This window comes from Giraffa tippelskirchi, chromosome 3, assembly GCF_054371585.1.
Source record: "Giraffa tippelskirchi isolate mGirTip1 chromosome 3, T2T-mGirTip1v1.2.pri, whole genome shotgun sequence".
Classification (NCBI taxonomy): Eukaryota; Metazoa; Chordata; class Mammalia; order Artiodactyla; family Giraffidae; genus Giraffa; species Giraffa tippelskirchi.
The window spans coordinates 85,094,805-85,238,983 of record NC_137277.1 but is presented as its reverse complement, the minus strand read 5'-3'; the positions used below and the strand labels follow the sequence as shown (position 1 = coordinate 85,238,983).

The 144,179-nt window shown below is 41.9% G+C and overlaps 2 long non-coding RNA genes across 2 annotated transcripts; both read right to left on the bottom strand.

Moving 5' to 3' along the window:
* Positions 1–72,037: 72,037 nt before the first annotated feature.
* LOC145540862 (uncharacterized) lies at positions 72,038–135,669 on the bottom strand. Its single transcript, XR_014078602.1, has 4 exons — positions 135,588–135,669; positions 126,778–126,876; positions 107,202–107,342; positions 72,038–75,367 (listed from the first exon to the last, which is right to left on the bottom strand). It is a non-coding gene; the product is annotated as an uncharacterized LOC145540862 (long non-coding RNA).
* On the bottom strand, positions 81,822–91,367 carry LOC145540864 (uncharacterized). Its single transcript, XR_014078603.1, has 2 exons — positions 91,112–91,367; positions 81,822–82,985 (listed from the first exon to the last, which is right to left on the bottom strand). It is a non-coding gene; the product is annotated as an uncharacterized LOC145540864 (long non-coding RNA).
* Positions 135,670–144,179: the final 8,510 nt, after the last annotated feature.

Here is a 144,179-nt window from a genome sequence, read left to right as displayed (position 1 = left end):
TTCCCAATCTCCTCCCCTCTGGCCCTACTTTTCACACAACTGCTACAAAAACCCTAGTCACATTAGCTAATATTTATTCTGTGTCAAATACTGTCAGAACTCTTCTAAAGGCCTCACACATTTTTAATCAGTTAATCACCAGCACAGTTTGAACCAGACATGGAACAACTGACTGGTTCAAAATTGGAAAAGGAGCATGAGAAGGCTGTATAATGTCACCCTGCTTGTTTAACTTCTATGCAGAGAACATCATGCAAAATGCCACGCTGGATGAATCACAAGCTGGAATCAAGACTGCTGGGAGAAATAAATAGCAACAATCTCAAATATGCATATGATACCACTCTAATGGTAAAAAATGAAGAGGAACTAAAGAGCCTCTTGATGAGGGTGAAAGAAGAGAATGAAAAAACTGACTTGAAAGGAGAAGGGAGTGGCAGAGGATGAGATGGTTAGATAGCATCACTGACACAATGGACATGTTTGGTTTGAGCAAACTCAGGGAGATAGTGAAGGACAGAGGAGCCTGGTGTGCTATAGTCCATGGGGCCACAAAGAGTCATACATGACTTAGCAACTAAATGACGACAGCATCGGCACAACCCTGTGAGAAAAGTACTATTATAATCTCCATTCGACAGATGAGGACATTAAGGCGTGGAAAGATTTAGCAATTTGTCTGCAGTCATGCATTCAGGAAGTGCTAGCACCAGATTTTAAGCCCAAACACACCTTGTGTATATCAACTCTTGGCATGTTCACCCTCACTAGTCAATAGCAATAATGGAAAAAGAAGCAAAGCCAACATCGATCTAGTGCTCACTAAGGATTAGGCTCTAGGCACTTTATGTCTATTATCTTATTTGAATCTCTCGGTAACTAATAACTGTTACGATGTTTTCTACAGAGATGAAGAATCTGACCTGTAGAGAAAAGTTGAGTAATTGCCAACGTCACAGTCCTTTCGTGGTAAAGTCAGATTTCAGTCTCAGGTACTATGACTCTGGAACCCATGACTGAAACCTCTGTGTCTTGCAGCTTTTGCCTCTGGAAGACCACAGCAATGGCAGAGGATGTACAGGAGGTTGATGGTGGGGCTTTAGGAATGGCTGAACATTTCTGATTCCCATTCATGGATATGGCTTAGGCTCCAGTTAGGAGCTATATTCTGCCAGGATATGTACAATATTAATACAACAAAATATTATTTTTTTCTATATTGCCATGAAAACTACAACATTTAAGTGCTCTTAAGTCTTTAAGATCACCAAGCCACATTTCTTTTCTGCCTTTAAAAAAGTAAGAATGGGTACCAGAGCTAAGAATGTAGTTCAACTATCAAATTTGCAAAAAAATTAAAAAGAGATAGAAGGCTAGTTACCCTTTGCTTCCCTGTCAGTATTATGCCTTGACTCGACAGACCATAGCTTCTGTCATGATTGGTCCAAGGCAAAAGGAATACTTTTCCAGACTGAATACATGCACCTTATTTACAATTCCCAAGGGAGAGAATGATTTCCTGTTCATTTCCCTACACTCAGGAGGAGGCCATGACATGCTTTCCCAAAACTTCTTAGAACATGATATGGAGGGCAGGGAATAGCCCTCTGAACTTGAGCCATCGTGTTCAATGTAAATAGCATTCCTTGCAACTAGACATGTTTGATGTTTGCTACAATCCTACTGATTAAATAGTGGGAGAGCTCTTTAATAAGCTTGATAAGAGGCAAGGTTTCACGAGAGGTCACACCTGTCATCTGCTAAGAAGGCAATTGTCAACAATATGCATGGAGACAAATAAACTTCCTGGCAAACATCTTGGAATGTAAAGAGCCTTTGCCACAGGAAAATTTCCCATGAAATCTTGACTCTTGGGATCACAAAAACTGTCACATCACTTCCATATAGCAAAAGACAGCGACCACTTATAAGAGGAAATGCTAAACCCTAGATGTTCCATAGGTAGCAGCTAGAAGTCTAAATAACAAGATAAGACTATTTTGTTATTATATAACTTTGACACTACACTTAATGGCTGAAGAAATGTTCTAAGTTAAACTCTCTTTCAAAGTAAAGTATTTGAAATAGTGGATTTCTATGTGGCCCATTGCTTAGAGAGTATTTGTTAAACTGTGAACCACTTGGGGACCAGAAAATTTTCCAAAAATCTTCATTTCCACACCCGCACTCTTCCACCTTAACTTCTGTGTCCCTTCCTGTCTATACAGGTGTTGTGTACACTATGAACAGCATAAACTGATTTTTTAAATCTTGTGATTTAAAAGTAAAGAGAAAAAAATAAAATAATTATGAGTTTAAGGGTAAAAAAAAAGAATTTTACCTCCAAAACTTTTCAAAATGAATAGCACATTCAGGCACCTACAAACAGCCCTCTTGTCTATTATTATAAAGAGATGTAATCTTCATGCAAAGTCCATTCTTGACATAATGAATTTTATATCATTTTTTATAGAATTTTAACCCAGGCATTGGGTATGTCACCATTCTCTTAATGATATCACAAGAACTACTGATTAAGTAATTTCGATGACCAATGCTTAAAAACAATGGACTATTACTCTGTACAGTTTGAATTAAAGGACAATCTTAAGCTTTTATCCTGTCTTCATTGTATGAACTGTATTTCAGAGTAACCAATTAGTGCTAGTTGATGAGGGAAATCTTTTTAAAGAAGAATTCCAGTTAATGCATAGTTAAAGAAAGATGCAATGATAAAATCATCATTTTGTAACTCTTAATGTAATAATTGATTTAGGCAAAAACAGCAATCAGTGCTAATATTGAAGAACCAATGAAGAACTAGGTATTTATGGCAGATTACTTCTACTTATAAGACGAAAACCACACATTAAAATGGATGAGTCTGCTGTCACCAGCTGAATCCATTGATCAATCTTGGCATTTTGAAATAGGCAGATATTTGTTCTCCTGAAGCAATGCAACATGAAGCTGTTGTTCAGTCACTCAATTGTATCCAACTCTTTGTGACCCCATGGAGTCCTGCTTAGCATGTCAGTCTTCCCTGTCCTTCACTATCTCTCCGCATCTGCTCAAACTCATGTCCATTGAATCGGTGATACCATCCAACCATCTCATCCTCTGTCATCCCCTTCTCCTCCTGCCTTCAATATTTCCCAGCATCAGAGTCTTTTCCAGTGAGTTGACTCTTTCTATTAGGTGGCCAAAGTATTGGAGCTTCATTCAGCTTCAGCTTCAGTCCTTCCATTGAGTATTCAGGGTTGCTTTATTTTAGAATTGACTGGTTTGATCTCCTTGCATTCCAAGGGACTCTCAAGAGTCTTCTCCAGCACCACAGTTCAAAAGCATCAATTCTTCAGTGCTCAACTTTCTTTATTGTCCAACTCTCACATCCATACATGACTACTGGAAAAACCGTAGCTTTGACTATACGAACAATATAGTAAAACCCAAAATATTGGATTGGCCAAAAAAAGTTCATTTGGGTTTTACCATAAAGTGTTACAAGAAAACCCAAATGGACTTTTTGGCCAACCCAATATTTCACCCAATAATATTAAAGCTTTTAGAAATAAAAGAAAGCAAAAGACAGGAACAAACCCAATGTTGTAATGAGGAAGACATCAGACAAATTCAGAATGTGCATCATTTTACAGGACAACCAATCTCTTTAAGTCAATGGCATGAATGAAATGGTAGTGATTTGCTCTCAGTTCTTGATTTAAAGAGACATAAAAGATGTGCAATCTAATACAATATGTGGACTTTTTTGGATCTCTATTTGAATAAAATAACTAAACAAATTGAGAAGACAATTGGGGAAAACTGAATATGGATAGTATATGAAATGATATGAAGGAATTATTGCTGGAGAGCCATAAGGCCTAATGTCTTATGAAGGAAAGTGTCTTATTTGTATAGAGAGGCATACTGAAGTATTTGAGAGTGAAGTCACAATGTTTGGAATTTCCTGTAGTCTATTTCAGCAGAAAAGTAGACTGTTAGTCAAACTGGCAAAATATAAGCAACTATTTCTGCTTCTTTTTTAAATATTTATTTATTTATTTGGCTGCACTGGGTCTTAGTTTTGGCAGTGAATTCTTAGTTGTGGCATGTGGGATCTTAGTTCCCTGACTAGGAATCAAACCTGGGCCCCTTGCACTGGGAGTGTGAAGTCTTAGCCATTAGACCACTAGGGAAGTCCCTGAACAACTGTTAAGTGATAGATATGTAAGGATTCATTATCTTGTCATTCTCCTAATATATCTTTGAACTTTTTAATAATGAAAAGTTTTAAAATTAAAGTAAATTCAACCTTCTTTTCCTGAGGTTGATGTAATAAATACTGCTAGAATAAAATCTTTGATATAAAATGAGAAAGCTAATTCTTAGACCTGGCTTTACTGGTGACCCCAAAATTCTACTTGCAAACAATCTTTTCTGCCTTAGAAGTTTGTTAATGACATGAACACTACTAAAATAGACCAATAAAATTTATAGATATTCCTGAAATATGTTTTTTTGACTCAGAGTTTTTAAAAAGAATAATTGTTCTTTCTAGTTGATCAGCTGATCGTAAGTAAAATGAAAAATGTACTCAATGCACCATTACAAAAATTTTTAAATTATAGTCAGTTCTCACTAAAAAATGATTGAGCTTTAAGGTTCTCTGAAAATTTTTATGCTTCCCACATAGCAGGAATTCAGGATTAACAGTTTTAAGTATGCCCGCTGTAGATCTCAATGTTATAATTCCTCCTAAAAGTTTTAAGCTAGGGACAAGAAGGGTTTGTCAAGTAGCTGATCAGGGTTTTTTTTTTGGCTTTTGAATGATATGACTGAAGGAAGTTACAAAACTGTATTTTATGAAACATGCTTTTATAATTAAAGGTATGAAAACATCAACTTATTTCATCATCTGCTCAAGTATTAATTACGTATTTTAAGCTAAATTTAATTGCAATAATCTTACAGATCTCCTTGAACCTAGGCAATGTTGAGCTAAATATTGGTCTTGATTTTAGGAAGCAATGTGATTCACAGTTACCTCCCTTTGCCTTAGCTTGTCTCTGAAATACTGGTAAAAATGTCTACCCTGACATACAGTCCAGAGATACAGGGTGGAGAGGGGTTGATAGATCACGTCCTTTGTACTGGTGGGAAGAAGTTCCCTATACAAATCGAAAGGAAAAATAGGACTGAAAATCAATATGAGGAATTAGGCATTCCACAAAACATTTTTTAATCAAACCACACAATCCATGGTACATGATAAAATAAATATAACACATGTAAACCCATGGCTGATTCATGTCAATGTATGGCAAAAACTATTACAATATTGTAAAGTAATTAGCCCCCAACTAAAATAAATAAATTTATAAAAAAAATATATAATTAGCCTGCTTTGCTAACTGACACAAGTTGCTACTAGTTCTGGCTGTGCAAATTTATCGTGATCCATGAATAGATAGTTATTGATATAAAGCAGAATGGAGCTTGAACCCTGGGACCATCTGAGCAGATTTCTTTCCAATTTCAGGCTATAGGTGAGTGAAAATCTTTTTGAAAGCTGACAAGTGTGTATTTGATCAAGATTCTTCTGGCACAAGTAATGCTCACTCAAACAAGCTAAGGCATACTGGTGAGGGAAGAGGGGATTATCATAAGAAACAAGTGAGATGGACCCCAGGGCAGAAAATGAAGAGGGGTGCCCAACAGACACGGACCAGGAATCAGAATGTTGTCCAGAGCCCAGGTCTACCTTCCTTCTAGAATTCGAGCTTCCAGGGAGGTAGATTGTTGTCAGGACAGCACAGTATCCCCAGTGTCTAGACAGAGTAGGAAACAAATGAATCTCAGGGTGCGGGGAGGGGGGAAGGTAAACAAATGAATTTTTTCTACCTCTCCCCTCTTCCTTTCGCCTCTTCCCTCTCCCTCTTCTGCCCTCCTCCCTTCACTCTCCCTCTCCCTCTCTCAGGCTAAATGGCCTTTCATTCCTGCCTCTCCCTGCACTCCTGGCATAATTAATTCTCTTTTTCTCCATAGATTGCCTTTTGATACTTCTCTATACACAGAGCCAAGCATGGCCACACTCACAGTTCCTGAATTTACATATCTTTAATTAAAGCAATTGCAGAAACAGAGTCGCTCTCTCAGGATCAATTCCAAATTTTCAGGAAAAAAAATTCTGAGTGATTCAGCCTAGGCCAGGTGTCCAATCCTGGTGAACTGACTATGCCAGGGGAATGGTCAAGGTCAATATAATATAAACATGTCACCTCATGGGTAGATGACAGCAGTCCTTAGAAAGAGAAGTCATGGCCAGGACAATGAATCTTATATCAAGTTAGTAGATATTAGAGATCACGAGATGGTTAGTTTTGTCCAATCGGTGCTACAACTTCATCAGTGCATATGCTATAGCTGTCACTAGGTCCCCCATTCCTACAGGGCACATGTCCAGCTCTGCCCTCATAAGGCGGGGACTTCAGCTAATCTGTTCATCGCTTATCTCCAGTGCTTAGAGGAGTGTTTGGTACATAGTAGGCAATTGATAGACATTTGTTCAGTGAATGTCAGATAGTGTCTTAGTCAGCTGGGGCTGCTGTAACTCATTACTTGAGGCTCAGAGGCTCAAACAACAATTTATTTCTCCCAGTTCTGGAGGCTGGGAAGTTCAAGGTCAAGTGTGTCTGGTGAGCACTCACTCCAAGGTTTGCAGGTGGTTGTCTTTTCCTTGTATCTTCACATGTTGAAGAGCAGAGAGCAAGAAGCAAGCTCTCTTTGTCTTTTCTTATGAGGGCATTTATCCCGCTCATGAGGGCTCTACTCTCAAAGTCCCACCTTCTGATACCATCGCATGGGGTTTGGTTAGGATTTCAACATGAGTTTGCAGGGAACACAAACATTTAGTACATAAGAGAGTGTATAACAAGTAGATGCAACCTGCCTTAATGTACCATCCTGTGTGTGCTCATATGGGCTTCCCAGATGGCCCTAGTGGTAAAGAATCTGCCTGCTAAGGCAAGAGATGTAAGAGATGTGGGTTCTATCCCTGGGTGGGGTCAAGAAGATCCCCTGGAGAAGGAAATGGATCTCACTCCAGTATTCTAGCCTGGAGAAACCCATGGACAGAGGAGCCTGTCAGGCTACAGTCCATGGGGTTGCAAAGAGCGAGTCATGATTGAGCAACTGAGTATATACACACATGTGCTCATATGCATACCCATACACTAACATGCATGCACTGTTCAATGACAGCCACAGTCACCCTTCCTAGCAATCTGGCACAGTCTATCCTGCACCTGCTCAAGGCCAATCCATAACTTGTCCTCACAACCCTAATCCCTTGCTCTCCTAGGTCCTGACCGTTTGTTTATTCCCTCTCTGGCTTCTCTTTCTCTTTCTTGCTCTTGATCTCTTGCTCTTCGTGACTTCCTCTCAGCCTATAAAATACATTCACATCTCTCCCACCCTAAATCCACCCTGGTTGGGAGAAGTCCCAGAGCCACTTGCCCTGTAACACTCCCCTCATTTCACATTTTATTTTATGCATTTATGCACTGGTCAACGGACATCGATAATTTTCATAATTTTAGAAAACTCCCCCCCAAAAAGTGTACAGGCAGAAATATTTACCACATAGGTCTTGTTCTTCTAGGAGACTTACCTGACTCATACTGGCCAGCTAAGAGTTATACAGGCCCTGGTGTACATCTAGAGCTGCATTTGCCACATGATAGAAAATCATCTGCATACACATCTATCTCCCTCCAAGTTGTCAACTCTTAGTGGACAGGAACCATAACTTTTCAAATCTTTGATTCTTTAAGTCCTAGTACACATGTGATGGTAGTAGAATTCCACTAAGAGTTTTTTGAAATCAGTTTCAACAATTTCTGTCAAAGGAAGGAGAGGTACCTTACATTATTGGCCAGTCTTAATACCACATTGCATTGCAAAATGGAAACTGCACAAATAAATGATTACTGGCAGTAAATAAGCTATCTCCATGTGTGGGCCCTGATTTATAAAGTAACTGACCGGTCACTTATCCCTGCAAGGAATTTGCTGATATTTATTAGAGTTGCCATTTTAAGGCAGTAATTCAAGCAAAAGAATCATCAAGGACTCTTCCTTTTCAAGCCCTTTCCACAGAATATAGGATGAATAACACTGAAATTCTGTACTCCTATAGAACAGAGTTTGACCACAGGCAATTCTCTTTCCTCAAAGATTGTATTTTGAAGATAGACTTCTGACATGAATCATTTTTCTTTTATCTCCTTCATTTTTCTGACTTGTTTTGTAGAGTGCCCTGAATGATGGTGTTAACAGCCCTCCATAGGAAACACCTCCAAAGAAGAAGAGTGGAATTCATCCACACAACACCAGAGTCTGAGCGGACATTCCCCATTCATGGACATGGAATGAAGGACAGAAAGAATGAGTGGGAACACCTGCTGATACCCAGGGTTCATAATAGTGAAACTGAATTCTCTCCCCAAATGAAAACACCACAGAACTGTGATGATTTTTATATCAAATCTTTGACCTAAAAGAAAATCAAAACATTCCTTGGAAGAAATCTACAAGTCTCTCCCTGGAGTTAAGGCAGAGCAGATTCTACTACATGCACTTAAAAACCTTGAGCAGAAGAATGAAAGGAAAGCAGGCAGAATCCTCAATGGGAACTCTCCTTTCTAGCCTGTATGTAATTTTAAGGATGGGGTAAAATAGAGTTTTGTATTTGAGAATCTGAGAATATCTGCTCCAGATAGGTGCCCATCTCCTACAAGTTTTGCTGGTCAGTCGCTAAGTCATGTCTGACTCTTTGCAGCCCCATGGACTGCAGCATGCCAGTCCCTGTCCTTCACTATCTCCCGGAGTTTGCTCAAACTCATGTCCATTGAACCGATGATGCCATCCAAACCATCTCATCTTCTGTTGCCCCCTTCTCCTTTTGCCCTCAATCTTTCCCACCATCAGGGTCTTTTCCAATGAGTTGGCTCTTTGCATCAGGTGGCCAAAGTATTGGAGCTTCAGTTTCAGCATCAATCTTTCCAAAGAATATTTAGGGTTGATTTCCTTTAGGATTGACTGTTTTGATCTCTTTGCAGTCCAAGGGACTCTCAAGAGTCTTCTCTGGTACCACAGTTCAAAAGCATCAATTCTTCAGCGCTCAGCCTTCTTAACCATAGTTTGACTATATGGACCTTTGTTGGCAAAGTGATGTCTCTGCTTTTAAATACATTATCTAGGTTTGTCAAAGCTTTTCTTCCAAGGAGCAAGCATCTTTTAATTTCATGGCTGCAGTTACCATCCACAGTGATTTTGGAGATCAAGAAAATAAATTCTGTCTCTGTTTCCATTTTTGGAGTTAAAGAAAGAACAAACTTGTATCATTTAGAGCAGGTTGAAGCCAATGAAACATTTTGTAGGTCTATTGATTCTCGACTACTCAGAGGGCATAAGTCATATCAGGACTGTTCTTATCCATGTCACACATCCCTTCATCAACTTATTATCCATTTAGACTGCACACCAACTCCTTCCAAAGGACTTAGAGTAGCTCTGGGCAATGGGAATGCTGTTTTCCTGTTCTCATCACTACTCAGTTCCACAGCTTCCTTACTTCATGGAAGCCACAGCCTTGGGCTTCAGAGGAGAGCCAGCTGAATTGGCAGGAGCCCATCAAAGGATGGGCACATACCACAGCCATTTGCATTTTTCCAATTTTGGATCCCTGCTTCAGTAGACACATAGGACATTCTTGAAGGTATCTTGGCAACCCACCCCCATATTCATGCCTGAAGGTACCTAGTCCCAGGTTGACTAATCCAGTCGTCTAAATTACACATGTTGGGTGACCATGGGATTTGCTGACTGTGTTCAACTCAGTGAAGCTCTTGGAGTTTTTCAGCATCTCAAGTTACATGAAGCATATGTTAGAATAAATTGACTGCCTTCTGCTACTGGGTTTTGGCTCTGCTTCCAGAGAACTTCTGAGTGAGAAAATGGAATATGCACTCAGTATGCAAGATCCTCTTCTCTTAACTGGACTTGAAGCAGAAAAAACAAGGAATTTGAACCTGACCCCGGTCCTTTGTGATCTGGGATGCTGGAATTTGAAAGAGAACAAAAGCAAAGGGGAAAGAGTAGCACTGATAGAAAATTCTCCGTGGGATTGGGATGTGATTTCAAGGGCCTTTACTTTAAAAAGTAGTCTCCTGTGTGTTCTTTGATTCCTTTACTAAGGAGGGAAGCAAGCCATTGCAATAGAAACTTGAACTAAAACACAAGTATCTATATAACAGTTGTCTATTTCACTACCGGTGAGTCAGGCAGTGTCCTGGGCTCCATCTGCTATAAAACTGTGCACTCACTGATTCACATACAAGCTGAGAGGCTGGGGAGTTCAGGCAAATACAGTAACATCATATGGCTGCAGTGCTGGGAACCTGACTCAGGAGTAGAGGGTGGAGGAGCCACCATGCAAGAAGAACAAGGTGTCCCCTGAAAAATAATCCAGCATAAGCGAAGAAGGTTTCTCCACTGTGAAACTTGGCCAGTGGCCTGAGGCTGGAGAGATCTAGCAGCCCTGAGCGCTCCACAGAGGCTCTCGTCTCCCGAGGTCTTATTCATACTCTGGGCAGCTTGTGTCAATAATTTCTCTTGGAGAGAAAGCATCTCTAAATCAATTCAGTTTTCAGTTCCAGGCTCTATGAATTCTTGAGCTGTAGAGTTGTAACATTTTGGGGTCAGTTAACCTGAATTAGAACTTCTAATAAGGTGCAACACAGATGGAGCATTCTCCTTCTCCTCATAGTCTTGAAGTAGGAGTGACAGCAACCGGCCCAGCTCAAAGCACTGAGACCTGGGGCCGTGACACTGAGTAACGACCAGTACTGACGTTCATGAACACTTAGAGCACCCCCTAGGAATGCCCAGAGGAATTCTCATATATAAGCAGATTTGCAAAGCACTGGAATCTCTGAATCTAGGCAGACAGGTTACATTAATGGGACTGAACTGAACTGTCTTCACCAGCTGTGCGACCCCATGTACTTCAGCAGGCCAGGTTCCTCTCTGTCTGTGGAATTTTCCAGACAAGAATACTGGAGTGGGTTTTGCATTGCCTACTCCAGGGATCTTCCTGACCCAGGGACAAAATCCGCATCTCCTGTGTCTCCTGCATTGGCAGGCGGGTTCTTTACCACTCCACCACCTAGGAAGCCGCAATTAAAATGGAAACTGTTCTCCAGAATTCAGGGTGCCTTGTGTCTGGCCCTGATACCTGACTAGATGCCTGGCTTCCAGCCACAGTTCTCTCTCTGGCCTGTGGCTTTGGCCCATCCTTGATACACTCTTAGCCTCTCCTTGAGAATTGCTGTAAGGAGCCTAGCTCCCACCCTGATCACTGCTTCCTTGTTAATGTGCTAACTTTGTCTTCTCTCCCTGGAAGGCAGAGAGTTATGGAAGTCTGGGGCAGGGTTCTTGACCTTCCCCAGGAGGAGAAGAATACATCGCAGAGGACCAAAATCTTGTGGCCAAGTGGCTATCGAGCAACTCAAAAGAAAAAAAAAAAGAGCCAAGAGTATTCCTGGGAGTATCCAGGAAAACATCACATCCAAAGGACAAAGGGTGTCAGGAAGCAAAGCCAGGAGAGGCGTAGAGCTGGATGGAATCAGGTTTGAGGGACTAGGAAGGGGAGAGTTCCTGGGACACTGCAGAGAGGCAGCGGTCCAGTGGGTCAGTGAGCCACCCAAGGCCAGAAACCTCCACATAGCCTAGGCTGCCCAAATGACATGTTCCTCTCTGCTTTGAATGCCCCCTCTCACAAGGCCATCCGAGGACTCACATCAAACAATGCCTACTACCTCACACTACCACTAGACCTAACACACACCTCTAATGTGCGATTATCACTGTGAACATCTCACTTATATTCAAGTGATTTAAATTAAGAAAACAAAACACAAAAACAGTTCACCCATTTATTTCACCTCCCCCATTCCCACCTCCGGCAACCACCAATCCATTCCATGAGCTTGATTACATATTATTAACCTAGTTGATCCCCTCGGTTCCCATTAAACAGTGAGATACTTGGCATCAAAGACTTTGTCTTTCCATTTTTTAAATCTTGGCACTCAATCAGACCCTGACATGTGAAGACTCTCAAGAACGAACAAATGATTAGAAATGTGATAGATGGCAAAAGCGTATCTAATATAACTCCCCCCTTAAATCCCACAACTACAGCAAAGAGATTTAACATAAACAAATTAATAAACAAGCAAACAAACAGATAAACCTATTTTGAACTTTCAAGGGAAACAGCAATTTCTATTGTTCATCATGCAAACTACTAGTAAGTTCTTTGGACCTAACTACATAATAAGCAAAACTATTAGGCATTTCTTTGTCCCTAGGGATGACATGAATAAATGATTGAGATTCTAGGGGAGCCATGGATGAGAAAGTTTGGGAACCCCTACTTTAGAGGCAGTTCCCAGTTGGCAAGCCCATCTCACTGTTCAGAGTTTCCAATAAGTTTTCTCCTCTTCTTGTTAAATATGAGCAGATAACTGAGCATATCAGACAACTGAGGAGAGCTTGTAACATGAAATACAGAGATAAGAAAACACACACACAAATAGAAAGAAAAAAACACCACCACCACCACCACCAACCAGGGATCGAACTCACAGCTCTTGCATCTCCTGCAATGGCAGAAGGATTCTCTACCACTGAGCCACCTAGGAAAAAGTTCCTGTATGTCCATGAAAAAGGTTCTAACTATCTAAGGAAGAATTCCTATAGCATAAATTCCTATAGCATATTGGGATATTCCTATCCCAATACAAATCTTGGTCTTTGGATCTTATTTAAGTCTTCAACACAGTTCCACAGGTCAAAAGACAACAGCAAACAATAACTGCAATTTATGGCTGTAGGAACACAAATAATAACAATCTGAAAATCAAATACGCTGCCTTCATGTCAAATGACAACCATCATTTTATTTTAAAATTCTATTTTTGTAGATTAAAAACTGTGTCATCAGGCAATTATGGGTATATTTTTTCTATGTTCTAAGAAAAAATATCTATAAGAGGGTCATTTTGCTCTTTAGTTTTTTCATAGAATTGGACTAAATCATGGCAATTAGTGTAACGGAAATGTTTATAGCAATCTCTGATGGCAGTTCTACTAATGTAATGATTTAGCTCAAGCCCAGTAAAACATGAACATGTTTCATTAGGATGAATTGGAATCAAAAGCAAAGCAAGTTTTTGCTTACAGTAATTCAACATACATCATCTCATCAGCAATGCCAACGATAAAATTAAGGATATACAATTAGTCAATCAGACGGTTCCTGAATTAATTAATTAAGCAAAGAAAATCAGCAAGCAAGGACAGGACTACATCCAACAACATACTCACCCCTCTTGGAGCAATCCTTTCTGTTAATTTTTATCTAGTTATCCCAATAAATCACAGGACTAAATCTTCTCCACATGGCTTTAGCAATCAAGACACCTCCAGATCAGCTTTTGCAAAATTCTTACATAAGTAGCTACCACTTTGGTATCTCATAAACTCATCCTCCAAGAGGATAGCATAGCTTTGTTTCTACGTCCGTGAATTATTTGTTTTGTTGTCTGCCTGACAAAGCCATGCCCGTAATGATCCCCAAGGGTTCATTCAACAGCTGCCAATAGAACTATGCTTAAACTCAGGGTTTAAAGTATTTCTCATTGGTAGGAATAAGAAGAAATTCAGTTACCTTTGAGGCTTTGATTTCAAGACAAAGAGTATTACTGGAAATAGAGAAAAACATTTTATAATAAATAAAAAGAATTGTATAATGTGAATGGTGGAGTCTAGGTGCTAGGTATATGGGCATTCACTGTGAACTTCTTTTAACTTTTCTGTACATTTGAAAATTTTTTAAATATAATAATGGAAAATATATGGAATTAAAATGTATGACAACAACAGCACAAGACAAAAAAGTGGTAAATTAAGTGAAAGTGTTCTTGAGTCTGTCCACATATTAGAAAACAATAAGAGTAAAATTCACAGTGGAATCAAATGGCAGAAATTCATATTGTAATTGCTAGGGTAAGTATGCTCAGTCACGTCCAACTCTGCCACCCTATGGACTGTAGCCTGCCAGGTTCCTCTCTCCATAATATTCTCCAGGCAAGAATCCTGGTATGGGTTACCATTTCCTCCTCCAAGGGATCTTCTCGAACCAGGGACTGAATCAGCGTCTCTTGTGTCTCCCGCATTGGCAGGCAAATTCTTTTACTACTGAGCCACCTGGGAGGCCAAGACAGATTAAGCACTAACAGAGTAATAGAAGCTACATAACAAACTAGTTGGTTGGCAGACAAGGGCTGGAATAATAACTTTTCAATCAATCTCAGTGAAAGTAAAATGGCTTCCCAGGTGGCGCTAGTGGTAAAGAACCTGCCTACCAATTCCGGAGACGTAAGAGACTTGGGTTCACTTCCTGGATTGGAAAGATCCCCTGGAGAAGGGAATGGCAACCCACTGCAGTATTCTTGCCTGGAAAATCCCATGAACAGAGGAACCTGGCGGGCTACAGTCCATGAAGTCACCAAGAGTCAGACACGACTGAAGTGACTTAGCACTTAGCACACAATGAAAGTAACAAGGAGAAAGAATCTAAAACAATGAGTTAAATAGTAAACAAATAGTAATATGGTAGATATAGCCCAAGTATATCAATATTTATTTTAAAATAACTAAATACTCCCAAGAAAGGAAAATGTTGATTAGACTCCGTTTTTTTAAAGTTCTTATGCTGGGTATAAAAGACATACCTTAAATATAAGGATACATATGGTTATAAGAAAAAATGGAAAAGAGTGTACTAAATTAAAAATAATCAAAAGAATTGGTGTAGGGAATTGCCTGGAAGTCCAGCGGTTGGGACTCCAAGCTTTCACTGATAAGGGCATGGGTTTGAACCCTGATTAGGGAATTAAAATCCCTCAAGCAGCCAAAAAAATAAAATAACAATGTTCAGAAATGAAAGATAAGATTAAGAAGTTTTTTTTTGAACTCATTATAATCCAAATTTTAAAAAAATATGTTTATACTATGTTGTTGTTGTTGTTCAGTCGCCTAGTTGTGTTCGACTCTCTGTGATCCCATGGACTACAGCACGCCAAGCTTCCCTGTCCCTTACAATCTCCAGGAGTTTGCCCAAGTTCATGTCCATTGCATTGGTGATACTATCCAGCCATTTTATCCTCTGTCATCCCCTTCTCCTCCTATATTCAATCTTTCCCCGCATCAGGGTCTTTCCCAATAAGTTGGCTCTTCCTACTAGGTGGCCAAAGTATTGGAGTTTCAGCTTCAGCAACAATCCTTCCAATGAATATTCAGGGTTGATTTCCTTTAAGATTGACTGGTTTCATCTTCCTGCTGTCCAAGGGACTCTCAAGAGTCTTCTCCAGTACCATAGCTTAAAAGCATCAATTCTTTGGTGGTCGGCCTTCTTTAGGGTCCAGCTCTCATAACCATATGTGACTACAGAAAAGACTACATAGTCTTGCTTATACTATGTTATATATGTTATATATATAACATACTATGTTATATATATAACATATATACTATGTTATATATTTGCAAATAAAAAAAGATAATTACCAAAATGTGAATAGTGAGTGAGTGATGGGTATGGGTAATTTTTATTTTCTTCTTTGTATTTTTTCTGTATTTCCAATTTTCATTACCTTGACATACAATCACTCAAAATAATATTTAATTCTTGCTATGCTCTGAATGTTGCATTTCCCCACCCCCACCCCACAAATTCCTATGTTGAAATCCTATTGCCCAATGCGACATATTAGTAGGTGGCAGTTTTAGGAGATACTTAAGTCATGAGAGTGAAGCCCTCATGAAGGGGATTAGTTAGCTTATAAAAGAGGCTCCAGAAAGATTCCTACTCCCTTCTAACATGTGTTCATGCTTGTCCACAGAAAGAAGGCACCCTCTGTGAACGAGGAAGGGGGCCTTCACTAAGCGATCATCTTGGCACCTTCATCTTGGACTTCCCAACCTCCAAAACTGTGAGAAGTGAATTTCTGTTGCTGTAAGCTAATCATCTGTGGTATTTTGTCATAGCAGCCTGAACAGTCTAAGATAATCCCCTCTTTAAAAAAGTAACAGTTTTACTCACTTAAAAGTATAAGGCACTAAGCTGATAAAAGAAAAATCAGAGACGAGGATTTACTGCTAAAGGACACAGAACCAAGAAACAACAGTTTGGTATTTAGATTAGGAAAGCAATCTATATAGTTTGTTTTGTTTTTTTAATTAAAAACATTTTCAATTTTAATTTAAGAAACAAGAATCATTCTTTAACATAGTTTCCAAAGGAAATCTACATTTCATTATAAAGACAAAGCAAAACATCCATGTTTTCATCATCCAGAAGGGAGTAGAATTTCTAGTGTTTTTCTAGTGCAAAGCACCAGAATCTGGCCATGTAACACAGTGTAACATTCCAGAGCAAGAAGTGTTCATGACAAGTGGGGAGATCCAGTTCCATTCCAGGTTCTGACTCCAACTATAAAGCCCTTAACCTGAGACATGGTGACAGCATTTTCTGACAGGACTGTGGTACTAGAACTGGTGACAGAGACAGAAGAAGAGTTTGAGGACTGAGTGAACAGAAGTGTCTCTGGGGATGATCTGGGGAAAGATGGGCAAAGGAAATCCCTCTGGCTGAAACTGGAAAAAATCAGTGAGAGTGAAGAAGGTCGGGGAATGCCAGGAAATGAATGGCATCCTCGTTCCTCACAAGGGAATACGTGGGGGGAGTGGGAGCGGTTTAATGCAAAGACACAGACAGCTAAAAGCAGATTTAGAGAAGACACAGAATTTACCCAAGGTCACACAGTTGGTAAATAACTGAGCTGAGATCTGAACAAAGCCTGTGATCTCCCCACAAAGCCTGCGATCTCCCCACGGCCAAACACTTCCCAGGACACAGAGAAGGTCCCTCTTCCTCCACTCTACACTGTCATGACCCCAAACACGATTCTGAAGGCCCCTCACCTACAGCATTCCTCCTCCAGCACTCTGAATACCAACATCTCAGAAGAAAACATGATTGAACAATTTCCCAACCAGGTGTTTGTAAAAAGAGGAGAAGAAAAAGGGAGGAAAACCAAGGCAGTGTTAGGGTGTGTAATCAATGTCATCAGAGTTGTGGTCTTAAACTGCTTAAGACTGTTCTCAAGGAACAGAAGACCTCCAATTTGCACAACATAGGGTGGGGGTGGGGCCTCATTCAGTGTGTTTATGTCCTCGGAAGTTGTGCAACATGCAGCCTTCTGAATGAATAAATAAGTTGAAATAATGCAAGAGTACATCACGGAATATTTCTCAAACATTTGCTTATTCTCAAAACATGCAACATGCAGATAAGGGAAGGAAAAAGAAAGAAGGGATGACAATTTATCTTGTCAGGGTACCTGCTAGAGACAGGTACTGTCAGTTTGCTGCCTAAGTAGGAAAGTGACTGTGTCCCAAGTCCTTGCAGCTCACTCTCTCAGAAGCATTAAAGGAAGTCCAGAGCTAACCAGAACTCTCTGCCTTGAGGACAAATGGCCAGGATGTCTATTCTTAGATCCTTGCTGGATTCTCCTCACTTGAGGACCGCAGGATGAGCGGACTGCTGGATATCTATGTCTCAATCCAAAATCACTGCCCTCCTCCACGTGGCACAATTAGTTCCTGGATCTTGTGTCTCCACCTGGTTTTTAACACTTTTTCTTTCAACTAGATTTCATTTCATTTTTCAGACTTGTAGCTTTCTGAATTAATCAAGTAATAAAAAGTAGTTGATACTTTTCCTCATTCATTTAATTAATTAATTGGGAGGGTGCATGGTTGGGCTGGGTCTTTGTTTAGGTCCAGGCTTTTTTCTAGTTTCAGCAAGCAGGGGCTACTCTGTGGTTGTAGTGCTTGGACTTCTCATTGCTGCAGCTTCTCTTGTTGCGTAGCACAGTCTCTAGGCTCGTGAGCTCAGTAGTTGAGGCTCTCTGGCTCTAGAACACAGGCTCAGTAGTTGTGGAGCAAATGCTTAGCTGCTGCACAGCATGTGGGATCTTCCAGGATCAGGGATCTAATCTGTGTCTCCTGCATTGGCAGGAGGATTCTTTACCACTGAGCCACCAGGAAAGCCCTTTCCCTTGTTTTTTAAAAATAAATTATGCTTAAGTGCATGAACAATAAGCATACTCTTGTTGCATTTATTATGCCAAATAATATACATAATAATACCCAAAATATAATGTCTTCCTTGACTACCAGCCCCATCCCTCCATCACTATCATCACTGAAGCAACATTATTCTTGGCTCCCGAGCTCATAGCTAAATCAGTAAAGAATCTACCTGCAATGCAGGAGACCTGAGTTCAATTCCTGGGTCAGGAAGATCCCCTGGAGAAGGAAATGGCAACCCACTCTACTATTCTTGCCTAGAGAATCCCATGGACAGAGGAGCCTGGCAGGCTACAGTCCATGAGGTCACAAGAGTCGGACATGACTTAGCAACTAAACCACCAGAGGTAAAACACCATAATTAATCTTGGGTACCTTTTCAGACCTTTTAAAATACATCTAAAAGTTATACGTGTCCATAAACATGTAATTATATGGTGATATCTTTTACACAAATGGTGTCATGCCATGCATATTGTTCTTCAACGTGTTTCATTCACTTAAAAATCTGTCTTGGAACTCTTTCCCTGGCAGTCTACCCAGATCTACTTCATTCCTGTTAACTGCTGTGTGGTGTGGGTAACTGCTGTGTAAATAGCCTGTGGTATCCTAGTTTATGTAACCACTCCCCTACTGCTTATAATTTTTCAGTATCACAAACAATGCAATAATGAACATTCTTATATGTAAAAGTCTGGGCACATGCCCAAGTCTTTCTTTGAGGCCAATGTCTCTAAGTGGAACTTCTCTAAATTACAACAGCTTCAATAAAATTGTTCCCCCCCCCCCAAGGCCACACCAATTCACACCATCACTACTCATAAATCAGAGTGTATGTTTTCCCCAATCTTCACTACTACTAGACATTATTGGTTTTCCTGGAAACCCAATGGGCAATTTCATTTCCCTGAGTGAAGAAGTGTAAGGGTGAGCAGTGATTTTCAACTCTCTTGTTTTCTTTGCCGTTTTCTACTTTTTTTAGTCTCCTTCTTTGATAGCTTTGTTTTTCCAATTAAATCCATGGTCCATCTGGAGTTTATTTTCACTGCATTCTTTGGTATGAGGAAAAACTCTAATTTTATTTATTTTTTTCCAAATGGAAAGTCAGTAATCTGCCCATAATTTATTGAAGATTCTGTTTTTTCCACAGTGATTTAAACTACAATCCAAAATCTTGTATGAATCTCCATTAATCATGGGCCAGCTTCAGAACTCCCTATTCTCTCCCACTAATCTATTACTAAGCCAGGAACTGTTTTAATTACTAAAGCTTAACTATACATTTAATGCCCAATAGGATGACATTGGATGTTTCGTACATTTTCTTTTCCAGATGAATTTCAGAGCTAGCTTGACAAATTTCTCAAGAAAATTCCATTAGGGTTTATTTAGGTTTCCTAGAGTGAACAAATTGGCTTAAAGCTCAACATTCAGAAAACTAAGATCATGGCATCCGATCCCATCACTTCATGGCAGATAGATGGGGAAACAGTGGAAATAGTGGCTGACTTTATTTTTCTGGTCTCCAAGATCACTGCAGATGGTGATTGCAGCCATGAAATTAAAAGATGCTTACTCCTTGGAAGGAAAGTTATGACCAACCTAGACAGTATATTAAAAAGCAGAGACATTACTTTGCCAACAAAGGTCCATCTAGTCAAGGCTATGGTTTTTCCAGTGGTCATGTATGGATGTGAGAGTTGGACGGTGAAGAAAGCTGAGCGCTGAAGAATTGATGCTTTTGAACTGTGGTGTTGGAGAAGACTCTTGAGAGTCCCTTGGACTGCAAGGAGATCCAACCAGTCCACCCTAAAGCAGATCAGTCGTGGGTGTTCATTGGAAGGACTGATGTTGAAGTTGAAACTCCAATACTTTGGCCACCTGATGGGAAGAGCTGACTCATTGGAAAAGACCCTGATGCTGGGAAAGATTGAGGGCAAGAGGAGAAGGGGATGACAGAGGATGAGATGGCTGGATGGCATCATCCACTCGATGGCCATGGGTTTAGGTGGACTCCGGGAGTTGGTGATGGACAGGGAGGCCTGGCGTTCTGCAGTCCATGGGGTTGAAAAGAGTTGGACACAACTGAGTGAGTGAACTGACTGACTTCCTCTCATTTAGTAGAGTTTTGTGGTTTACTTCATATAAATCTTACTTAATTCTTGGTGGATTTCTAAGTTTTTTGTTTGTTTGTTTTCTGATTGAGCACATATATTTGAAGTCACATCTGATGTGACTTTATTCCACTGCCCATTAACTACTAGTGTTAGTCACTCAGTCGTGTCCAACTCTGTGTGACCCCATGAACTGTAGCCCACCAGGCTCCTCGGCCCATGGGATCTTCCAGGCAAGAATATTGGAGTGGGCTGCCATTTCCTTCTCCAGGGGATCTTCCCAAACCAGGGATCAAATCTGGGTATCCTGCATTGTGGGCAGACTCTTTACAATCTGAGCCACCAGGGAAGCCCAACTACTACCCTTACCACAATGCAAATGAAACTATTATTTTTGCTAGTCTCCAAAATTCACCGATCTTCATTAAATTATTATAGGTCATGCCATTCAGTTTCCTGAGTCTACATTGTGCAATTAATTTGGTCTAAGAACAGGTAATGGAATAATCCATCAGAAAATTACTAAAGCTTCTTGACTGTGGTTAGTGACTGGCAGAGCTGCTTTAAGAAATTTCTTGTCCCAAACCCCTTGTGTACCAGGCCCTCCACCTTCTTTCAACCAAAGCATCAATGCTTTTGCTACTTCATACACGAGGGTTCTACGTACCATTTCATTTGAAAGCAAACTCCTGGATGAAAAAAATTTTTTGTTTTGAAAATCACCACATTGTGGTATGAAACTCAGGAGACAATAGACTATTTGTTCAAAGTTGGAACAAATTCAGGCTGTTTCCTAAAGGAACTGCTGGCTGGGCCTGCAGAAATCCCTGGGACCCATTTTCTTATAGGTTTGTGGTCTACAACCTACCATGTCTTCTCAGGCTGCCAAACCGGGCTTCACTCACCATCTCTGTTCTCTTAGTTGCCAAAGTCAGAAGATCTGCTTTCATTCAGCAATGTATTCTGAATCTTCATCAGAGAGTCCAGTCTTTTCTTCAGCACCCACCAAAGGCTGACTGAGACCAGTGATATTTAGAAAAGACTGTTTAAGGACTGTATAATCTATTAATACATAATCATCAAGGACTCTGAAGTTCTAGCCTTAGGTGGATTGGACAGATGAAAGGATAAATGTGTGGAGCTTTTGAATTCAGCTCTTAGAGAAATCACTTTTACTCACCTAAATATTTTGCTCTGGTTTTGATTTAAGGTCATTCCAAGAGTTATGAATGAATCAATCAATAAGTGAATGAACAATCAAATTTAAAGAGAATCAATTTGCAAAGCAGAAAACCATAGTTTTGTCACTGTAGGCAGCTCTATTTAAAAGTCTATTAGAAAAGGAACTAATTAAATTACCCTCATTTCAATTCAGTTAAATTCTGCAGTCAAAATAAAGAATAATTTTCAGAAATACCTCAGTATTAGCTGGAAATTTTGTCAAGTACTGCAAAATATGCATTCAACATAGAAGTTGTTCTCAAATTAAGCATTATTTCTATCTTTAACAATCCAAGATGCTAAAACTTCAAAATGAAGTATTCATGATCAAGAACTTGCTTTGTGAGTTATTTCACCAATTTTATGATTTATTAAAAATTCTGGATTTTGTAATGTAGATGTAATGACAATTTCAGGATAGATTTACTTTACCACTTAGATCTTTACATTGAACTGCATTTTTAAACTAAGTCATAAAACAATAGTGTGTAGTCTGATGGCTACAAGAACTGTTCATTTCTTTCACCATAGAAATGAGCCAGAATAGATTTTACTATTCACTTAATATATTTTCTAAAAGTATTTCATGACACTGCTTACTCAACTCTGATTGAAACAATTATTTCCCTACACACACAGAAGGGAAAGAAAGCAGGGAGGGGTGATGAGAGAAAGGAAGCAAGTCTTTTCAACAATATAAAGATTGTACCATCCTGTGATATTCAAAGGACTATATGTTTAAAATGGATTCCTTTATCACTATCATAAATATTCTATCATTATTATAACATTCTAATAATGTTGTCTAGCAGGTTATTTCCCAGGACTTTCTGCGGCTCAGGGAGACTCTGCTCTCTGAGTCATTCCCTAACCTGCATCGTGCGTCATTCTACCCGTTCTTACAACAGCTCTGTTCCCGCCCATCAGGGGGAGCTTGGGGGAGGGGCGGGAATGACTGCGTTTGTGCGGCTCTCCAGGCACTGGATCAAGACTGATTCACCTTTTTGGTTTGCTTTTAACGCAGAGTCCTCCAGATTATTTTCTAAGGATGATGTATACATTTTTAATATTGCATTATTTTAGCATGAAGTTTTATCAGAGTATGAGGAAGGAATTTTTCTCTAAAGAGCAAAACTCTGCTATACAAGTTTTAGGGGGACCATTCATATTTTACACTTAGTTTGGAGAGCTAATACCTAACTATTTCTGATATATACTTGGTCTTGACATCTTTTGGTGCACACATAACCCATCACACGCCCAAGGTCCTTGGTATCCAGCCTCTCCCGTCCCAGAAGTGAACGTGAGTAAAGCCCCTACTTCTGTTTGGGTGGAGGCAGAGCACGAGGGACACATAAATCAACAGGCGTGAAGGAATTCTGCTGTTTTGTAATTTTTACTTCAGTATGTAACGGCGGGGGTGGTGGAAAGAAAGAAAATGAAGTCGCTCAGTCGTGTCCGACTCTTTGTGACCCCATGGACTGTAGCCCACCAGGCTCCTCCGTCCGTGGGTTTCTCCAGGCAAGAATACTGGAGTGGGTTGCCATTTCCTCCTCCAGGGGATCTTCCTGACTCTGGGATCGAACTCGAGTCTCCGGCATTGCAGGCAGACGCTTTACCATCTGAGCCACCAGGGAGGGGGAAGAATTCTGAAACATCTTAAAAACAAAACTCTTCCTAACACAAGGCCAAAGGAAGGGATACTCACCCAGTCATGAAAATTCCCGGACTCTGAAGGATGACACGGAGAAGGCAATGGCACCCCACTCCAGTACTCTTGCCTGGAAAATCCTATGGACGGAGGAGCCTGGTAGGTTGCAGCCCATGGGGTCGCAAAGAGTTGGACACAACTGAGCGACTTCCCTTTCACTTTTCACTTTCATGCATTGGAGAAGGAAATGGCAACCCACTCCAGTGTTCTTGCCTGGAGAATCCCAGGGACAGAGGAGCCTGGTGGGCTGCCGTCTATGGGGTCGCACAGAGTCGGACACGACTGAAGCGACTTAGCAGCAGCAGCAGCAGAAGGATGACAGAAACACGCAATACATTCAGTTAATCATCCTGTCTGCTTCCCTAATACTTTTAGGATCATACAAGAATGTCTGCAGTTTCCAGTAAAAGAAGCTGCAGATATTAATGCGAGCCCTTTGGGAAGCCTTGCTCTAACTCCTCTATGGCCAAAATATCACTGAGCAAGACCTAGCAGATGGGTGGGGCATCTTAAGGGCAAGTCTGCCCACATGTGGCATGAGGCATTGTGCTTTCAAAGTGTATTACAATAGAAATTAACTAACTTCGAGGCCTTGAGGAAATGAAATCAGTCATCATAGGACTTTTTTTCAAGGAATAATGATGAATCATTAACAGTCAGACTAAAGCATCTCAAAGATCTGCTGAACTGACTGGGTTATGGAGCTGAAGCGGCAAATGTATATGTTTTGTTGCCAGTATGGCGTTTTTTTTCCCACATAATCAAACAAGCCTGTCCATCAGAATAGCACTGACCCTCTGATTTTGTGTAATACAAACTGCCTATATAGGCAGGTGCCCTGCAAAACCTGAGTGGGATTCCTTTACACCCTAGGGCAGGTCTGGTCATTGAGTCGCTTAAATGATATAAAAGCAGATGAAGTACTCCTGAAAAGGAGTTATAATTTCAGTTTATATCTTAATTTGGGCTTAAATCTATAAGCTAAAGAAGTTCTTACAGACAAGCTTAGGAACCTACCTTATACAAAATTTTTGGTATAAGGGAAATGCTTTCTGGTCATCAAACAATTTTCAAATGGAGTTTTGGAACCGAATCCATTTTGAATTGGAGACTATCTGTATCATTCTAGGTATATACTGTAGAACTCATAAACACAGTCAGTTACTCCATGAATTTCTCACTGTAAATCCTTTTGGAAAACAATGCAAAGGAAACACCATATGTACATTTCTGTGTCTTATTCATTGATTCATCATGATGCCTCAGAACACCTGATGCAATACGTCGCCCATAATAGACACTCAACAAATATTTGCTGGTGAGCATTTTTACGTAGACAGTCTTCATTTTGTATTTTTCTTCAAATAACAGATGTTTATTGGAGTTTCATAGCTATTTGAGTTGAGTCCTTTTACTAAGAAAACAAAATGAGAAAGTTCTTTCAAAACACATGAGAATATTTTCCTCAAGAAATTCTTCTGGCTTCATGATCTTGTCAGAACTGCCAATGTTTTCCTTGTAGCTCAACAACAATAACAAAAATGACACAGCCATCCATAGCACTAAAAAATGGTTTTAAAAAATAAAAACATACAATGGGAAAATGACAACAAATCTGAAAATGATTTAAAGACTCTCTCGCTTCTTCATCTTTGTTTTTGTCTGTCTGTCTCTCTCACATACACTCACAACATGAACACACACATACACACACACACACACACACACCCAGTTCCATCTGTCAGGAATCAAGACAGCGTGGGGTGTATGATTTAGGTCAGTGTGAGCACAGTGAAAACTGTCAGCCACTTCCAAAACAGGCATGTGCTGCCATTTCCTCAGCCAAACAAACTGAATTGCTGGTTCACTTAACTGTGTATTTCAGTCATAAACTTAACCAGTGAGTAATTTTCATACTCAGTGTGAATACCAACATTTAAAGACTACTGTTTACCATTTATGCAAGTATCTATTAAGACTGTCTAGCAGATATGTTGTATCTCCTATGTGTTAAGTGTCAATGATTATAAAACATCATTCTTGTTGTTTGGTCAATAAGTCATGTCTGACTCTTTTGCGACCTCATGGGCTGTGGCCCACCAGGCTCCTCAGTCCATGGGAATTCCCAGGCAAGAATACTGAAGTTACTGTTTCCTTCACCAGGGTGTCTTCCCAACCCAGGGATTGAACCCGTGTCTGCTGCATTGGCTGGCAGATTTCTTACCAATGAGCCACATGGGAAGTCCATAAAACATCATTAGAGTTAGCAATATTATGTGGTCTCCATAAAGTAAATGAACTCTACTTTTCTTGACAAATCCATGATTCCATCATTTAAGTAGACTCTTGCCAAACCAACATTTGTGATCTGTTTTTAAAATATATTACACATGCTGGTAACAAAAAAAATCATCCCAAATAAACTAAAATGCATCTTCTGAAATCAACGCCTCTCCTTGGGGGTTTCTGCACATCAGTGTTCTCATGATTCAGCTGAAAAAATACCTGTTGGCTCTTCCTCTCCACGCCACCAAATGGAGAGGTTGCCACTGTCTGGTGTCTTCACACAAGTACACCTTGCTGTCCACAGAGACGCGACCTAAAAGTCTGTGTGTTACCCTCATCTTTGTAGGGTATATCATATTTAAATGCACCAAGAGAACTTTTTTCTAATTTTTATTGGTGTATAGTTGATTTACAATGCTGTTAGTTTCAAGTGTACAGTAAAGTGAATCAGTATACATATACATGTATTCACCCTTTTTAGACGTTTTTTCCCATACAAGTCATTACAGAGCATTCGGTAGAGTTCCCTGAGCTATACATTAGGTCCTTAGTAGTTATCTATTTTATATCTAGTAATGCATATATGTCGGAGAAGGCAATGGCAACCCACTCCAGTACTCTTGCCTGGAAAAGCCCATGGACGGAGGAGTCTGGTGAGCCGCAGTCCATGGGGTCACTAAGAGTTAGACACGACTGAGCGACTTCACTTTCACTTTTCACTTTCATGCATTGGAGAAGGAAATGGCAACCCACTCCAGTATTCTTGCCTGGAGAATCCCAGGGACGGGGGAGCCTGGTGGGCTGCCGTCTATGGGGTCGCACAGAGTCAGACATGACTGAAGCGACTTAGCAGCAGCAGCAGCATATATGTCAGTCTCAATCTGCCTAAACAGTATCAAGAGAACTTGATACTGTATTTAAACATACTCTCTGCTGAATAGCCTTTGTTTGCTTCATATACCTTCCATATATAGAATTTAATTATCAGGTTATCCTAAAGCATATATTCTGAGAGTCCTTTCACTGTAAATCTTGGCTATCTCTAATTTTCATATGAAAGGGCAAACTGTAGGTCAGTGTCCAAGTTTTCTGGCTTTAATGATTATCAAGATTAGGCTTGTGTCTTACCTCCACTGGTGTCATTCCCAGTCTTCAATAATAGAGAGTCCTTCTCACAGATGAAAGACATTGAGACAAAAGCCACTGAGTTGTCACTCCAGAAACAACTCCCAAATAACAGCCAGGACTAACTTGCTGCCCCAGCTGGCAGAGAACACCTACTCAGCATCACCACCTTTCACCAGTGGTGGAAAAGGAAACAGCCTAGGAGGGAATGAGGGGACCCTTGCCCAGGTGTTTACACTCTAAGAGTAAGATGGCAGGCCTTGTGAAGACAGCCACGTTCCTGGACGGTTCCTCCTCTTCAGCTACTCTCAGGTTATCCCCACCTGAAATCTTACTCCAGCATTCCACCCAGTCCCTCAGGAGGACAATCCTCCCTTCAGGGTCCTCTCTTCCCTGGTCTCTCTGTGCTGTAGCTTCAAAGATTCCCCTGACCCCACCTCCAAGATTCTCATTGCATCTTCATTTTTCACTCCTGCTCTGGCATAATTTCCAAGACTCTGCTTCCAGATCTATCAGTTCTAAGCAAGCAGGAACTTTCAAGAACTGACAATAATGCTCCAAAGCAGGGAGCTGCAAGCATGTTTCATCTTCACTAATCTACAACCAACTCCAGAAATGTAGTGAATTCTCTAAAACAAATACTTTAATTTTATGGTAACATGAAAAAAAAATAGAATGAATGATGTTATGGACTGAATTGTGTCCCCCCTCAAATTTACATGTTCGATCACTAACTGCCTCCACTCCCACCATCGGAGGACCCAACAAGAAGGTGCTGTGTCCCATCCAGGAAGAGAACTCGCCAGAATTCAACCATGCTGGCACCCTGATCTCAGACTTCCAGCCTCCAGAACTGTGAGAAAATAAATTTGTGTTATTTAAGCCACCCAGCTGATGGGATTTTGTTACAGCAGCCTAAGGTGACTAATACTACATAGTCAGTAGTATTACACCAATCATAGTTTCGATTAAATTGTCCCTAAATATCCTTTCAGCTCCAAATTCTTTGAACCTATATGTCTTTCATAAAAGTGTTTCTGTGGTGTGGGTAGTGATGAGGGAGCAGTACTTACAATTGGAAATGAAACTGTTATGCTCAAAGATTTGAAAAAGGGTGTACAAAAAAGATTTTCACAACCCAGATAATCACGATGGTGTGATCACTCACACTCACCTAAAGCCAGACATCCTGGAATGTGAAGTCAAGTGGGCCTTAGGAAGCATCACTACAAACAAAGCTAGTGGAGGTGATGGAATTCCAGTTGAGCTATTTCAAATCCTAAAAGATGATGCTGTGAAAGTGCTACACTCAATATGTCAGCAAATTTGGAAAATTCAGCAGTGGCCACAGGACTGGAAAAGGTCAGTTTTCATTCCAATCCCAAAGAAAGGCAATGCCAAAGAAAGCTCAAACTACCACATAATTGCACTCATCTCACACACTAGTAAAGTAATGCTCAAAATTCTCCAAGCCAGGCTTCAGCAATACGTGAACCGTGAACTCCTCAAGCTGGATTTAGAAAAGGCAGAGGAACCAGAGATCAAATTGCCAACATCCGATGGATCATCGAAAAAGCAAGAGAGTTCCAGAAAAACATCTATTTCTGCTTTATTGACTATGCCAAAGCCTTTGACTGTGTGGATCACAATAAACTGTGGAAAATTCTGAAGGAGATAGGAATACCAGACCACCTGATCTGCCTCTTGAGAAACTTGTATGCAGGTCAGGAAGCAACAGTTAGAATTGGACATGAAACAACAGACTGGTTCCAAATCGGGAAAGGAGTATGTCAAGGCTGTATATTGTCACCCTGCTTATTTAACTTCTATGCAGAGTACAGCATGAGAAACGCTGGGCTGGAGGAAGCACAAGCTGGAATCAAGATTGACAGGAGAAATATCCATAACCTCAGATATGCAGATGACACCACCCTTATGGCAGAAAGTGAAGAAGAACTAAAGAGCTGCTTGATGAAAGTGAAAGAGAGTGAAAAAGTTGGCTTAAAGCTCAACATTCAGAAAACTAAGATTATGGCATCTGGTCCCATCACTTCATGGCAAATAGATGGGGAAACAGTGGCTGACTTTATTTTTTGGGGCTCCAAAATCATTGCAGATGGTGATTGCAGCCATGAAATTAAGAGACGCTTACTCCTTGGAAGGAAAATTATGACCAACCTAGACAGCATGTTAAAAAGCAGAGACATTACTTTGTCAATAAACATCCGTCTAGTCAAGGCTATGTTTTTTCCAGTAGTCATGTATGGATGTGAGAGTTGGACTATAAAGAAAGCTGAGCATCAAAGAATTGATGCTTTTGAAGTGTGGTGTTGGAGAAGACTCTTGAGAGTCCCTTGGACTGCAAGGAGATCCAGCCAGTCCATCCTAAAGGAGATCAGTCCTGGGTGTTCATTGGAAGGACTGATGTTGAAGCTGAAACTTCAATACTTTGCCCACCTGATGCAAAGAGCTGACTCACTGGAAAAGACCCTGATGCTGGGAAAGATTGAGGGCAGGAGGAGAAGGGGATGACAGAGGATGAGATGGTTGGATGGCATCACCGACTCAATGGACATGGGTTTGGGTAGATTCCAGCAGTTGGTGATGGACAGGGAGGCCTGGCGTGCTGCAGTTCATGGGGTCGCAAAGAGTCGGACACGACTGAGCAACTGAACTGAACTGAAGTAAATGACAAACTATCAAAACTTCAAAAGATACTAAAGCCATGTCCTGAGACTTATCAGATGCAAATTATATCATGATCTTCTCAAATATGGGTTAACACTCTTACCACTTTAGGATTGACTGGCCAACCTTTGATTCTTCAGTTCTAAAATGTGAGTGAAACATATGCAATATTGATAAACCAAACAAAATTATGGAACCTGCTTCAGGCATGGTGTAAAATATATAATTTACTTTTCTCAACATGTTCTCATTATGTAAACTATTAAAATTGACAAAGACTTAGTGATGGGTACTATATCAGCTTGGGATAAGAGCAGAAATGGATTGCTTTGATTTCAAGAGAAGATAATTAAGCTGAATGCCTTTACATGCCAGGGCTAGCTTCTCATCTGTTCTGGAAGTTTTCCCTGTCCTCTCCTCTTGGCCTCACCCTACGCACAGACCCACACATACACTCCCCATAACACCTCCGAACTACTCACACATAAGATTATCTGGGTCTTCAGAGACAGAAAGTAGATTAGAGATTGCGTCAAGCTGAGAGAGGGGTGAGAAACATAGGAAATAATAGCTAAAGGGTAGAGGTGATGAACTGTTCTACAGTGGAGTCTGTAACAGTTGCACATGTCTGTGAATATACTAAAAACAACCGAATTGTATTCTTTAAATGAGTGAATTGTATGATATAAAAATACAATTCGCTTATAACTGAATTAAACTCAATAAAGCTGTTGTTGGAATATATCTGGGTTAAAGTTGAAGGTCTACTTTTGGGGACGGTGGACAGGACAGAAAGGAGGATACAGAAGGAAGAACAGAGCTGAAGTCATGCCTTGTGGCCTGGACTCGACAGTAAGGAAACACGGGGTCATGGCCGTGGTCCTCGGGTTGGTTTCCTCATTCAACCACCCTCTTTGGAGGGCCAGGTCCCACCAGCAGGGTCATGCAAATTTCTTCCACCTCATGCAGAATGAAAATTCCTTCCCCTTCCTCCGTCCCTCCCCCAGACAACTGCATCTTTGTCAGAGCCTGACTTCAGAAGGGTTTGACTAGCATAAAGGATCATACGGTGGAGGAAGAGGAGTGAATCATGTCTTAGAAACTGGGGACATTAAGCCGGCTGCAGGGCCCTGGGCTGGCCTCTCCAGCAGGAACACATTAACATGCAGATCTGACGGAACGGTTTCCCCTCGGCCTTGCAACACACCTCCTGCCTGATTCCTATCCAAAATTCTAATTAATAGAATTCATATTTTCACACAGCTCTGGCAGTTTGAATATGCAAGTGCCTATTCAATGCTCCAAAGACCCTAAGCACCCTTTCTGTGCACATGGCTCTATACAAGGGCTCCTGAAATGCAGACGCTGTCTCCCTCGCTGACACCATCCCAAGAGCATGGCAGCTGCGCTCCCCAAAGCCAGAGAAATGGGTTCTGCGCACAGAAGACATGCCTCAGCTCCCATCCACCATCTGCCTGGTTGGTGGGTGTGCAGCCTCGGCCCAGACAGACAGCTGCCCCTGACAATGGGGAAAACAGCAGCACTTCCTCCGTGCCTTTGGCAACAAGAAAAAAAAAATCTGCAGAAAGAATATGTAAAATTGCTGCAAATTTTGGATGCAACTGCTATTATGCCTCCTCACAGCTAAATGATCCCACTCAGAAGGATGGGTTCTGTTTAGCAACTGTAACAATTAGGCACATTTATACAGAATAAGACACTAACAAGGCTAAAAGACTATTGTCCTGGACAAAGGGTTCCTCTCATATGCTCTTCCATAATAAATGATACCTTTAAAAAAAAAATAGACTCTTTCAAAACCCTCCTTTTAAGTAAAAAGACTGTCACTAATTACTTTGTTGTGAGCACAAATAAAAATTACTTTCTTCAAAAATTCTGACTCTAAATAAATTACTCTAGTCAAAAAGATGTACTCAATTAATTCTTTATTAAGGGTGTTGTAGAATCTAAATGATTGTTCTCACTGCTACGTAATAAAGTTAGACAGAGCCAGGAAAACATTTATCACTTAGCTAAGTAATTAGAGTATTTACTTAGAAAAAGTTCTAAAAGTTAAAAAAAAAAAAAGACTCAAGGATTATTTATACAAGTCAAGTCTCTGAAGAAATGGGAAAATACACACAAGTATGGCTGTAAAGAACATTTCTCTTTTAAGGAAAAAACCACTCCAATTTTCAAAAGTATCATTTGAATCCCTACACAGTGACCCATCACAGCCCAAGCTCAGGTGTCCCCTTCTCAGTTACCTACAGTTTCATCAATGCATAGATGCTTCAGTGATGTTCTCACAGTTGTGAACTTCAGCTCTTCAGCTGAAATAACTCAGATGGGAGTTGGGGGAGGGGGGCGGCTCAAAGCACCTCCTGGAAGAAGTGGCACATAGTCCAAAATGGAAACCATTTGGGGGATTGCTAGATTACAGATCTATCCAAATCAGTTAGAATCATGTTCATCTGTGAGTAAAAAGAAACTCTTTCAGATTCACAGCTAACAATGGCTTAAACAAGATAGAAGCTTATTTCTCTTCCTTGTAAAAGGATATAGAAGCAGGAATCCAAAACTGGTTTGATGGCTTCATGTCGCTAGCAGGGAGCTGGCATCCTCCTATTCAGCTGCTGCTATAATGTCTTCAATATATCTCACTGTATAGTGCATGATAGCTGCTCAGACTCCAGCCATCTTATCCACATTCCAGCCAGCTGAAGAAGGAAAGAAGAACATGACCACTCCCTTTAAGGCTGCCCCCAGGAAGCTGCACACAACATTCCACTGGTCAGACTTAAATGGTCCTAATAACTGCAAGAAGGGCTGGAAAATGGAGTCTTTATTCTAGGCATCCATGCACCTAGCTATTACTAAGGAAGAAGGGAAGAACAGATATTGGAAAAGCAAATAGCTGTCCCTCTCACAGCATCTGAGAAACAACTGCTGCTAACTATGAGGCCCCATCCTGCAATAATTTTGAGTTTCAGTATTCTTTTGATATTCTTTCCAGTCAAACTTTACTAAAAATGCCAACTAGTCTCCTTACAGCTATTGGTCATGTACTTCTACCAAAAGATGCTTGAGCATCTCCCCATTCATTTATGTTTATTTACGAAACACTTGTGTAATACTGTACTAGCATATGTATGTTCTAAAACACAAAAATAGAATCAAAAGAAGAGGTTTAAAATATATAAGTAGAATTTCCTTATAATTTTCTTCCCATGTCCCAAAGGACTGACTCTCTTATGTACCGCACTCGGGGTGACTGCACTGGTCTGTTTGCCATTTGCAGACCCTGTTCACTAGCCCATAGTTCAAGAGCTCCACCATTCTTCCTGGACCTTAGAATACAACGACTAATTAGCCACACCCCTGCCCTCAGGGAGATGGAGTCCTAGGAAAAGGGGAGAGATATTTAGGTGAATTCTAGGATGCTCTGTCTGGATTCCCCTGACAGGAAGGGCTGTTGCAGCAAGGTTTAGGAGTGCTGTGGGCAGATACCCATCAGCTGTCTAGGGCCTGGTCAGCAGTAGAGAGCCCCACCCAAGGGTGTGCCCATGTCCAGTGACTGACTGCTGTGTGGGCATAAAAGCCACCTCCAGAGCTCCCTGGGGCTCAGCCAGGCTGTCCCTGGCCTGGCTAGGCCTGAACTCTCCCTCTGCCCCTCAAGCTTCCTCCTCCCTTCTTGCCACAGACACTGATTTCAACGGGATGCAGACATGTTAACATGTCCATGACAACATATTACCAACAGTGTAGTGAAATCTTTCAAGTGCATTCTGTTAGAATGCAGGGAGGGCGCAATAACGGGGTGCTCCCATTGGCTTGGGGCACCTCAGTCTGCTTGCATGGGTGGGTGGAGGGGGGCAGGGAAAATGGATGTGACAGAAGGAAGGTCATGTTTTAAAACTTCTTAGGGGAGGTTTAACCTCAGACCAAGTCTTAACAATTCCTGGCAATGCCAGAATGGGAAGAGAAAGAGCAGAGCATTCCTGGCGAAAGAAGAAGCATGAATACCAACCAGCAAAACCACATGGCATGTTTGGAGAACCCGCAAATTTATGTTATGTCTAGATCACAAATAACTAAAGAAGTAACAGAGACCAGTTGATGGTATTTCTAATGACATTCTAATGAGTTTGGACTGTATGTTCCAGATTCCTGCTACTGGGAGTGTGTTCCCTGGACCAGGAACAGCCCCATCCCCTGAGAGCTAACAGTACAATTGCAGAAGCTCAAGCCCCACCCCCAGACTCACTGACTCAAACTCTGCATTTTAACAAGCTCCTGGGGAGGAGCCTGGCTGGCTACAGCCCATGGCATCTCTAAGAGTTGGACACTGACTGAGCAACTAAGCACAAGCAGAATATAGTACGATTTCAGGCTCCCCAGGTGGCGCTAGGGGTAAAGAATCCTCCTGCTAACGCAGGAAATGTAGGAGACAAGGGTTCTATCCCTGGATTGGGAAGATCCTCTGCAGGAGGAAATAGTAACCCACTCCAGTAGTTGCAGAGAGTCTGATGCATCTGAGCATGAGCAATATAATTTGACTAGCATGATTCTAGGCCACTGACACCCAAAGTGTTGTGCACAAAATAGTCTACTAGGGGTGTGGGAAGAAAATAGTGAAATACCTATTATTATTATTCATCTTATATTTTTAAAGGCTACTTCAGTATATTTATACCCATTATAGCATATCAGTACAATGCTACCTGCATATAATTTACAAATAAATGTATACATAAATTGGGTGCATGCTCAGAAACATCTGGAGACCTCCCCTCACTCTGGGCAATAGGAAGGCACTGAAGGATTTTATGCTGAAAGGGTCATGATCAGATTTATTGCTCGATAGTTGATCTGGAAGCCAGTAGCATGGTAAGCTGATTGGACGAAGGCAAGAGAGAGGGTGGGGAGATCTGTTAGGTTTTTTGGTCAGGGAAGATTTTTTTTAGACTATTTTTAAAAGCAGGTTTTAGGTTCACAGCAAAATTGAGAGAAAGGTACAGATGTCTTTCCATATGTTCCTTGCCCCACATGCATAACCTTCTCCTTTATCAATATCACTCACCAGAGTAGTACACCTGTTACAACTGATGAATACATCATCATCACTTATCCATAGTTTGTTAGGATTCACTACTAGTGTTATACTAGTTTCAGACACAAGTGTAATGACAGGACGTAACACACAGAGTACTTCCACTGTCCTAAAAGTCCTCTCATCCCACCTGCCAACACCCTGACAACCTCTGTCCCTTTTTCTGTCTCCATAATTTCACCTTTTCCAGAATGTCATAGAGTTGGAATCATACAATATGAAGCCTTTACAGATGGGTAATATGCATTTAAGTTTCCCTCATGGCTGGATAACTCATTTCTTTTTCAGTTCAGTTCAGTTCAGTTCAGTCACTCAGTCGTGTCCGACTCTATATGATCCCATGGACTGTTGGACGCCAGGCCTCCCTGTCCATCACCAACTCCCAGAGCTTACTCAAACTCATGTCCATAGATTCGGTGATGCCATCCAACCATCTCATCCTCTGTCATCCCCTTCTCCTCCCGCCTTCAATCTTTCCCAGGATCAGGGTCTTTTCCAATGAGTCAGTTCTTTGCATCAGGTGGCCAAAGTATTGGAGTTTCAGCTTCAGCATCAGTATTTCCAATGAATATTCAGGACTGATTCCTTTAGGATGGACTGGTTGGATCTCCTTGCAGTTCAAGGAACTCTGAAGAGTCCTCTCCAACACAACAGTTCAAAAGCATCAGTTCTTCGGTGCACAGCTTTCTTTACAGTCCAACGCTCACATCCATACATGACTACTGGAAAAAACATAGCCTTGACTAGATGGCCCTTTGTGGGCAAAGTAATGTCTTTGTTTTTTAATATGCTGTCTAGGTTGGTCATAACCTTTCTTCCAAGGAGCAAGCATCCTTTAATTTCATGGCTGCAATCACCATCAGCAGTGATTTTGGAGCCCAAGAAAATAAAGTCTGTCACTGTTTCCATTGTTTCCCCATCTATTTGCCATGAAGTGATGGGACCAGATGTCATGATCTTAGTTTTCTGAATATTGAGCTTTAAGCCAACTTTTTCACTCTCCTCTTACACTTTCATCAAGAGGCTCTTTCGTTCTTCGCTTTCTGCCATAAGGGTGGTGTCCTCTGCATATCTGAGGTTATTGATATTTCTCCCAACAATCTTGATTCCAGCTTGTGCTTCATCCAGCCCGGCATTTCTCATGATGTACTCTGCATCTAAGTTGAATAAGCAGGGTGACAATATACAACCTTGATGTACTCCTTTCCCAATTTGGAACCAGTCTGTTGTTCCATGTCCAGTTCTAACTGTTGCTTCCTGACCTGCATACAGGTTTCTCAGGAGGCAGGTCAGGTGGTCTGGTATTCTCATCTCTTTAAGAACTTTCCACAGTTTGTTGTGACCCACATAGTCAAAGGTTTTGGTGTAGTCAGTAAAGCAGGAGTAGATGTTTTTCTGGAACTCTCTTGCTTTTTCAATGATCCAATGAATGTTGGCAATTTGATCTCTGGTTCCTCTGCCTTTTCTAAATCCAGCTTGAACATCTGGAATTTCATGGTTCATATACTGTTGAAGCCTGGCTTGCAGAATTTTGAGCATTACTTTGCTAGCATGTGAGATGAGTGCAATTGTGTGGTTGTTTGAGCATTCTTTGGCATTGCCTTTCTTTGGGATTGGAATGAAAACTGACCTTTTCCAGTCCTGTGGCCACTGCTGAGTTTTCCAACTTTGCTGGCATATTGAGTGTAGCACTTTCACAGCATCATCTTTTAGGATTTGAAATAGCTCAACTGGAATTCCATCACCTCCACTAGCTTTGTTCGTAGTGAGGCTTCCTAAAGCCCACTTGACTTTGCATTCCAGGATGTCTGGCTCTAGGTGAGTGATCACACCATCGTGGTTATCTGGGTCATGAAGATCTTTTTTGTATAGTTCTTCTGTGTATTGTTGCCACCTCTTCTTAATATCTTCTGCTTCTGTTAGGTCTCTACCATTTCTGTCCTTTATTGAGCCCATCTTTGCATGAAATGTTCCCTTGGTATCTCTAATTTTCTTGAAGAGATCTCTGGTCTTTCTCATTCTATTGGTTTCCTCTATTTCTTTGCATTGATCGCTGAGGAAGGCTTTCTTATCTCTCCTTGCTATTCTTTGGAACTCTGCATTCAAATGGGTATATCTTTCTTTTTCTCCTTTGCCTTTAGCTTCTCTTCTTTTCTCAACTATTTATAAGGCCTCCTCTGACAACCATTTTGCTTTTATGCATTTCTTTTTCTTGGAGATGGTCTTGATCACTGCCTCCTGTACAATGTCACAAGCCTCCATCCATAGTTCTTCAGGCACTCTATCAGATCTAATCCTTGAATCTATTTGTCACTTCCACTGTATAATCATAAGGGATTTGATTTAGGTCATACCTGAATGGTCTAGTGGTTTTCTCTACTTTCTTCAATTTAAGTCTGCATTTGGCAATAAGGAGTTCATGATCTGAGCCATAGTCAGTTCCTGGTCTTGTTTTGCTGCCTGTATAGAGCTTCTCCATCTTTGGCTGTAAAGAATATAATCAATCTAATTTCGGTATTGATCATCTGGTGATATGCCCATGTGTAGTCTTGTGTTGTTGGAAGAGGGTGTTTGCTATGACCAGTGCATTCTCTTGGCAAAACTCTGTCAGCCTTTGCCCTGCTTCATTTTGTACTATAAGGCCAAATTTGCCTGTTACTTCAGTTATCTCTTGACTTCCTACTTTTGCATCCCAGTCCCCTATAATGAAGAGGACATCTTTTTTGCATGTTAGTTCTAGAAGGTCTTGTAGGTCTTCGTAGAACCACTTGACTTCAGCTTCTTCAGCATTACTGGTTGGGGCATAGACTTGGATTACTTTGATATTGAATGATTTGCCTTGGAAATGAACAGAGATCATTCGTTTTTGAAATTGCATCCAAGTACTGCATTTTGGACTCTTTTGTTGACTATGATGGCTACTCCATTTCTTCTAAAGGATTCTTGCCCACAGTAGTCGATATAATGGTCATCTGAGTTAAATTCACCCATTCCAGTCCATTTTAGTTTGCTGATTCCTAAAATGTCGATGTTCACTCTTGCCATCTCCTGTTTGACCACTTTCAATTTGCCTTGATTCATAGACCTAACATTCCAGGTTCTATGCAATATTGCCCTTTACAGTATCAGACTTTACTTCCATCACCAGACACATCCACAACTGGGTGTTGTTTTTGCTCTGGCTCCATCTCTTCATTCTTTCTGAAGGTATTTCTCCACTGATCTCCCATAGCATACTGGACACCTACCGACCTGGAGAGTTCCTCTTTCAGTGTCCTATCTTTTTGCCTTTTCATACTGTTCATGGGGTTCTCAAGGTAAGAATACTGAAGTGGTTTGCCATTGCCTTCTCCAGTGGACCACATTTTGTTGGAACTCTCCACCATGACCCGTCTGTCTTGGGTGGCCCTACAGGGCATGGCTCATAGTTTCATTGAGTTAGACAAGGCTGTGGTCCCTGTGATTAGATTGGTTAGTTTTCTGTGATTGTGGTTTTCATTCTGTCAGCCCTCTGACAGATAAGGATAAGAGGCTTATGGAAGCTTCTTGATGGGAGAGATAGACTGAAGGGGAAACTGGGTCTTGTTCTGATGGGCAGAGCCAAGCTCAGTAAATCTTTAATCCAATTTTCTGTTGATGGGCGGGGCTGTGTTCCCTCCCTGTTGTTTGACCTAAGGCCAAACTATGGTGGAGGTAATGAAGATAATGGTGACCTCCTTCAAAAGGTCCCATGCACACAGTGCCCCCAACCCTGCAGCAGGCCATCGCCAACCCATGCCTCTGCTGGAGACTCCTGGACACTCACCAGCAGGTCTGGATCAGTCTCTTGGCACTAAATAATATTCCATTGTCTGGATGTATCACAGTTGATCGATCCATTCACCCACTGAAGGACATCTTGGTTGCTTCTACCTCTTGGAAGTTATGGAAAAAGCTGCTATAAACATCTACATTCAGGTTTCTGTATGGATATAAGTTTCCAAATACTTTGAGGCAAGAATACTGGAGTGGGTTGTCATTCCCTTTTCCAGGGGATTTTCCCAACCCAGGGATGGACCCAGGTCTTTAGCACTGCAGGCAGATTCTTTACCATCTGAGCCACTAGGTACTTAACCAATAAAGTTGAGAAGAACTGTACCTTGATAATATTCAGATTTTCTATTCATGAACGGGAAATATCTCTCTACTTATTTATTTATTTATTCTTTGATTTCTTTCATCAGAGTTTTATAGTGTTCCACATACAGATCCTATATGTATTTTGTTAAATTTATGTCTGAGTATTTTATTTTGGGGGGTACTAATGTAAATGGTGTTTCATTTTAAATTTCAAATTCCATTGTTCATTGCTGGTATATAGGAAAGTGATTGGCTTTTATATAGTAACTTTGTATTCTGTAACTTTTTTATAAACACTTATTAGTTACAGGAGATATTTTGGTCAATACTTTAAGCGTAACAATCCAGTAGGTAATCATATCACCTGAAACCAAAGACTATTTTATTTCTTCCTTCCCAATAAGTACATTTTTTTTGTTTCCTTTTCTCACCTATTGCATTAGCAAGGACTTCCAGAATAATACTGAAAGTTGTACCTGGTCTTAGTGGGGAAACTTCAAGTTTCTAACCATTAAGTATGATGTCAGCTGTAGGTTTTTTTAGTCTTTATTAAGTTGAGAAATTTCACCTCTATTCCTATTTTACTGAGACCTGTTGGATTTTTACATACAATGACTAGTATTGAAAACATGTCCCATGAAGGGAAAGGAGGCTTTGGACTCTCAGTGTCCATTTGGAGAAAGACAAGAGCACCTCAGTGTCAAGAGTTTCTATTACATGTCAAGAGTACCTCAGTGCTCTCTAATGGACAGCCAGCCTCCCACAGGCACTGCGGGACTTCTTTCATGTGAGCTAGATCACAGCAAGTTATCAGGTCTCCCTCAGAAATCTGCCTCAAAATTTCAATTTGCCTGATTAAGAGTCAAGGACAGAGCACTGACCTAATTGCTTCACCCCATCATTGCTGTGTGTTTTTGCATAACCTCACCAGCTCCCTTCTTCCTTCACCTGGAGGTTATTCCTGACCTGAGAGAGCTCTCTAATATTCCTGCCATTGAGGCATTCAATTCAATTCTAACATTCCTTGCTTGAGGCAGCGAGAAACACCGCAGGCTGCTGTCCTGGAGCACCAATCTCTGCCCCGGGTCCTCCTTCTCTTGGTAGAAGCTCAAACATGTTAAGCGTGAATGTACTCTACCTAGACTGCTACGGTCCATGGGATCGAAAAGAGGCGGACTTGACTTTGCAGCTAAACCACGCTACCTAGATTAAGGGGACCAGGGAATGGCATTTCTTACCAGTTTCTTGCCCCATACCACATGCCAGCCTCCACACATTGCTTTGAAATATTCTAAACATTCCCAGGCTAAAGCCAAAGATTAATCTAAACAGGGGCGATAACCAGTATGGCCCAGACTCCCACCAATTGGAATGGATGCCAGCCTGGCTGGGGCAGGCATTAGTCCTTTGGTTGCTGGATGGCAGAGCGAGCTGGAAGGTCTCAAGGAGGGATCTGAGGGGGCTGCACAGGGAGGTGCTCCAGGAAGGACTTTTTACCTGCAGGTGAGCAAATGTTGCAATGTGTAACAACCAGTGCAGCCATTCTAGTGTATACCAGTTGAAAGACCAGCCTAAATAGATGAGTAACATTTGGCTATTTTATTAACGTTTTTCCCCATCTTCTCTCCTTTCTTATGCATGAGACAGAAAGTGCCCCAGATCACAGCCCACTGTGTGCTTTGCTCTCTAGAAAGATTACAAAAGAAACTAAATACACACATAACTACAGAACCTTTCTTAAAAGTGTCACTAAGCAAAATAGTGCTATTTTGAAAATCATCATGACACCCTCACCATACTCTACAGATCTTGACTCTCCAGCTAACACTGAATAAATGTACATTTCTTTTTCCATGCTAATTGTTTTCAGACCACCAACTAGAATTACAGCATGAAAAGGCCGCTGTCATGTTCAGTATACATTTTTAATAGACATCTTTAAACATTTAGACAAAATATTATTTTTAAATGGCAATTCTTTAACTGGTAAATGTAATTATCTAACTTTAAAGAAAAAAAAGAAAAAGCTGACAATCAAAATATTCTGTCAGTGCTTTACCGAAGCACCTAAAATACCTTTTCAGCAAATGAAACGATACTTTATTTTATGCTTTTAAAAATGCATTAGGGTAATTGCTTTGCAACAAATCACCTTCTCTGCTCCAAGCTCGACTGCCATATCCCTCATGTGTCCATCAACTGTGCACATGGTCATGATCTCCTGATGATCGCCCAGGGTGAATCCCCCAACAGCATGTTTATAAGGGTATTCAGTTGAGCAATCTGCAAAATAATTATATTTCAATGGAGATATTACGCTGTGAAAAAAATCTATTATGTGTCAAGTGCTAAATGAAGCAGTTTATAGCACCAAGACACATTTATTGGTGCTTTTAATCAAAGCAAATAACTTTTGCAAGCTGATCATTCCATCGTTTTCTTGCAATTTTAATTTCCTTCCTTAATAACAAAAATATGCTTTTCAACCAGCAGTCATCACTTTAATTCTGAATGAACAAAATGTTAGATTTTTTTTTTTTTAAATATTCTTGGTTTACCATCTCCATATGGTTGGGATCTATTCTCCCGAAGTCCTGTGGTTAAAAAAAAAAAAAAAAAGATGTACAAAAAGTTAGCCTTCTTACAAAGGTGGTCCCAAAGTCCACATTTTCCTTAAGTCCAAAAAGGGACTAAGGGACCCTTAACCCTATCTGTTGGTGGCAGAAGAGCTGAAGAACTTTTGCTGCAATGCACTTCATTTGTTCCTTTGTAAAGTTTAAAGTTAAAAGCCGAGAAGTTTCTTTGTAGGCTTCATGTTGAACACAACCTGCTTTCTTTCAACATGCCAGTCATCACTGCTGCAACAGCAAGAGCCCTGAGCTTACCTCTTAGGACTAAATTTCAATCGTACTGTATTGTATTTCCAGAAATACTAACTGTATTGCATTTCCAGAAAATGTTGAGTACATAAAGAAATCACTCTTTTAGACTTCAAAATGTAATAAAAAGCCGTAGACTTTCACCATATCTCAGCAAGCCTGACCACAACATCGAGTATTGATGAATTTCTCATGAGAATAATAGTTCAGATTTCTCCAGAAGGCTCACTGAGTACCAGATCCCCCTTGAAGTGCTCTAAAGCCTTCTCTCCTGTAATACTCACAACAATCCTATGAGATAAAGCCTTTGTGTAGCCCAATTCACAGATGAAGAAACTAAGGCTAGAGAGATTAAGTACTTTGCCCAATGATTTAGCCCATTTTCCTAGATGTCCCCTGGCAGTGCTCAACAGATGCTGACCAACGGACTCAAACCCACTTAAGAAACCTTCTTCACCCACATCCCAATGGTCCACTAAATCTGAGTGCTGGTCAGAATCACTTGAACAGCCAAGTCCGACACGTGACGAAGACACAGGAAACTGGAACTCCCAGGATCTGTGAGCATCCTTACTGCTAAGGCTCAACAAGCTCCAGCCTCAGAGAAAGTTCTTCCTCTTCTTCCTACCTTCAATCTTATTTTCAGAAAAGACCCATTTGAAATCCTATCCAAACCTCACAGTAGGATTCCCCTCTCTGTATCTGCCTGTTTTCAGCAGGAAGTGTGACTAATCGCAAAACTATGATGGGAAGAGCCTGTAGAGGGCTCCCGGCCTGGCTCTGATGACACCACACTCCTTCAGCACCAGCCAGCCCTGCCCCCAGGAGGGTGTTCCGTCTCCACTCCACCCCTAACCCTGGCACCGCAGGCCCCAGAAGGGGGAGAGGGCACCTTCCAGTTTCTGGCTGCCCCACAATAAAGCTGCTGACTGTGCCGTGCTGTTTGCTCTACCTCTCTCCCCCCTGCTCCTGCCTCCAGCCTCCCCCACCCACTCACTTGTTACCATTAAGCCTGTATCGGCTAAAAGGCACCAATCATTACTGCGGACAAGCCACTGTTCAGTGTGGATCTTAGAGAGGAGCATACTGACAAGACACGTTTCCAGAACAAAGAATGTCAAACAGATGTTTAGGTCCCAAAGGAGAAAGCCATGTGGTATGTGTGTGTTTGCGTGTGGGAGAGAGTGCATGTGCCCACTCTTGTGTATGGTATATGAGCACGCACAGGCATGAAGACTGGAGAGAGGGGGCTCCCGAGAATGTTACCGATAATCAGGTCTCATGATCCTAAGGAAGAGGGCGGAACAACACTGAAATAGAAGACACCATATTTTCCTGGAGAAATCACTGAAGTTTAGATCAAGAATTTTCTTTTCAGGATCACAACAGCTGGGGTTCTTCTTAACTGTGATATTGAGCAATGATTATGACCAAACTCTGTGCTAAACATTTCACATGAATCCCAATATTCCCCTTATGAAATATACACCGCTATCTCTATTTTACAGAGAAGGGAAACTGGGGTTCAGAGAGGCTGGATTATTTCCTCAGTGTCATACAGCTAATAAGCGGTGAACTAGGAGTCAGTTGGGGCCATGTGAAGACAGCATCTCTTGAGAGTCCCTTGGACTGCAAGGAGATCCAACCAGTCCATCCTAAAGGAGATCAGTCCTGGGTGTTCATTGGAAGGACTGATGTTGAAGCTGAAACTCCAATACTTTGGCCACCTCATGCGAAGAGTTGACTCATTGGAAAAGACCCTAATGCTGGGAAGGATTGGGGGCAGGAGGAGAAGGGGACGACAGAGGATGAGATGGTTGGATGGCTTCACTGACTCGATGGACATGGGTTTGTGTGGACTCCGGGAGTTGGTGATGGACAGGGAGGCCTGGCGTGCTGCGACTCATGGGTTGCAAGGAGTCGGACACGACTGAGCGACTGAACTGAACTGAACTGAACTGAACTGAAGACAGCGTTGGTGCTCCAAACTTGTTGCTAATGGTTCACCTTCTTCCAAAAATTAAAGACATTGTTGTGAGCTAATTACCACCACTTTCAGCCCTGAATGCAAAGGCTGTTTTCACAACAGCACAGTCAGGGCCTGTGCCCTGCTTTCAAATAATCACTGTGCAAAAAACCCCTTGGGCAACTTATTAACATACTGGTTCTTGGCCACACCCTAGTGATTCTGATTCCACTTTGTCTGAGTCAGGTCCTAGGAATCTGCATTTCCAACCAGTCATTTCAGCTGATTTTGATGCAGTGTGTAAAGACACGGGTCTCATCCAGGGCCCAGGGTCAGTGTTAAGGTAAGTGGATGTCTCCATTGTTGGTCAATACACTTCGACCTACCTCATCATCACTCCTAACACCCTCTCTCTAGGGTTAGGGATGGGAATGTATAGACCCAAATACAGCAAAACTTGAAGAGAGGGCTTATTGCTTTAAGAAACTTGTTTTTGCAACCCCCAAATTGAGAGAAGATTAAGCTATTTCATAGATTCTCTAAACATGCCCCAAATTAAAAGCAAGCCCATTTACTTCAGGAGACTCTAAGTTCTGTGAGGGCCAGCACAGTGCCTGTCACTTACCAGACATACTGTTAAACGTGTGTGGAATTGATGCATGAAGGAGAATGAAACCAGTCTGCTTATGGTTGCTAGCATCTCTAAGAAAGAAACTTGAAATCTTTACAACAGAGTTCCTCAACCATAGCACTGATCTTTTTATTTACTTTTTTTTAATCGAAGGATAATTACTTTACAATATTGTGTTGGGTTTTGCCATACATCAACATGAATCAGCCATTGGTATGCATGGGGTCTGAGTTTCAGCTTCAGTGGTGGAGCAGAGGGAGCTGGCACCCCCAGGCCAACTGGGAGACACCTACACGCCTTCAGCCACGGGTGAGAGAGGGGACAGAGCATCAGCCTGGCCAAAGCCCTTCGTACTGACTTTTTGGACCTGATAATTCTTCACTGGTTGGGGGGTGGGGAGGGTTGTCCTGTGCATTATAGGGGGGTTAGCATCATCCCTAGCCTCTAGCCACTGCATGCCAGCAGCAACCCTTCCCCATCCAAAGCCATGACCACCAAAAACATCTCCAGACATTGCCAAAAGTCCTCTGGGCAGCAAAATCACACCTGGTTGAGAATCGCTGTTTTAAAGGAGGCCAAAAATGTATCGAATATTTTCATTGCTTTCTAAAATGCCTTATTCCTTTCTGATCACCATCTCCATTAGCATCATACCCTTCTCCCAAAAGGGTTTTTGGTTGTTATTGTTGTTTGTTTAATGGCCTCAGAAACTTTGCATCTCTTTTCAGGACACATTTCTAGCGTGTTTTTGAAGGACGATTAAGGTGTACAACAATCTCAAATCTCAGGAGACCAGGAATAGAATGAATATAAGAGTTTTTAGAGAACAAAGAAACAGATTCGTATGAAAAGAGAGATATCAGAATGTTATACGACTTTTTCTAGATGCTAGAAGACATAGACAAATACCTTCAAAATTCCAAGGAAAAGTTATTTTCCATCTAGAATGATATATCCAGCTGAATTTTCAGTCAAATATGAGGTTTGAATAAATTTATTTTTAGACATGCAAGTAATAAAAAAAAAATTCTTCCCATGAACCCTTTTTTAGGAAGTTCCTAGAAGATACCCTTCCGCAAATTTAGAAAATTAACCAAAAAGAAAGGAAGAATGGGATCCAGGAAAGAGGAAATCTAGCATAGGAAAGTGGATGAGAGGTAATTTTCACACCCAAAGAGCACCTGCTCCAAATAGGGGAGGACTGTGGGGCAGGAGGAAGAACATAAATGACTGAGTGTTTGTAAACGTACAAATTATTGACAGACATCGGGTGACATATCTGTTAGCAAATCTGGAAAAAATAGTAGTGATCTGTACTTAGAACTGAGAAAGTTTAAAAAAGAAAGAGGGGGAAAATTATTTACTCCAGGCGGAAGAAAAGGTTAAGATAGTTTAAGGAAAAACGATTATATTATGTTTGTTGACTTGACAATGAACAATATTCACCCAGTCAACACCATGTAAACACTGAATATTAACTGAACAAAAATTGTGGTAAATGTATCCAAGGGTTGGAGGTAGGAAGGGAGGGAGGTGAATCAGAGAGCTGAAGCATTCATCTATCACAAGAGAAAGTCAGGAAAGGACTAAAGCGTGAGGTAACAGTGTGAGCACAGGATCTGGAAATAAGGGCATAAACACCAGAAGCGAAGTGAAAGTCGCTCAGTCCTGTCCAACTCTTTGCAGAAGAAACAGTTTAAAAAGTTGAAAGTGGTTGCCTCTGAAGAAAAAGATTAGAGGCGGGAGGAGAAAGCAGAGGCTTCCCACCGTTTGTACAAGCCTTTCTCCTTGATTAACCATATGCGTGCATTACCTTAATGAAAGCACAAGTCAACTTAAAGACATACTAAGACGAGATACTATTTCTAAATGACTCGGCGCCTGGAACCCAGGGAGCACACACCCTCACCTGGTACGCAGCCGCTCTGCTGCTCTCCCCACCTCGCTGCCAGCCTGGGTGCAGAATCTCATATCCATGCTACGAATGACAGCGCATTTGTGGGGCTGTCTCAGGCTTTTCCTCTGCTCCCGTCACACCTGCCTGCCTGCTGCTCCCTCAGCCTAGAAGGCCTGTCTCCAAAATGTTCTCACCCACTCACCCTTCAGTCCCTCTCGAAGTCACCCCCAACAGAGGCCTTCCGTGCCTTCCTAGCTAAAATACCACCTCCGATCCTCTTTAGTCTCTCCCCTCGTCTACTGTAAGTCATTTATAGGATTTGTCACTATCTGAAGTATCCATTCACCTACCCATTTCCTCTCTCTCAACTGAATATCAGCTTTCAAAGGGCAAGGACTATCTTTGCTGATGAGTTGCCAGCTTAGGAACCAGGCCTAATAAATATTTAACTGGATGGAAGGGTGTGAGGATGGATGAATAAATAAATGAAAGTTGTTTGAATTCAGGGATTGCGATTACACTATTGATACTAAGTGTAAAATAGGTAACTAATGAGAACACATTGTATAGCACAGGGAACTCTACTTAAGGCACTGGGATGGCCTGATTGTGAAGCAAGTTCAAGAGAGAGGGGATATATGTATACAGATGGCTGATTCATTTTGCCGTACCAACATTGTAAAGCACCCATATTCCAATACAAATTAATTTTAAAAAAAGAAAGCTTGTGTGGAGATTCTAGCAGGAGCTCCCCCATTGAGGAACGGTCCTCCTCTATCAGAAGTCATCCTCGTAGACTGAGCATGCGCGGGAGGGACACACACACACACACACACACACACACACCACCAAGGGAGGAAGGGGGCACCTCCACTATTTAGACAGATCAGCCTGACAGTCAACGAGGGAGGGAACGAATGCTCTCATGCTATGAAACCATCCCAGCCTATTGCTTGTGCGGTCTCTGGGTTAAGACGAATTCCAGGTGGCGCCATATTATTTCCAGAGATTGTTCCTCTGTTTTATCTGCTCAACCCATCAAAGTCTGTCACGCCCATCCCTCCCCCTTCTACCTCATCATAGTTCTTCCACCTGCAGGCCTCCTTCTCTCAGAAAGAAACCTTCTTGGAGCTTCTTCCATTGATAGGCTTCAAGACATATTCTGCACAGTCAAGTAGCTTTTTAAAGTTCTGGACATCAGGTTTCCAAGAGCACAGGATCAGGACAGCTACTAGAGTGACATAATAAAGAATGCAGATGCACTTGACAGATTTAGATGGGAGGAATGTCTTATTAAAAGCAGTATTTAGGAAGAGATGGTGTGAGGCATGTGCCATTGCACAGGAGGCTCTGAGAAGAATCCAGGCATAAGGCATAGGCCACAGAGGAAAGGACAACCCCTGGAGACATTTTTAAGAGACAGCTGGCCCAGGATTCTAAGTGAATGGGGAGGCAGTACCGTGTGGTGTTTAAAAGCATGGGCCACACCCAAAAGGGGAAAAGGGAGATAATTCACTGTGAGGGCCCAGGTTCAATCCATGGTTGGGAAAATCTTACAAGCTGTGCACTATGGGGAATAAAAAGAGCATGGGCAGGGATTTCCAGAAATTCCACCACTTGTGACTGAATGACCTTGGGCATGCTGATTAGTTCCTTCACCTGAGACATGGAACAGTGATACCTGTCTGCCAAGGAGTGTTGTGAGGATTAAAAGTCTGGAAACATGTTGGCATAGTGTCTGGGGCATAGTATTTGTCCAATAAATGGGCAGTGTGTGTGAGCTAAGCCGCTTCAGTTGTGTCTGACTCTTTGCAACCTTATGGCCAGGCTCCTCTGTCCTTGGGATTTTCCTGGCAAGAATACTGGAGTGAGTTGCCATTTCCTCCTCCAGGGTATCTTCCTGACCCAGGAAACAAACTCGCGTCTCCTACATTGCAGACAGAGTCTTTACCTCTGAGCCACTAGGAAAGCTCCATAAGAGAGAAGTGAAGTGAAAGTGAAGTCGCTCAGTCGTGTCCGACTCTTTGCGACCCCATGGACTGTAGCCTACCAGGCTCCTCCGTCCATGGGATTCTCCAGACAAGAATACTGGAGTGGGTTGCCATTTCCTTCTCCAGGGAATCTTCCCAACCCAGGGATCGAACCCGGGTCTCCCACGTCAGAGGCAGACGCTTAACCTCTGAGCCACCAGGGAAGCCATAAGAGAGAAGACTCACTGATAATTTCCACACTTATAAAAAGGTTTTTTCTGATATGGACCATTTTCAGTCTTTATTGAATTTGTTACAATATTGCTTTTATTTTATGTTTTGGTTTTTTGCCTGCAAGACATGTGGAATCTTAGCTCCCTGACCAGGAATAGAACCACAATCCTACACTGGAAGGCAAAGTCTTAACCACTGGCACCAGGGAAGTCCCAATTTCTACATTTCTAATGCAGTAGTACCACAGACAGAACTGAGAGAGAGGGGCTCCTTCGGGAGGTGGACAATGAGTCCCAACAACTTGAGACTGAAGCTGAGTTCAGGTGGACAGCAAGCATTCAGGTGGCGATTCCTATGCAATTAAAAACATTGCAGTTCCTATCTAAGCACACAACTAAAATTCAGAAATGAAAGGTACTCTTCAGGAAATAAAATACTAGGGAAATTGCTAAATTTTACTTCCAAAGCCTGTTTCTTGTAAGACTTTGAGAAAAAGAAAACTAACAATTCTTTGGAAAGCATTTATTTTGTTCAGTGACTAAAAGGAAGAAACAGAAAACAATAATTAAAAAAAAAGAAACTTGAAGGAAACTCTAGTTAAAAAAAAAAAAACAGAGAAAGAAGTTTCTGAAATTTGGAGAAGGCAATGGCATCCCACTCCAGTACCCTTGCCTAGAAAATCCCATGGATGGAGGAGCCTGGTAGGCTACAGTCCGTGGGGTCGCTACGAGTCGGACACGACTGAGCAACTTCCCTTTCACTTTTCCCTTTCATACACTGGAGAAGGAAATGGCAACCCACTCCAGTATTCTTGCCTGGAGAATCCTAGGGACGGCGGAGCCTGGTGAGCTGCCGTCCATGGGGTCGCACAGAGTCAGACTCGACTGAAGCGACTTAGCAGCAGCAGCAGTCCTGAAATTGACCGTAGTTAGAATAGACAATTGAAAAGTTTCCATTTTTTCTGCATTTCTGGCCTTCTAAAACAAAAGTTTGCAATAGTCAATTCTCAATTAGCTTTGTTAATGGAGAGGAGCAGTGACACAGATAAAAACAAGCTACAGATAACACAAAAATGATTTACTACCACTTACAGGTTCCCCTCCACCCCCAGCCTCCCACTTTCTCAAAACCCTCCAATCAGCTCCTTCATACCCCCAATGTGTGGTGTCAGAAGGAGACTGTGGGTCACAGAGATAATCTATTCAAGGGTAATGGATTTGACTACAATTTAGCATTGATTAATTATGGTGTCCAATTTTAATTCAGTGCCATTCACTAACTAATTAGATAAGGTTTTTCTATGTTCTATTTTTGGCACAGAAAATTCTAAGCATAGGTACCTTAAAATTAGCAGTGCTGTTAAGATTTAATAATTATTTATCCCCAACCTCACAATGAGCACTGAACAAAGGTCAGAAGACCTACGTTCTCCCCGGTCCTACCCATGATATGGATTTTGCAACCAGGTAATCTATTCACCTCTCTGAACTGTTTCCTCCTTTATAAAGTGGGAATCAATGAGGTGGATGTCTAAGGTTTGTTCCAGAGCTACCATTCTAGGTCATCCTCATGATGCATACCTTGTTTTTAACATGTTTATCCTTTGACCTGTACTCACAAGTTTATAGCAGTGGTTCTTACCCAAGGCAGTTTTGTCTCCCAGGAAACTTGGCTATGTCTGGACACATTTTAATTGTCAGGACTGGGAGGTAGAAAATGATTCTGTCATCTAGTGGGTAGCAAGTCAGAGATGCTGCTGAACATTCTACAAGGTTCAGGACAGTCCTCTACAACAAAGAATTATCTGGTCCAAAATGTTAATAGTGTTGAGGTTGAAAAATCCTAAAACATAGAAAGATATTTTGACATAGGTCAGTAGTCTAGGAATTGCTCTATTTTGGAAGAGGAATAGAAGTTTAGATTATAGGATAACAGTATATTAAATTGGAACTTACTACTGAGGCACCAAAGATTCTATAAATACGAAATTTCAAAGTGAGGTTCCGAATCACCTCATGGAAATTTCAAAGAACATTATTAAAAACTGGATAAACGGCCCTAAAACCTGCAAAGAAGCCATAAAAGGGCTGCACATGTGGATACGGGGGGAGCATTTGCAAATGGAATTTTTTTGTAGACAGCCACTGACCTGTGTGACTCTTAATCCCATCCACAGGGAAAGAGCTGAATTGGAACCATTTTAAATTCTGCTCCCAGAGAGCCTCCAGGGGAAATGAGGCTCCAAAGTCTCGGTGGAGTGGAAAGTCCAGAAAATAAGGAATAAGAAGAGAGCACAACTAGGGTATAGTATCCATGGCCCATCTCCTAGAACTATTGTTGGAGGGACCCAGCAGGGGAAGCTCTGAAGAGCACACTCTAATGAGAAAAAGCTTCACCTCGCCAGCTCACAAATATACCATTCAAGTAAGAACTTTTCTGTACCTATTTGCTCCCAACCTTCTCATGCTCTGATTTCAGAGGAGCCTGAAGGTTAAAAAATAGAGAAAGAGGAAAAACGGGTTAGAAAAAGAAGAACAGGTTATGGCTGAGAAAACAGGAGTCTTATCTTTTAATGTATATTGATGTGCTGGGCTTCCTTTGTGGCTCAGATGGTAAAGAATTCACCTGCAATGCGGGAGACCTGGGTTTGATACCTGGGTTGGGAAGATCCCCTGGAGAAGGGAAAGGCTACCCACTCCAGTATTCTGGCCTGGAGAATTTCATGGACTATATGGAGTCGCAAAGAGTAAGACACGACTGAGCGACTTTCACTTCACTTCACTTGACATGCTAATTGATGCATCCAACTGGAACTCTATTTCAAAATCCAGATGGTGTCTTTTGGCTAAGATTGAGAGCAGGTAGGACTTTTTATTCCTTATGTGACTAGAACATTCCTGGAGGATGTCAGAACTTTCACCCAACAAAAGAGAAAAAAACCTCCATTAAATAAATTTTAAAAAGCAGTGGAAGTCAAAATTATATTTCATTCCATTACATCTTACTGGTCACAATTGTTCATATACTAGTTATAGACTCAAACCTCCATTTTCCTCCTTTTAAAAATATAACCAAGATTCTTTATGAACTGTGCCTACAGGAGTAGGGGGGTGGGGGGTGGGAAACCTTGCTAGATATTCTCTGTTTAACTATACTAGAAATATAAAATTTCCCAAGTTCAAAAAATATAATATTTTTGGTTCCTATGAATTTCAAATCAAGTTTATTGAACTTTTTACTCTGAGGGGGAAAAAAATCTTAAATCTTACCTGTGTGTCATTAGATACAAGGTTCTCCAAAGATTATACACTGAACTGTGAGTTCTCCCAATACCCATAGTCTAACTTTGATGTTCTCAAATTTTCCAGATTTGAGTTTAATAACATTGTCAGATATTTTGAAAGAATGACTTTTCAGCTATTGCCATACATTAAATATGTCAACTATTTTATTAACTATGTGTCATCTTATATTTACATGGGCTGAAGTAATTTCTCCTGGTATCCTCAAAGGCACAATAGAGAGGTTTAAAATCGCTAGAAATGTCATGCACAGATGGAAAAATTTAATAATTTAATTATATTCCACAAGTAAGTCTTCACCTAGAGATTTTTTTCAAATTAAATATTATCACTTCTTTTCTTTATATTTCTCTTTATACGATCATGACTGAAGAGAAAGAAGAATAATCAAAGCCTTTAGAATATTTCCTGGGCCCCATGATCCTCTCAAAGTGAGGTCAATAGGCCAGCAACTTCAGCAGGACCTGAAAGCTCATTAGGTACAGAATTTCAGGCCCTGCCCTGGATCAACTGAATCTGAACCTGCATTTCATAATATTTTTAGGTTATTCTCACAGACATTAAAAATTTGAGAAGGACTGAGCTAGGCCATCATTGAGGAGGCCTGTGATGATACTTAGATAACAATTTAGCTCAAGACAAACAAGTGCAAATAACCCAGTTAGGATGAATTTCTTCACACTCAAAAAAATAAATTGACAGTAGAAGCAAAGTAAATCCTTGGCAGTGAAAGTTCATTTTAATCCAAAGAGAGTGCTGCCAGAGACTTTGCACAAACCGCCATCTGTAACCATAAGCAATTGGTTCTGTGGAATCAATTCAGTTTGGACTCAGTGTGTAACTCCCAAAATTGTATTGGCCAACTATTGTGTAAGACTCACAATATTCTTAATAATCCTGGCTGACTAAAAATTGTGAACATTTTTTGTGTCCTTTTACCTTTTTTTTTTTTTTTTGCCTTGCTTATGAGTTCCTAAACCCATAGACAAGATTGAGAAGATAGGAAGAAAATATTGTCACAATGCATATTTTTTTTAATGCTGTTTTGGTGAAACCTGCACCACTGCTTCTCTTTGCTACACATTCTAGAATCGGCTGGATAACTTTCAAAGATTCCCCATGCCCAAGCTGCACCCCACACCAACTAAGTCAGAATCTCTGGAGCTGGGACTCAGGCATCAGTAGTTTCTCAAAGTCTCCAGGTGACTACAGCGTGCAGCCAATAGGAGCCAAAGACCTATACAAGTCAGACTGAAGGAGTTGACAATTACATGGTGAATTCATCTAAGGAAATAGCTAATATTCATAATGTAGGCGCCCACCTAGATTTGGCCGAGGTTAGGGTAGTCATCTAGACCGACACATTACCCTCTCCCCCAACCACTAGCCTGACTCAGACTCTCATCATCTCCAAGCTAGACCCTGACAGCAGCCTACTCCCTAGTCTCCTGCTCCTAGCCTTGGCCAATCATAAACTACATTGCCCATCTTCTCCTCTATCTACACTGTTCCCCCCCACCCAGTGATTTGCCTAGAAAAAAAATTAAACCATGCCCCCATCACCTTACAACTCATCAAAGGCTCACCATTGCCTACTTAATAAGTTCCAAGCTGCTTAACCTGTCAACCTAGGCCCTCCATATTTTATCCCATGACAGCACCTCCAACTTCACCTCCTGATCTCCCTACCTCTAAGCTCCAGCAACTCCAGTAACACATTTCCACATTCCCCAAGCCACTCCATGCTCTTAGACCTTTGTCCATGCCTCCTCCTCATTTCTTGGACTAACTAACTCCCGCTCACCATTCAAGACCTCAACTCAGGTGTCACTCTCCAGGAAGCCTTCATTTTCCCCACCCAACCCCTTTAAAAGTTGCTTTCAATGGGGCTCCTTTGTACACCAAAGTGAAAGGAATAGCACAGAGGTAAAAGAGCATCTCTTTCAGTATGTTCTGAAAAAAGCAAATAAGCTCATTAAATAGATGCAGGAGAGAGATGAAGTGCAAAAGAGATGGGAGTCCTAAATAATCAACCACCTTCTTTGCATTACAAGGCAGATACAGCCAGGTGATGACAGGCTCTCTAAATCATGAGAGCTTGGGCAAAAAAGGAACACAAACCAGTCAAAAGGGGAGAATTTTCTCTGTTATAAATGACAAAACTGCATTCATTACAAATTTGCTTTCAAACTTACTGAAGAAAGATGAATTCCTAAGCTTTGAATGATAAATAGACTTTATATGATTCTATCTATAACTACAATCTAACCATTTTTACAAATCTCAGACTCTGATGAAGTTTCAGAACCATTTTGGCTTATTTTTGGTGTGAACAGTCCAGGAACCTTCTAGCTTGTGTTATTCTCATCAGAACCTATGAATTTTTTTGAAACAGAGTTATCATAACCATCTGCCCCCCTAAAATAATAACAATAAAGCCCCAGCTAGATTACAAACGGTCCTAAGGCCACATGAACTGTTTCCAGTGCGATTTCTTTTGCATTATTAGTCAAGTATTTTTTAATCTCTCTTCCAGGTGGTTCAGTTGAAGGAAGGAAAATGACTAACATTTATTCTGTACACATTTATATGCCAAACACTGTGTTTAAAGTATTTCTGTATGTATCTCCACATGTAATATTTGCAACTGTGAAATAAGCATTATTATCTATCTCTGGCAAACAAAGAAACTGAAGCTCAAGAAACTTAAATTACCCAAGACCACACAATTAGTTAAGATAGTAATACGTTCCATAGCTGCATCTTTATTCACAAAATAATGATGACAGTAATATAACTTAACATGAATAACCAACAAGAACCTACTGTATAAAGCACAGGGAACTCTGCTCAGTGTTATGTGGCAGCCTGAATGGTAGAGAAGTTTTGGGGAGAGTACATATAGATATAGATATAGATATAGATATTTATGGCTGAGTCCCTTTGCTGTCCACTTGAAACTATTACAACATTGTTCATCGCTATACTCCAATACAAAATACAAGGCTTAAAAAAAACAAGTTATACATGGCTGCATAACACATAGACCCAGACACTGTATCTCAGGGAAAAAAAGGAAAAAGAAAACAAAGACCCAGTTAAACTCCTCCAAAGCTTATGCCAAGTCCAAAGCAAACAGAGCAAAGTATAAAAAAGTAGACTACAGTGTTGCTTCTCTGCAGAAGTACTAGAGTTCAACAAACAGCTCTTAAGGATACCAGTGAAACTTTGACTGCCAGTATTAAACAGAAGGCTCTCCTGTCTGTATTTCTTCATCATGGAACATAAGTTCCAACATAGAGCAAAGGAAGAAATAAAGTAGAAAGCCAAGAATATTCTAAGAAAATGCAAAAACATCGCTGTTTATCAATGTTGTGTATGATCTCAGATATCAGACTTTTTATTCTCATCTAAAATCATATCATTATCAGAGTCCTTCTTTCCTAGAAATTGCTTTTTACTGATAAAATCCAAACTTACAAATCAGCGTAGGAAGGATATGTTAAAGATTTAGGCCACCACAGCATTCCCAGAAAATCCCTCCTCTATCACCCAAACACCGGTTTTAATACGGGTGGAATATCTATGCAAAAGTAGATATCTCTTGCCTTGTAGCTACACTTTGAGAAATGGAAGGAAACCTCATTTGGATCCTCAATGAAGGAATCATTTGTAACAAATATATAAACAAATGTACTTCTCAACTTACAGTTTGAGTGCAGGTTGACATCTCAGTGCTGATGTGGCCTGTTAGTGGCAATGACTCTATTATGTGCATGAATCCGTTAATATCTTCTGGGTATAATATCATATCCCATTCATCATATTAAGGTTTAGCAGCTGAAAACTCCAGAGACACTGAAGTGGTCTGGCTAAAAAACACTGATCTTACAGTATTAAAGTGAGAATCATACTCCAGAGCCAACCAACAATAAATTCATGTTAAAAAATAACAAACTCACAGCAAGAGAAATCAGGCCCACAATTTAACAGAAGATCAGTTAAGGAGCTACTAACCTCTAATCTGAGGTCCCTATCTGTTCATCAAGGTTCACTGTCATTTGTTCCAGTCTTGACCTTAAGGAAAATAAACTAATATAAAATAAAATAAAACGTTCCTGAATACTTCATGATACCCAAGAAGACCACAGCACTTCCATGTTGCATTAAAGAGGCTTTTTCCAAGGTCAATCTGAGCTTTACTACATAGATTGTGTTTATATATAAGGTACGAGCACTTTTTAAACTGTCTGAAAATACTGGTAATCTGAAAACTATGACTTGCTTAAAATCATACACTCTGTGATGTCTTTTCAATAGTCCCTGTGATCTTCTAATATGGGGAAGTGGTTTTTACCAAGCTAACCACCAGCCTTGAAATACCTAATGATGCCCTGAGACTGGAGGGAATCATTCCAAATTGCTCTAAATTGAACTTCCCATGGTAAGAACAAAGGGTGACACTTAACTCAAGGCCAACAGCCATGAACCTTGGGGGGTCCAATTTTCGACTCAGGATTCCAGTCTTGGGAACTTCAGGATTTTAAAGTACAGTATCTTAATCTGGCATGCAGAGTGAACTTGTCCGTTTACTCAGAGAAAAAGCCTGTGTGGTGGTTTTGTAATTTTCCTAAGATTTCCTTTCTTTGCTAGAAGCTGGAGAGCTTCAGGCTAGAGATGGAGCTAGCTGGGAAAACAACGAGGCCCTGCCCTCTGTGTTAGCGTTTACCCAGACTCACCCTAAATTTCTAAATGTTCAAGATAAGCTACCTCATTCTCAAAATGCATGTCAGCCCTCTATGCCATACCTATTACAGCAAATCGTGAATGACAGAGCTAATCAATTTCTCTTTGGGAAGAATCACACTTTATTAGGATATTTTCTGGTTGCAAGAAATAAAAATCCTTTTGAACTAGCTTAAGCAAAGGCAATGTGTATTATAAGAATTCTGGGTTATCTTAAGGAATTCAAGGGTCGTTAAATAACCAAGCTTCAGAAAGGGCAAGAAGAAGGAATTAGATCATTGTAGGGAACCCTAAAGTCTTCTTTCCTTCTCTCAGTATCGGCTCCTTCTTTTGTTTCCCAGTCTTGGGGCTTCCCTGGTGGCTCAGAGGCTAAAGCATCTGCCTACAATGCAGGAGACCTGGGTTCGATGCCTGGGTCGGGAAGATTCCCCTGGAGAAGGAAATGGCAACCCACTCCAGTATTCTTGCCTGAAAAATCCCATGGACAGAGAAGCCTGGTAGGCTACAGTCCATGGGGTCACAAAGAGTCAGACACGACTGAGTGACTTCACTTCACTTGGTGGTAGAAAATGTTCATCAGGAACACTTTCCTCATTGATGTGCTCTCCTCCATTCAAGGCAGCATCCAGACTGATCTATGTACTCTGCCTCTAATTCCAATTTTCCAAGGCAGGAATCGATTGAATTACTTTGGATAAGTTGCCCAACTCAAACAATCCATGAAGGCCCAGAGGAGGGGCCATTTGTTCAAACATGGCTGCTCCCACTGACGCAATGGATTGGAGGAACATGAAGACAGAATAGAGTTGACAAATATTGAAAATTATAGTACAGGATGCCCAGTCAAATTTGAGATCAGATAAATAACAGAAAAATTTTAATACAAGTATATCCTATATAGGACATTATTAATACTAGATGCCAATATTAATGTTATTATTCATAGAAATTAATATTAGGTATTATTTTCAATATCAACATTAGATATTCCATAGAAATATCTAATTTGTGATATTAGTATTAGATATTCCACAAAAATGGTTTCCATAAATAATAAAGTTTGGAAAATATTGGGTAACATCTATCAATTTATTAAATATTAGAATTAGTGTCTGCTTGAGCCAGGCACAAAGTTCAGCAGAAGATTTCTTAAAACTTTAAGTATACCAGTGGGCACTGTAACTCTCTGAGAGGGGAAATGGGGTATTCCATGTTTCCCAAACTTAATCTGACTTTGGAAAAGCCACCAGATACCTAGTGTTGCTCAGAACCCAGTCTGAGAAATGCTGACTTAAGGCAAATACATCAAGAAAGATGAATTATGCCAATTAGCAACCGCTTATGTATGTCTTGATGTTAAGTCACACAAGAGCTCCCAACAGCTCTGAAGATAGCCCAGTAGAAACCTGCATTATCAGTTAAACACCAACGAAGACCCTGAGCCTGCAGCCAAGAGTCCCATCCTTGGTCTTTTCTCCTTTTATTCTCCATTATCATGGTAACTTAAACTTGTCGCTAATTTTACAGAAGTTGTTTACTGATTGAGGCCATTTCAGCCCTTTTCATAAGGCTTCTAGACCATTCCTAATACCTGCATCTTCTACCAAAATCACTACTCTATTTGCATATTACATTATGATCCAGAAAATTCACGTTGCATTATGATCCAGAAAGTTCTGATTGTAGCCAGTGAAACTGCCCACAAGAAATGGCAACAAATCATACCAACAACAGTTTAGTAACCAAAGGCTGTTTTTCCCAATTATAAAACTCACCTTCTTGAAACTGCCCTGTCTCTTCAGCCTCTTTTGACCTTACCCTGAAACACATACTGTCTCTTCTTTTGGCATCTTTTGGCATCTTCTGCACTTCCCACTCTCATTCAGAATTTTTGTCAATCCTCTCAATCCACAACATATCTTTCCATGACAGTTCTTTCTGGGGGTTCTGACATGACTCCAAAGACAGAAAACACAAACATCATCCTGATTGAAATAACTCTACTATGTGTACCCTCTTGAACTTGGATGGACCAGTTTTTGAAATGTACATGTGTCACGAGGCAACTATGAAAAAAATTATAGCTTAAAATTTGCCCCATGTTGTAAGATCTACAAGGACTCAGTATGAGTGACTTAACCAGGGTTAATTGGAAATTTAAATGCTGACTGGATACCTGATGATATTAGATTTTTTTTAATATTTGATATTTTTAAATTAATGTTTTTAAGTGTGCTAGAGGGTTCTGTGATTTCAAGAATAAACAGGGAAAAGAAAGATGAAAAAAAAGGAGAGTACCTTAACTGCTATGCAAAAATGTCATCTGGAATTTGCTTCAAAATAATACCATATGAGGGATTTCCCTGGTGGTCCAGTGGCTAAGACTCTGCTCCCAATGCAGGGACCCAAGTTTGATCCCTGGTCAGGGAATTAGATCCAGCATGCTGCAACTAAGACCCAGGACAGCCAAATAAATAAACCTTTCCAAAATAATAATAATAATAATACAGGTGAGAGGGAATGGATAAGAGTGTAGGTGGGTCAGGACCGACTAGGGGTTCTCAATTGTTAGAGTTAAGGGCAATTGCATGGGGTGGAGGGGGCTATTATATTATTATTATACTATTCTTTTTATTTGTGTGTATGTTCAAAGCGATCCATAACAAAATATTTTAAATAAATAAATAGCGTTAGTTGGTGAGGAGAACCTGGGGGTAGAAAGTGGGGGTTATGGGACAAGTCCTGCCGCAGATCCTGGGGTGGAAACTAAGAGAAAGCTTGAGAGATTATCCACGCTTCATCCTGTAGAGCATTTACAGGGCTGAGGAACTGTGGTGGCCCTCGCCCAAAACTACAGAGGCGTTCCTGTTATGGTGAAATCCCCTTTGCTCTGGCTCCTTCCCAGCTGTGTGCACATGTTCACTCCCCACATCAGGGAACTGGCACCAGGTCTTGCTTTTCACTGTGCGGTCTCTCAAGGAGGAGACATCAAGTACCAAGTCTTTTTCACTTGCTGTCTGTGGAGACCTTTGTTTCCCTCCATGGGCTTGGCAAGATGCTGGCTGTTGCTCTGAGGCTGAGCGTTCTGCCATTTTCACGTGAGCCCTCTGGGTTGCTGATCTCTTTGCTGATCCGTTTTCTCTCGTGCTGAGATGATAAGAGATGCTCTTCAAACCCTGGCAGGAAGAGTGCCTTTCTGAGACAAGCACGAGCTCGAAGCAGAGCCACCGCTCAGAAATCAAAGACGTGACACTTCCTGTGGGACAGTTTTCAACAGCCGGCTGCAGTGGTAAGTGGGACTGCAGAGGCCCAGCCTCACATGCTCTATAAAAGCACAAGCTTTGAGGGGAGCAAATGGGATTATGGTGGCACCCGCCATTTTTATCCCTTTATCAAAATAAAGAAGGAATGAAAGATATTTGCTACCCTGAAAAACTGCTCAAGAGCCTAGACCACTGGAATGTGTCTTTCTGGATTTAGAGCGAGGATCCCAACACAGCCAGAGAGCAGAGTAGCAGCACCAGATCTGGGCAGCACACCGCATTCTCCCCTGCCATCCACTCCTGGTCCTGTAGACACCATGCTCACACACAGCCTGAACACAGTTATTGTAATAAGTCTGTGCTCACTTTAAGTCAAGACAAAATCAAATCTAAAATCTTCCTTCGAAATATCACAGTTCTACGATACGAACAGTTCAGTTCAGAGATGGAATAATCCGTGATTGTATCTTGGACTCTGTCAGAATTAAACCTACAGATTTCAGATAGTGAAGCAAACCTGAACTGCCTGCTTCCAAATACCATCTTCATTCATGTCAATGATCAATGCCTTCCAGGCCTGCATTTATAAATCTACATGACCCCCTGCCCGACACGTGTAATTTGCTGTGCAGTATATGGCCTTGGTGCTGCTCAAGGCTGTGATGGGGTGATCTCACTTTTCTTAATTGAGGGCACTTGTTTTCCCTTTGCCAGAGAAGAGAGCAATTGGAAATCCTGCTGAATCCACAGTTCTTACAGGCTGAGCTAGAAGTTCCAGCCACTTGCTTTTTCAAACAATGCTTTCTAAGAATAAGCCAGTTGTCTGATAATGTGAAACATGGTTCAGATGGGCCCAGGCCTGCACATTTGGTAAATAAAACATCTGATCATACCTATCGAAGACTAGTAGGGGCAGATCAAAAGGACTAAGGTGCTAGCTTGAATAGACTCCCCCGACCAAAGTGAACACAACTTGGGTATAAAAGAGAGTAATGACAGCAAGAGATTGGCTTTCCAGGTGGCTTAGTGGTAGAGAATCCACCTGCCAATGCAGGAACGGCAGGAGATGAAGATTCAATCCCTGGGTCGGAAAGATCCCCTGCTGGAGGAAATGGCAACCCACTCTAGTATTCTTGCCAGGATAATCCCATGGACAAAGGAGCCTGGCAGGCTACAGTCCATGATGTTGCAAAGAGTCGGACACAACTGAGTGACTGAGCGTTGAAATTATTTATAATCCATAAACTATAATGATAGTAAGAAATCACCATGACTTAGTGACACTTGGAGGAGACTAGGGAACGAACTGATTATTTTGAAAACTGATAAACAAAGGGAAAGAATTGAGCACTTTTGCCATTTTCCCCATATAAATGATAAACAGTAGACAAGGGAAATTTTCTCTTTTTAGAAGCATTTCAGCTGAAAAATAAAGGATAATTAGTAGAATAAGAAAAGTATTACTTTGTAACTTCTAATAGATAAATGAATCAAGGCAACAATCATTGGTGGTGCTCATGTCACAGAAAGACAGTCATACATCATGAGCCTCCTCAGGGAGGAACCCATCACTGTCTACAAAGTAGTCTTGCCAAAAAAAAAAAAGGTTAACCCTAGCATCCAAGTGGGACAACCTTCAGAAAATGGGAATACAGTTGGAAATAGACAGTTCTTTCAAAATGTGTTCTTGCTGAAAATGGTGGACTTCAGTCCAATCAGAGCTTTAGATCTAATTACCAGGTTACAGGAAAGGCTGTCTGCCCAATTTGCAAGTCCTGCACTGAGAGGTGATCTGCACAGCACATCTCTAAGTCCACCTCAGCCATTCCTGGTACTGCTGGGATCCACAATTGCACGTACATCCTGAAAGGAGCTCCTCTGGACCACTTTTCTGCAGGAAACCATAGCCTTCAGTTCTGTCGTTAGCCTCAGGCCCACAGATGACACTCATCTTCACCCTCCTCTTCTTACCATTTTAGATTCCACTCACCCTCAGCCTGTATCTCCACTGATCTCAGTGGTTCACCTGAGTGGTAAATGGCATGACCAGGACCCTCATGCCTGAAAAATCTGAGCTGCCATTCTTGCCCATTCACCATTGAAATTGGAAAAGGAGTACCCAGAGCTACCCAGTGGACCACCTGGTGGGCAAACACATCCATCACCTTCCATTAGCCATCTCATCATTCTCTGCAAGTCCTGACTCCCTTGCCTATCCACTCTGACCTTGTCATTGACTGAAATGACAATCACTGCATCCATAAAAATTCAAGATTTGGGAGGTTAGCCACTTCAGTGTCTTCATCCTGGCAGTCAGGGCCCCATTCTTTCCTAATGGGAGCCCTGACCTTGACAGTGCGGTCTTCTTTTGGTCAGAAGCTCTCATCTTCAGAGCTCAGTACTCCAATGATTATGTCTTGGGTGTGGGGCACATCCCTCTCTGCTCTCCAGTCCTAGGAGGCAGAGTTCTGCTGGTGTTGGTGCAGGATAGCCTCTTACTCTTGCATCAATCAGCCACTGGCTGTGGGCTGTCTTGTGAGGGGGCATGACCTTAGTGAGGGGGCTCTCTACTCTTGGGGCAACACTCAGGGGCTGACAGTTAAGGCTATCTGCCAGTACCACTCCCAGCAGCCAGACAACAAGTCCCTTGAAAGAGGACCTGGGGATGCAATCTCACTGCCCTCCACAGTCCTCTTCCCTTAAGCCTGTTTGATTTTCCCCTAGTTGTAACCACGTAGTCAAGAAATATATGTGGACTTTATGTTAAATATTTGTTTCTTCAGGTGCTCAAACTCAACTTACAAATACATGCCTAAGAAATCTCATCAGAAAAATATCACTCTTTCCAGCAATTTACTTTTCTTTTTTGTCTACTGTTTCTTTGTTTTGGCTGCATTGAGCATCTTGTGGGATCTTAATTCCCCAACCAGGGATTCAACCTAGGCCACTGCAGTGAAAGGGCTGAGTCCTAACCATTGGACCATCAGGGAATTCCCAGTGATTTACTTTTTGCTACTATTTTAAAATTTTTAAAAATTTAAAAGGAATTGTGACATAATATAAAATATAATTAATAACATATTATACGTAATATAATGAGTGTACATAAATGCTTATTATGATGGCTATATCCTGGGCACACTTGAGTGCTCAACTCATGTGTGAGAACAGATTCATTCATTGGTTGTTTTTATTAGCTCTTCTGGAATTTTCTCTCATTTAAGAACTCCAGCACTTTACCATTTGAAAATCGTCCTGAAAGAGCTGCTTCAGAGGATGTGGCAGCATCATCCTCACTTGACAGCTTCAGAGCGCAAACACTGTCCTTTAAATATAAAGCAATCACTGGATTCAACAGATGTGCAAGGCTTGCTCTCTGATGGAGACTCTCAAGATACTTGGAATGAATGACAAATCGGCCACACAATCTGTCAGAAGCCTGACCCCAAAGGCTGAGAGCAAAGCGTTTCCCTGGGGAATCTGTCTTCCACGTCCCTGGAAGAATGCAGCCTCCTCCTCATGGAAGTGGAGAAGGAAGAAGGTAGCTGGCAGGGGGTAGCCATTCTAGACACATCAGCAGCTTGGGCATATCGCTCAGAGAGGAGGCAGTTAAAGCTGGGCCAGCATCCACTTCAGATCCGGTTGTTTCTAGCCCTAGAGAATGCATACACTCTGTGGAGCTTTAACATGAGTGAATTAGATCTTGGCAGGGTTCTAGGTGAGCAGTGCTGTTTTCAGAGAAGATGGGTGTGTCTGCTCACTTCAGGTAGTCATTGTGAGCAACAGGTTAAGTGTAGGTCACTATCCTGATGCTTCTTTTCAGGACCCTCCCCTCCTGCTACCACCCACTGGTCTGCTTAGGTAACTGTCATCCTGATCATACTGCTTGTCTCAGTAACTCCTCACCCTCTTAATGACATATATAAGCATGTCAACCATCATATATCCAGGCTTCCTTCTCACAACAATCTAACCTCATCTTCCCAGAGCACTTGACTCTTTCTTGCTACCTTTTGCATGGGGGGGGGGCTGTCCCCAGTGTTACTCATCTTTTCTACACTTTTGTCGCCTGTTCTTCTTCTTGTGTGTGCTTAGTCACTCAGTTGTGTCCAACTCTTTGCGACCCCATGAACTGTGGTCCTCCCCTCTGTTTATGGGATTCTCCAGGCAAGAATACTGGAGTGGGTTGCCATTTCCTACTCTAGAAGATCTTCCTGACCCCAGAATCAAACCCTCATCTCTTTGCGTCTCCTGCATTGACAGGCAGATTCTTTATCACTAGCGCCACCTGTGAAGCCAGTTTCCTTTTGTCTCAAATGAAGGGGTTGGATTAAAATTATCTCTAGATTTCCTTTTAGCTCTAAAGTTCTGTGATGCTATAATTTTTAATCATTCTTTTGCCCTGACACTCTTATTATCTGAAGCTGCTACTTCCTAGTTCATGGAATCCTTCATAGTTGGGGTTATAGCATACTTCTATAATTCAAGCACAATATTTATAACAGGATTCATTTTGCAGATACAATGTAAAATGTATAAATATGTGATTAGAAGATTGTAGGGTAATGGTGTATAATCTGATGATTTTAATGTATCATACAGCATTTTACAATATTGCCACCAATATAATGTATATTTTATGAGTTCTTGACAGCATTTTTTAAATCTTCTGACACTGCTTTTCAGGTGGTTTAAGATGTTCATTAACTCTCTACTACTTCAGAATAAGCTTTACTAAGTGAAACATCTGCCCTCAAATCAGACTATTTTTATCCAAATGATGTGTTTCTGCAGCATGCTAATAGGTGCTTCACACAAAAAGATTTTATAATCAAATAAATGTTGGGAAAGGCTGGGTTAAATACAATTAAACAGGTTTTCAACTGCAGGACATCTCAGAACATTTTATATACTTTGAAAGGAACCGCTTTCTGAACCTTTATCCCCTCAAATACTATTTAAAAGCTTGTTAAGTACTATTCAATGAAATACAGTTTGAGAAAAGCTACCCCAACCTTGGGCTTACCAAGTGGCTCAGTGGTAAAGAATCCACTGGCCAGTGCAGGAGATGTAGGTCCGATCCCTGGATTGGACCCTGGATTCAATGGAGGAGGAAATGGAAACCCACTCTAGTCTTTTTGCCTGGAAAATTCCATGGACTGAGGAGCCTACTTGCCTGCAGTCCATGGGGTTGCAAAGAGTCGGACTCGACTGAGCACACAGGCATGTGCTATTTCATCCTTATTTGAGACACTTTGTGTTCTGAACTAGAATTGTATTAAAACTAAAAAAAGGAGAAAAAGGATTGCTTTTAGATTTTTCTCTTTGGCTTTCTTTGCCTGATCTGAACTCAGTAGAAGTCTCATCCTGACCATGCCTCTGGTTGCTTCTTCCAAGTGCTGCTCTTTAATTAAATCTGTTGGAACTAAATCTATGACCAGAGGTAGGGATGTGGGTGAGAAAAGAAGGAAGGAAGTATGAGAAAACATTTCCACAAAGTTCCTTTGATTTGAAAAGTGATGTTGAAAACTAGGCTAGTATCGCAAGCAAATACTTTTTATTTATAAGTTTTTTATAAGTCCTTTATAAGTTCTTTCCCCCTCTTAGAGCTTAGCTTATTAGCAAAAATGATAATAAAATGATTCTAAAGGTTACTAAGTGGATTTTGAACAAGTGATGAGCTTTTCTCTTTTTTTAAATCTAGATGTCCTAGAAGTTTTTACAGGACGTAATTTACTTAAGCTTTCCTTTCATATGCTTCTTCTTTCAGCATTCCACATGCCCTCCTACAGTCTTAATGACAGACAAGGGTTCAGTTCAGTTCAGTTCAGCTCAGTCGCTCAGTCATGTCCGACTCTTTGCAACCCCATGAATCACAGCACGCCAGGCCTCCCTGTCCATCACCAACTCCCTGAGTCTACCCAAACCCATGTCCATCGAGTCGGTGATGCCATCCAGCCATCTCATCCTCTGTCGTCCCCTTCTCCTCTTGCCCCCAATCCTTCCCAGCATCAGGGTCTTTTCCAATGAGTCAACTCTGCGCATGAGGTGGCCAAAGTATTGGAGACAAGGGTTAACACTCTGCATTTCTCACGCCACACCTCTTCTGAAATTCCAGAGGCAACTTAACTTGCTTTGGAAAGAGAGGATAGTTCTTAAGACCCCCAACACCCAACTGGCTCTGAAGCCATATTTTTCTTCACAATTAGTGCCCATTTTTTCCATTTATACAATGAATAAGACAGAGAGACAATTTGGAAATGGTCCCCACCCTCAAGGAGCTTCGAGTCTAGTCAGGCGGGCCCAACTTGGAACTCTAGGGTGCATTAAAGGAGGTCACCAAGCAGGCTTCTTGAAGGAAGTGAAACTTGGGCTGCATCTTTCAGTATTTGCTCAGTAGACCAAGTAAAGCAAATGCATTCACGAGAGAGGGCACAGCCTGAGAACTCTCACAGAAAGTGTAACATGCTGACACCATTTGGGAAGAGCAACCTTTTCCTATGACTGAGCATAGAGTGAGGCAGAGCTGAGAGAGAGGTAGGTGGGGTCACATGACACAGGGTTTCAACTTTATCCTGCCAGTGATCCCCAACCTTTTTGGCAACAGGGAGCGGTTGTTGTGGAAGACAATTTCTCCACGGACTGGGTGGTAAGGGGTGGTTTTGAGATGATTCAAGCACATTACATTTACTGTGCGCTTTGTTTCTATTATTATTACATCAGCTCCACCTCAGATCATCAGGCATTAGGTCCCAGATGTTGGGGACCCCTGCAAGGAGCCATCTAAGAGTATAAAGCAGGGGGAGACAAAATAAAGTTCCCTCGCAGTACAATTCATGTAGTGTTACATGGCGAACAGAATTGAGGGCACCACACCCTAGAGACTGGGAGAGCAAAGGAAGGGCATGAGAACCCAGGAGAGGGATGGCCAGGGCATGAATCATGGCTGCAGTAATGGGGCTGGAGAGGGGATGAAGGAGGTGAAGCTGAGGGCATGCATACTATTTTGATATGCACGTGGCAGGAGGTCCAAGGTTTCCAGCTTCACTGACCAGAAAGATAGTAGTATCTTTCACCAAATTAAGAACAGCCCCTGTTACAGGGGCAGGAGGGAGGGAAAGGATATGAGAAATTAACTTATGTATTCCTGAGTGTAAAGGGGCCTGTGAGACATCCACGTGGAAGTGACCTGAGAGGAACTGGATATGTGGAAGCTTAAGAGAGGTCCAGGCTGGAAATAGTACTCCTAGAATTGTTGTGTAGCTAGGTGGCTAGGTGAGGCTTCTATCCTGTTGACAGAATGTTCTGATTATAATGTTATAAAGTTGGAAATAAAAAATAATTTCCAAATATTGAGACATTCAAAAATTTTTTCAAGCATTTCAAAATAATTCATGGGTCAAAGATGGATAACACAGCAGAGATTAGAACTGAAAGATAATGAAAACATAGTGTATCAAAAATTATGTATCAGGCTTCCCTGGTGGTCCACTGGGTAAGAGTTCACCTTGCAATGCAGGGGACACCAGTTCAATCGCTGGCCCCAGAAGATTCCATATGCCGCAGAGCAACTAAGCTCGTGTGCCACAACACTGAAACCCACGACCTAAAACCTGTGCTCCACAATAAGAGAAGCCACTGCAATGAGAAGCCCATGCACTGCAACCAGAGTGCAGCCCCTACTCGCCACAACATACAGCAACATACAGCAACATATAGCAACAAAGACCAAAGTGAAAGTGAAAGTCTCTCAGTAGCCAAAATAACTAAGTAAATAAAATAAATAAAAATTATACAAAATCATGTGTCAAAAATACAACTATGTATCAAAAATGATGCTAAAGAATTGGAGAGAAATTTTATAGTATTGGGCTTCCCTGGTGGCTCAGCTGGTAAAGAATCTGCCTGCAATGCGGGAAACCGGAGTTCGATTCCTGTGTTGGGAAGATCCCTGGAGAAGGGAAACGCTACCCACTCCAGTATTCTGGCCTGGAGAATTCCATGGACTGTATAGTCCAGAGGGTCACAAAGAGTGAGACACAACTGAGTGACTTTCACTTTCACTTTTATAGTATTAAATTAATATATTAGACAAAAAGAAAGATTAAAAGTTATTGAGCTAAGAATCTAAATCAATAAGTTAGGAGAAAAAAACAAACAAAAACATAAGGATAAGGGGAAATTTCTTAAATGTAAAGCCAAACGATACATAAAGGGAGATACTGTTAGATTTTACTACATTAAAATTTAAAACTTTTATGACTGAAAAATGCCATAAAAGATAAGTCACAGGACAGAAAAAGAGGTTTGTTTCCCAAAGTATCAATGTCCAGGATATGTACAGAATGTCTACAAATTGCTAAGAAAAATATGAACGACCCCCTCCCCGCAGACACAGAGATGAACACGAAACCCACAAAAGAGAATGTTCAAATGCCCAATAAACATAAGAAAATATATTCAACCTCTTCTGAACTAAGGTACATCCAAATTTAAAACGTCATAATAACAAACTACCATTGCAATCCACCAGATTGACATAAATTAATAACTCATCATATCCAGTATGTTGGCACAGATGGGGAAACAAAGAAGCTCTTCACACTGCTTTTGATAGTATAAATTGGCCTACGTATTTTGTAGAACAATTTGGCAATACCCAGCAAAGCTGGAGTTGTTACTACCCTGTGACCAGCAATCTACTCTTCAGGAATCTCATAGAGAAAACATGAGCTCATGTGGATGTGACGATGTCTATTATATAAGAACATTGAATGGAAACAAGCTATCAGTTGGGTAAGTGGACACAAAAAAGTGGTTTCTTCAAATACCTGAACACAAAGAGCTGCTAAAATAAATGATTTACATCTATATATTTCAACATGGATAAATCTCAAGTGTATAATTTTGAGTTAAGAAAAAAAGCAAGTCGCAGAAAACGTGTTCAGTATGTTGCTATTTATTTAAAACTTTAAAATCCCATAGGACAATATGTTGGCTTTTTGATGTATACAGATGTAGAAAGTATACCAGATTGGAGAATAACACTGGCTATACCGGATGCTGGCAGGGCCCCACCCATATTCCCTCCAAGCTTATTATTACTGAATCCTTCAGTTTTTCAGTGCAAACTCTGTCCACTCTACCTGAAGGCTGGAGGATAATGCTCAACTTCTCTCAGGACAGGTCTGAATGCCGAGAGTCTACAACCAACGACATAGGGAGTTGATGGGTAAACACCCCAGCTTCCTTAGCCCTCAGACAGAGTAATTCTGAGACTTGTCTACACAGGCCCTCAAAGTGCCTGGTGGGATTGAGCCTCACTTGCCCACAAGGAGAATCTGCTCATCAGCACACTGCATTAGCTTCTTTTCCATCCTAGTATCATTTTCTCAGCCCACAATTCTCAAATTAACTTCTTGTTGCTGTTGTTCAGTCACTAAGTTGTGTCCAACTCTTTGCAACCTCATGGACTTTGATCTCCTTGCTGTCCAAGGGACTCTCAAGAGTCTTCAGCACTACAATTCAAAAGCATCAATTCTTCAGCACTCAGCCTTCTTTACAGTCCAACTCTCTTTCATATATGCCTACTACAAAACCATAGCTTCAACTATACTGACCTTTGTAAGCACAGTGATGTCTCTGCTTGCATTAAGTTCCTTTCTTCTGGATTAGCTTCTGGAGGATCTCATACTAAGATGCTTACCACCATCAGGAGAGGGGCTACCCCTGCAAAAGGAAGAAGTGGGAAGAGACTGGGGTACATTTTCATTGCATCTGTCATATTTTACTTATTTAAAAAATCTAAAGCAAATATTAGCAAAATGTTAGGGTAATGGATTCATAAGTCTTATTTTATTTAATATATGTCCTAAGCTTTAAAAGTTTCATAATTAAGAATAAAAAAATTAAAGTAAATCTTACTAAATCCATGATAAACGGTTAGTACACTAGTTCTACATTGAATTAGATCTTGCCAGGGCCACCTTTAGAGTGTTTGAGGTCCCAGGCAACTATTTTTTTTTTTAAATAAAATAATTTATTTTGATTTAAAAATATATTATAAAACTCATGGGCCCATGTGAAGAGAAAAGTGATTTTCTCAATGACGACTTAGAATAATAGATAGAGAGGAGCTATTTATGCATTTGTCATTGTCTGTCAGCGCATGAGAAGATTTGATTCATCACTGAGTCAGGCACCATCTAATCCTATTAGGTCCAGGCACCACCTCGTTGTGCTCTTTGTTAATTACACTTGTACCTAGATAATTTTGTGTTGTCCATGCGTGAAGAAAGGTAGCAATGATGTTATTACGATGCATAGCTCTTTAGAACCTGCTTGTGGTTTGAAGTTCCCTAATATCATTTATTTAATTCTGGTTACGGCATCACTCAGGAACTGATTCATTCAAGGAAGGTCCATCCCCTGGCCAGCACGACTCAAGATGGACCCAGGAAAGCGTGGCATTGCCACACCCATCCAAGGCAAGAGAACTAGGTTGGAAGGGCCCACTGGTACTAGGCAACGGTAGACTCAAAATCCTTGGAGATAAACTGAGTCACCCTGAGCACTGTCTGACATGTGGCACAGAGCCTGTGGAAGGTACGGGGTGCCCACCCGGGGGGCCAGCAGTGGGATCACATAGACTAAAGGATGCCTGCCACAACCCCTGCTGCCCTCAGGTGCCATGGGCCTGAGGTAGTACCGTGGCTGGAGGCAACTCATACAGCTCAAGTCCAGAGGGCCAGCAGTGGGCCACCAGAGATCCAGAGCCCCAGCCTCATTCTCACTCAGCACCCCAGACCAGCCCCAGTTCAGCACCATTCTGGCAGCCAATCTCACAGGATCTGATGAAAGAAATGCTGCACTAACCAGCAGGAGCAAACTGCTGCCAGGACACCCTCGAGGAACCAGAGCTGAGTCACAGGACCCACAGACACAAGGCCCAGACTTCCTCGGGGCAACAGAAAGGATAGAGGATCAGAGAGAAGCAGAGGTCCCCCAAAGCCCTCGTCCTGAGTCACAGCAGCCCTGCCGGAACAACACTGTCAGCCCCCTGGCCTCAGACACCACAGGAGGACTCTGAAATTTTTGAGGAGGGCACCCCAAACCCAAAGCTCCCTAAGTGTGGGGCACGGGGCAGAGGGCCAATTGTCCTTGTCTAAGGGTAGAACAGTAACTTGCCTCATGGATCTACTTATTTTGTGTGTATCCATTGAGTGTTCACCCTTGATTGGAAATTCTTTAAAGAGAAGGATTACATTACAAACATTTTCTGTATTCGTCACAGACTCCAGTACTAAATTCATACCTGATGCCCAGTGGGTAACTGTAGACCCAGAGACTGGATGAATTCTTTCCCTGGAAACAGTCTGAGAAATGCTGGCTTAGGGGTGACATTCGCAGAAACACCACACAAGAAATTGATGTTGCATCATTAAATTTCCCCTTTGCGTGAACCTTCTGGTCTGGTGTGCAGTCATCAAACAGCCTCTCGTACGACAACTAGGACTCCTGCTGTTCCATCCGTATGCTTTCACACTAACATTCTGAAATGTCTTTCTAGCCATGCCAAAGAATATGGATGTTGTCTTGTAGTCTAGAATCTTTTTAATACTCTGAAAAATCACTTTCTATATCTTTGTACTGATAATATATCTCATCATCCTTTTGCAATGAGTGTATGTTTCTGTATGTACGTGTACGCGTATGTGTGTGTGTTAGTGTGTATATATGTGTGTCTGTCTTCCCCTGGCTTTCACGGGAAAACACTGAAACAATTAATTGCTCTACCCAGGCTTCTAATTCTCTTTCTCTCGCCTGCTCTCAATCTTCTGGCCAATTTAGCCTTTCTCTCCCTTTTTGCCATTTCACAGTGAAACGGCAGTGTTTTCACTTTTGAGTGTCATTTCATTACATTTCGAAAGCAACCATCCTGTATCCCCAAATTAACTCTTGTCTGGCGGGAAGTGTAAATGGCTTATCAACGCATAATGTACTTTGTCAAAAAAAAATCCTTACTGTAATGTATATTTCCTCCTTGTTGTGCTCTGGGGCATCAATTAATGTCACTAGCCTGACAATCCCCTGAACACATCCCTTTGACTACTGATGCTGGTGTGACATTTCCTGACATGTGGGCAATGTTTTCTACACGCGGCTCACTCCTCTTGCCCTTCATTTCCATGACATTCTTGTACTTGTTTCCTAGTCCCTTCTCCTTCTGGGGACAAAGAGTGTAACAAAAGTAGGTTCTTCACAGACTATAAACCACACAGTATTTCTTTCTCTTTTTCTATCTTTCTCTCTCTCTACTTTTCCCGTAAGAAACCTACTCAAACTTGAAAAATAGTAAAACAATACTATTTCAGCCCTTTTAATATTCTCTTGGTTGTTCAGTGGTTACATTTTTAAAGAAAGTCTTCAACCACAAAGCTTCCAAAACTGACAACTGCAGAATAAGAGGCCAAGATTTACATAATTCTTTTTCATTTTTTAATAGACATTATATGGAACAAAAGGGACTTCCATTTTCAAAGGATATACATGGGACACTCTCCAAGAACGGGAAGTGAGACTAAGGTAGACCCATCCTGAGTCAGGAGGGTTGACCCTCGGGAAATAAGCGTGATTCACTTTCCTATAAGCATAGACAGCCATTGTGCTGGTATGGAACAGAGAGCAGTTCAGAGACGAGTTAGAGGGGAATTACATAACCTGGGTTCACACGGGACCGCAGGTGGGGTTTCTTATTCTAAAGGCCCTACCTGCCGCTGGCATCCTGGAAACCCCTTGGAGACAGCCACCTGTGTGTAGGTACTCAAGTACTCTTCCCCCCATGCCTGTATCCTCTCTTTTTCTTCCTAGTTGGAATGTCAGAGGTAACTTCAGTCACAAAAGCATAACTGATGGTCAGTGGGAAAATCTAACACACTCTTTCAGAGCATAGAATTGTTTCCTCACTGCGAGACCCTACACATCTTGAGATGGATGGAAAACACAAACCAGACAGAAAGAAACCAAAGAGAAAAGCCGCTACAAAGAAATGGAGAGATTTTTGTTGCATCCCTACAGAGTTTGTGTGAGAAAAAAAAAAATTGCTTGTTTATAGGAATTTGACCTTAAAAACCTCAAAGCAAAGAAAGATGCAATTTGAAGGCAAAGCCTTTTCCTTAGATTTTTAATGTCAGTTTTGTAAATGGGTCAAGCCAAAGTGAGGTAAGAGATCAGTAAATTGATTTTTTTTTCCTCCTAGGAATAAGCTTAGTCCCACAATTCTTTATCAAGGTAGGGTCTTACCCTAGATAAAAATATTGTTATTCTGAAAATAAACTTAAGGGAGAGAGAGGAAGGGGACCTAAAAGGATTATGGTGTTAAAACTTCAAAGCCTTTTGCTTTTAAGCACAAATTCTAATTATCATTTAAAGGATACTCTGGACCAACCCTTCCAAAACCAAATCAGGAGGGACATCCAAGGCAGCAAAAGATATTCCCGTTGACAGTCCAAGAAAGATTAGAAGCAACCCCAAGAAAAATCTACATGGCAATAAATTGATCCAGGGTCTTCACCTTTAAGCCCCAGTTAAACACTCCTGACTAGCAAAAGGGCAATTTTGTAAGACAGAAACATTGTCTGAGCTCTAATGAAACATTTCTGCCCTGCTTTCCCTAAATTAATAAATCCAAGAAGAGACCTCAAAAGTTTTATCAAGGTAGTATTTCTACAAATATAACCCTGGTAACGTCCCCAGGTCCCAGGTCTGACGATGCCCAGTGTTACTGATGCCCGGAACATGTTTCTGCTTTGATATTCCACAGCGCTGAGCTACCTGGAGTGCATCTACATAAATCAACAAGGGGTAAAAGAATTCTAATAACAGTAACAACCACATCAGATTCAGTGATTGAAAACTGCAACTATGTTTTCCAATCTGTTTGCAATGGTAGAGTGTCATGATGTGGAATGAAAGCCCTTGGATTATAGTCCCGGTGTCCACACACTTCTGAGGTCCTGTTTGCATCAAACTTAAAGATGACTTGATTTTTAACCTGCCTTGTGAGCTGAAAGACAATGTATTTATTCAAGGAGAGTTCTATAGAGGTGAGGCAGATGATCCTCAGAGACTCTACCATAACTTTTCCCCAACTGCCATTCATTAAACATGTTCCATCTCATGAACCATGAATCACTTCATTTTTAAGTACTCTTTTATTTCCTTTAAATTTATCTAAAACTTTATTAGATTCCACTGGCACCATCCTGACAGACAGCCCGCATTCATTTTAAAGCTTCCCAATGGAGAAGCATAAAACATTTAAAATCTATATTTGATCTGACAACAGCAGCACAGTGTTTGAATTAGAAACAGATTAGACATAATTGAAGATAAAGAGGACGCAAGCACCACTCCCATTCTGGTGAAGTGGGCTTTAAATTATCAGATTCATCCAGAATACATTACCGAGAAACATTGAATTGTTATCTTTAGACAGCCTTTTCTAAGAGTTTACAATTTCTCAGTTCAGTGAAGCTTACCACCAGCTTGTTATCAGAACAAAAAACGAAAAATCATTCGGTTCAGGGCACACAACTGATCTCACCTCAAAAAGTAGACATTTCCTTCTGATAACAGACACTTCATTGGATTGCCAAGAGGTACTTCATGCACAATATTTTCAGGTCCTTCCACTTCCTAGGTAATTCCTGAGGAGGCTACAAATTGGCATTGTTTACCCACAGGGCTCCTGCCAAGCCTGCCTCCAACTTTAATTAAACAACCCACAGGCCATGCACACTCACTCACACCCGCATGACCACACACATGCTTGTGCATACCCATGTGAGTGTGTGCATGCATACAAGTGCAAGAGTGTATACACACAGGTACAACCTTGGCATTGCGAGTCCTTCCACCATTCTTATTAGTAACAGAATTGCACTTGTTCTCAGTGTCTCGTTGCAGAAAGACTTAGAAAGGAGATGGGGAGGTCAGGAAGGTAAGGAAAGTGGAGAATTTATTAAGCGACAGCACCTGCCCGAGGTGAGAGCAGAACAGGCATTCGCAGGTGAGTAGCTACCCTGAGTTTCTTTGGGAAGCTGGTTATGTGTGGCATATAAATGAAGGGATGGGCTATTCATTGGGGAAGGAGGGGTTTGGGGGTTGTATTTCCTGATTTTCATCCCAACTCCATCTTCCCAAGGGAAGCAGGGATTTTTGTCCTTTTTTAGCTTTGATCTAAAGCATCATGGCATCAGTGCACGATGGGTACTTCTTATCTGCAACGCTAATTTTACTATAACGAGAGCATAAAGGAGTAAAAGGTTGCATTCCTTCTCTGCGATTCCTGCCTTTCCCCACTTTTCTTTGTCTGGCTCCAGGATACCTATCGCCCTAAAATATGTGGTTTCCTGTCAGTCTGGAGGTTCCTGCTTCTTTTTATCTGCCCATGGACTGCTCCCTCATGATTACAAGTTGCATGGTTTCCTGCCATCTGGCCCCCACCCCACTTTCTCTGCTCATATCTAGCTACCTGCCTGCTGTAACACTCCAACCCCTCGAGGAGTCTGGACCCTTTAAATCTTTTCAGAGGCAGAGGGCCAACAGTTCATCTTGTGTAACTGCTTGAAGCTGAGTGTGCAGGTCCAGATCTCCTTGCTATCTGTTAGGTATAGGGGTCTCGGGATTGCAGAGGTGGAGAGTGGGGAGTAGGAGGAGGCAGCAGCCTTGTCCACGGGTGTTGATGGTCCCCTTCTTCAGGTAGGATGGATTGAATCCCTGGTGTAGCATCATTTGAAGTAGCAGTTGCTGTGTTCTAGACAAGAGAAATTCAACTAGGTAGTTAAAAATACAAGGACCAAAGAGAAGGATGAGAAATATAGTGGCTATGGAACCTAGAAATGGGAGAACCCAAGACCCACCCCTTAAGGGTCTCGGCCCATTCTTGCTTCCTTTGATTATACCTGACTATACCAGGCTCTCAGACAGCCTGGCCATCCTGAGGCCACTGAGCCCAGTTTCTTGGAGAGACATGTCCCTGGTTGTGGAACTGGCCCCACTTTTTGGGTGAGAACTTTCAGGGTAATCCCTGTTTTTCTGAGGTAAATAATATTCAGATTTGGAGTTCCTAGGACTGGGGCACTAATCAGGGCAGTCTTAATCTGACCAAATACTCTTTGTAAATTCCCTGTCCAATCTAGAGGTTCTGTGTGCAGTCCCTTCAAGGCCTCGTACAGCAGTTTTGTATGAGACCGAACTCAGGGATCAAAATCCTACAAAATGTAGCCATTCCTTAGAAGGTTCTGAGAGGTTTCTTTGTGGTGGTTGTAAGTGGAGGATTGTCTCCTTATGCTGGGTCATAAGGATGTGCTTCCCTGGTCTTAGAACATGTTCGGGGTAGATGACTCTCTGGGAGGAAATTTGGACTTCTGTGGGGATACTTTTTTAGGCTTCCCTGGTGGCTCAGCAGGTAAAGAATCTGCCTGCAATGCAGGAGACCTGGGTTCGATCCCTGGGTTGGGAAGATCCCCTGCTAGAGGGCATGACAGCTCACTCCAGTACTCTTGCCTGGAGAATTCCATGGCTACAGTCCATTGGGTTGCAAAGAGTCAGACACAACTGAGAAACTAACAGATACGTTATATCTGAGATATTTTATATCTCCCAGAGCCCAGGAAATTAAGGACCTTAAAGTGTTTTGGTGAAGCTTCCTTTGACAGGCTGCAGATAAGGAGGTCGTCTACATATCAAAATAATGCGCCTGTTTTCATTTTACATTGCCAAACAGGTGTGGGGTGTCCCAGGATCCCTGAGGAAGGATAGTCGAGGTATACTGTTGGGTTTCATTAGTGTCTGGGTCAGTCCATTCGAAAGCAAAAAGGTATTGAGAATCAGAGTGAACAGGTAATACAGAAGAAGGCAACTTTAAGATCAAGGACTGTAATAGCTAGCTTTGAGAATGGAAATATAATGTTCAGCCACAAAAGATATACACCTTCCCAAAGATAGGGACATAAGGAAGATGAACTTCCAATATTCCTCCTTTCTCCGGTGAGGGATGAGTGACCCTATTGCTGATTCTATAGCATCTTTGCTTAATTTTGATTTTACACAACTAATACAAAGTCAGATGTGAGCCAACAGTAGCCAGAAACAAGCTTTTCTAGAAACAAGGCCTCAGATCTAGAAGCATAACTCTCTATGTTCTATCTCCCTTTACATTCTCTCAGTTTCAACACAATCTTGTATGATTCTCAAGTTCTACACAGTATTTGCGTGCTAAGTCACTTCAATCGTGTCCGACTCTTTGCAACCCCATGGACTGGAGCCCGCCAGGCTCCTCTGTCCATGGGATACTCCAGACAAGAATACTGGAGTGGGGTGCCATGCTGTCCTCCAGGGGATCTTCCCAACCCAGGAATCAAACCTGCATCTTCTGCGGCTCCTGCCTTACCGGCAGATTCTTGACTGCTGAGCCACTGTGGAAGCCCCATATAGTATTTACCGTTACCTAGTTTCATTTATAGTGAGTTACGGTTTTCAACTAGGGCTTCCCAGGTGGTGCTAGTGGTAAAAAAAAAAAAGAAAAAAATCAGCCTGCCAATGCAGGAGACACAAGAGACACGGGTTCAATCCCTGGGTCAGGAATATCCCCTGGAAAAGGAAATGGCAATCCATTCCAGTGTTCTTGCCTGGGAAACCCCTTGGACAGAGGATCCTGGCAGGCTACAGGGGGTCGCAATGAGTCAGACACAACTGAGGGATTCAGCACACACACACATATAGTTTTTAACTAGAGTCATCTTTGGGCCATTGTAGATGAACTTCATATAATTCAGGGGGGAAAAAGGTCAATGTATTGAACAATTTTGATGAAAAGACACATAGCTTGATTCAATTTTTATTTATTGGTTTTATAGCATTATTGAAGTATAATTGACATACAATAAACTGAACCTATTTAAATGTGCAATTTAATAAATTTTAATTGATGTACATATCCATGAAACTATCACCACAATCAAGATAATAAACATGTCTATCACTCTCCCAGATTTCCTCATGTTCCTTTGTTTGACTCAACTTTTAACCAAGGAGAATATATCCACAAGGTCTTTCCTATACTCCCTGCCTCAGAAAGCCAAATTGCCAGGAAATCAATTTCTGAGCCTTATTTGGCTTTTATTTGGACAAGTTGAATAAATACACGCAATTTGTTGGCAGTGTCTTTGTAAATAAGGGTACAAGAAATCTGTCTTTAAATCGCATCTTCAAAGAAGACATTTCCATAGTAAACTCTATTTGTCCCAGGAAGTATTAGACTACTTGAAAGATGGAAATTGAAAAGTAAGCAATCATACTTTGAAAGGTCCCTAGTTTTCATCTCTTACAGGTCTGCAAATTTCTCAGAAGCTAAACTTGAGAAAACAGCAGATTCCTGACATGAGCACTGCAGCTTCTGCCCTGCCTCAGACTCAGTGATGGAGGTGAAAACTCAACCTTGAGTTTTATTTTGGGAGATCCAACTAACTAGCTAGCTAGATCTAACTAACTAGCTTCTAGTTAAATGTTACCGGGTGGCTTAGATGGTAAAGAATCTGCCTGCAATGGGGGAGACCTGGGTTCAATCCCTGGGTTGGGAAGATCCCCTGGAGGAGGGCATGGCAACCCACTCTAGTATTCTTGCCGGGAGAATCCCCGTGGACAGAGGAGCCTGGCGGGCTACAGTCCATGGGGTCACGAAGAGTTAGACATGACTGAGCAACTAAACAACACGACTGAGCAACCGAGGACATTAAGTTTAAAAAGTTTGATTTATTACATATATAATCTACCTTTGTAAAAATATATGTAATATGAGCAAATGAAAGCTATTTTACATTAATAGAGTAGATGATATTTTTCTCTTATTTTCCAGACTTTCTATAATGTTTTCTTATTGCATTTCTTTAACTGGCTTCCCAGATAGCTTCAAAAGAAAATTTGAAGTCCAGGATCTTTTCTGTAGTAAAGAAAGTTGTGTGCAAGTACTTACATGATGTGTATGTTATGGTTTTATGGACATTTTTGCTTTATCATGGGTGAGTAAGGGAGTGGCTATCATGCCAGAGTTTGCCTGATAACCAGAAAAAAATCTGGGGAAGCCATTCATTTGCAAGCTATTTGTAATTGCAAATGTGGCAGTTAAATGGTAGCCCAAGAAAGGGGACCTGGCAGATCTGGTTCTGGACAAAAATGGAGGTAGTTTTTGCATGGTATAGAGAAAAAAATGGCTTTGAGATATTACAGATGTGTTTTCAATTCTGTGACCTTGGAACAATCAATGTAAGTTCAAGGTGCTTAACTGATCTGAACTTCCATTTCTTCATCTGTGAAATGTTGGTAATTATAATTATCCTACCTTAGAAAGCGCTAGTGAGACATTTAGTTTGGTTTACTGTACTCATGGGGCTTCCCCGGTGGCAATAAAAAATCCTCCTGCAATGCAAGAGCCACGGGAGACATGGATTCAATCCCTGGGTTGGGAAGACCCCTTGGAGAAGAGAATGGCTACCCACTCCAGTATTCTTGCCTGGAGAATCCCATGGACAGAGGAGGCTGGTGGCTATAGTCCACAGAGTCGCAAAGAGTTGGACACGACTGAAGAGAATTAGCACGCACACACACAGTGTACCAATTGCTGGGGATAGAGTAATGAATAAGACACCAGCCTTGCTCTCAAGGAACAACATGAGAAGAGCATTCTAAGCAGAGGTTGAGACATAAGCAAAGGCAAGACAAGTGATATCCCTTCACTGCAATTACTAGCACATCAGTATCACAGGGTACCAGAGAGTTAGAACACAAGAGAGGCAGGGAGGAGACAGACTGATAGGTCCCATACCATTAAACTGGACCCTGCACATAACAGAGAACCACTGAAAGATTTTATACAGGACAGTGGAAACCTTTTCTTTTTTTTTTTTTTTCATTTGATATAAACACCCTGGCAATCCTTTGAAGAATAAGGCTCTAGGCACAGAAATCAAGTAAGAGGACATTTGGTGGTCCAGTGAGAGATGATGATCAAGTATGTCCCATCTCCTCCCTACTCACTCCCACCACAGACCCAACAGCTTCCCCAGCTTGGTTAGGGGTTAGTGGCAGTGACTCTTCCAGCCACTCCTTGACTATATAATCTCTATCACATCCCATGTCCTTTCTATCAGCAAATGCTCTCATTGGTCTCACCTCTCGGTTATAGCCAGAATCCAGTGATTTCTCTCCATTTCCACTGTTAGCACTCTGGTTGATATAAGCCAATAGCATCTCTTGTGTGGAATACTGCATTAGAACCGAAACCATTCTCCCTGCTCCTGCTTCTCCCCTCTCCAGGCTTCCTTCAATATAGCAGCCAGAGGGACCCTTTTAGAACCAGGCAATCATGTCACTCCTCTACCCCAAAACTCCCCAACACTCCTTTCTCTTTCCCTTGCTTCCTTTTCTTCAGTTCACCTTCAAAAAACACAGTAGGTGACTACGGGAGGTAACTAGCAGATAAATACTTGTTAAAGGAATGATTAAATGGTGAAAGTTATGACCTAAGTGGTGGAAGACAGAAACAGTGGAAAGAAGACATTTTTGAGGATGACTTTGGAGGTGAAATTGACCAGATTCAGTAATTGGTGAAATGCTTAAAAGGAGGAGTCAGGACAACTCCCAGCTATCTCACCTGGGCACCTGGATGGCTTGGTGGTGCCATAAACTGAACAAGGGAGAAAGGCAGTGAAGTAGGCTTGAGGCAGGGAACATCCTGCATGAGGCACCTTGGCAGGGGTACATATGCAGGCATCTTGTAGATAGCTGGGGATAGAGGTCACAAGTGTCCCCTCTGCCCAACCAGACTTACCATTGCCTGGGTTCCAGATGATACTGAAGAGGGGCAAAATCCAAATCAAAAAGTCTCAAACTTTGGGGTACATAAGAATACCCCAGATTTCCTGCCCTGTTGATTCTGATTCAGTAAGAGCTGCAGGGAACCCAGGACTCCGCATTTTATCTAGGGCCCAGGGGATACAGATGCAGGTGATCTGCAGGTCACACTTTTAAGAAACAACAACCTTGATCTTCCTTCTCACTTCAGTCCCCTTCATTACTCCTAGCTGACTGAAAAATATATTTACATTCCTATTATTTTTTAAAAATCTGTATGACATCAGTTGGAAACACCGACACCTGAGTAACACATAAAGTGCATTATTTGCTTGCATTTGATAAAGAATTTTATGATAACATTATATGTCATAATATATTATAGGATGCAATAGCATATTCCAGTGAGTTACACATAATTATATTAAAAGCAGTATTTAGGGCAATTATATCATTTGTTGAATTGTGGCAATTTCACTAAGTATAGGAGCCTGTAATGGATTAAATTCAGAAACAGTGAAGTTTTACAGTGGTCCCCCTTGAAAAGTATTAAAGAATATGGGGTTTGTATTGTTCTGTGGAGTCCCAGTTAGAGGCTAAACACAATAGGAAGTTAGATTTGCCACATACAACCCTCTGGTATTTTTCCACCCCTACCTCCATACCTACCACTGCAGCTAGTCAGTCACTTACTCCAGTTTCCCCAGGCCTAATCCCCCAGCTCCCAGATGTCCTCAGCTTCTGCCATGTTCTCTATTCATTGAAAAATACATCTCATTTACTCAGAGCCTCAGGGGTTCAACTTCAGTTTGTCTTTTCATAGTATCCTAGCAGGTTCAACCTTAGATGATGACTTTGGTTGGGGAAAGCAAGGCCCGTGTGCCAGCAACATCGCCAGCAGCATCACCTGCAGCATTGGCAGCACCTCAGAGCTCTTTGGATCTGCAGACTCCCTGATGCCCACCCCCCCCCATCCTGTAGACCTACTGAATCAGGATCTGCCTTTAAACAAGATCCCCAGATGATTCCTCCACGCTTGCAACTTGGAGACACTCAAAAAGTCTAGAGTAGACCAACCTGGTCTCCTTTCTAGATGAGGAAACCAAGACCCAGAGAGATGAGCTCACTGGCCTAGGACCCCACAACAGGTGGTTAGCAGAGTTGTGCTAGAGCAAGAAAAGAAAAAAAAAAAAAACTTTTACTAGTTTACTAATAGCTACTACAATTAAGCACCAACTATGTATGTGCTTTACGTTCATTTTTTTCTTTTAAGTCACTCGCAACCCTGCAATGAAGTTATTAGTGCTCCTACTTTCCCAAACAAAAAGCAAGACTCAGAGATGGAAACTTACTCAAGGTTAGAATTAACCAACGTTTAATATCAGATCTTTCCAACTCCAACATCTATACTCCCAAAACAGTGCTTTTTATTTCTAACCCTTGAAAAACAAATGGTTGGAATGCCAGTTGGTCAGGCTCATGGAAAAATTATTTCACTGCATTTGGGGTCTGTTCTTGGCCCTCCCAGCCCAGGACCAAAGGGCTCATGAGCTTTTTCTCCTGAAGGAGACTGATTACCTCTTCTTACATCCACCAGTTCTCTTACTTTTCGAAGTATTTTACATTATTTCCTCCAACTTCCAAGCCTTCATACAGGTTTGGTGGTTAATTTAATGTGTCAACTTGATTAGGATAAGGGATGCCCACATAGCCGGTAAGACATTATTTCTGGGTGTGTCTATGAGGGTGTTCCTGGAATAGATTAGTACTGAAATAGTAGGCTAAATAAAGAAGCTTCCCTCTCACCAGGGTGGATGGGTGTCATCCAATAGTTGAGGCCCCAGCAGAACAAAAAGGAAGAGTGCGTTTTCTTCTCTTGTCTGTGGAACTAGGACATCCACCTTCAGATTCTAGGACCGATACCAGGCCCTTCCTGGGTCTCCAGCTTACAGACAGCAGATCGTGGGGCCTCTCAGCCTCCATAACTGTGGGAGCCAATTCCTGCTCCAATTCCTAAATAATTTTTTATCCTATTGATTCTGTTTCTTTGGAGAACCCTGACTGATACAACTCAACTAAGAAGTGTTCCAGTCAACTCCAAATTGACTCAGCTGCAGCTCCCATTTGAATGCACAGTTTCACCTTAGAACCAAGGGGAGCCCCCCACACCCCTCATTCCCCCATACCCGCAGGAGGCAGAGGACCCTGTAGTGAAACTGAGATTTGCAGTGAAAGTAACTGCACTCCATTTACCTTCCATGTTGCTCTGGCAATGCCTTCTTCCATTCAAGTTCCCACCCTGGAATTCCTTGAAGGAACTTCAAGAAGGCACAACTTCTTCTTGAATGGGCCGTCTTATTTTCCATTTTTATACTAGCCTTTTAAATCCTTTTCTTTTTCATGCTTTCCTCTGTGTTTTCCATTAGCTTTTTCAAAATCCCTGGTATTTAGAGAGTGTCATACTGAGTAAAGTAAGTCAGACAGAGAAGGAGAAATACCATGACATCCTTTGTACCTGGAATCTAAAAAGAAATGATACAAATAAAACCCTTGGTATGCAAAGGCCCATGGCTTTCATTTTCTCCTTTCTCTAAGTCTTTACCATAGTCCTATTTTTTGGTGATCCAAACTCACTAATATTTCTCATCTCATGTGAAACAATAAGAGAACAACCAACTTTAGGGTTTTATAAGTCCACAAGCTTGTGCTTCTGTGACTCTGAGGCAAACAAACTCAGCCAATAAAAAAATTTTCAAAACCAGAAGTGAAAGAAAAAAAAACACCCAGCTCCTACAAACAATTTCTAGATTCATGAACTGAGTTTGAATTCTTGAATAATCCGTGACATTCTGGCAACTTGGCCTACCATTCTTTGTTAACTATGAACCTCTAACTTCCTTAGGGCGTGTTTCTTCAGGATAAATATTTAATTCAATGCAATACACATAGAACAGTTATTTGAAACAAATGAAGTGAGAAAAATGTGATGGTAGAAGGACCAGCAATGTGAAGTGCATGTTTTGTTAATTATTAACAACAATTAATTAATTATCAATCATATTAAATTAAATTCATTAATTTTAAATTGCAATTTGATTTTTAAAGCTACTGTGTAAACACCACAGTTCCCCATACAGCTCTTAACAAGCTTCCATCTCAAACCTCCTTCAAATCATCTAGGCACAATTCAGATGCAGGTCTCACAAACATTTTTAAATCATAATTCTAATTGATCTTAATATAAGGAGTGATTTCCTTGTTGTTTGTGATATACACAGAGTGAGGAACTGCCTAATTTGACTGCAAGATACCAAAACAGATCTTTTAGTATTTTAGACCAAAAAAAAAGATTACCCATTTAAATTCAACACTTCCTTTCTTATTCAAAACTTTACCTGTATGGAAAAGACACTAGTCTAATGAATCTTGCCAGAGTAGGGCTGAAACCACCCGACAGGAAGCTCAGTTCTTTCAATCTTTTCATTTCACAAGGGGCAGCAATCCCTCTTCCAAAGATACCTGCTAATTCCAATACAGATTTTCGACCACTTCAGATATACAGAGGAATGTGGTTATTCACTGCCACGGACAAACCAGTTTTCAAAGAGTAAACTGTGATGCCGATAACGATTGAAGGCAGGAGGAGAAGGGGACAACAGAAGATGAGATGGTTGGATGGCATCACCAGCTTGATGGACTTGAGTTTGAGCAAGCTCTGGGAGTTGGTGATGGACAGGGAAGCCTGGCATACTGCAGTCCCTGGGGTCACAAAGAGTCAGACACGACTGACCAACTGAACTGAACTGAAATGAACTGAACTGAAACTGTCTTTGTGATGCTGATGGTGTTCTTCAGCAGGGCCAGTCCTGAGGCATCACTTCCTCCCTGACTTGAGAATCCCTGGGACCTACTGCTCCTCTGATTACACCTGCTTAAACAGCACCTCTGATAGATCTCCCCTTCTGTATGGACAAGAGCTGAGAGATCTTTGGTTTTATTACTTACGTTGACCCCTTCCAAAAGAATATAAGCATATAACAGGACAGCAATATAAGATAAAAGTAATACAGCTATTATTAGAGAGGAGTTGCCTAGCGAATTCTTTTCATGTCATTAAAACAAAAAGTGGAGCTTTTCAAATGAAATATTCCCTGATTGCTATGAATTTATCACATTAGTTTTGTTTAAGTAACCAATCTATCATGTGGTGAAACAAGTATAATACTTGAGCAAAAATAAGAGTACATGCATGTTAAGTCGCTTCAGTCATGTCCAGCTCTTTATGACCCCATGGACTGTAGCCCACCAGGCTCCTCTGTCCATGGAATTCTCCAGGCAAGAATAATGGAGTGGGTAGCCATTCCCTTTGCCAGGGGACCTTCCTGACACAAGAATCAAACCCAGGTCTCCTGCACTGCAGGCAGGTTCTTCACCATATGAGACACTAAAATAAGAGAGAGAGTTCTTTAATTCTTTTTAGTCAGGTATCCTCACATTACTCTGTAAAGGACAAAAAATAGGATTTTAAATATTTGATTTGAAAAGTTATCCCTATTTAAAACTCCTTTGTCTGTTTTATTGACCGCCTCCTTTATGCATTTTATTTTCTACCTTTAAATGTAGAATATATATATATTTTTTCCTCTCCCAAAAAAAAGCCATGTGTTTAGAAGAGCATATACTGATTGCATAATTATTACATTTAAACCCCTATTATAGCCCTGTGATAAAATACACTCTGATTAGCTCACTTATGTAACATCACAGAACTCAAAAGTATTCAAGCAAGAATTAGAACCTCCATTTTCTCCTTCCAAACTCATAGATCTTAGTTCTACATCACCACTATCACTATCTATCTTCAAACTACTCTGAAAATACATAGAACATGCATGCCTGATATTATTGCTTCAGTAGTGTCCAACTCGGAGAAGGCAATGGCACCCCACTCCAGTACTCTTGCCTGGGAAACCCCATGGACGGAGGAGCCTGGTAGGCTACAGCCCATGGGGTCGCGAAGAGTCAGACACGACTAAGCGACTTCACTTTCACTTTTCACTTTCATGCACTGGAGAAGGAAATGGCAACCCACTCCAGTGTTCTTGCCTGGAGAATCCCAGGGACGAAGGAGCCTGGTGGGCTGCCGTCTATGGGGTCGCACAGAGTCGGACACGACTAAAGCAACTTAGCAGCAGCAGCAGTGTCCAACTCCATGTGATCCCATGGACTGTAGCCCGCCAGGTTCCTCTGTCCATGGGACTTTCCAGGCAAGAATACTAGAGTGGGTTGCCATGCCCTCCTCCAGGGGATCTTCCCCACCGAGGGATCAAACCAATGTCTCTTACGTCTCCTGCATTGGCAGGTAGGTTCTTTATCTCTGCGAGGCCCAACACATAGAACATACTTAGGAAATTGATTTTCAGTTTGGGGCCCAATTGGTGAAGATTTTCTCCTGAAGGTAGTCCTTCTTTCTTGAGTCCATATCACCTGAGCCCGTGTAGGTCTCCCTGGAAGCTTTAATTCAGAAGTTAAAACAGTAGAGATTTCAAGGGCTGCCCACAGCCCCCTGATCAGTACTGAGTGGTCTGAACCCACCCCTCCCTTCCTCTGCTCAACTTTTTCCTATTTCATGAATAATTGGCCTAACTCAGTTATACTAACATGTAATGTGAGAAAATGCCAACAGTTAATTAGGGATGAACCTGTGAAAACTTGGGGGAAGCTACATGTTTCAATTATATTAATGAACACACAAATGCAATCAAATCAAACGGATAAGCATTGTGTCAAGTTTTTACAAGAAGAGAATTACATTTCACATGCATGAAAGCAACTCTCTTGTAACTTACAGAATACGAGACTAAAAATAAGCACATAGGAGAACCATTAAAATACTTATTATTTGAGTTAAATTAGAATTCTATGAGGATGGTTTCATCAAATGATTTGTGTTATTTTAATTTCCTTTCACAATCAACCAGATTCAAATTACTCGATCTCCAGGTTACATGGTTAAGCAGATGTGTCTGAAACATCAAACCCGTTTTTATAACTGTGTCATTGATTTTTAAAAGGTTTAATACCAACTTAAAGATAGTTGCTAAGTATCTGCTGATTTTCAAAGTTGTCAACTCCTACACATAAAATTTCATAGATGCTGATCTTAAAGAAAAAAGAGAAGATCTCTCAGAGGCAAGAGCTTTATATCTCAAAATATTTTATAATTTAACAGCTGTCCTTGGAATTGAAAAAGATGATGCTAGACTCAGCTAAAATTCAATACCTGCCCTTTAAAGTGTGCTAACTGCAGTGTGGGGTTCTGATACAGTGTGCATGAAATTCTAGTTCTTCAGCACCAAGAAATCACCCATGGAGAAGGAACTGCTTCATGAATTCAATTTTATCACCCATCTCATAAGCAGTCGTATTTCTTTAAGTAGCTTTGATATCTGTGAGCATTAATAGTGACTGATTGCACCCTGCTTGGGATTTCCTGGTGCATTTCCTTCAGCACATCCCTCTGAGAGCCATGTGCTTCCCTAATGGGAAAATAAAATTGAAAAAAAAGTAAATGGGGCCAGTGATTTCATTTAAAACTAGGAAAAATTAGAGATAGACCAGAAGACAGACTCGCTACTATCCAAAGCCCAGCCAGGACCCCACCAAGTAAGTACAAGAGTTCATGCTACATGAGTTCTCAAAAGGCTGTATGTAACTGAATTTTTGTAAAGAGAATCACACTCTCAATATAATAGAGAATCTTGTTATTTAAGGGAGTATGTAGTAAATTATTTGGTAGAGAATTATTTTGTTTTTTAACTATTTATTTTAGAGAATAATTACTTTACAATATTGTGATGGTTCTTGCCATACATCAATATGAATCAGCCATAGGTACACACGTGTTCCCTCCATTTTGTAGAGAATTTTTTTGGAAGGAGGAAAATGACCCACTTAATGTAGCTTTCACATGGAAATAGAATACTACAGGTATACCAGAACCTATGTTGGTTTTATTAAGACAAGAAAAATGTGCAACTAAGTCTCTGCATAAATGGGAAGGGCTTTTATTCACTGTAAACATTCATAAACAACGATAATTAGATATCAATGGCATGGTAGACAGAAAAGGGAAAGCTTCCCTATGGCAAGAGGTAGGCAAGAGTCCCAGTTGTGACTATGTCCAAAGCCCCTCTGATGTCTTGCTGTAAGCAACCCAGACCCTCCTTCCTAGCAGCCAGGAGACTGGTATGAGAACAATGAAGTCAAGTGAGAGGTGATTGTCCACTGTTGAACATGGGTCTCTTTGCCTGGGTCTCTTACTTTCTCTCTTGGTTAAATATGCACCAAACCAACTAATGCTTATGGTCAACTTTATATAATCTTGGTTTTCATTTTCATGCTTGATTCAACATTATGAACTCCTTACAAAGCAAGTTGGTAGGAGAAAGTGATGAGAGACTCAAATGTGTTAGGTGAATATGCCGGTTACCCTAGAGAATGAATCTTTTGGAATGCAAAATATCAATCATTTATCAAAACTTGCACACTACATATGCAAGACACCGTGCCAACCATGGTCACATGTCCTTAGGATAAAAAGATGTATAAACAGATAAAAGATGTATAAAGCAAAGTATAAAGATTCAAATAGTGCAATAAAATGTTAGAAGACAAAGAGAACCTTTAACTATCGAGATGCTCAAAGAGAGAAAAAAAGTGGGATTCAAGATGACTCCACAGGGAAGGTGACACTGGAAAAATAGGTAAGATTTGGACATGCAAACATGAAGAAATGAAACCTGAATGCAAATTACACTCCAGGAGTTTTATAGAGTACTTTCACACATACGATTTCATTAAACTCTTAGCTTCCCTCCATGAAGAAGTTGGAGTTTTGTGGCTGATACTTGCTAGAGGCACCTAATCACATTTTCCCCCTTGCAGTTAGGTTGGAATCGTGTTCCTCAATGTGGTCAATGGGCTATGGACAGACATGAAGGATGCCACTTTCGGGCCTGATCATCAAACCTATGTAATCCTCCACACTTTCTTACTACTTAGCAGCCAGCTGAATGCAAAGAATTCAGCAAAGAGCTCCAAGGAGGTCTCAGAATATGACAGCACTACAAATAAAATGCTCTCAAGGAAACCTGAGTCATTGCTTATTCTAGAATTCCACTCCTTACCACACACACACATATAACCTTGCTCCCCTTAACAGCTGCTTTAGACTTTATAAGAGCAGGTAATAAACCTTTATGGTGACAAGCAATCAGGATTTGTCGACTTCTTGTTGTAGAAACCAGCATTAGGTGTCCTGATTGATATAGGAGTTATTTCTACATTTTATTTTTTTAATTATTATTTATTTATTCAGCTGCACCAGGTCTTAGTTATGGCATGCAGAATCATTAGTTCACACACGGGACATGTGAACTCTTAGTTACAGCATGTGGAATCTAGTTCCCTGACCAGGGATTGAACCCAGGCTCCCTGAATTGGGAGTGAGGAGTATTAACCAATGGACCACCGGGGAGTCCCTACTAACTTCATTTTATAAGGGAGAGAAAACTAGACTCAGGGAGGGGAGAGCCTGCCTAAGACTACAAGAAAGCAGAAAAGCATGGTATGAAAGCAAAGAAAGTACAACCTCAGAGCCCTTCATAATCAGACCCCCCTCAGTTTTCCAGCAGCCTCTTTAGACTTGCCATGTTCCCATGCCCTGCCCATGTTGTACCACTTCAGCTTTTCTGTCCCTTCCTTCTGGAATCCCCTTCCCATCCATCTGTGTCTTCTAAATATGTACTTATTTTTGTAAAAGTTGTCTCATTGATTGAACTCAATAATATCCTCCTTATTGCAATGTGATATGGCAGAAATAGTGACAGACTGGAGCCAGAAGAGAGGTGTAGATTCCGGATTTACCTCTTACAAACATGACCCTGAGCAAATGGCCCAAACTTTCTGAGTCTCTTTCCTTCTCTCTAAAGTAGATTTAACAACTGTTATTTTACAGGACCATTGTGAAGACAAGGGGAGAGAATAAATAAAAAGTGTCCTTGGTACACATAAAATGTGAAATTAAATCTGTTTCATCTATTCTATAGCCCTTTACTATTCTATTCATTTATAACTTCCCATGAAGATGGACGTCCAGAAGAGCAGAAAAATTATTTTTTTATTCACCTTCATAGTCTGCATCTAATAAGTAGTAGGTCTTTTAGTTAAAATTAGATAGAGCTACATTTATTTGACACCCTGTACCACCACCCCCTCAAAAAGAAGCTTAAATCCACAAGATTTTTTTCTCTTAAGTAAAAATCCAGAGATGAGAATCCAGAGCTACTAAGGCAATTCCACAAATGAGTCAGGATCCCACAGTCCTTTCAGTTTTATTCCCCACCACTCAAAGGACGTTGTTATTGCTTAGTCCCTAAGTCATGTCCAACTCCTGCGACCCCATGGACTATAGCCCGCCAGGCTCCTCTGTCCAAGGCTCCTTTGTTAATGGGATTCTCCAGGCGAGAATACTGGAATGGGTTGCCATTTCTTCCTCCAGGGGATCTTCCAACCCAGGGATCAAACCTGCATCTCCTGCTTGGCAGGCAGATTCTTTACCACTGAGCCAGGGAAGCCCACCCTAAGGATGAGACCCTTGCTAACCTTGTCTAAGATGGCAAATGGGCTCTAGCTAACATACTTAAACTCCAAGAAGCACAGAGGAGGAGAAAGCCATGGCTCTCCCTTGACAGACACTTCCTGAAAGTTGCACAACCACTTTTGCTTAACTACCATTGACTCAGATTCCCTGGTGGCTCAGGCTGCAAAGAATCTGCCTGCAATGCAGGAGTCCCAGGTTCTATCCCTGGGTTGGGAAGATCTCCTGGAGAAGGGAATGGCAACCTACTTCAGTATTCTTGCCTGGAAAATCCCATAAACAGAGGAACCTGGCAGACTACAGTCTTTGTAGTCCCAAAGAGCTGGACATGACTGAGCGATTTTCACCATTAGACAAAATTTAGTTGTATGGCCCTTCCCAGCCACACGGGAGACTGGGAAATGTAATCTTTAGTTTGGACCTTCATATACCCAAGCAGTGTACAAAGGTTCTGTTATTGATAAAAAAAAAAAAAAAGACAAGATTTCTTAATGGAGAGACAACTAGCTGTAGCTGCTATATTAAATATATGACTGCTTTGGGAAGTTGATTCTGACAGTGATGTCAAACATGGAACCTAGAGGCAAAAGCTAAGAACCAGGAGAACATTTGGGATATTATTACAGTAATAGTTACAAAAGTGAGCCTTCACTGAGTATTTACTGGGTGCTAGCCACTGTGATTGGAGAAGGCAGTGGCACCCCACTCCAGTACTCTTGCCTGGAAAATCCCATGGACGGAGGAGCCTGGTAGGCTGCAGTCCATGGGGTCACTAAGAGTCGGACACAACTGAGCGACTTCACTTTCACTTTTCCCTTTCATGCACTGGAGAAGGAAATGGCAGCCCACTCCAGTATTCTTGCCTGGAGAATCCCAGGGACGGTGGAGCCTGGTGGGCTGCCGTCTATGGGGTCGCACAGAGTCGGACACCACAAGCAACTTAGCAGCAGCAGCAGCAGCAGCCACTGTGATAAGCCTTTTACTCACATTAGCTCATTGCCACTTCAGTTTTTCAAAGCAGGATTAGAGTTCAGATTTTAGCAAAACATTTATCCTAATTTGAGGTTATTGGATGGCTTAAAACAGTAATCATGAAATCTCATGATTTTGTGGATTGGAAATATGGGCTGAGACAGGCAGTCTCATTTAGAAGGCTCTAGAGACTATTCTCACAGTCTCCAACCTGAAGTTAGCTGAGACTGTGGACCAGAGCGTGATCTCTCCATAATGGCAGTGTCAGAGCAACAGAACTTCCGAGTTCTGTTGGAAGTTCCGAGCTCCAAGAGAGAGTGCTCCAAGAGACAGGAAGTGAAGTTGCCACTTTCTTGAGAGCTGGGCCCCGAAAATGGCACAGAAACCCTTCTGCCATATTCTATTGGTCAAAGTAGTCTCCAAGCCTGTGCAGAGTCAAGGGGAGTGGGGAAAGACCCCACTTTTCAATGGTATTTGCAACCATTTTTAATCTTCCATAGTCCCTTCATTTAATCAATATCCAATATTTTTTATTGAATGGTTCACAAGTTTGATTCAGTTCTAGACTCTGAAAAAAATAACAGGAAGAGATACTGAGCGGAGGAGAAGGATTTCAAAAATGAACATTGATTGGGGGCACATGATCTGATTCTATGTAAGGCAAATAAGAGTGGAGTTTATCCAAAATGTGAGGGAAGAAAATTAACCACCATTCTTCCTCATTCCCTACACTTCACCAACAGTTTGAGTTGGTTGATTGCTTTTTGGTATCAACTGGGAATTTCTCCAAGATTCAAGCTTGATTACTCCCTTCAGTCCTAGAGACAAGGAAACAAAGCCAGACAAGAGTGAGTTATTGCCTAACCATAAGCTTCCTTGGCAAGTCTTGGATGATGGAGGTAAAAGACAGTTGCTGGAAAATGCCCCGAAGAGAGCTCAAAAGCAGTAGCTGACAGGTGTCTTTTCCAGGGTGTTTAGTAACTCCCTTTGCAAATGAGGCAACACTGAAGTCTTGATGAGGGTTTCTTTCCTGCTAGTGACTCTTTTGTTAATACATGGTTCCAACAAGTTTGCAAAATAATCTCATTGTCATTCAGGAAAAGAGTGCCTCAGATAAAGGAATAGATTTAGAATTGATCTTGAAGTTAGAACCATCAGATGGTGGTTCTAATGATACTGATACAAACCCTCAAGCGTTCTGGACAACCCACAAAAACACAAGGAATTGCAATGACGACCCCCATTCATCAAAATCAGGCTGGAATAAGTCTTGCTTGTCCTGATAACAACTTGAAAATGATGAGTTAGTGAAATAAGCACTTAGAAAGACTTTTCCTTTTCAGCCCCAGTTAATTGGCCACTTCATTTGTAAGTGAGCTTGGGCTTTGTTTTTAACTAGTTTTTCACTCCAGCTATTACCAGACTTCACAGACCATAAATCTTTCTAGGGTGTGACTTGACCACACTACTGTTAAGACAAGTTCTTCAGAAATAAGTTTCACTTCCATTCTTGACATGCCATACAAGTCCTTTAAAGGCCATGAAAGCAAAATCTAAACAGATCCAATCCTGTAAGAAGAAGAAAAATGGACTTAAAGGAATTCAACCTTTGATCTAATAAAAATCAGTAGTAATCTTTCCAGAAATATGATATATTGAATAATGTTTCTACTGTTTTCACTGAAGGGAAATCTCTATGGTACATTCACTAAAAGAAAATCAATACCTAATGGGTTTTGCTCAGTGAGAATGAAAGGCATGAAAAATTGCTGCATTTGTTTACAGGGAAGATGAGGTGTTACAAGCACATGTGAGAAGGACCGATGCAAACTTAGCAAGTCAGATAATAACTGGGCAAATCCAACTTTTACCATAATGGCGGTATTGTTTAAGCATGTGAGAGCCTTGATTGGCAGATCTGGGAATAACCTTCTTTGACTGTGTAAACAGGATCAATCAAGTGACTTCACTGGCCCTGAATAAGTGATAGAAGTAGTTATCCAGCCTAGTCATATCCAACTCTTTTGCAATTTCATGCACTGTAGCCCACCAGTCTCTTCTGTTCATGGAATTCTCCAGGCAAGAATATTGGAGTGGGTTGCCATTTCCTCCTCCAGGGGATCTTCCCAACCCAGGGATCAAACCCACGTCTTCTGCATTGCGGGCAGATTCTTTACTGTCTGAGCCACAAGGGTGACATCCAGCCTACACCTATGTATAATCAACTCCTTTGAGAAAAACTCCAACTTCATCCTTTCTCGCTCATAGAGATGTTCCTTATCTCAAGTTTTGTTCAGTGGGAAGTAAAAAACTTTAGGAGACTGTCACCTAAGCTAGCTAGAAGCTGCTCAAAATCTTGCGGGATGGAGAACTCAGATCAAGCACTCTTCACTAGCAAAGCAAGCAGACTGCCTAATAAATCCATCTCAAGAAAAAGAAGGCATTGCTCCATCAACCTCAGTCTCACTAAAGCAGCTCTCCCTATTGCCCTTGGATTTCTTGACCTGGTTGTTCTTGCTCTCAATTGCATCCAGACTTACAAGAGATTTTTCCACAGTGCATCAAAACCTGTCAAACCAGACCATGTTGGGCACAATGGTGTAATAGTCAAGTGCATAGATTTGGCATGAAACTGTATGGGATGGAGCCCAGTTCTACTATTCTCTAGCCACTATAACTTGGGGCAAGTTACTGTCCTTTAAGATGCTTCCTCATCTGTACAATGAACCACATAATTGGTATGAAGATTATAAGAAACCATATATCTGCCCATGGTAAGGGCTGAAGAAGTATAACCTATAATTATTTTTTAAATTAATTTATTTTTTATTGAAGGATAATTGCTTTACATAATTTTACTGTTTTCTGTCAAACCTCAACATGAATCAGCCATAGGTATACATATATCCCCTCCTTTTTGAAACTACTTCCCATCTCTCGCCCCATCCCATCCCTCTAGGTTGATACAGACCCCCTGTTTGAGTTTCCTGAGCCATACAGCAAATTCCCGTTGGCTATCTATTTTACATATGGTAATGTAAGTTTCCATGTTACTCTTTTCATACATCTTGCCCTTTCCTCCCCTCTATCATCATTATTATTATCAACTGCCAGGTAATGTTCTTTACTATGGTTGCCAAAAGGGATAGGGCAGGGAGGTCCTGATTGCAAGACGCTCTTTCACAGGGACTTTCCTAGTGGTCCAGTAGCTAAGACTCCATGCTCGAAATGCTAGAGGCCTGGGTTTAAGCCCTGGTCAGGCAACTAGATTCCACACGGCAACTAAGACCCAGTGCAGCCAAATAAAACGAATAAATAAATTTATTTTAAAAAGATGCTCTTTCATAGTCTAGTTCCACTCAGTGACTGAATTCAGGCCTTGATATAAAAACAGCAATGTTCTGTAGACAAAAAACATGAAATATTCTTTTTTGCAATCACATTTTTTTTACTCACTGAGAAATAATAGAAAATAATACCTTGCAAGCAACCTAGATGTCCATCAGCAGACGAATGGATAAGGAAGCTGTGGTACATATACACAATGGAATATTACTCAGCCATTAAAAAAATACATTTGAATCGGTTCTACTGAGATGGATGAAACTAGAGCCCATTATACAGAGTGAAGTAAGCCAGAAAGAAAAACAACAATACAGTATACTAATGCATATATATGGAATTTGAAAGATGGTAACGATAACCCTATATGCGAGACAGAATAAGAGACACAGATGCATAGAACAATTTTATGGACTCTGAGGGAGAAGGTGAGGGTGGGACGTTCTGGGAGATAGCATTGAAACATGTATATTATCATATGTGAAACAGAACACCATTCCATGTTTGATGCATGAGACAAGGGCTCAGGGCCGGGGCAGTGGGATGACCCAGAGGGATGGGATGGGGAGGGAGGTGGGTGGGGGGTCCAGGAAGGGGAACACATGCAAACCCATGGCTGATTCATGTCAATGTATGGCAAAAACTATTACAATATTGTAAAGTAATTAGCCCCCAACTAAAATAAATAAATTTATTAAAAAAATAAAAAAATAATAATAACTTAATTTTTAAAAGCATATTAAAATCTAATCATAATAATACCTGCTGGGCATCCATGGGCTTGCTCCTATTCCCATACTTCAGTTCAGTTCAGTTCAGTTGCTCAGTCGTGTCCGACTCTTTGTGACCCCATGGACTGTAGCACACCAGGCCCGCTGTCCATCACCAACTCCCAGAACTTGCTCAAACTCATGTCCATCGAGTCGGTGATGCCATCCAACCATCTCATCCTCTATCATTCCCTTCTCCTCATGCCTTCAATCTTTCCCAGCATCAGGGTCTTTTCAAATTAGTCAGTTTTTGCATCAGGTGGCCAAAGTACTGGAGTTTCAACTTCAGCATCAGTCCTTCCAATGAATATTCAGGACTGATTTCCTTTAGGATGGACTAGTTGGATCTCCTTGCAGTCCAAGAGACTCTCAAGAGTCTTCTCCAACACCACAGTTCAAAAGCATCAATTCTTTGGAGCTCAGTTTTCTTTATAGTCCAACTCTCACATCCATACACGACTACTAGAAAAACCATAGCTTTGACTAGAGGGACTTTTGCTGGCAAAGTAATGTCTCTGCTTTTTAACAAGCTGCCTAGGTTTGTCATAGCTTTTCTTCCAAGGAGCAAGCGCCTTTTAATTTCATGGCTGCAGTCACCATCCACAGTGATTTTGGAGCTCAAGAAAATAAAGTCTGTCACTGTTTCTACTGTTTCCCCATCTATTTGCCATGAAGTGATGGGACCGGATGCCATTATCTTAGTTTTCTGAATGTTGAGCTTGAAGCCAACTTTTTCACTCTCCTCTTTCACTTTCATCAAGAGGCTCTTTAGTTCTTCTTCACCTTCTGCCATAAGGGTGGTGTCATCTGCATATCTGAGGTTATTGATATTTCTCCCGGCAATCTTGATTCCAGCTTGTGCTTCATCCAGCCCAGCATTTCTCATGATGTACTCTGCATAGAAGTTAAATAAGCAGGGTGACAATATACAGCCTTGATGTACTCCTTTTCCTGTTTGGAACCATTCTGTTGTTCCATGTCCAGTTCTAACTGTTGCTTCTTGACCTGCATACAGATTTCTCAGGAGGCAGGTAAGGTGGTCTGGTATTTCAGTTTCTTGAAGAATTTTCCACAGTTTGTTGTGATTCACACAGTCAAAGGCTTTGGCGTAGTCAATAAAGCAGAGGTAGATGTTTTTCTGGAACTCTCTTGCTTTTTTGATGATCCAACAGATGTTGGCAATTTGATCTCTGGTTCCTCTGCCTTTTCTAAATCCAGCTTCAACATCTGGAATTTCTTGGTTCATGTACTGTTGGAGCCTGGCTTGGAGAATTTTCAGCATTACTTTGCTAGCATCTGAGATGAGTGCAATTGTGCAGTAGTTTGAACTTTCTTTGGCATTGCCTTCCTTTGGGATTGGAATGAAAACTGATGTTTTCCAGTCCTGTGGCCACTGCTGAGTTTTCCAAATTTGCTGACATATTGAGTGCAGCATTTTCACAGCATCATGTTTTAGGATTTGAAACAGCTCAACTACAACTCCATCACCTCCACTAGCTTTGTTTGTAGTGATGCTTGCTAAGGCTCACTTGACTTCACATTCCAGGATGTCTGGCTCTAGGAGAGTGATTATATCGTCATGGTTATCAGGTCATGAGGATCTTTTTTTTGTATAGTTTTTCTGTATATTCTTGCCACCTCTTCTTAATATCTTCTGCTTCTGTTAGGTCCATACCATTTCTGTATTATAGAAAAAGCAAAACAAAACCAAAGCAAAAAATGGGGTGGGAAGAGGCCTCTTCTGGGTTTGTGTCCACTACAAACCATGATAAACAAATTAGTTCAACCAAACTGGTGTCTCCAACAAGCAATGGGGTATAGTTAACCATCCTGCTATAAGCAGGCTAAATGGGTCTTAATTCATCAGCATTCTTTGATTGGACCTTGAATTGAACATAGATTCAAACTGATCGCTCAAGCTGGTTCAGCTCTCCTGAACCTTTTTGTTCTCACCTACATCTGTCAGAGAAAATGGACCACATTTACCTGGTGGAGAATTTCTCTTTTAGGACATAGTGTGTCAAAACTTCAGGTATGTCAGGATCTTTCAAAATCTCTAGGTATTGCACTTCCTGGGGAAGAGCTGAAAGCTACAAACATTCACAGCCTGACTGATTTTAACCCTTCACACTGAGAAGGTGATGTCTCGTTATAAATCAGGAGAGATTTTCCCCCACCATCTCACACTCTGCAAGAAATATTTACCATCCCCATCAGCTGCTGCTAGCCTTTGAGCTGCTCTATGAAGAGTGTGTGTGTGTGTTGGGGGTGGGGGGCAGGGGCGCAGGCAAGGGGAACCGAAATTCAGCTGCCAACCTCTGCAGCAGAAAAGATTTATCCCTTGGAAAATGTAGGCTATCACTGTAGAGATCCACCCCTTAATGGCTTTCAACTCTTCAGAAATTGTTGTCAGGGAGACTGAAGCTGGCGCTTGTCATGCAGAGACCGTCTTGTCAGCATACTCACCCGGACGGAGGACTCGCTCTAAGTTACTGGTTTCTACATCCCATTTATCGTGGCTCCATCAGAACTGATATGCAATAGAACATACAAAAGACCTGATCCTGCCCATTAATGATAGATTCACAAAGTGGGCCAGATGAGCCTCACAATCAACTCTCAGAGAAAATGTAGACATCGCTCCCTGGAAGTGGGATTGTCGGCACAAAACGCTGTGAATTGTTCCATAGTCTTCCACTTCTTTTCTCTGAATTCCTATAGCACTCATTATCCCTACCACACAATTTAGCACTTGATTATATACTGTCTTGTATTGTTCTCTAATTGTTTCTCCACCCAGATAAGAGGTGGAGTTTCTTGAAGACGTATTTTTTTTCCTAACATGATTTCTATAATTGCCTGCAGCTACTTCCCTTAAACCTCTGTCTAGTAATTTTTCTCCCATCATGGTATGTACTTCAAATCTACCTAGATGAGGGGAAATAAAAACATTGACCATCTCCTCTCAGGAAAAAAAAAGCAACTAATAGAAAGATACGAAGTACCTGCACACACATTATACACACCAAGCAACAGGATATATGGAAGAAAGTATCGCTAAAGGTAAGAAATTCAATCAACACTTCTCTCATTGGCCACCAAAATACCTAGCATAGTGTGAGCACAGGTTCCCCTGGTAGTTCAGACAGTAAAGAATCTGCCTGCAATGCAGGAGACCTGGGTTCGATCTCTGGGTCAGGAAGATCCTCTGGAGAAGGAAATGGCTACCCACTCCAGTATTCTTGCCTGGGAAATCCCAAGGACAGAGGAGCCTGGTGGGCTACTGTCCATGGGGTCACAAAGAGTCAGACATGACTGAGCAACTAACACACATAGTATGAACACATACTTAACAAAAGTCTCTTCACTCAGCCGTGTCCTCCTATCATTTTCAACAGGGAGAGGAAAGTTTCTAAAATAATATGAATGCCAATAATTCAAATCCACCTCTGGATTAAAGTTAGCATCAGATAGCCCACACCCATGATTCCCAGAACTGATTGCTTAAAATGCAATCTGCAGAAACAACTAGGCCTTCTGTTTCTAGAAAGTGAAAGTGTGAAATGAAAGTCGTTCAGTCATGTCCGACTCTTTGTGACCCTTTGGACTATGCAGTCCATGGAATTCTCTAGGCCAGAATACTGGAGTGGGTGGCCTTTCCCTTCTCCAGGGGATCTTCCCAACCCAGGGATCAAACACAGGTCTCCCACATTGCAAGCAGATTGTTTACCAACTGAGCCACAAGGGAAGCCCTGTTTCTAGAAAGAACATATTATCTCTCCCATTATCTTGTAAAACAAAAAAAACTATTTCAAATATTTTTGGAAAACTAGATGGTTTTCTGTATTTACCGGGACACATCTCAAAGGACAGTCATTATGACTTCCTTTTTAAATATGCAGTGGAGCCTGTCATCAAAATGCTCTCGGCTTTTCCCAGACTACGGTTTACAGCAGCCCTGGTCAGCATTTCACGTGTCCTGAACAAACAGGCGCAGTGTGCTGGGTGGAGACACTCCCTTGCATCTCCTGGATCGCTTCAGGCTCTCTCAGACAAGTTTTTGTGAAGTTCAATGCAGCCTTTAAAAAGGGGGAAATGGTTTCTGCACAAAACTTTTATGTAACGACTAGAAAAGAAAAACTCAATGCCACATGGATTCCCTGACCCTCCTTGAAGTTCTCTGTTCTTACAAAGGATTTGTAGACAGGCAGGCGGGTTCCTCCAGAATAATGCCCATGTTGCCCGCCATTAAGCAGAGCCACATATGTTTACACATGGCAGGAGAGTGAGGCTTTGTGCCGTTTTTAAAACTCTTCAGAGAAAGGGGATTCTACAACCTCCTCCAACAGCTGTATGAGAAAATGATTCTGTGCACAGACGATTCCTGCTTCAACAAGATGTGCCCAGGTTGTTCTGCCTCACTACTCCCTCTGCCCTCAGGCAGGGCCCAGGACAAGACAAAATGAACATACAAGCCCCTTGTTAGAAACATTAAGAATTTCAAGATGGTGACTTTAATGTAGAGCATTAAACCACTAGCAGTGCCCTGTGTGGTCAACCTCAGAGAAAGCTATGCAGAGGTGTGGCAATCACAAGCCTGGTTAGTCCATCTCTGTCACATCACCTTCTTTTTTGGTTTCTTCAAATTTCCTTATGTGTATTTCTTTGTTTACTTACTTACCATTTGTCTTTCCCACTAGAAACTGAAGACCATAGATCTTATCTGTCTTATCCAGCAGTGTATCTCCATCATCTAAGCTGGGCACATATTTAGGTATTCAATTTTCAGGAAGAAGGGAAACGGGAGGAAGAGTGAGAGACGGGAGATAGAGAAGGGAGGGACCTCCGACCGTAGTTCATCTCTGGCCCTCCCCTAGCAGCCCATCTGTGTCTGACTGCTTTATTTCCCCTTGTACTCCTTGGGCCCCCAGCTCTATCCTGACAGGCAGGAATCAAAAGAAAACCTGGAAGGAGGTAAGAGAATACAACTAACGGACTGAGCACTTGCTACAAGACCCCACCCCTCTGTGCCTGTCCCTTACTATGTAGACTCTCCTTTGTTTCAGCAAGAATCTTCTGGTTGAGAGAAGCGGGGTCCCACTACATCTACTGTGAGACCTGGGCTGGACCACACCTGGAGCAGCAGCTCCCCTACCTCCCTCCTCACCCTCCCCGTACTTTCACTTTGGCTGTGCTCTAAGATTGACACTCAGCATCTCAGATTACCCACAAGGGCACAATACCAGGCAGTTGGTAAACATTCAAGAAGTGGTCATTGCTATTATTATTGTCATCATCACAAATTTTTGCTTAGAACTCATATTAATAACAAGGTTATTTCCTATCAGTTCCTAATTTAACTTGCTCAGCTATATAGAGAATATCAGTTGAACCTGAACTAGAAATCTAATGGATGGATTTGTAAGTCAGTACATGCCTGTCAATCAATCTGTTAAGAGAAGATGATTCAGAAGACAACCCCTGGGCATCTGCCATCTACCAGGCATATTTAAAGATATTGGCAAAACCCTTTTCTTTCTTATGGCTGAATAACACTCCATTATATATAGATATATGTATATGGAGCTGAGAGGACTAGAGCATTAGTTTTCAAATTTCCGTTAGATGTATGAATATCTATCTATATATCTATATATAGATATATATCTATCTATCTATCTATCTATGTATATCTATCTATCTATCTATATATATATGCTGCTGCTGCTGCTGCTAAGTCGCTTCAGTCGTGTCTGACTCTGTGCGACCCCATAGACGGCAGCCCACCAGGATCCCCCGTCCCTGGGATTCTCCAGGCAAGAACACTGGAGTGGGTTGCCATTTCCTTCTCCAATGCATGAAAGTGAAAAGTGAAAGTGAAGTCGCTCAGTCGTGTCTGACTCTTAGCGACCCCATGGACTGCAGCCTACCAGGCTCCTCCGTCCATGGGATTTTCCGGGCAAGAGTACTGGAGTGGGTTGCCATTGCCTTCTCTGATATATATATATATATATTTCTTTTTCCATTCATCCACTAATGGACATTTAGGTTGTTTGCACAAACACTTTTTAGTTTACAAAATGCTTTCAAATATGTTATCACAACTGATCTTCACGAAGGCTGGCATCACCTCCATTTCCATTTTACAAATGAGACTATAGAGTCAGGCAGTTAAGTTAAAGTTAAAGCCAAGATTTTATACATATATATAATTTTCATGTTCGCACTCCACTTTCTCTTATAGTGATAACAAGAAAAATAGTCTTGAGAAGCCTGCAGGGTGAAGGAAGCTTGGAAAAAAGGCAAGGAAAAAGAAAGAAAGAAAGAAAAAATCTACATGGAAAAAAAACAGGAGTTTCAGGAAGAGGAGAGAGGAGAGTACATAGCCGAGCAATATGAGTAAGTAGATAAGAGGTTCTTTAGAAATAGGAATCTCTGGGATTAAAATTGTTCAAGATTTTTGCATTTCTTTGATGTAAACCTCTAAATTCCTAAACCTTTACAAGGGCTCAGAAGAACGCTCACAGAGGAGAGTGAGCTGACCCAGACACTGAAGAGTTCAGCAGATGTTGGAGCCAGGCCAGAGGTGACAAGGAAAACAAGTCAGGCCCCAGGGTGCCCAGAGAGCTCCTTGGAGGCAGAGGTACCCTTGTTCTCAGGATGGCATTCACTCTAATTTCATTTGAATTTCAGGGGACAAGGAATTACAAAACAATCTGGTACTTTGAGGAAAGATAGGGTCTAAAAGCTATGTCTCATTGTTAACTTGGGGGAGGTTTTAGTTTGGAGTTTTATTGATTGGAGATGGGGATGAGAAGATAATTTGAACAGAATACCTCCTGGCTACACTTCCGAGGAATCTTGAAAGCCCTGGACTTCTTTGCAAGGAAAGATTAGTCAGATGGCTCTCATGACCAAGTAACTCTAGACACTATTAAGTGTACAACTTCCCAGGAACCCCTGTGGCCAAATATGTTTACAAATGCACATAAACCTGAAGCTGAAAGGACTAGAGCATTCATTTTCAAATTTCTGTTAGCAATAAATCCTTTTCCTCAGACAAACTTTTACACAGACAGCACAAGGCAATGAGGCTGGAAACTAGTGCCCCCCCACCCCCTGCCAAGCCCCCACAACCAAAACCTGGGAAACACTGTTTAAAAATCCCAGACATTTAGAGGGAAAATCAATCTTTCCAGAAGAAGTTTATATTATGTTAATTTTCTGTTACAACAGATAAGAAAAATACTCCAAAATATTATTTTGACGACTTTAAATGGGAAAATATCAGATTGGGTTGGGATTAAATAGGAAAGAAGTATGAGGGGACATTCTGGGTATTACTTCTTTTTATATTTTGTTGGGAGGCTGAGTTACCTTTGTCAAGTGCAAAAAATGTGTATTTCAGATTTGTGTATTTCATTGATGTAAAACAAATACTGAACTCTAATGATATGTATGTTGAAGTATTTAAGTGGAAGTGTACAGATGACTGCAAATTATTTTGCAATAAATCAAAAACAAAACAAGATGGCTTGATGGATGGATAGAGGCATAGTTAGGTGGACAGGAATGTTCCAAGCAAGAATGGTAAACTGTGAAATGTGAACAGTAGAATCAAGATGGTTGAGCATACAGTTTTAATTGTGCTGTATGCTTGAAATTTTTCCTAACAAAATGTCAGAGAGAACAGTGCTTATCTTTTAGAGAAACATATTAAACACTTAGGGATAAAGTTATATAATGTCTGATTTGCTTCAAAACAATATGGAGGAACAAGGGTGAGGGAGCATAGAGAAAATAAGATAGGCCAAGAGATCCTAATTGTTGAAATTGGTAGTGAGGGCAACAGAGGATGAGATGGTTGGATGGCATCACCAACTCAATGGACATGAGTTTAAGCAAACTCCAGGAGATAGTGGAGGACAGGGAAGCCTGGCGTGCTACAGTCCATGGAGTCGCAAAGAGTCGGACATGCCTTAGCAACTGAACAATAGTGGGTACATGGAGTGGTCTCAGTTCAAGCTGCTGCAACAGAATACCACAGACAAAGTAGCTTAAGGGTTTCCCTGGTGGCTCAGATGGTAAAGAATCCGCCTGCAATGCAGGAGACCCAGGGTCAATCCCTGGGTCAGGAAGATACCCTGGAAAAGGGAATGGCAACCCTCTCCAGTTTTCTTGCCAGGAGAATTGCATGGACAGTGTAGCCTTGTGGGCTACAGTCCATGGGTTCGCAGAGAGTCAGACATGACTGAGAGTGACTAACACACACACAAGGTAGCTTAAACAACAAACCTTTGTTCCCCAACAGTTCTGGAGGCCAGGAAGTCCAAAACTGAGGGGCTGACAGATTCAGTGTCTGGGGAGAGCCGTCCCCCTCCCTGGTTTGTATACTCTGTCTTCTCAAAGAGGAAGCAAGTTCTCTCCTGTCTCTTTCTATAAGGGCACGAATCTCCCTGTGAGGCTCCACCCTTGTGACCTAGTCACCTCCCAAAGGCCCCACCTCCAAATGCCATCACTGGGGATTACACTTTCAGCTTATGAATTTGGGAGACACAAACAACAATTAGTCCACAGCAGGAGTTCACTTTACTATTCTATCTACTGTTGTGTATATGTGTACAATTTCCATAATTAAAAATTTTTAGAAGTGAAAACAAATATTGCATTATGTATGTATCCTTTTTAAAGCTTTCTCCTAATTTCTATTTTGTAAATATGATAAAATATTGCATTGAAAAGCTTTTAATAAAGCAACAAATATTTTACCCCTGATGTACACTAGAATAATGGGTCCCCATTTAAAAGATCAAGGTAGTGACTGGGCTCACTCATCAAATTCATGTAACTAAAATCGTGCCTGAAGCTAGAAGTGTCGGTTTCCATTCTGATGGGATGTCTCATGAAGCATCAGTAAGGAATTCCAAGTAATGAAATTATACCTGACTCTGGTGGCTGACATCGGTGTGTGTCCCCAGAAAGAGATAAGAAGCTGCTACTTTGGATGTGGCTGCTGTGCGGGCTTGTGGGGTACATGACCCGGCCACCCTGCCCGGGAAAGATCCCCAGGCCCAGGGAGTTCCAGGGACTTGCCCGCACAGGAACCCAGGCTTCCTGCCTCCACAGTCACTGCTCCGACTTGTTTCCACATTTCCTGTCTAGCAAAATGCTAGAACTTTCAAACCAAAAAGAAAAGGGGAAAAAAAAAATCACACTTTTGCAATTTATCAAACTGGAGTTTCTCCTGTATGTTCCCTTCGCAACAAAGCTCAATTCAAAGCGACACCCACCTCGTTCTGATGTTTGGCCAAACCACCTCCAGCTTCACAATGGGGCCAGAAACATGGCAAAGCCCAGCTAGGGTCCAAGATCTTCCATCCTTCTTGATCTTAAGAAAAGCTCCCTCTCTCCCATTCCTTCCTCTCTCCCCCAACCTCAGACTTTCTTGTGGTATTTCAAAACATTTCCTTATGAACCTGGACAAAACCTGAACATTCAAGGCCTTGGAAAACTGGAACATTGTTTCCTGAACAATTTCAAACCTGAAAATAATTGCGTGCCTGTGTGTTCTGAGTTCTGGACTAAAGCCCCAAATGATATTCTTTTGTACCTGCGCTGGTTTGTCCATACCTGTGCAAGGGACCCCCTTCTTCCTTGGGTGGAAATAGTGTCAGTTGTGCTGAGTGTTTTAGGCTTTGGGAATGATTACAGAGCACTCCCCTGAGGACAAGAGATGCATCTGCGTGATGGAGCCCAGAGAATAAAGCAAGCATGTGGAGCGAGTGATGGGCCAGCAGAAACTGGTAGGTTCAGTGGGCACAGCCACTCAGCCTCCCTGAAACCTGGTCCGCACACCAGTAACAGAGCCAGGGGACGTGCCCAAAAGCTAGATGGCCGTGTAGGAGCTGTCACAGAGGGCTGAAGTAGGTCAGGCCTGGGAGGTGAGCTGATATCACATGGTGGCTAAGAGGGAAGACTCTGGAGCCAGCCTACGTTGGGTTTGGACCTCGGTTCCTCCACTTCCAGCTGGGTGACCTTGAGGAAGTAACCCAGCTTCTCCATGTCTCAGTTCCCCCACCTCTAAAGAAGGGAGGACCTTGCACTAGCCAGGTCCTATCCTGAGAGCTTGATACATAATCTTCCCAACAACCATCTATATATTCAATAACTATCTGCTGATATACCCTTCCTACTTTGAGGGCCAAGTCAACATCTAAAGATCACACAAATGCTCTGTGGTGGAGCCTGGCTAACAAGCCAGGTCATCAGACTCCAGAACCTGCTGCTTTAACCATTAGGCTCTCTTACTTGCACTTTGGGGTCACTTTACAACAATGATTATTCATAATAGCCTCTGTCCCCGCCCCCCCCCCCCAATGTTATAAAGCAATAGCTGAAGGAGCAGGCCCTATCAACTTAAGACTAGAACAAGCAGGAAAACCTCTGCATGGCTCAGTTAGACTCAAACCAAACTGGGAAGAGGGAGAGGACAGGGACCTGGGGGACAATGTTCAGCAGCTGATCCACGGGGCCCACTGAGAGACACCAACGGGGCCCCAGTAAGAAGGCCTGAAGGGAGCCAAGGTCCAGGTTAAGAAGGGCCTCTAGGACTTCTCTGGTGGTCCAGTGGTTGAGATTCCACACTTCCAATGCAAGGATGCAGGTAATGCCGGTTCAATCCCTGGTTGGGGAACTAAGATCCCACTTGCCATGCAATGCAGCCAAAAAAATTAAAAATAAGTAAAATAAAATAAAAAGAAAGACCTTCCGGGAAATGTGGCTGTTGATCCTGGAAATGACACCAATCTAAAAGCACCTAAACTCTAAGAAGTTCAACTCAGCATCCAACTCAGAGAAGGCTGGACAGAAGAGTCACTACAGACAATACCCAGAGGATTATCACAATGACGCCCAGAAGGAGGGTGCAGAGAAGGGGACAGGAAAAGCCCAGACCATTTACAACTCGAGGTAAAACCCGGAACAATGCATGACTGCTACTTCACAGTCTACATTCCTATCCAAATATGTGTTACTTATATCAGCTCCCTGGAGAGACTAACAGTAAAAAAAAAAAAAAAGCCCTTAAAAATGAAAGATATTGTGCTTGTATTTCAGTGAGAGCAAGGAAAGAGGGCTGATGGAAAAGATGCAGCTTTCTGTGAAGACAGGTCCAGGGGAGCAAGAATTCAGAAATGAGAGACAAGTGGACCAAATCCTAAGGGCTCATCAGATGAAAGAATGAAATACATGGCAGCCACTGAGGCTGCTGAGGTGGACATGGGGTGGCAAGGAGGAGGACTTGTGTTCTCGGGCTCATGGTCTAACCCCTAGGTGACATCTACAAGGCCCTGAAGGGTCTACAGATAAAGCTTAGAGTCAGAGAGGAGACAGTCATGCAGCACTTCTGGCTGACCACAAGCACCGGGGAGCCCAGGCAGGGTCTACACTCTGCTTCCCCCACCAAGTCATCTTGTTTTCAACACAGTATCACCCTCTGATAAGCCTCCATCCTCTCGCCACCTTTATCCTGTGAAGGAGACATGAAGGAAAGAACCTTTGGGTCTCCTCAAGACTAAGAGGAGGTCAGAACTAGGGCCTGGTAAAAATGAGGGAATGATCTGGGACCCTAGATGCTGACCCTGGAAGGGCTATGCATGAAGGGAGCCTGCAGAGAGAGGGCCACCCTGACCACCTCCGGGCAGGGCAAGAACCTCCCCTCTGGCATCCAGCGCCCCTGCCAGAAAATTCTCCTTCAACTCATGGAGAACATGCACCTGATCAGCGGGCAACCTACCACCTTCCGATCCTTCATCAGGAGGACTTGGTGCTCAAGGCTTTGTGCAGACCCATCGGCCTGCGTCACGTGGACAACCTCCCTGGTGACACCCCAGGAGACCTGTAGGCTAAGGAAAAGCTGGGAAGATTGGATGTCCCCACTGGGTTGGATGGAGCAACCCGGTTCCAGATCTTGAAGGTTATGGTTAGAGCCCCACCTGGCTATCTTGCAGTCCTCGGCGGATGCAGGCCTGGGCGGTCGTGACTGTCAGGGTGGAGGCAGCAACCAGACAAATCCTCTTGCTGTATCAATCACCTCTCCCAGCCTGGCAGCAGTGCTCATTGTGAAGTCTCTGCTCCTACCGGATGAGGAAGATCCCAAACAACAGAAAGGAAAAAAGAGAAAAGAAACACGTTTTGCTGCACCTAAACCAGGCATAGAAGTCAGCCATTAGTCTTCCATTTATTTAGCCAAGATCAACAACAATGTGTTACAGAGAGTTCCCTGGCGGTTCAGTAGTTAGGACTCAGCTCTTTCATTGCTGTGGGCCTGGGATCAATCTCTAGTCTGGGGAACTAGATCCTGTAAGCTACGTGATGTGGTCAAAAAAAAAAAAAAGCAATGGTTTACAAAGAATGACAATTATGCCAAAGCTACACATTCCAATTTCTGGAATGAGGTATAAAGAAAAGGACTACATGAAGTAAAACATAAAATATGGTATGACTTGTTTAGCACATAAGCGATCATTTTTATGTAAGAAATACCAGTCCTAAAACTGTTTTATAGATGACTTTAAGTCACTTCACATTTCCAAAATGCTCTAGTGCAACAGAAACATTTAGAAAACATTGCCCGCTACTCTGTATTAACACTGATGTGCTTGAGACCAATACCCTAATGAAATAGTGACAGCATCAGAAGAAATGCAGATTTCAGTGAGAGTTGAATAAGCCTTCCCTGAACCAACCAAAGGTCTATCTATGAAACTCAGCATGAGAGCTATGAGACTCAGGCACAGACAAAGCAAAACAACAAATCAACCAACATTGACTGCTGACTCTGGACCAAGGAAAAGCATCAGCTGGGCAGTAAATTCCCTCTTGGGTTTCCCCAAGGAAAACAGTTCTGTGCTGACTCTACCCAGAAAATTTCTTCAATGGCAAATGTATTTTTACATAAGTTTCCATATTAATAGTGTGGTTCAAATAGAAAAAAAAACAACAACTTTGTGTGTCCTACAGAAAATAACTTTTGAGGTTGACTCTTTCTGTCCCCAGTCACCAACAAAGTTCATCACCATTAATCTGCCTGGAAAAAGAAGCATACTGTTTTCTATGTAAGAACATAAGATACCAAGCTAAGCTGAAAGCAAACTGGACTCCATTTTAACAGAAGGCGATCCAGCACAAAATTCAAGGATCTGGGCTTTGGAGTCAGAAAACCCTGCCTAGACCCTAGTTCCCTCTTAGATGTCAGACCTTAGACTTGTTCCCCTTCCGCCTTAGATACCCCTCCTGAAATGGGGTCTACCTAGTAATCTCGCTATGAGAAATAAGAGAGATTCTTGGGGCTAATGCTTAGGGATCCTCAAGAGATAATCAGATTGAACACATGTATTTATCTCATTTCCCTTCTAAAAGAAATGAAAGAAATAAAAACTCATGAGGACAAGGAGTATGAGCAAGGAGATAGTAATGTATCTGAAAAATGTCAACAAAATTCAGGAGACAGAGAGTGGATGGAGGAGTTTTATCTGACTCAGCAGAGTTCCTTCAGAGGGGGAGGACAGACAATGAGCAAACTGAGTTGCTCCCATAAAACCCCAGGAAGACATAGAGGCTGAGCCCCAGGGGCCTGGGAGGGTGCTGGTGAGACACGAGGTGGGGACACGGAACTGGGTGGAAGGCTGAGACACTGTGGGGTAGATCCCCAGACTCCCTGCTGAGCCCACACAGCAACCACCTACCGTTCTCCAGATCCAAGCTGTACACTCCCTGGAAAAAGGAAGGCAGAGAGGCACGAAGGAGGGTGGAGCAAGCTCTAGAACCAAGGATGGGAATCCCATGGATTTCTGCCTGCTGAATGGTGAGACGCCTGGCTCATGGCCCTGTCCTGCTTCCAGACACTGATGGCCAGGCACATATTTCCACCATCCTCCCTCCAACCCCAATCCAACAAAAGACTGAAGGACTCCTTTTTAGAGAAAGTGAACAGCTTCAAAGAGTAATCCTACATTTGGGGGTCCCCCAACAAAAAACCCAGCTAGCCACTCAGTCACTCTACAGTGAGAAAAAGGGGAAATACCATTGTCAAGCCTGCGCATTTACTCAGAGGTTCTGATCGGCTTGTTAGTGCCTCACCTTCAACTATAAATGGAAAACCAGGGATCACCAGAGACCCTCCAGGGATGTGCAGCCTCCAGCAGAAACAGGGAACAGAACAAACCAATGGAGATGAATGGATAAAGAAGACGTGGTACCTATATAGAATGGAATACTACCCAGGCACAAAAAAAGAATGAAATAATGCCATTTATAGCAACACAGATGGACCTAGAGATTATCATATCAAGTGAGGTAAGTCATAAAGAGAAAGACAAATACCATATGAACACATACACCATTCTTTTCTCTCCTGGAGGGATTAAAGAGCCAAAGACAGTGAGATTCCAATTTGAGGTGCTGCTTAAAATATAAACTATAGTTTATATTTCCATTAATCTGGGTACTGGTAGAATAGACTATAAGTATTAATATCATTCACCATTAAGACAACTGGAAATATCGGGGGCAAATATAAAATGCGAAAATTTGTTCTCTAATCCTACATTTTGGGGGGCCCCCAACAAAAAGCCAGCTAGACACTCAATCACCATAAGTGAGAAAAAAACAGTTGTCAAGACTGTGCATTTATTCAGAGGCTAAATTCCTTAAAATTTTTAAATTTAAGATAAACCTGATTTTAGAAGACTTGCATACAATCTATAGGCAGGTCTTTGACTGAGCAAGAATTCAACTCAGAGCCTTTCAGTCTTGGAGTTTCCCAGAGGGATGGACTCAGTGGGAAAGCCTTTATTTAGTCTAGAGAAGTAAATATTCTTCGGTACTTTTTCTCTCACACCAACCACAGGCATAAACAAACAACAAGCAACCTAATTCAGGTGAGGTTTCTTTAGTAGTTTAAAAAGCTCCTCTACCAAATCTCTTGGAGCTGATGTTCACATGTAATAATCAATCATAGAATCTTTGCACTTGGAAGTCATCAAGTTCAAACTCATCATTTTACAGAGACCATCATGGTCATCGGGTCTTCAGCCTCAGGCCTGTCACTAATTGGTAGGAGCTGGCTCTCCTTGGAGCCGCAGCCCACCTGGGCTGGGTGTTTGTTGGGATCTGAGAGAGAGGTGATGGCACCCACTGGGTGCCAAACCGGTGTCTGCCCTCAAGCAACTAATACTGTCATGTGAAAGACAGAAAATAAACTGGTAAAGAAGTCAGATGATATCCATTTCTGACAAGCACTATAAGGGGTAAATAAGCTAATGCAGCAGAAAATATTAATAACTGGGATTGGAGATGAGAGGAAGAAATCTCTCAGAGGAAGCGAGAACTGAGGTAAGACCTGAGTGATGAGGGAGTCAGCCGTGGAACCATCAGGGGAAGAAGAACTGCAAACGCTTGACATGGAAACCAGCTCAGCACCTTCGAGGCCAGAGGAAACTTGGAGCCAACAGGGAAAACGTAGGAGAGAAGGTCCTCTAAGATGGCAGCTTGGGCCATGGATGACTGCGGCAGTGGACATAGCAAGAAAGACATATTCTGGAGTGGAGCCGACAGGAATGACCACAGGAGTAGGTGTGGAGACCAGAGAAAGTAAAGAAGCAAAGATAACCCCTTGATTTGTGGAGGGCAGTGCCACTTACCAAGATGGGCCATGTCTGGGGGAAAGAACTAGCAGGTCTGTGTAGGTAGGTTACATGTAAGGTATCTGTTAGCCATCAAATGGAGAAGGCAATGGCACCCCACTCCAGTACTCTTGCCTGGGAAACCCCATGGATGGAGGAGCCTGGTAGGCTGCAGCCCATGGGGTCGCGAAGAGTCGGACACGACTGAGCGACTTCGCTTTCACTTTTCACTTTCATGCACTGGAGGAGGAAATGGCAACCCACTCCAGTATTCTTGCTTGGAGGATCCCAGGGATGGCGGAGCCTGGTGGGCTGCTGTCTATGGGGTCGCACAGAGTTGGACACGACTGATGCGACTTAGCAGTAGCAGCAGCAGCCATCAAGTAATGGCTGGATTCATTTCTACAGTCCCCTCCGTGCCCCTCGCCTTCCCTTCCCACATTCATCCTCTCTGGAAATCTTTCAGTTCCTCCAACATGCAAAATTCCTTCTTGCCTCTGAGGCCTCTCACATGCTGTTCTCTCTGTAAGAACTGTGCATGATCTCTCTCTGTCATCCTTCAGGCCTCAGCTGAAGTGTTCTCCTTTCAGTAAGGCCTCTGCTAACTATCCTATCTCAATTAGAACCCCTTCCCTTACAGTCTATTTTAGTGTTCTGTTTCCTTCAAGGGGCTTATAACTTGTAATCAGCCATCAGTTTGCCTTAATCATCTGTCTTTCTTACAGATACAAAGTGTTCTAGACCCAGCACCTGGCACAATGAAAGGCACATCATTAGTGCTCAATGAAGATGTGTTTAAATGAACAGAAAGAAGAACAAAAGATAGGTTTAGGGTTTACACAATTGCACAAGGGCATTCTGGGGAGGAGCCTTGCAGGCATAAAGTGAGCCTGTGAGTGTGGTGGGGAGAAAGGCAGGAAACTGGTCTGGCTTCTGAGGCTGCTCTCACCAACCTGTCCAGCCCAGCCCTACCCCAGACAATTCCACTTCAAGACCTCAACTTGATCTCCTCTACAGACAGCACATGCTACTCAGCTGCAAGAGTCTTAGAGATAAAGAAGGAATGAGGGGACTTCCCTGGTTGTCCAGTGGTAAAGAATTCACCTGCCAATGAAGGAGACACAGGTTCGATCCCTGGTCCAGGAAGATCCCACGTGCCATGGAGCAACGAAGCCTGACAGCCACAGCTACTGAGCCTGTGTGCCTAGAGCCCATGCCCCGCAACAAGAGAAGCTGCCACAATGAGAAGCCCGTGTCCTACAACTAAAGAGTAGCCCCCGCTCTCCACAGCTAGAGAAAGTCTGCATGCACCAACAAAAACCGAGCATCGCCAAAAATAAAAAAATAATTTAAAAAAAAAGAAGAAGGAATGAGGCTTAGTTTCCTGGGCCCACTTACTTCCTAGGATGCAGCTTCCTTCACCAAACCTTGGCTTGAGCTCAAGGTTAAGAACAGGACTGTGGATGCAATAAACAACATCACAGAGACAATATTCCCTGTCCACATGAGGCACTGTAAATTCGTACTCAAAATATCTTGATAACAGAATGTAATCGCCTGTTTTTAAAATAGACTTTACTTTTGAGAACAGTTTCAAATTTACAGAAAAGTAAAAGAATTATAGAGAGTTCCCATATACCCTATAATAGGTTTTCCCTGTTATTAACATCTTACACTAACATGGTAATTCATAACAGTTTATGAACCAGTATTGATAACGTCATTTTTAACTAAGTCCATATTTTATTCTGAGTTCCTTAGTTTTAACCAAATGTCCTTTTTCTGTTCCAGGATTCCACCCAGGACCCCACATTACATTTAGTCATCCGTCGGCTCTCCTTAGGCTCCTCTTGTCTTTGACAGTTTTTCAGACTTTCTTTGTTTTTGAGGACTTCCACAGTTTCAAGGAGTTCTGGGTAGTTATTTTGTAGAATGCTCTTCTACTGGGATTATGCGGGTTTGGGAGAAAGACCACAATTTCAAGAGTGTGTACAAACCACGTGACTTACACTGTTAATGTTGACCTTGATCATCTGGCAGAGGTGGTATGTCAGATTTTCCACTATGAAGTTACTCTCTCTGACTCCCTTCCCACACTGTGCTCTTTGGAAAGTGCTCACTGCACACAGCCCAGAGTTAAGGAGGGAGGAGCTAAATACACATCCTTGAGGTTGAGGCATCTACACAGATTATTTGGAATTATTTTGCATAGGACATTTGTGTCTTTCCCTCCATTTGTTTATCTACCCAATCCTTTATTTATATCAGCACGGACTGTTGGATACTAATTTTATACTTCGGATTATAATCCAACACTGTTTTGTCACTCAAACACTTCCAGTTTTTGTCATGGAAGCTCTTTCAGTGGGCTCCAGGCTCCCTCTGACACAGCCCCAGTCGATGTAAGGCTTGGTTCTGTTTGGCTTTAAGCACTTTCCTCCTCTCTGGCACTACAAGAAGCAACTTGTTTCTCAAATCACATCCTCAGCAGACCATGATTTAAGGTGGCCCCAGAAGTAGGTAATTAAAAGGATGTCCCTGCCTTTTATCCACGAGAAAGGATATTTGTAGACAGTGAGGCTCCCTGGAGCTCACTTTTATGAGGCTTTTGCTTTGCATCTCAACCAGAGGTCATTTGTCAAATGCCAAAGGACACAAGAAGCCATGGGACATGCTCGCATGCATTCATGCTAAGTCGTTTCAGTCGTGTCCAACTCTGTGTGACCCCATAGACAGCAGCCCACCAGGCTCCCCTGTCCACAGGATTCTCTAGACAAGAATACTGGAGTGGGTTGCCATTTGGGACATGAGAGGAGCCAATAACAGAGTCGAAAAGACAGGAATTAGCTGTGGCCTCCATACTAGCTGAGTTACCTTAGAGATATCTCTGAGCCCTGGAATCCTAATCTATTCCTTGTGAGACTTTGTGAATATGAGAGGTAATACACATGAACACCTAAGCACAGTGCCAGGCACAAAATTGTTGCTTAAATTGAATCGGTTCTACTGAGATGGATGAAACTGGAGCCCATTATACAGAGTGAAGTAAGCCAGAAAGAAAAACAACAATACAGTATACTAATGCATATATATGGAATTTGAAAGATGGTAACGATAACCCTATATGCGAGACAGAATAAGAGACACAGATGCATAGAACAATTTTATGGACTCTGAGGGAGAAGGTGAGGGTGGGACGTTCTGGGAGAATAGCATTGAAACATGTATATTATCATATGTGAAACAGAACACCATTCCATGTTCGATGCATGAGACAAGGGCTCAGGGCCGGGGCAATGGGATGACCCAGAGGGATGGGATGGGGAGGGAGGTGGGTGGGGGGTCCAGGAAGGGGAACACATGTAAACCCATGGCTGATTCATGTCAATGTATGGCAAAAACTATTACAATATTGTAAAGTAATTAGCCCCCAACTAAAATAAATAAATTTATAAAAAAAAAAAAAATTGTTGCTTAAAAAACGGTTAGCCTCGTGGAGAAAGTCCAAGAGAGCAGGTACATTCTGCAGGGATCCCAAGGTTGGGAGGAAGAACAATCAGCTTGCTCCATCCTCTCCAACCAGCCAGGGCTCCATCAGTTCAAAACCAAACAAATGACTCATGAATTCTAATCCATTCTTCTACTCTCAGCTTCCCTCTTTCATGCTGGGAGGCCAAATTACAGTATTTTATTATCTTGCCTCTTTACTGTGTATTTTATTTATCTCTTGTTGTGCTGCCTAGTTTTTGGCATCTTTTCAAAAGCCCTACTTGCTCCTACCTGCTATTTGTATTCTTGGTAAAACCACCAATCGCTATAATGTACCTCTCCCAACCCTTGGGAAGATTCCCATGTTGTATTCTCGCTGCACTGCTAGCTTCATTAATCTGGAACTGAATGCTGAAATTCCACTTAACCGCTTTGATCTATATGTTCTCTCGGCGTGTTTGTCATTTTACAGAATCAGAGCTTCTGCTCCTGGATAAGTGCTGCTCACGGTGGCCCTCACTAACCAACCATCAACTGAATAATTGAACAGCTCACGATAGAATAAAGGTAGGTTGTATCAAACTTCTAAATCGACCTGAAATCAGGGAAGGCAACAGTGCTGCAGTTAGCCATCTTCTGCATACAGAGCATAAGCTGGTGTCTGGCTTTCCTTCTCTAAGCTTCAAGGGATCAAGCTATCTGTCTTGTTTACTGCTATGTCCCCACAGTGTAGCACAGCACCTGACACATATTAGTTGTCAATGAATATTGAATGAATGAATTAAAAAAAAAAAAAGCACTCCCGGGCTTCCCTGGTGGCTCAGTGGTCAAGAATCTGTCTGCTAATGCAAGAGACATGAGTTCAATCCCTGATCCAGGAAGATCCCACATGCCTCGGGACAACGAAGCCTGTGTGCCACAACTACTGAGCCTGTGTTCTGCTGCTGCTGCTGCTAAGTCACTTCAGTCGTGTCCGACTCTGTGTGACCCCATAGACGGCAGCCCACCAGCCTCTGCCATCCCTGGGATTCTCCAGACAAGAACACTGGAGTGGGTTGCCATTTCCTTCTCCAGTGCATGAAAGTAAAAAGTGAAAGTGAAGTTGCTCAGTTGTGTCCGACTCTTTGCAACCCGATGGACTACAGCCCACCAGGCTCCTCCATCCATGGGATTTTCCAGGCAAGAGTACTGGAGTGGGGTGCCATTGCCTTCTCCGACCTGTGTTCTAGAGCCCGGGAGATGCAACTACTAGGACCATGTGCTGCAACTACTGAACCCCGAGTGCCCTAGATCCTGTGCTCCACAACAAGAGAAGCCCTGCAATGAGAAGCCTGCACACACAACTATAAAAAAGCCTGCATAGCAAAAAAGACCCAGCACAGCAAATAATAATGATCATAAATTTTAAAACATTTTTTTAAAAAGTAGCCACTCTAGCTTTTCTTTCTTTTCCTAGTAGATGTAAAAAAAGTGCTCATTTCCTTACTCCAAAAGTTGGCTCCATTTTATGTGGCCTACCAAGTTCACTGTCTTCTAAACTGTAATTTGACTTACAGACTGGGAGGCAGTGCTTCTAGCCAGGGTCCTGGAAAAGAGAGAACCAAGATGAATTTGAATAAGAATGTTATTCTAAATGTCTCTGTCCCTTCAAAATTCATATATGTGCATGCTTAGTCGCTTCAGTCCCGTTCAACTCTTTGTAATCCCATGGACTGTAGCCCCCAGGCTCCTCTGTCCTTGAGATTCTCCAAGCACGAATACTGGAGTGAGTTGCCAGGCCCTCCTCCAGGGGATCTTCCTGATCCAAGGACTGAACTCGAGTTTCATGTCTCTTGCATTGGCAGGCAGGTTCTTTACCTCTAGCACCACCTGGATGTTGAAACCTAATCCCCCACAGGATGATATTTGGAGATGGGGCCTTTGAGAGGTGATTAGGTCAGAAGGTGGATGGAGCTCTCAGGAATAAGAAGCCAGAGGGCTTATTCTCCTGTGCTATTTTTATGTAAGGGACTTGAGCATCTGCAGATTTTCATGTCAAAGGAAGCTCCTGGAACCAATCCCCTGTAGTTACCAAAGGACACCCACAGTGGCCTTCGTAAAAAGGACCCCAGAGAGCTCCCTTGGACCTTCCACCACATGAGGACACAGTGAGGGGACAATGGATATGATCCAGGAAGCTGGCTCTCAACAGACACTGAATTTGCCAGCACCTCCCCTCAAGGTCAGAGAAGGCAATGGCACCCCACTCCAGTACTCTTGCCTGGAAAAATCCCATGGACGGAGGAGCCTAGTAGGCTACAGTCCATGGGGTCGCTAAGAGTCGGACACGACTGAGCAACTTCACTTTCACTTTTCCCTTTCATGCACTGGAGAAGGAAATGGCAGCCCACTCCAGTATTCTTGCCTGGAGAATCCCAGGGACGGCGGAGCCTGGTGGGCTGCTGTCTATGGGGTCGCACAGAGTCAGACACGACTGAAGCGACTTAGCAGCAGCAGCAGCAGCCCCTCAAGGTTCCTCCACATGACAGGCTTACTCTTTGAAGACATTTTTTGTCCTGTCATCGTCTCTCTTAAAATCTCATGCTTTATGACTGTCTCACTTTTCATGTGTTCATATCTTATCTTCCCAACTACATTGAAAATTCCCTGGCAGTGGAGGGTTTGTCTCATTTCTTTATAGTTCTCCCTGCCTTGGCACTAGTTCTGGCAAGTGGAAAGTTTTTCCTTGAGTCTACCTTCAAGGCACTAGCTCTAATCACTTCATCCCTTCATGCAAAAGTCAGAGAAGAGAGGATGAGAAATTCAGAGAAAAGGGAAGTGAGATGATGGGGCAAGGCAAAGAGCAGGAGATAAAAAAAACAGAGGATTGAGCCAAGACAAGTCCTGCCAGGAGGTTAAGTTTCGCTGAAATAGAGAGTGGGTTAAATCCAATACTGCTAAGTGAGAGAGGATGAAGCATTGCAAACCACTTACTAATCCCTGCACTGCCTTCCTTGTGTGCATTTCACCACTGAATCATAGGACTCTTTACGCAAGCTCCAACAACCTGTCTTGTGCTGGAGTTATGCTGAATTAAATATTACTCCAAATAATAGACACTCAACACCCTGGAAATCATAGAACCACAGGTTATCCAAACTGGAAAAGCTATAAGAGACCAGTCAATGTTGCGATACTAAAGTCCAGTGTCCCCTTTCTGAATATACATGACCCTCTGGAAATATGAAATATCTAGTGTAAGCTCATGTAAACTTGTCCCAGGAGAAGATTATAAATTTCACCATATTCTTAGAGGGGCCAGGTGCCAAAAGCTTACTCACTCCTCAGGGCTAAGTCATGGAAACGGAGCCAGGCAGCGAAAGCAGCAGAAACCCAACCCGATTCTCCTGACTTTCAGCTGCCACCTTCCCTTCCGCGCTTACACTCCTCCTTCTTTTGTTATAAAGAGATTTTCTTTGTGACACCATTTGATCTAACAGGATTTGACCTGTGGTGTTCTGGATGCTTTGCTCTGTTACATTTTAAGCGTCTTCCATTTGCCTGCTTTCCCTCACCCTAATGATGCCCACAGAGATGTAATTTTCTCACTTCTCTTTTCTATTATCACCTTATCTGGCCTTTGCCCACTCTCTTTTCTGCTACACGTGGCCTGTCTCTGGGTGCCCTTTTGTCCTCCCATCCTGATTTTATGAGCAGTATTTATTTCCATGTTTTCTGTATTTGCCTGGATGTATTCTCACAGAGCTGATGGTAAAACTCTTCTGTCTCAGCAGGAAACGATTGCTCACAGCAATTACGCCCGCTGTCTTCCTTTCCATTTTCCTTCAGCTCTTGATGAAATTGTGTTTCCAGAAACCCTATGAATTCTTTCTCAGACTCTTACATAACTCAGTGTATTCAGCTATTTCTTTTCCATATTTTTTGTTTGTTTGATTGGTTGGGCATTGGACTCATTTTCTCTTCAAGTAATTTGGTGGTGATTTTACCTTCGGTCTCTCTCACACCGTAGAGGATTTTCCACATCCAAATGAATAGCTCAAGACTCAGTGAGATTTGGTTATTTGTATCATTAACTGCAAAAATGAGTCTGTGAACCTGCCAGTTGTTTGTCAGCCTGTTTTGCGATTTGTTGTTTGGGGGGGCTTTTGTTTGTTCACTCTTTTAGGGGGAAAGGGCTTCCCTAGTGGCTCAGATGGTAAAGAATCCATCTGCAATGCGGGAGACCTGGGTTTGATCCCTGGGTTGGGAAGATCCTCTGGAGAAGGAAATAGCTACCCACTCCAATATTTTTCCCTGGAGAATTCGATGGACAGAAAAGCCTGGCAGGCTACAGTCCATGAAATTGCAAAGAGTTGGACATAACTGAGCGACTTTCACTTTCACTTTCATTTTAGGGGGAAAGGATGTTTATTTGGGTCCAGTCTTGGGGCTAAAGTTTAGAATGTGTTCTTTTGCCCCAAGTTATATCCTTTATGGGCTTCCCCGGTGGCTCAGTGGTAAAAAAAAAAAAAAAAAATCCACCTGTAGTGAAAGAGATGCCAGTTCGATCCATGGATTGGGAAGATACCCTGAAGGAGGGCATGGCAACCCACTCCAGTATTCTTGCCTGGAGAATCCCTGTGGACAGAGGAGCCTGGCGGGCTACGGTTCATAAGGCTACAAAGAGTTGGGCACAGCTAAAGCAACCTAGCACACACACATACATATCCTTTATAAAGAGTTTGCCCCTTAGGCCAAACTCAACGTGTGCGTGTGTTGGGCGGGGGTTTCCTGATAATGTGTCCAGAAAACATTTCACTGGGGCTGGAATATGAGTTTCAATATCTTCTCTATAAATAAACCAACACTTGAGGATAAATTCTCAGTCCCACTCCCCCTACCCAGCCCAGTCCCACCCCCTTGTCCCAGCCTACTCTCAAGGTTGAGACTCGAACTTTAGAGAGGAGCACAAGCAAAATTAGGGCAGAAACCAGGCCCTGAAAGACCACATGGGGGTTCAGAAGAGGCCAGCTGAGTCACGGAAAGGGATTGGGGATGAGGAGGCAGCCTGGGGTGTGGAGAAGATAGTCCACAAGCAACTTGGACACTTGAGTGTCATCTCTTTGGGCCACGGAGTTGACGGATGTTAATGTGCCTTAAGAACAAATGAGACTATTTGATTGTGTCTGTTGGGACAGGGAAAGAGAAAATCTATCCTAAACCCCACTGAATAAGCAAAGGAGTGATGGAGAGATAATACTGGATCTTCACTCTATTTCTTGGTTAGTTCAGGAAACAGCGCAGGACAGATTGTACAGGAATTCACAATGATCCCTCAGAAAGGAGCTGGGGGATGCAGAGGCAGTGAGACAGGGCCTGATATCCTTAGGGCTTTTACTACGGCAACCGCTTGCAGCCCACTCATTCTCCTCTGTGTTCATGGTACCTTGGTGAACCCTGAACCCTGCCAGGGGTGCCATCAAAGTTCGATCAATGTGTAAACTGTACTTTTGCTGTAATTGAGAACACATACTGGCAACGTCTGCCAGGTGAAATCTTGAGCTGAAAGGGTCACAGTATGCAGCCTGGGGTCTGGTACAAGTTCCTGTCAGTAGAAGGAAACAGGTATAGGGTAACGTCAAGCCAGCCTGGAAGAGATCTCATGTTCAATGCAAAACTAGGCCTTTCCCCCTATAAATTTAAAAGACTGTGTAGACCAGCCAGCTAACAAGTCTATGCAAACAGCATTTGGTGCTAAAAGAGTAGGCAAATAATGTGATGACTGTATAAAATTTTTTTCAATTTTTTTTTTACCTTCACGGGTGCTACCAGAAAATTGAAGTATTCAAAAGGTTGCCATGAATTGGAAAGAATCAGTGGAACAGATGATAGGATTTCAGAAACCTAAAAACTAAAAATACACATAAACATTCTCTTCTTCTCTCTGAAGATACTCAAAATGTTACCAATAGAACTTTGAGAAATGGTATAGTGAGGCAAACAGTCAGAAAATGAAGACTTTGACCTAAGTCTGCCTTTCACATGATGTAGGTCCCTGAGGAAGTCACCAACCTTCTTAGATTTTCATCTACCTTATCCATACAATGAAAAGGTCAACACTGATTAGTGAAAGCAGCTCTCTCAGAAAGGATTAATTCAAGGGACTTCCCTGGGGGTCCAGTGGTTAAGAATCTGAGCTTCCTCTACAGAGGGAACTGGTCCCATCCCTGATCCAGGAACTAAGATCCTGCATGATGCACAGCACATCCAAAATTAAATAAATAAAAATAAATTTAAAGTCAGTCTTTGCTGAAATTAAAAGCAGCAAAAAAAAAAAAAAAAAAAGAGCGAGCTAATTTCAAGACAAACAAATACATCAATGAGCCAAAAGTGTTCTTTTATTCACTCAAAATGCAAATTATCAACACTTTGCTGATTCTCCATGGCAAAAAGTGAATATTATACCAATTACTTTTGAATAGAATATTAATGATAATATAATCATTGTGTTTATTAATATGTTAACATCTAAACATATTTGAGAAAAGACAATGAGGACACAATTTTCTAAACTTTCTGTCTTTAAAGCTGTTTCAGTTGCATCTGAGCACTCACAAAATGCCCTCACTGCCATGGCATCATTTCTTCCTCCAAGCACACTGGGAGAAAAGCATATTCATCATTTTCATTTTACACATGGGAAAACTGTCTAAGGATAGTAAATTGGAAGCAGAGTGGAAGCTAGAATTAGTTCTTTATGTTCAATGCACAACACAAATATGAAGGGTTTTATATGATATAACAAAATGTGTCAACATTTAGAAGATGTGCATGGCTCAGTGAACCAATATTTCCCAAACAACAATGAATAACAACATAAAATCATGGAGGGGCAAGAGATCCATTCAAAGTGCAAGACAGATCAATGAATTTTAATGAATATGAAAAGTTCATTGATCTGTTTTCAGATTTCACATTGTAACTAACCCACCCATGGTTGAGTTCTGCTGTGCTGTGCTAATCACTCAGCCGTGTCTGACTCTTTGGGGCCTCACAGACTGTAGCCCACCAGACTCCTCTGGCCATGGGATTTCCCAGGCAAGAATACAGGAGCAGGTTGCCATTTCCTTCTCTAGGGGATCTTCCCAACCCAGGGATTGAACTTGTGTCTCCTGTGTCTCCCGCATTGGCAGGTGGATTCTTTACCACCACGCCACCTGGGAAGCCCTTGTTGAGTTTCAGAGTAGTAACAAAGATGAATGTCTATGACTGTCTTAAAAGGCTGTGACAATGCTGTTGCCTTTTCCAACTACATGTCCGTGTGAAGCTGGATTTTTTTCATATACTTTCAGTTCAGTTTAGTTCAGTCACTCAGTCATGTCCGACTCTTTGCGACCCCATGAATTGCAGCACACCAGGCCTCTCTGTCCATCACCAACTCCTGGAGTCTACCCAAACCCATGTCCATCGAGTCGGTGATGCCATCCAACCATCTCATCCTCTGTCGTCCCCTTCTCCTCCTGCCCCCAATCCTTCCCAGCATTAGGGTCTTTTCCAATGAGTCAACTCTTCGCATGAGGTGGCCAAAGTATTGGAGTTTCAGCTTCAACATCAGTCCTTCCAATGAACACCCAGGACTGATCTCCTTTAGGATGGATTGATTGGATCTCCTTGCAGTCCAAGGGACTCTCAAGAGTCTTCCCCAACATCACACTTCAAAAGCATCAATTCTGCGGCACTCAGCTTTCTTCACCATGCAAATCTCACATCCATACATGACCACTGGAAACACCATAGCTTTGACTAGACGGACTTTTGTTGGCAAAGTAATGTCTCTGCTTTTAAATATTCTATCTAGGTTGGCCATAACCTTCCTTCCAAGGAGTAAGCATCTCTTAATTTCATGGCTGCAATCACCATCAGCAGTGATTTTGGAGCCCCCAAAAAATAAAGTCTGACACTGTTTCCACTGTTTCCCCATCTATTTCCCATGAAGTGATGGGACTGGATGCCATGATCTTAGTTTTCTGAACGTTGAGCTTTAAGCCAACTTTTTCACTCTCCTCTTTCACTTTCATCAAGAGGCTCTTTAGTTCTCCTTCACTTTCTGCCATAAGGGTGGTGTCATCCACATATCTGAGGTTATTGATATTTCTCCCGGCAATCTTGATTCCAGCTTGTGCTTCATCCAGCCCAGCGTTTCTCATGATGTACTCCGCATAGAAGTTAAATAAGCAGGGTGACAATATACAGCCTTGACGTACTCCTTTTCCTATTTGGAACCAGTCTGTTGTTCCATGTCCAGTTCTAACTGTTGCTCCCTGACCTGCATATAGGTTTCTCAAGAGACAAGTCAGATGATCTGGTATCCCCATCTCTTTCAGAATTTTCCACACAGTCAAAGGCTTTGGCATAACCAATAAAGCAGAAATAGATGTTTTTCTGGAACTCTCTTGCTTTTTCGATGATCCAGCGGATATTGGCAATTTTATCTCTGGTTCCTCTGCCTTTTCTAAAACCAGCTTGAACATCTGGAAGTTCACGGTTCACGTATTGCTGAAGCCTGGCTTGGAGAATTTTGAGCATTACTTTACTAGCATGTGAGATGAGTGCAATTGTGCGGTAGTTTGAGCATTCTTTGGCATTGCCTTTCTTTGGGATTGGAACAAAAACTGACCTTTTCCAGTCCTGTGGCCACTGCTGAGTTTTCCAGATTTGCTGGCATATTGAGTGCAGCACTTTCACAGCATCATCTTTCAGGATTTGAAATAGCTCAACTGGAATTCCATCACTTCCACTAGCTTTGTTCGTAGTGATGCTTTCTAAGGCCCACTTGACTTCACATTCCAGGATGTCTGGCTCTAGGTGAGTGATCACACCATCGTGATTATCTGGGTCATGAAGATCTTTTTTGTACAGTTCTTCTGTGTATTCTTGCCACCTCTTCTTAATATCTTCTGCTTCTCTTAGGTCCATACCATTTCTGTCCTTTATCGAGCCTATCTTTGCATGAAATGTTCCTTTGGTATCTCGAATTTTCTTGAAGAGATCTCTAGTCTTTCCCAATCTGTTGTTTTCCTCTCTTTCTTTGCATTGATCGCTGAGGAAGGCTTTCTTATCTCTCCTTGCTATTCTTTGGAACTCTGCATTCAGATGGGAATATCTTTCCTTTTCTCCTTTGCTTTTCTCCTCTCTTCTCTTCCCAGCTATCTGTAAGTCCTCCTCAGACAGCCATTTTGCTTTTTTGCATTTCTTTTCCATGGGGATGGTCTTGATCCCTGTCTCCTGTACAATGTCACGAACCTCTGTCCATAGTTCATCAGGCACTCTGTCTATCAGATCTAGTCCCTTAAATCTACTTGTCACTTCTACTGTATACTCATAAGGGATTTGATCTAGGTCATACCTGAATGGACTAGTGGTTTTCCCTACTTTCTTCATGCCATGCTGTGTGGGGCCACCCAAGACGGATGGGTCATGGTGGAGAGGTCTGACAGCATGTGGTCCACTAGAGAAGGGCATGGCAAACCACTTCAGTATTCTGCCTTGAGAACCCCATGAACAGTATGAAAAGGCAAAAAGATAGGACAATGAAAGATGAACTCCCCAGGTCAGTAACTGCCCAATATGCTACTGGAGATCAGTGGAAAAATAACTCCAGAAAGAATGATGGGATGGAGCCAAAGCAAAAACGATACCCAGCTGTGGATGTGACTGGTGATAGATGCAAAGTCCGATGCTATAAAGAGCAATATTGCACAGGAACCTGGAATGTTAGGTCCATGAATCAAGGCAAATTGGAAGTGGTCAAACAGGAGATGGCAAGAGTGAACATCGACATTCTAGGAATCAGCGAACTAAGATGGACTGGAATGGGTGAATTTAACTAAGATGACCATTCTATCTACTACTGTGGGCAAGAATCCCTTAGAAGAAATGGAGTAGCCATCATGGTCAACAAAAGAGTCCAAAAGGCAGTACTTGGATGCAATCTCAAAAATGATAGAATGATCTCTGTTCATTTCCAAGGCAAACCATTCAATATCACAGTAATCCAAGTCTATGCCCCGACCAGTAATGCCAAAGAAGCTGAAGTTGAATGGTTCTATGAAGACCTACAAGACCTTCTAGAACTAACACCCAAAAAAGATGTCCTTTTCATTATAGGGGACTGGAATGCAAAAGTAGGAAGTCAAGAAACACCTGGCGTAACAGGCAAATTTGGCCTTGGAGTACAGAATGAAACAGGGCAAAGGCTAACAGAGTTTTGCCAAGAGAATGCACTGGTCATAGCAAACACCCTCTTCCAAAAACACAAGAGAAGACTCTACACGTGGACATCACCAGATGGTCAACACCAAAATCAGATTGATTATATTCTTTGCAGCCAAAGATGGAGAAGCTCTATACAGTCAGCAAAAACAAGACCGGGAGCAGACTGTGGCTCAGATCATGAACTGCTTATTGCCAAATTCATATACTTTACCCACAACCAAAACAACACATTCAATCAGATTAGATGCAGAAGCAGTAATGAGAATTTAGTTATCTTTAAATAAACCAGAATTTAAAGAGATTTACAAAAATATAAAGCAATGCCACTTTTTTTCACTAATTTTTGTTTCAGAAAATAGAACTTTAAAATTTTTTAAATGTTATGTTACATGTAATGTTCATTGCTACTTTTTAATGAAATAATAATCTTTTCTCAGTTTTAGTTTCTAACATGGTAAATATGGCTAAATATAACCCATTTAAGCATAAATCTCTGAGGTTCGCAATAATTCTTAAGAATGTCAAGGAATCCTGAGATTAAGAATGTCAAAGAATCCAAAAAGTATGGAGAAGGCTACTTTATCATGATAAAAGATTCACTTCACTAGGAAGATAGGACAAATCTAAATGTACATGCACTTTTAAAAAACTGCCCCCAAATACAGAAAGCATAGAACTTAGCAAGCTCACTGTCATAACAGAAGATCTCATTCCATCTCTCTCAATTATTGTTAAGTCACACAGGCAAAATGTACCCAGGAGGCTATCAGTCAGACCTTAGCAGAAAAGTGAAGCCACACTCACATGAGGTGAAGAGAGAGAGTTTAAATATTCACAAAGTATGGCGAGGTTAAGGGATGGATGGAGAACATTCAGGGCTAGCAGCAAGGCTGCTTACCCTACCTAGGCCTAAAGTACTTGGTCACCAACACGACTGACAATCTCAGTGGAATTCTTCAGAGGATTGCAGGACTGCAGTCTTTGCCAAAATGGCCCAGAAGGAAAGAGCTGGATGAGTTACTCTTCTGACCTTTCTCTCCATCTCTTTCTGATCTCCTACCTACATCCCCATTTGCTGAGCCAAGGGAGCCAGGGGTAGGGAGTACTTGATATAGTTCACGCGGGTCAGCCTCCTGCAGCACAAAGTAGGGTGAGAAAGCTTAGAAAGGACATCTGGAGGGGCAAAGAGAGAAGAGCCAGCACAGACAGAGCTGATCTGAACAACATCCTTTTCATTTCACTTTCTTAGTTGCAATGTTGGGATCTAGTTCCCCAACCAGGGATTGAACCCAGGCCCCCTGCACTGGGAACGCAGAGTCTTAGCCACTGAACCACCAGGGAAGTTCCTGAACAACATCATTTTCAGGTTTAGTTCGTTAGGTGCAAATAGAACCATGGACCTGACAATGAAAAAATATGTATTTTTCCCAAGTACACACATGGGACATTAATAAAAACTGACCACAATTTTAGGCCAAACAAGTCTCAGCAAATTTCAAGAAACCTATGTCAAATAGAACCTGCCCTCTGACCACAAAACAATTCAATACAGAAGAATCAGAAGTCAGTTGCCAGAAGACGGTGGGGTGGGGGTGGGGGCTACATACTTGAAACATTTAGGATCAAACTTCTAATAACTCAAGATAAAAGTCATGGAAATTTACACATACTCAGAAATTAATAATAATGAAAATACTACATATCAAACCCTGTGGATAGCAAAAATAGTACATAGAGAGAAATGTATAATATATCTTTAAATGCTTATGGTTAGATAATTTAAAAACCAAAAATTAATGAGTTGAGCATCCAATTTAAAACAGGAGAAAAAAAACAAGAAGTTGTTAAAAATGTAAGTGCAGAAGTGAATGAAATGAAAACAAACACAAAATAGAGAGATGATCAACAAAGCCAAGTATTGGTTCTATAAGATTAAAATAAGAAACTCTTTGTGAAATCAATTTTTAACAAAGATGAGCAAGCAAAAATACACAAAGTTTCATCTCAGCTTCCCCCTTCACGGCCTCAGTTCCTACATCTTGTGCCTCCAGCCATCATTTCTCTTGCTTTACGTCAGCTGAAAGGTTGTGTGTGAAATTATAGCCTAAATGAGCAAAGCACACAATTGATTAAGTGACCTTACAGTATCTGTCGGAATTCTTACAGTCTGCTGTGTCTCTGGGCTGAGTAACAGCTCCTCTGGGTTCTGTGCCTCTGGGTCCTGGCGAGCAGGCTTTGCTACCTAAACAAAGATTAAAACAGAGAAAGGGATGCTGAGAGCCTGACATGGAGGAAGAGTGGAAGTGAGGCTCCTAGTGGGGAAGGGGCGGGGAGAGTGCTGACCTGGGAGGTTAAACTAGCCAAAGACAAGCCAGAGACCTGCATCACTGTTTCATCCAGAGCAACTCTGCACTCAGCTGTCCATGAGGTGTGTGAATAAACACCACCATTCAGGTGGGATTTGGGTGCAGAAGGGCTATCTGTGGCTACAGAAAATCTTTGTTGTGTTGTTGGGGGAATTCTCTTCGCATTTTTGTATTTTCCATTTTTTTCTTCTGCCACTTTATAATACCTTTTATGCAGGGACTAAAAATCCCCTCACAGTCTTCAATCATCTTTATAAAATGCAGGCCCATTTACACATGCTATCACAAGATGTGTGGACTAGAAATAAACATTCCCCCAAATCAACCAAACCCCAGGGTTTTATATTCATGGAACACTGTGAATGGCAAAAAGAACCAAGAACCAGCTGCAAAGAGTCCTTTCCAGCTTCATAATTACTAAGGGGAAATGGCATCTCTAAACCATAGGTGTGGAAATGAAGTTGGCATAGGACAGAGGTGCTATTACACAGGTTAAATAATTGCCAACTACACTATAAATTAATAATATCAACACCTTTAACTTTGAAATCAATTTATTCTTAATGTGTCTCAAACCACAGCTGAATAAACACTTAAAATGGAAATACAGTGGTTCCTTCTCTCACATCAAAAGCTGGTTCAAGTCCTTTTGACTCTTAAAATGATTGGTCATTAATCTCTAAAATAGTCCATGTAGTTGGAGAGAAATCCCTACATTCCAGTTTATTGGAAATTCAATTCAGAATTCAATTAAAAATATCAATAAACTTCATTCAGAGAAACAGGTCCCAAATAACTCTTTCATCTCCAACTTTAATTAAAAGAACTGTCTATGAATTACATGTTCTGTTGCTTTACATACCCATTAAAAAACAGAAATGGACTAGGAGTGATTGATACTATCCTTGTGATAATGGCTTTAAAATCCTTGCCCTGGTCACTTATAAGCACCATAAATAAGTGAAATATGGGTCTCTACTTGTTTAACTACTAAGACACCTCGTTCGTTTGCCAGTCATTGCTTCAAGATAATAAAACTCTGACTCGAAAAAGAATTTTCTTCTGTTTCAATATCTGGGTATGATGAGATCTCCATGAACCATTGTTATTATTCTTTTCTATGATTTTTAATTTTATATTTGGATTATTCTTGTATACACATAAAGCCTCATTCCGTGCTTTTTAACTCTATGAACCAGGAATCAGAAACAATATAAATAATCTCTGAATTGTCTAGTAAATAGAATACATAATGATTTGACTTCTCCAAGGTTTGTATTATATTGGCATTTGTATTTCTACTACCTATCAACCTAAGACATAGATAAGGTAATAAACCTCTAGGCTAAGGCTTACTTACGTAAGACTGTAATTCTTCTGAATTATTCTTAAGAATTATCATATGAATGTTTTCTTGTTTCAACCTATTTTTCTTCCTTTGAAACCTGAGCATAATTTTTGTTAAAAATTGTAATGTAATTCTATGATAAAGTCTCACTGCAAATAGTTTAGAAATATACACGCAGGCCTTGCACATAGAGTATAAAGGGCTCATCTTATTTAAATAAAAATATGGCTCCCATGTAAGAGCATACTGAATTTTCACCCAAAATTGCATGTAAATGATGTGTAAATAAAGTGCTCCCTGAATAGGCATTAAATGAGCATTAAGGAGGAAGACCATAACACTCCATCATTTCAGTGGTCCCAGCCTAAAGATGCTTGAGTCCCTTTGACACAACAGAATGTGACAGCTTCATTGGCATTGTTTCAGGCTGCTGAGTCCAAACCCAGCACAAAAAAAAATGGAATGAAGACAGGCCCAAGCAATCACTAATGGCTGGAGCCCAGGCCCTTGGCTCCAGTCCACATAGCCAATCACTTTCCCAGCTTGGACTCGCCTCCTCCTCAAGGAAGGAGGGTTCTATGTAGTTTTACTTTAAGTAAGAGATGAGCAACAGATAAGCCTATCAGTTAACTTTCTGTTTGCATCCAAATCTTGAGCAGTGTTTGAGAGATGCAAAGTGGTTCCTGTCCTTCCTGGAACATCTTGGAGAGAACAAGCCCTCCAGAGTTGCCACTCCGAGATTTGCCTCACATGCAGAAGGTGTGCAGGGTAAATACCTGATGATTCATCTTCTACTGTGGGCCTTCAGAATAAAAATGTCCTGCCTTTTGCCAGCCAAGGACTACTATTCACACTTTCTCCTGTAAAGGAGACCCCATACAGCAGTCCAACCTCAGTAAGAATGCATCCAATTATATAAGAAAACAGACCCAATGCTGTTATGGGATTTCCATACATGTCACTACCTGCTATCAAGCCCTGAGCATGGTTCAGTTCAGTTCAGTTCAGTCACTCAGTCGTGTCCGACTCTTTGTGACCCCATGAACCATAGCACACTAGGCCTCCCTGTCCATCACCATCTGCCCAAACCCATGTCCATTGAGTCGGTGATGCCATCCAACCATCTCATCCTCTGTTTTCCCCTTCTCCTCCTGCCCTCAATCTTTCCCAGCATCTGGGTCTTTTCCAATGAGTCAGCTCTTCGCATCAGGTGGCCAAAGTATTGAAGTTTCAGCTTCAACATCAGTCCTTCAAATGAACACCCACGACTGATCTCCCTTAGGATGGACTGATTGGATCTCCTTGCAGTCCAAGGGACTCTCAAGAAGAGTCTTCTCCAACACCACAGTTCAAAAGCATCAATTCTTTGGGGCTCAGCTTTCTTCACCGTCCAACTCTCACATCCATACATGACCACTGGAAAAACCATAGCCTTGACTAGACAGATCTTTGTTGGCAAAGTAATGTCTCTGCTTTTTAATATGCTATCTAGGTTGGTCACAACTTTCCTTCCAAGGAGTAAGCATCTTTTAATTTCATGGCTGCAATCACCATCTGCAGTGATTTTGGAGCCCCAAAAAATAAAGTCAGTCACTGTTTCCCCATCTATTTGCCATGAAGTGATGGGACTGGATGCCATGATCTTAGTTTTCTGAATGTTGAGCTTTAAGCCAACTTTTTCACTCTCCTCTTTCACCTTCATCAAGAGGCTCTTTAGTTCTTCTTCACTTTCTGCCATAAGGGTGGTGTCATCTGCATATCTGAGGTTATTGATGTTTCTCCCAGCAATCTTGATTCCAGCTTGTGCTTCCTCCAGCCCAGCATTTCTCATGATGTACTCTGTATATAAGTTAAATAAGCAGGGTGACAATATACAGCCTTGATGTACTCCTTTTCCTATTTGGAACCAGTCTGTTGTTCCATGTCCAGTTCTAACTGTTGCTTCCTGACCTGCATACAGGTTTCTCAAGAGGCAGGTCAGGTGGTCTGGTATTCCCATCTTCCTCAGAGTTTTCCACAGTTTATTGTGATCCACACGGTCAAAGGCTTTGGCGTAGTCAATAAAGCAGAAATAGATGTTTTTCTGAAACTCTCTTCCTTTTTCGATGATCCATCGGATGTTGGCAATTTGATCTCTGGTTCCTCTGCCTTTTCTAAAACCAGCTTGAACATCTGGAAGTTCACGGTTCACATATTGCTGAAGCCCGGCTTGGAGAATTTTCAGCATTAGTTTACTAGCGTGTGAGATGAGTGCAATTGTGTAGCAGTTTGAGCATTCTTTGGCATTGCCTTTCTTTAGGATTGGAATGAAAACTGACCTTTTCCAGTCTTGTGGCCACTGCTGAGTTTTCCAAATTTGTTGACATATTGAGCGCAGCACTTTCACAGCATCATCTTTCAGGATTTGAAATAGCTCAACTGGAATTCCATCACTTCCACTAGCTTTGTTCGTAGTGATGCTTCCTAAGGCCCACTTGACTTCACATTCCAGGATGTCTGGCTCTAGGTGAGTGTGAGTGATCACACTGTCGTGATTATCTGGGTCGTGAAGATCTTTTTTGTATAGTTCTTCTGTGTATTCTTGCCACCTCTTAATATCTTCTGCTTCTGTTAGGTCCACACCATTTCTGTCCTTTATTGAGCCCATCTGTGCATGAAATGTTCCCTTGGTATCTCTAATTTTCTTAAAGAGATCTCTAGTCTTTCCCATTCTATTGTTTTCCTCTATACTCAAAATTATGTTATAGAAGTCAACCTGAGGCATCTTGTAATTAAGGAGGTTAGATATATACCATCCATCCATGTACTTATATCAAATCCACTAGGCCTGCATTTGTACCATGTCTAGCTGGAGGTGGGATTGAAATCTATGTCAGAGAATACAATGCCATAACTTAGTCTGTAAGAAAATTACCCATAAATTGGCCTCATTAGTAATCTCCATTGGTACCCACTAAATATTCTACTTCTCAGTTAATTTGTTGAAGGGAGATATATATATATATATATCAATAAGCAAATTAAATATCTAAATATTGAGATTAAAGAATATAATTCTAGGAAGTAAATAAATATGTATGTATATGCACAAACACACATGCTATAATCAACTGACCACATATATCAATATTAGCTTATTTTCCAAATAATTATTTCTTTTCAAAAGTCTTGATTCGTATCATTTTTGTGACATTTCTTTTTAATATGTGAATATAATAATGGAACTTAACCTTTTCTTATGGAAAAGGCATTGGCAACCCACTCTAGTACTCTTTCCTGGAAAATCCCATGGACGGAGGAGCCCGGTAGGCTGCAGTCCATGGGGTCACTAAGAGTTGGACACAACTGAGCGAATTCACTTTCACTTTTCACTTTCATGCATTGGAGAAGGAAATGGCAACCCACTCCAGTGTTCTTGGCTGGAGAATCCCAGGGATGGGGGAGCCTGGTGGGCTGCTGTCTATGGGGTCGCACAGAGTTGGACACGACTGAAGCGACTTAGCAGCAGCAGCAGCAGCAACCTTTTCTTAATATTTAGAGTTGACCTTAGGATGAAAGTTAATGTTCTGTCCTGTAAAACAGTGGTACTATGTTATAGGTTCCTGTCCACGTACATAAAACTTTCTCTTTTTTGGGTTATACTGAAAGGCTTCAGTCTCAGGGGAGAAGGTGTCTGTTTTATTTACTTCTTTGCTGTTGAGGATTTCTGTTTCCTCAAATGAGAGAACAAGAGATAATCATCATTTCTCTCTGCTGTCATGAGTCTGCCTCTGTGCTCTTCTTTCATTCTCGATCTCACTCCCTACACCACCATTGGATTTTAGATGCTAAATGCTTGTTGGAACTGTTCATTCACTCATTTCTTCATCCTGCTAGTACTGAACGAGCCTCTCCTATGTGCCAGGCACCATCCTGGAAATAGAGTAGATCCCATTCTCACGGAACGCAGAGCCAATGGATGCAGACAGAGATTAGCCAGCTGCTGCTGCTGCTGCTAAGTCACTTCAGTCATGTCAGACTCTGTGCGACCCCATAGACAGCAGCCCACCAGGCTCCCCTGTCCTTGGGATTCTCCAGCCAAGAACACTGGAGTGGGTTGCCATTTCCTTCTCCAATGCATGAAAGTGAAAAGTGAAAGGGAATTCGTTTAGTCGTGTCCGACTCTTAGCGACCCCATGGACTGCAACTTACCAGGTTCCTCCGTCCATAGGATTTTCCAGGCAAGAGTACTGGGGTGGGTTGCCATTGCCTCCTCCGGAGATTAGCCAGAGAACCGCACAAATAAATGCAACATCCTTTCTGAGGAATGAGAGACTCGGGTGCAGCAGGGAACCCAGAACTAGTCAGGGAGACCAGAGGAGGCTTCTTTGAGCAAGTGGTGTTTGAGCTGAAATCTGGAAGCATTAACTGGTGAAGAAGAGCATGGAGAACATTCCCAGCAGCAGGAAACACGTGTGTAAAACCCCTATGGTCTAAGAGGACAAAGAAAATCCACAACACAGGACCCCCATGGCTGAGACCCAGGCCTTTCAGTCTCTAGTCTAAGAGCAATAAGGGGACAGCTGAGGTATAAGTGGGTGAGAGACAGGTGACAACAAATTTTGCATTTGGAAACACCACCTTGGCCACAGAGTGCAGGATGGCTTGGATGCATATGTATGTCTACTAGGAGAGGGTGGAAGAATATCCAATGGCTTAGACTAAGGCCAGAGTTCTCAGTCTGGGCTCCACAGAATCTGTGAACTTAGATGGGAAAACGAGCACTTCTTTATTTTCACCAACTTCTGACTGAAATTTAATCTCCTTCCATGAGGACTGTGTAATAGACAATAATCCACAGTAGTATCAGCACCACCTGTGACCTTGTAACCAAGAGGAGTTACAGGTGTGTTCAGGTCATATTACAGCTGCTGCAGATACATCAGGATATCACTTACACTCAACATTGCTTGAAAATTGCTAGAGCTGTCAGGCCTGCCACTATATCATGTTATTTTACAATGCATTAATAAAGAAGCATGTATTTTATTATAATTCCATTTTTAATATTTTGATATCTGCATTTTAACATAATTGGCTTCCTTTGTACTCCTATGTACTTTATTTCATGAATTTAAGTCTTATTCTGAAAAGAGGCCCATGGGCTTCACCAGGCTGCCAAAAGTCTCTGTTGCACAAAATAAATGAACTCCTATGGGTGAAAGGGAGAAGACCATTTGAGAGCTACTTAGAAAGTCAGTGCAACATGGCCTGGATGGGTGTGCTAGGATGAAGGCAAGGGCCTTGGGATAATTATTAGAGGTCCGGTTCATGCAAGTGGAGAGACAGTAGTGCACTAGTGTTTTACTCAAGTGAGAACACACTAGAAGAAAATCACAAGCACATCTACAGATGAAGTGCAAGGGCTTTAGTTAATGGACTCAGGGGCATCTAGTTCAACCAATTTTATCTCACTTTTGGGATCATGGCAAAGTCTCAGATAACTGAATATTAGTAAGTAAGGTGTCACCATGAAAAGACACACATATATAATAGGAAACCTCATCAAGAAAAGTACAAGCTTCTATTCACAATGTCCAGTTACAGAGTGTTTTTAATTTTCACAAATGAATCAGTTAGCACAAACTCTGCCACTTTCTCTCCAAGATTGCTTTCCAGGGGATTGGATTTCTTTCCCTGGAGGAATTCAGTTTTCATTAATGTTAAGGAGTGGACATCATCACTCAACATCTTTCCTGGGGGGGTCTGAATCTCCATTCTGAATGTCAAAGATCAAAAAAATCCTACTGCTGCTCCTTCAGGAAAGTCAGAAATAGCATCAACCTAAATATCCTCATTACTTCTATTTCCACCCATGAACAACATATTGACCGTGCCAAAACGATTAAACAGACTTAAATCATGAGCCACAGCCAAAGAGTTCCCTTGGTGACTTCACCCAAGCCTCCTGCCAGCTAGCCCATCATGCATCTGCTGAATTCCAGGCAAGGGAAGGGCTCAAACAGGGAGTTTAAATTCAGTGTATGTCTCCATTCCTGTCTACCTTCAAACTTGTATAAACCTTCTAAATACTTCTGCATTCAGAATAAAGTTTTAAACGTGAAGTCAGGGAATGCAAATACTGGTTTGGCCGTTAGCTCTACAGAACTCAAGAGAAATTTTCACATTTTCTGCTATTTTTTCCCTTTGCATGTGGAAAGAACACTTCCGGCAAGAATAAGTTCAAAAAATGGTAGATGGTATTCGAGAATAAGTGGTCTCCCTTACCCGTACCATGCCCAGGTGTCCATTCACATTGTTCCAGAATTAGAACTCTTGCAGTAATTTTTTCTCTGTTCATCTTTTGTCCACTCACCAGGCCCCTACTCTCTCCTGCAGAAAAATCTCAAAGAAACCAAAGCCAGGGAGATTTTCTTTTTTTTTAAGTCTCCTCCCCTAACAAGAACTCTGTGATTGACACTATGCTGTGCAGAATCCATTTCAGTTGTCCTGCCTCAGAAGTTCCAAACTTAATACAAAAGGTAACATTTTATTTGATGAGTGTACCTATTCAGTGTTCTCTTATTACTTTTGATCCTGTGCTCAAGATAAAAACACTTTTTTCCCCTAGAGGTGTTAATTGTTATGAACAGGCTGCTTTCTGAGACAGCCAGTTCTTCTTTGACCTATAACACATTTCAACAAAAACATTTGAATCAAACTGATTAGTTTTAAAAGAAAATTTCCAGATTAATGTCTGTCTGGCAGACTTGATTGCTTGGCAGTTGCATGAGCTTAGCCAGGTGGCTAGACACATTTCTCAAACTTTATTTTTCTTATTTCTTATTACGTAAATGATATAGAAGAAATGTCGAAGTAGGAAAGAATTCAGAGGGGGAAAACATATAGTGTGCTTGTACATATCTGCAGACTGTCATCTACATTCGAGGGTAAAGAAGGCATATTTACTTAACTTGTTTATTTAACAAAGCAAAACAAAATCTGCATGTTGCAACTATTTGGTTCTAACAAAGCGTTGGTTGACTGCAAAGCTTCAAAACACAAACTTAAAAGAAAGAAATAGATCCCACTCGCTGATAAAAGACCACAGAAAGAGGGGTGCCTTCTGAGTAAGAGAACCAGACTCCCACAGCCAAAGATCTCTCTCTACCCGCTTCTCCTCCTCTCTGTACCTCTCTGCTGCCTGCCTTCACTCCTGCTGATCACCTTTACCTGTTGGCTAACACCAGAGCCACTTACAGTTCACACAGTTTCATCTTCCCAGTATCTAGGCAAGACAGTAAAGAACCACTTCCTCTCTCCTGCGAGCTTCTGTTTCTGTAAAAGCCAAGGAAAGACGCTGATTGGTCTAGCTGAGTACGCATGCACATTCTCAGACCAATCATTGTTGCCAGGGAATAAGGTGCTGTGATTGGCCCAACTCGGCACCAACTTCTTGCCTGGTGGCAAGCACAGTGCCAGAGAGTTGAGGTCAAGTTTAAAAAGTGCAGTTCTAATGAGACAAATGCTCAGGGCTGGGCAATCCCAGAGGGATGGGATGGGGAGGGAGGTGGGAGGGGGGTCCAGGATGGGGAACACATGTAAACCCATGGCTGATTCATGTCAATGTATGGCAAAAACTACTACAATATTGTAAAGTAAAATAAATAAATAAATAGAAATTAAAAAAAAAAAAGTGCAGCTCTAGCTTCCTTAAATACAGTCTCAGAAGGAAGGGGGAGTACTAAGCAAACAAAATAACAAATTCTTACCCCATTTATGTGGCTGTCGTGACACTATAGTCTTTGTCAAGTAAGATTTTGCCCTGGTTTGACATTTAAGATGCCAGAGATTAAATTATTATAAACTGTTTCATATCGGAGGCCTTGTTTCCCCAAAATACGATTATAATGGAGTGAATCATTAATAACTATGTAACATGAAAAAAAGAGTAATTCTCTAGGGCAGAGAAATGGGGAGGTGTCTGGTCAAAGCGCACCAAGTTTCGATTATGTAGTTTCAATTATACATAGGTGCTGGAGATATAATGTACAGCATGATGACTAACTAATAGTACTGTTCTTGAAATGTGCTGAGAAATTAGATCTTAAATGCTCTCATCACACACACAAAGATGGTAACCATGTGAGGTGATGGATATGTTCATTAGCTTGATTGTGGTAATCATTTCACAATGTGTATATATGTATAAAAACATCATGATGTATACCTTATATATATACAGTTTTTATTTGTAAGTTATAGTTAAATCTGACGAAACAAATTGATGTAGTTCATTTTTAGCATTTCTTCAATTAAAGGAATAATTCTATAATGACATAAGCTCGACTTTTTTTTTTTCCATTTCTAGCATTCTCTTGAGGATCTTTTACTCAAGTAGGTCTTTCTGGAAATAAAACACTGAGGCATTGTCTCATTATTTACTCTAGGCTACATTAATATTTTTAGAGTACCATTAATAATCTTTCCACATTAAAATAAATGCTCCAGAATTGTTCTAATTCAGCTATGTCAGCAGTGCCCAAGACACTAAATGAAAACACCATAAACACCTTTTATTAGTGGAAATGGCTGTGTCCTTCAGCACACAGACATAAGCAAGCAATACTGGGAGCCAATATAAAGGTGTCTTTTTCTCCTTAGTGTTGGGACATCATAACCGCTGACACACAGGACTCCGAACCAGAGAGCCGGGGTCATTACTGCAGGCAGGTGGCTTCTTTGGCTTTTAGAATGACAGCTTTGGGGTAGATAAACTTTAAGGTGCTTTCCAGTTCTAAAATATAATTCTAATGGAAAATAACATAGCATAATTCAGTTCAGTCGCTCAGTCGTGTCCGACTCTCTGCGACCCCATGAATTGCAGCACGCCAGGCCTCTCTGTCCATCACCAACTCCCGGAGTCCACCCAAACCCATGTTCATCGAGTCGGTGATGCCATCCAACCATCTCATCCTCTGTCGTCCCCTTCTCCTCCCGCCCCCAATCCTACCCAGCATTAGGGTCTTTTCCAATGAGTCAACCCTTCGCATGAGGTGGCCAAAGTATTGGAGCTTCAGCTTCAACATCAGACCTTCCAATGAACACCCAGGATTGATCTCTTTTAGGATGGATTGATTGGATCTCCTTGCAGTCCAAGGGACTCTCAAGAGTCTTCTCCAACACCACAGTTCAAAAGCATCAATTCTGCGGCGCTCAGCTTTCTTCACCGTCCAACTCTCACATCCATACATGACCACTGGAAAAACCATAGCCTTGGCTAGAAGGACTTTTGTTGGCAAAGTAATGTCTCTGCTTTTAAACATGCTATCTAGGCTGGCCATAACCTTCCTTACTTTATCATTTAGAGAAAAGCTAGTTGTCAGCCTCTCATTTATTAACAGCCCATTGCTGCCCTCTGGGCTGGGCGTCAGGGACACAGAATGAGTACATTGCAGTGTTTGTCCTCAGGGAGCACACAGGCTGGGGCTGCGGAGGGGAGACAGGTGTGTAAACAGATCATTAGCAGGCAATGTGGTAAGGGCGCTGGGAGAAGAGCAGATGAGCGGAGGGGAGGAAGTGAATAACTCGCCCTGCGAGATGCTGAATGGAGGAGGCACTGTCTACCATGAGCCTGAAAAGGCAAGTTCAGCAGGCCATCTATGCAGAAGGCCAAGTTTGAGGGGGAAAAAAAAGATCTGGCTGGACAGGGCAGAAAGCACATGCCAAAGGAGCCCAGGATGTTCCAAGAAAGGAAGTCTGGTAAGAGTGGGGCAGATATGAGGACTTTCTCCTGTTGGCAGGAAGAGCCGCTAAAGGGCTGCACACAGGAGTTAGTCATACTAGGACCTGCCTTATAGGAAGCTTCCTGGTAGCTGTGTGGAGGGTGGATCGAGAGAAATGGGCCTGAGCACAGGGACACTGACCCTGTAGGAAGCTCCTGCATTAATAGTTGAATGAGCTGGTGAGAGTCTGGGTTAAGACAGAGGCAAAGGAGAGAGAAGACAGGTGCTACTGAAGAAAAAGGAGATTTTCCCAGGGCCCAGGACCTGATCATGTTGAGGAGGAAAACCTTTTCTTGTACTGTCTTAGGTTCAGTTTAATTCACATTAAACTGAAACAAGACAGAGTAACAAGAGAAAGAGCACAGAACTTTTGTTAATGTCAACATGTATAGGAGTCCACAGAAAAAAAGTGAAACTCAAAAAAAGCAATCAGACTCAAAGGTTTATATACCATTTTAACATGGGAGAGGGGGGTTGAACTTCAAGGGAGAATTAATTGTGGGGAAGTGACTAGGATATATAGGGAAACTAATGGAAGATAAGTTATTTTATTTTTATTTTACTTTTAGTTTTATTTCTGCAAGTTTATCTGGGTGTCAGCTCCCCATCTTGCTTTTCCCCACCTGCTGGTGGGGCAGGTACCTTTACAAAGGAAAATCTATGCCCTCCTTTTAGGCAGATTAAAGAAGGGCAGGAACGCTTCCTGTATCTGTTGATTCCAATTGCCTTCAGCTCAAGAGCATCCTTATGCCAAATTGGTATACTCAGAGATGGTGTATTCTGTTGCTATGCATGTGTGGTTTTGAGTTTAAACTCACTGAGCCTCACCTCCAAAATGAAGATAAAACTTTTCAGATTGCACTTAAAATGGCACAATCCACTTAAACCACTCAAGACAATAGTAAGCATTCAACAAATATATCAACATCATTTCTATTATCACAAACTCCTATCCAGTCTTCCCTGAGGAGACAGAGCCAAGAGAAGATGACCAGTCCTCTTGTCATTGGCATAAGGTCAGTGTAGACCGAGGCTCAGTGGGCAAGGGAACCCAGAATGACTAGGAGTCAAAGAGCCAGAAAACCAGGGAATAAGTGTTGTTTGGGTATCTCTGGGTCAAAGCTAGAAAAGCAAAACTCAATCATCAAGGTTAAGGGACTAGGATGGAGGCCAAAATATAAAACAACGGCAAGAAGGTCAGGCAGATGCAGGGACCGAGTAAGAAGCCTAGAGCAAGGTTTGCAAAGAAAAAAGACGGTTCAGAACAACTGCTGTGTGGACAGGGCTGAAGAGCCCAGGATAAGGATAGTCCTGATGGGTCAACTTGGTTTAAAAGACAGGATGGGCTGTATCAGACACCATGGACCAACACCTACCAGTGACCCTGAGGACAGCTCCCAAGAAAAGACCCAAGAGCCTCTTGTTGTAAAGAATCTCACCAGTTTCAAGGTAACAGCGGCAGCGTTCAGTCATTCTCATTGTTTTTCCCCTCCAAGACTGGAGACACATGGGAAGAGATGGTTGCACAAAGTAAGACCTGATCTGCCAGACCTTGTTCTAGATGGTTTCCTGTATTAACCCTTTCATCCCCACAACCCCATCAAGTAGACACCGTCATCATCTCCATTTTACAGGCGAATCAGGTGAGGCTTAGAGCTACTGAGTAACCTGGGTGAGGTCGTCTAGCCTGTACAATCCCAGCTATCTGACGCCAAAGACCCCCACCCTGTCTGCTCAACTGCCTCGTGCCAGGGCGAGACCTGGGTAGAGGGCCAGGAGGCAGAGATGAAAGCCCAGCCTGGACAACGGATGCCTCTTCCCTTGAGGTGGAAGAGAAAGTGGGGATGGTTAAATAATTTGGAGTTTTGGGGACAGGAAGGAAGCTGCTGTTGTTGAGACTTAACAGCCTATATTTTCTCTGAAAAGCCTAGCTTGGTTTGTGTGAAAGAGTTGGCAGAGGGTGATGGTGGGGAAACACGTTCTAAGGATTTCCTGGAAGGGGCCCAGGGACCTGAAAAGGCTGGGAGAAGGGCCGGCTCTGGGTTCTAACCCAAGCAAGAGTGGGCTTTCCCAGATCAGGTGCAGCTTCTAAAGTCAGGGAGCCCTGGGGGACCTTTAAGAAGACCCAGCCCCAGAGCTCTGGCCTTTTAAAATGCTGATCCAGAAGTCCAACACAGACAATACTTGTGGGGGCCCACCCTCTTACATAAGCCCCCATCCCCATGGAGAGAATGGTCTAGACCTAGCTGTTTTATGTTAAGCTTTTTATTTTGTGTTGGGGTATAGCCCAATTAACAATGTTGTGGTAGTTTCAGGTGAACAGCAAAGGGACTTTGCCATATATATACATGTATCCATTCTTCCTTAAATTCCCCTCCCATCCAGGCTGCCATGTAACATTAAGCAGAGTTCCATGTGCTATACAGTAGGTCCTTGTTGGTTATCCATTTTAAATACAGCAGCAAACTTCCTAACTATCCTTTCCCCGCATCCTTCTACCAGGCAACCATAAATCCATTCTCTAAGTCTGTGAGTTTCTTTCTGTTTTGTAAGAAGTTCATTTGTATCATTTCTTTTTAGATTCCATGTAAAGGGATGTCACATGATACTTCTGGGCTTCCCTGGAGGCTCCGTGGTAAAGAATTCACCTGCATGCAGGAGGAGAAGGCAATGGCAACCCACTCTGGTACTCTTGCCTGGAAAATTCCATGGATGGAGGACCCTGGTAGGCTGCAGTCCATGGGGTCGCTAGGAGTCAAACATGACTGAATGACTTCACTTTCACTTTTCACTTTCATGTATTGGAGAAGGAAATGGCAACCCACTCCAGTATTCTTGCCTGGAGAATCCCAGGGACAGGGGAGCCTCGTGGGCTACAGTTCGTGGGGTCTCAGAGAGTCAGACATGACTGAAGCAACTGAGCATGCATGATATTTCTCCTTCTCTGTCTGACTTACTTCATTCAGTAAAGTAAGGTCCATCCATGTTGCTACAAATGACATTATTTCATTCTTTTTAATGGCTGAGTAATAGTCCATTGTATATATGTACCACATCTTCTATTCATCTATTAAAAAACTAGCTGATTTTTATGCTGCCCCAATTCAGCAGCAGCACTGGAAATTTGTTGGAAAGGTGGACTCCAGCCTCCATTCAAATACACTGAATCAGAATCTGCATTTTTAACAAGTTGCCTAGTTTGATTCGTGTGTGCATTAGCGGGTGAGAAGCACTGCTACTCCAGCCCTAGAGCAGCTGTTCAAGCCTCAAAGTCACTTGGGGTCAACAGTCTCATTATCGTGTTTCTCAAGACAAACCTCTAGAGAACCGGCAGTGCTCGAGCCTACATCAGTGATGCTATACAAAGTCGAGATGTCAATGTTCAGATGAAAGAGAACATGGATGACTTCATAAATGTTCTTTGCAAGGAGAAAGAAAAAAACTGGCCTGAAGGTGCAGCCTCGGGCAGAAGATCATTCCTGTCTCCTATCCAGTGGCTTTGGGCAGTGTTCCCAGCAACACCCAGTCATAACTGAGCACCTCCAAGTATCAGGCACTCTCCTAGCTGCTGGGAAAACCAGAGCAAACAAAACAGGCAAAAATGCCTGCCTCCAAGAAGCTTACATTCTCATGTGGAAAGAAAATAAGGCAAATAAGTAAAAATATAGTTCGCTACATTGTGTCAGTACAATGGAGGAATGTAAAGCGGGCAGGGGTACAGACAATATCAGTGGCTGTTTGCAGTTTTAGATAGTGTAACCCAGGTGCACCTCCCTGAGAAGATGACAGTTAAGTCAAGACCCAAAGAAGGTGAGGGAACAAGCTAGACAGTTATGGTGGGAACAGCATTGCAGACACGATAAACAGCCAGTGCCAGGGCCCTGGGGCAGGAGTGTGGCTGGCTCACTTAGGGAACAAGGAGCCTTGTATGGCTGGAGAGGATGAATAAGAGCAGTAGGAGAGTTGGGCCAGAGACTCAGCACAGAGCCAGTCCTGTTGGGCCTTCTAGAGCACAGTTAGACTTTTTGCTTTTACCAGGAGTGAGATGGCAGGTCAAAGGTCTTGAGCAGAGGCGTGATGAGGTCTTTCCTGGGTTGTAACAGGATCACTGTGGCTGCTGTGTGAAGGTGGAGCAGAAGCAGGGAGAATGGTTGAGAGATTCCTGAAAGGGTACAGACAAGAGATGCTGGGGACTTGGAACTGGGTGGTAGTAGTGGTGGTGGTAAGAGGCTGGATTCCGGATATTGACTGAATGTGGAGCCAGAAGGATTTCCTGGCAAGTTGGATGTGAGATGACTCCAGGGCTTTTGGCCTGAGTAACTGGAAGATAAAGTTGGCATCTCTGAAATAAGGATGATTGCAGGCAGAGTAAGCCAAACTAAAGAATCTGGAGTCACAGAGCCTGGTATGAGCACTCAAGGGAAAACATGTCATGCTTTCGTTTCAGACATTCAGGGAGCAAGTGGTTTTCAGTTTTAGTTGGAAAAGATAGTTAGGTGTTTCCTACGCCCCCACTTAAAAGAATTAACTAAACTATCAGATTACCAAGTCATCGCCAAATGTCAACAGTTGGCTGGCACCAAACAATGTGAGCTAATACATCACCCTGAGCACAAACAGTGAAGATCCAGCACATTGCGATAGACATGGAGGGCTGGATTGAATTGAGAAACCAGGTCAGCACCAGGGCATACTGCCTGGCACCACCTGGGGCCCAGCCTCATTCTCTCAGAATGAACCTTTAGTTAATGGTGCTTGGTGTTTGACTTCTTCAGTCACAGCTGAGAACAGCCTTCTTCTGCCTCGAGGGCCACCAGTGGGGCCAGGAGAGGACCTGTGCAGGGGACAATGTGGCCAGGCTTGATTGGTAGCTGGAGACCTCTTTTCTACCCCCACTTGATTGAGATATAATTGATGTATCAGTTGCATAAGTTTAAGCTGAGCTTCCCTGATAGCTCAGTTGGTAAAGAATCTGCCTGCAATGCAGGAGAACCTGGTTCGATTCCTGGGTTGGGAAGATCCACTGGAGAAGGGATAGGCTACCCACTCCAGTATTCCTGGGCTTCCCTTGTGGCTCAGCTGGTAAAGAATCCACCTGCAATGTGGGAAACCTGGGTTCAATCTTAAATACAATGTGATGATTTGATAGATGTATATAGTGTGAAGTGCTTACTGCAATAAGGTTAGTTAATACATCCTTCACCTCATCTAATCACCATCTTGCTTTTGTTGTTATGGTGAGAACCTTAAACCACTACTCTCACAGCAACTTTCACATGTACAGTATAGTATTAGCGTGGGGCTTCTCAGGTGGTGTGGTGGTAAAGAATCCCCCCACCAAAGGAGGAGACACTGAAGTCTTGGGTTCAATCCCAGGGTCGAGAAGATCTCCTGGAGAAGGAAATGGCAACCCACTCCAGTATTCTTTCCTGGGAGATCCGAAGGACAGAGGAACCTGGAAGGCTACAGTCCATGGGGTAGTAAAGAGTGGGACACAACTGAGTGACTATCACTTTCAGTTTATATGTATATGTACATTCTGAGAGTTTGCTCTTTGACAGACATGAAGGAAGGTGCATCTGACAGACACAGAGTCAGCCTTCAAGGAGTTAGAGTCCTGAGAGGATATCCACATCTAAACAGATGGCCCACTCCAGAGTCAGCAGACTCTGGTCTGTGGGGGAAGTCCACATGGTAAACAGGAAGGGAAGAAAGAATTGTGTGCACATAACACATTCCACCACAATAGTTGGTTCATTTCAAGTAGATTTGTGAAAGTTGTTCTCGCTGAGAACATCTCTTTATAAACCAGAATGTTTTAGTTGCCATCCACAGCGAAAGCCTTGTTATCAGACCCTCTATCACTTTCACTAACATAGAATCTCTATTAATGATGCCTCTTTTTAGATAATAGTCTAATGATTATTACTTAGATTCTTCAAGATCCCAGTTGCTTCCTGAATTCTTTACAAGAAATTAGACAGGAACCATAATTGTTTTTTTTTTAATGTGGTATATGTATATATACATATATATATCACATTTTGTTTATCCTTTCATCTGTCAA